Source organism: Schistocerca piceifrons, chromosome 4 (assembly GCF_021461385.2).
Source record: "Schistocerca piceifrons isolate TAMUIC-IGC-003096 chromosome 4, iqSchPice1.1, whole genome shotgun sequence".
NCBI classification, from domain to species: Eukaryota; Metazoa; Arthropoda; class Insecta; order Orthoptera; family Acrididae; genus Schistocerca; species Schistocerca piceifrons.
Window position 1 is genome coordinate 81,793,839 of NC_060141.1, and position 144,179 is coordinate 81,938,017.

Here is a 144,179-nt window from a genome sequence, read left to right on the forward strand (position 1 = left end):
AGATTACAGATCGAATCGGCAAAATCTTGCTGAAACATAAAGTGAAACCGGTAATCAAATCTACCAGAAAAATAGGATAATTACTTCGTTATGTTAAAGATAGAAGGCCACCATTATCATCTAGCGGTGTGTATAAAATTCCGTGTACTTGTGGCAAGGTCTGCATTGGTACTACGAAAAGAAGTGTGAATACGAGGGTAAAGGAGCATAAAAGTCTTTGCCGACTTGGAAAAATAGATCAATCGGCCTTTGCGTAACATGCACTTCAGTCAGGCGACCATGTAGTTAAGTTTTCTGAAACTACAGTTTTAAGTGCTACCACGAACTATTACCCACGACTATATAGGGAGGCTATTGAAATTTATAAACAAGAAAATAATTCTAATAGAAAAGAAGAGGCCTTGAAACTAAGCGAGGTACGGACAGTGGCGTTACAGAATCGATAAGTGATTTTTATCTATGACGGACTATTATCGATAGTTACATTTTATCTTTGACTAGTTTTCTCTCTGCTACCATGTGCAAGCTAGACCACGCCCACTTTCCCAGTATTTAGGCCGCTCTCCGACGCCCGACTCGTCAGTCGGCAGGACTCAACAGGACCAGCCATACCTCTGAGGATGTCCAACGTAGTATTGGACGAAACGTTAGGAATAGAATAATTCCATGGACCACGGCCATATAATCCGGAAGAATTATCAACAACAGTACCATCCGATCGTGAAAGCCTTCATTGTAAATATACTGCCGATTTTAGATGTCTATATTTAAGTATTGATTTATTATTACATATTCTGTACACCAACAAGCTAGCTGGCTGCTTATCTCACTTAGGGCAAGAACTGAAAGGAAAAACGATGCACGTTCGCGCTTGGAAATAACCATTTTTCTAAGAATGGTAACTGCATGTAAGCAGCACGATAAAGGTGTCCGACGGGTCCGTCGTTCGGCTTCGACACGTATCATTCGTCTGGAACACTTCATGTCGATTTCACTTCTTTTTTTTTCATTTCTGCAAACGTCAACGTCAAAGTGGTGGGGTGAAGTTAAACGTTGCAGTTTCTGTTGGTAGCGCCGATTTCGTCACAATATCCACTCACACGTCTCCGCCCACAACATAAACCAATCTTGTGATTTAGATTATTATCTCTTTCTCAGCAGCTGTTCTTGAAGAATGCCGACGTGAAGAAAAAGCACGCTGGTTGCATCAAGAATTGCTTTTTAAGCCTCTCGGTATGGTATCTTGTCTCACACAGTCAAACAGAAAGACTGGAAGTGATGGGAGCTCGAAAAGTAGTAAGACTCCCGTAAATAATGAGAGTAAAATTGTGTTCCAATACCATTTCAGAAGAATAATTTCATATATTTACCGAAAATTGCGAAAATTTATAATATAAAATAAAAATATCGGCACATGATATTGCCGTTTTGATGTTGATATATCGATATGTCCGGCTATAGCTGTCACTTTAGTATATCGACATTTTTCTGGAAAAGTATCGCTGTATCGATATATCAATATTTTATCAACAACCCTAGTCGATATTGCTGTCGGGACGCTGCGAGTCGTTCTGCCCGCGGCCTGTTCGTGTACTATGTCACGCCTGCTGGGAAGGGAAGGTCCAGCAGCAGACGTCGGCGTCTGTAAGTTCGATGATCTGCAACGTTGTTGAGTGACGTTTCAGACAACGAGTTCCTTTTCTCAGTTTGTTCCTCAAGACGTCTTCTCCATCCCCTCGAAGTTTGTCGGCGTAATTTTGCAGCACCTGCATATAAGGAGACGGCCTTGTGACACATGGCACTTCGCCAGAAGATGGAATGTCAGGGTATCCATTCCGAAATATTGCTCTCACAATGCCACCTTATGCTACAAGCAAGCCGAGTGGGTTTTATTGTAAGCTTTACACAGCTAGGTATTTTTAGTATCGTATATAATACATTCAAATTGTAAGTAGGCTGTTTAGGTTTTCTTATTGGTAACGCCACGTAGCGCTCTGTGTGAGAATCACTAGCTGTGCTGTGTGCAGTCTGTGGCTAGTTTTCATTGTTGTCTGCCATTGTAGTGTTGGGCAGCGGCAGCTGGATGTGAACAGCGCGTAGCGTTGCGCAGTTGGAGGTGAGCCGCCAGCAGTGGTGGATGTGGGGAGAGAAATGGCGGAGTTTTGAAATTTGTCATGAACTGCTATAAATATTATGACTATTAAGGTAAATACATTGTTTGTTCTCTATTAAAATCTTTCATTTGCTAACTATGCCTATCAGTAGTTAGTGCCTTCCGTAGTTTGAATGTTTTATTTAGCTGGCAATAGTGGCGCTCGCTGTATCGCAGTAGCTCGAGTAACGAAGATTTTTGTGAGGTAAGTGATTTGTGAAAGGTGTAGGTTAATGTTAGTCAGGGCCATTCTTTTGTAGGCATTATTGAAAGTCAGATTGCGTTGCGCTAAAAAAATATTGTGTGTCAGTTTAAGCACAGTCTTGTATAAATTTTTCAAAGGGGACGTTTCATATGTCGACCCTTAGCCGAGGATACCTCACTGGAATCTTCTGATTTTTTCTTGTAGTTTGTGTAATTAGTGTAGCTATTGTTTATTGCTAGCGCGTAATTGTAGAGAGAATTTCCTTTGTAGTTGCAGTCTTTCATTGTTGTACAGTAAAACAGTTGTGGCATGCATGTAGATTTGCACCAAGTATTTCGCAGCTGCGCTTGCAATTAACTAGGTATTATTTTCCGTGTTATGTTAATGTGTTCTCTTATTTTTGCTCTTCAAATTGTGCTTTTCTGTGTTATCGTGTGAAATATTGTGACAATAATGGCGTGTGAAAAACGTAACACTAGGCTCCAAAGTAAACTGAGAAATAATAGTGACGACGAGCGTAGCTTATCAGCACCACTGTGTAATGAAGTAACAGACATTCAAAGTAGTAATTTGGTAATAGTGCATAGGGAAATGGAGCGGGCGGCAAATAATGGTGTAGACAGTGAAACAAGTAGTGAACAGGGAAGCATTATCGATCGATCGGTCGGCAACAGTTCGCCTCAGGAATCCGAAATGACAGAACACAATATTGCAACTACTGTTGACTCAGGTTTTGGGTCCTCACCGTTTTCTCAAAATAGTCAAGACACATTTTCTAATCGTCAAAATGTAAATGTTGCCGGTGCAAATGCACTGCCGAAAAGCATAGAGGAACAGGTTCCAGACACTAATACATTACTATTGCAATTAATGCAGCAAATGAAACAAAATCAGAGACAAACACAGCAACAGTTAGACACAATGGAACAAAATCAGAGACAAACACAGCAAAAGCTTCAAAAGTTAGACACGATGGAACAAAATCAGAGACAAACACAGCAACAGCTTCAAAAGTTAGACTCATTGGAACAAACTCTTGAACAAACACGTGAAGATTTAACTACTGAGTTACATAACATTGAATCGAAATGTCAAAAAGTCTGTAATGACGTAAGAACACAAATTTGTGAGCATTTTCAACCTATTTTTTCGCGGCATGAAAATGCATTACAGAATCACGAAGCAGCCATAAAAGAACTGCAAACTATTGTTCATGAAAATCATGAGTCCTTGCAAGCTAAATTTGACTCAGTTGCATCTACCGATTCGGTTACGGAACTTGCAAAAACTCAGGAAAACTTAAAGGACACAGTAGATACTCTGAAACTTGGTTCAGAAAAACACACTGAGGAAATGTGTTCACTATCGGAGAAAGTAGCCGAACTTTCGGATCAGGTCACCAACTTATCTACAAAGGTAGATGATGATCTGAATGACACAAGACCCGTAGCCTTCACTGACACAGAAGTGTATGAACAAATTAGAAAATTCAAACAAAATCAAAATCAAATCAATACACAGTACAAAAGAGAAATCCGGGAAGTACAAGATCAGTTGACGCAGGTAATACAAGAGTTACATATTTCAGAGGACACTCGCGCTCCAGTACAGGAGGAGGGACATAAAAATACGGAACAACCACAAAATAATAACACAGGACACTTCGGAAATTATGAAAGAAATTGGCTAGTCGCATTGGATTTTGAGATGGAACCGCCGAAACGAAGTAACAATGAGCGATGTGCGACTCGCCGACACGATGATTTCGACTATAAGCTGTTCATTACTACACGTAAATTCAAAACATTTAAGAATTCTGACAACGACATTCATCCACAAGCATGGCTGCATCAATTCTCTCATTGTTTTCCTCCCAACTGGTCGTTAGAACACAGATTAGAATTTATGTGTGGCTATTTAGAGAATGAACCAGCTGTAAGAATGCGATCGGTCATTCACGATTGTCACAGTGAAGGGGAATTTTACCATGCCTTCCTCTCAGCATATTGGTCTCAAGCTACACAAGACCGAGTAAAACATAGCATCATGATGATGAAACACTTTGAACAATCTGAATTTTACAGTCTTGTCAAATATTTTGAAGACATGTTGCACAAGAATCAGTACCTGCCAAACTCATACAGCCCCTCAGAACTCATCCGCATTTGCTTAATCAAATTACCTGAACATTTACGACACATTATTTTGGCAGGACGTTGCAAAGACAACATTGAAGCTTTTCAGGGCCTGTTACAAGAACTGGAAATTGACACTGACAATCGCGGAAATCGCGGAACGCAAAAACAGGAACACAACAATTGCAGGTCACATCGGTCACAATTCCGCGATGACAGAAATAATATACGACAAGGCTATTCTTTCAACGTAAATCGTGACCGAAACAGACACCACCCGTATGACAACCGTTGGCAGAGTAGTAACAATTACAGGGAAAGATCACCTCTCCGCGGTAGTGACTATCACAGAGACAATCAGGGAAACAGACAATATGGGAACCAAAATAATTATTACCAAGGGAGACAGAATAACTACAGATGCAACAGTCCAGCGCGCAGTTACGATTCAGGGAGAAATTCTCCACCACGTGACCGACAAGGAAGAAACTACGGAATCTACCGACATGACGACAGACGATATATTCGTAACGACAGACCTGAATTGCATCAGAACTGGCGGGATTCAATCAGGGCAGCTCCTTCTCGTCAGAGTGAATTTGTAGAAGTTAGGTCTCCTAATCCCAATAACGGCGCGCGCCAACAAAGAGACAGACAATGACTCGCACAGCAGGCAGCCGCGTACGCCCGCTGGCTCCGAGAAAAATAACATGACGCTAGCCTTGAGAATAATTTTAGCATTCTTTACCGATGTATACAACATGGTAATTGCTTTGAAGTTGAAACTCTGCGTACTAGGAAGAGTAAAGGTTTACACCACATTTCACATGTAAAACCGTTTACTGAAAGATAATCTGCTTTTTAACTTTGTCTTTGCCATATAACTTTTCACTTTACATTACTAGTATGCTTTGTCAAACTTAGAATCTGTTAACATGCAACAATGTTTGAAGTTAAATATCCAGTCAAGAACCAAGAGAACTTATTTCAACAGATATTACGAATGCATTGTTATAGTGAACAGACGACACAGTGTTGTTATTTGTACATTCTTGCTTGTTAGTTGCACGATTATGTAACGACTATAAGGCTCACGTACTTAGAACATTTACCAGTACTGCTAATGAGATTTTAATGCAACATTTTGGTTTACTTGAAAATACATTCTGGATTTAATGTACTTTCTGTGAGATACCAGATGACACAGTGGTTAGTTTATGTGACAGCTACACGATTTTATCACGACACTACTAATGAGTGACAATTTATAATGTTGCTTTTGTGGTGTTTCTGTTTTATATCTGCACAGTTTTTCTGAATTATTCTGGAAAGTAAAACATGTTTTAGTAGTAACTTTTGTGGTATAGCTACAATGAGACAGCCTTTTCTGTAGCACAACAATACGTTACAGCACAGTACTTTCCTCATCACGGCAATAAGCGTAATAACTAAGATATCTATACGCAAAGCATTTCACTTTTGTTTATCATGAGGTAAGTACATTGGCTTCTGCAGAACTTAGCTTTCGGAGGACAATAACTATGACACTTCCACAGAGATTATCATACAGCAAGACGCACATTTAGCGCTACAGGACACGTATTTGAGTGATTAATTTTGTACTTAAATCATTTATTTTTAAAGATATTTGAAGTACAATAATACAAAGGTTTTCCATAATACATTTCATTCCATTGTTGTAACCTATAACACCTGAGGGTATAATTACATTAATCATCAGGGGGGTACATGCCTACTTTGTGTACCATGTGTGTGGCAAGCACAAGGAGACCTAGCTAATATGGTATTTGCTTATACAATTTTACACATCGGTACCATATTTCTCTAACACACAAATTACACAGCTATCTGATCATGTAACTGAGAGATAAACATTTTTTTTACTACATCAGTGACAGATGTTTACGTAATTACACAGTTGGATAACTTCACACTTACGAAATTGTATTTTTGTCTGTACTTCGTGAATTGTTCATATTTTTTCAGAACCATTGTGATACTATAAGAGCTTTGAATGATGTATTTGATAAGGGAGCATGATTTTAAAGTACGTTTGAGGTAGATGACACTCTTGAAATGAGCAGAGAATTTTTTTAGGTTTTAACTTTATTGCAAAAAGCTACGACATTTTTGACATTTGACTGAGGTGTTATGATGTTATTATTATGACGACGATGTGTATTATGCTGTTGAGGTATGTTTATGATCAATGAGATGATGCTATATGAGGAATTTGATTATGCTATGTATTTATTATGATGAAATATTGAAGAATGTCTACGAATATGTATATGTGTAATAAGGTAAGAAATAATGAGTAGTGGTTAGGGACGCTGATTTGTGAAAAAAGGATGTTGGAAACCAAGAATCGTACTTTAAGAGTTATGAAATGTGTGTAAATTCGTGAATGTATCACAATGCCGGCGAAAATTTTTTGGACACTGTTATATTCATAAGATTTTGTATCTACACATTTGCAACGCAAATTCTCGACCTCTGAAATTTTTTATATGAGACTGCCACTGTAGCGGAAACTGCTGTCATAAATATTTCTGTAAGAAAGTTAAGTGGCCACCTGCACGTAATGCGTCGTGGGCACCCAGCTGTGTCAGATGCCTGGAGAAAAAGCCATTAGTGTGTGTGCCTTTTCAGAGGCACAGGAAGAAAAAAAAGGGAGGCCATTATCCTCGCTATTGACATTCCTTTGTAGAAAGCACCGCAAATACGACACGCTCATTACTTGGAAAGATACTTACATCTGCACACCTGATTATGACAAGCGTCTTTCTCGAGAATTGAGAGAATTTTTACTGCCTTATGAAATGCCATATGGCTAATGAATGCTGTTTCATGCCGTCCTTTGTACATATTTGCTCATTTTCTTTAATATCTAGTTTCTAGCTGCACTGCAGCATTGGTTAAAATACAATTTAATATATGTACTAATATAGTTATTTTATGCCTACAGATCCAGTCAATAAGAAATTTATGATCTACTTCCAAGAAACCGAGGGCACATAAATAGACATTTCCCTTCACAGGAATTGCATAAATAATTTCTTTACGATTTGGTAACTTATCTGCTAGTGTAAGTTCTCGTGATGCATCACTCTAGTGTTAAGATGTGACATAGGTATTAGACATGGCCATTTTTAGTGTAATATTTTTTCTGCTTGAGCTATGTTGTGTTTAGATATAAGTTATACAATTTAATGCTGCTGTTTGCCAGGCATAGTCCCTCTGAATTTTACATTGTATAAAGCTAGTTTTACTACTGATTCATTTTTCTTGTTTGCTGCGCATTGCCTTATATTAGTTGTAATGTTGCATTGCTTGGTAATTTAGATTTACTGCAGCTTGCTTTGACAATTTCCATTTTTTTCATTGCTGTTGTATTAATTGTTTTATGTGCTGCTGCATTGCCTCGTCCCTTGGTATATATATCTGAGCTCAGTAGATTTAAGTTAGCTTATGAGGGGGTAGACTATATAAGAAACTAACTATGATGAATTGGAAGAGATGCATTGAGAAGCTATAAGAAACAGATTTGGCAAAAATGAGTATTGTGCACTGAGAAATAATTATTTTGAAAGAAATATGAATAGAATACAGAAAGCAGGTATAGATAGGACTTTTTGGGAATAATGATGAATGAAGGGAGATCTCCAAGAAGTAAAGAAAGTTTTGTTAGCAAAATACTGCAGTAAAACAAACCCTGTCCTTTCCTTTTGTATTGTTATGCTATGTGTTTGTGTACTCTTGTACATTTCTGTTTTCCTGTCTTTATGTGTTTAGCTAATAAGAGTTATGTTGTAGAATTTTTCTAGTAATATGTTATTTACTTTGTAAAGATGTTTAGACATTGTTTATTCTGTTTTGTTTTAATGCTTATGTGTAAAGTTGATGTTTCAAAAGTTATTCTGATCTTTTATGTATGAACTTATGTCATAATTCTTGTAACACTGATATGCATGTTTATTTCTATTCTTTTGTAAAGATTGTTTTACTACAAATATTATCTGCTCTATTATTTTCTTTAATGATTTATTTTGTACCTTTGTTATTGTATTCTTATGTTATAAAATTGTAATTGACACCAGTTCATCAAATTAAGTAATTTGTAAGTTACATTTCACTGCACACGTTTCTGTTGGTCATAGTATATGGACAATATGTGAGAAGTAGGGACTGTTAGTGTTTGCGCGTGTGTTAATAATTCAGCAAGGGACTGGATAACAGGATTGCTGGTTCGAAGGACAATTCCAAAAACTTTATGACTGCACAAGTGGGGGTTTGGACTTGCTATATTGTCCGCAAGACTCTTCGATGGTGATTGTGCACCTGCACAGTCGCAGCAGATGGCTGTTGGCCGTCTCTACAAGGACTACAGTGGGTCTACACCTTTGGCGATCCACCAATACCATTATTTCTACAAGGACCTCAGTGGGTCTACACCTTTGATGATTCATCTGTACCATTATTTCTACAAGGACTGTAGTGGATCTGCAACTTTGGTGGCCCACCTATACCATACTCTCTACCAAGACTATAATGGGTCTGCTCTGTGATAACCTACCTACCAATATTCTTCAAAACTTCGAATGACTCTGCTGTGGGTTTGCTCTGTTGTGACCCATTACTTGTCTGCATGTCGAGAGTCAGCACTGTATTTCCGTTGGAAGGACAACACTACTTCTTCAAGACTGCATGGAAATCCACTACTTCCATGTGCATTTTCTTTTACTGCTCAGACTTTGAGAAAAACACTGCAATTTTACTGTGATGAATGATCAGGACTGTCTTTATGGACTGTGAAAAAATTTTTGCTTTTGACCAACAATGTATCAATAAGTGTGTGCATTTGATATCTTTGTTATTGTAATTATGATTATGAAAAATTTTATCAAATCATTATTGGCCACTGCCTAAAACAATTTGTAAAATTTTTTGTGGGGAGCATGGGGGCTATGTAAGTAGGCTGTTTAGGTTTTCTTATTGGTAACGCCACATAGCGCTCTGTGTGAGAATCACTGGTTGTGCTGTGTGCATTCTGTGGCTAGTTTGCATTGTTGTCTGCCATTGTAGTGTTGGGCAGCGGCAGCTGGATATGAACAGCGCGTAGCGTTGTGCAGTTGGAGGTGAGCCGCCAGCAGTGGTGGATGTGGGGAGAGAAATGGCGGAGTTTTGAAATTTGTCATGAACTGCTATATATATTATGACTATTAAGGTAAATACATTGTTTGTTCTCTATTAAAATCTTTCATTTGCTAACTATGCCTATCAGTAGTTAGTGCCTTCCGTAGTCTGAATGTTTTATTTAGCTGGCAGTAGTGGCGCTCGCTGTATCGCAGTAGCTCGAGTAACGAAGATTTTTGTGAGGTAAGTGATTTGTGAAAGGTGTAGGTTAATGTTAGTCAGGGCCATTCTTTTGTAGGGATTATTGAAAGTCAGATTGCGTTGCGCTAAAAAAATATTGTGTGTCAGTTTAAGCACAGTCTTGTATAATTTTTCAAAGGGGACGTTTCAAAATTAATATTTGTTCGTTTGTCTTCTATGCATGCCTATACCATTCATCCATTGCAATATACTTCAGGGAGTTTTGTGCGTGGTTTTGTGTGCGGCCATGAGTGTTACTGTCGATGAAAAGGGAGCGACAAAAGAGCGACGATTGAGTCCGTTAGAATAGTGTGGCGCTATCTGATGCTAACGTGCTGTGGCACCAGGCGGCCGACGCCCCTGCCTTTGCTAACAGAACGACATAGCCAGCAGCGCCTCTCATGGGCTCGTTGAAACCTTACCGTCTCCTCTATTTCTCTTTTGGTAACTTTCTTAAAATATGCTTTCAAATTTTCTGAGTCTTGATTGATTTCTATGTGTTCTATTTTGTCAATTAGTGTCAGAACTTCCTCTGTTAATTTATCCCTAATATTATGGGTTTCAGTGTCTGTAGAAATTTTCACCTCAATTGTCTGTGATTGGATTTCCGTGAGCCTCTCTTGTATTTGAATATTTGTCTCCGTAACCGTTTCGATTTCTTCAGAAATCGAGTGCATGTGATTGTCCACTTAAATTTTTCCCTGAGCAAACACTTTCTTTTTGTCGTCCTGTCGCTGTTTAGTAATTCTTTCTAATAGTTCTTTTCGTTCTTTATCCTGCGATCGCACCAGTTTGCGGTGACGTATCAGTTTTCTGTGTGATTGTTTAAAACGTTCACCAATGTGAGCGTTTTGTTTAGAAAAGTTCTCTGCCATTGTTTCTCGTATGCTAACAGCGAATGCTTCTTAGTTTGATTGTGAACATTTTCAAGCGATTGCTTGAATTTCTACCTTGATTTCGTTTTTTAGGTCTGCTGATTCTTGTGCCCTTCTGTTAAAGTTTTGATTCATGTCTTGTTTCATTTGTAACAAAAATGCCATTATTGGATCCGTTTCGGATTGACTTCTGTGTGTATTTGTATTCGTTGTTAAAGGTTGTGCATCTGGGTTCATTTGAACATCCTCAGATGATTGTAATCGTGTCACCTCTTCCGTGGTTTCAGAATTTGCGTCAATAAAACTGTGGTATCTGCTACGCAGATTGTGTATCTGTGTACCGTTTGAATCTGTTTCGGCACGTAATGGAGTGACACTGGTTGACTGCATTGTAGTGGTTTCGTTACTGAAACTATTATGTCTGCTACGCGTAATTTGTGGCTGTGTAGTGTCTGTTGTATTTAAAAACAATTTTTTTTGCACTAATGTCTCATTATCAGTTGGCATATCTGAAGTTGATTGTTCGTCAAATGATTGCATATTATTACTACTCTCGAATGTCTGTTCACCTAAAGTTTCACTATCGCGTTTTTCACAAGTATTATTTCTGACTATTCCTGAAAAGAATTTCTCGTCAATATTTTCTACACTTTTATCGCTTTCTGAACGAGTAATTATTATCTGGCACATTGTCTATAATTGACACAAGCAACAAAACATATCACTGTTCAAAGTGGATTTAACACTGAACACTTTTCAACACAGAATCAATAGAGCAAACAGAATTGCCGATGGGCTGTGAATTAAAGGTATACAGTTTAGCACAAGCGTTGTGCCACTTAACACTAGCTTATTCATACAATTGTCAGAGTCAGTATATTCATTTACACAGTAGGTTCGCTAAAGAGTCTTACTGATTGGATGTCGCCAAGTGAAACCTTCCCGTCTCCTCTATATCTCTTTAGTTAATGATAACCTTTCCTTCTACAATAACCTATGAAACCTTCCCTTAGGATTTCTGCCTCTTGCTTAATAATAACAAATTAAATCTTCCCTTTGAAATTAATTCTCTTTCTCAATCTTCGCATACAAATTTAAATGCTGCTTATTAAAAGTTATTTTCTGATTATTTCCATAAGACATAGAATGTGTTGTCGTAGTGGCCCTCAGTCTTTACCTGCAATAGCCCAAAACTGTTCCTTACCTTTTTTACTGTTACTGGATCGACATCTGACAGCTACATCGAACTGTGACATGAATATACTTACTCTGTTTTACTACACTTTATTAGCTGCTGGTGGGCTGTAATAAGTGGCTGTATTTATTACCAAAGCTGACATTATTCTTCAATAGCAAAGCTGACGTTATTCTTTAATTAATTTGACTGACACTACGTAATTCATAGATAAACTTTTTCTTGACAACAACAAAATTTTGCAAAGTTCTACGCTGATGGTTTTTGGGATGGATTATAATCAGTAATGCAATATTGGTGTGCAAAAATTAATTATATTCTGAATGAAATGATTTTACAAACGTTCAAATGGAACTTACTTTTTACAATAATCTTACAACTAGCATTGCGCAAACACACCTTCAGTAGTCTTGAGTTTCTCAAAAAAATAATTCAATAATATTAGTTCCTCTTGTGATAATAGTTAGCTGATGTCTCTGTACATCCGTTTATAATCTCTTGTAAATCATAGCTGGTGGTTGGCAGGCACACCGCTCCTCTCAACCTCTCGCTTCAGACTTGTTACCGACTCTCTTCACTTCTCGCAAGATGGCCGCCGAGTAAGTGACGCCAGAAACCATTTCCAGAAAGTTAAGTGATTTAGACAGGAATATAATTTAGTTTAACGCCGATAACAAATTAAATACGTGCATTAGTGTATCGTTTAGTCCTGCCGTTAAAGGTTTGACTTTTCTTTGCGTATTTTTTCAGAAAACACGAAAAGATCGTAACTTCGCGAAGTCGCGCTTAGGCGTAAATTTTGTAAACGTGTTTATTTCTTGTTTCACGGTAATTTAACTAGTTTCTCGGTAACAAATAAGTAAACTACCGTAAATAGCGTATAACTTCATTGTTTTAATACAGATTTCAGAAAAACAGCGTAACTTTATATATACATTTGTTTATAGGCCTAATTCTCGTAATGTTTTTGGAGAATCAAAGTTAAAGTATCTCGTTTAATTGTCCTTTTTTCATTCCATCGAGTGAAATATATAATAAATAGCGTATACCTTCATTGTTTTAATACAGATCTCAGAGAAACAGCGGAATTTTAAATCAGAAACTTGCTTATATACATTTGTGAATAGGCTTAATTCTTGTAACGTCTTTTTTGATTTTCGGTAATTTAATTGATTTATTCTAGCTAAAGTATTATTTTTGCCATGAGTGAGAAGTGCCTGACTTGCCATAGAATTGTTTGTTCTTGGGTTTGGTGTGATGGATGCAGTAGTTTTTTTCACTGGGGGGACTGCAGTGGCGTGGGTGTTGGGAAAGTGGATCAGGCTCATCAGTGGTTATGTAAGATTTGCAGCAGAGATAGGAAGATAGTGGAACAGGAGGGGAAAATTGCTGCTCTTCAGGCTGAGCTAGATCAGGCCAGGAAAGATCTGGACAGGTTAAGAAGGGAGAAGGGCAAAGAGAGGTGGGAAGTGGCAACAGGTAGCAGAAGGAACAGGCCTAGAACTAAGTCTGACAGTTTTGTGGTGAATCTCAAAAATAAGTTTGACCTGTTGCTTCAGTTAGAAACTGATGAGCCTCAAGCAGAGGTAGGTGTAGACAGGACACAACAAACTTTCAATAGGAAATTGATAAAGAATGTAGGAAAGTCATCGAAAAGGAAGAAAGTTTTGTTGTTAGGCAGTTCTCATGCCAGAGGTGTAGGCCAACTTCTGCACGAGGAATTAGGACCAGAATACCAGATCACAAATTTTTTCAAACCAAGTGCTAGTCTGGATCAGGTGACAGAGGATTTAGGTTCACTCTGTAAAGGATTTACCAGGGAAGACACCGTGGTTATTGTGGGAGAGCCAGGGAACAGCATCAACAGAGATCCTGGGTACAGTATAGAGTGTGACCTGGTAAAGATTGCATCGGCATCAAGACACACCAATGTTGAATTTGTATCTGTCCTGAGACGCCATGACCGGCCCCATTTAAACTCTTCTGTTGGGAGAGTTAATTTGGAGTTGGAACGGCTGCTTGGGTCGGGTGTGGGGGCTCATATTTGTGTGGTTCCTGTTGATTATCTCAGTAGGTGGGACTATACCAGGCATGGCCTGCATCTCAACAGGAAAGGGAAGGGGAAACTGGCTGGGGTAATAACAGGAAATTTAGGGGGGGGGGGGGAGGCACTGCCATGAATGGTAAAATATCAGTGGTTACAGGTGTTGGAGCAGCACCTTTTTTAGGATAGGTAAGACAGAAAGATGTCAAGTTCTACGAGATGTTAGGATTGAAACAAATCTTCAGTTTAGGAAAGAAATTAAACAGCACAATTCTAGCACATTGGATCACCAATCACAGCTGTCAATTATAAATTTTCACCAATCACCAGAAATTTTATCTCCACCAAGTTGTATCTCAGTCCTAGGTAATTCCATTGATGAATTAAAGTCACCCAACTCAGTTGACATAATCTGCCTCTCTGAACACCATGTGACCACTGGTATAGGAACTAGGCCTAAGCACAATGAGAAACTCAGACAGGAGAGTACTGCAAATGTTAGAATAAGGAATGGTTCTCATAAAAGTATAATTAAAATAATGTAAGTATATTTCATCAAAATATTGGGAGTTTAAAGAATAAAGTACATGAGCTTCAGGTTTGTTTAGAAGATTTAGAAGCTGAGAATGAAATAGATATACTATGCCTGTCTGAGCATCACGTTGTTACTGATATGGCTAAGGTAAATGTAAGTGGATATAAGCTCTCTGCACATGTAATGAGAGAAAATATGGAGAAAGGAGGAGTTGCCATATATGTCAAAAGTTATCATTCTGCAAAAAGTATAGAAACAAAAAAGTTTTGTGTAGAGATACATATAGAAGCATGTGCCTGTGAGCTTAAATTAAATAAAGGCACATTTATAATTGTAACTGTATATAGGTCCCCATCAGGAAATTTTAATCTATTTCTGAAAAATTTGGACTCCTTGTTGTGCTATCTGTCAGACAGAGGGAAGCAAATTATTATTTGTGAGGACTTCAATGTAGATTCTCTTAAAGAGGGTAATAGGAAAAATTACCTTGAAGTATTACTCGGTTCTTTCAATTTGACACCCGTTATTGATTTTCCTACTCGGGTGGTAAAGGATAGCAGCTCACTGATAGATAACTTCTTTATAGACCAAGATAAGTTCAACCAGATAAATGTTCAGCCTGTTGAGAATGGTCTTTCTGATCATGGTGCACAGCTGGTTACAATATATGACATAGCTCCATTCAGCAATACTAAACAGTCCTCCAAAGTAGTTCGTTCAGTCAACGATTTAACAATTGCAAATTTCAGGGAAAGCCTACAGCAGATAGACTGGGATGAGGTGTACCGTGAACCTGATGCCAATTTCAAACATAATTTATTTCATGACATTTTTGTAAATGCATCTGAAAACTGCTTCCCCAAGAAAATAGTTAAATATACTCGTAAGAAACCTTGTAACAAACCATGGCTTACTAAGGGTATAAAAATATCTTGTAACCGGAAAAGGGAAATGTATCTGACAGCAAGAAAGAGTAGTGACCCAGAAACTATCAAACATTATAAAAACTACTGTGTTATATTAAGAAAAGTTATTAAAAAATCCAGGAGTATGTGTATCATGTCTGAAATCAGCAACTCTGATAATAAAATTAAAACAATTTGGAATATTATTAAATGAGAAACAGTTCAACCAAGAGCAGAGGAAGACAGTATTACCATCAAATTGAATGAAAACTTTACGAACAAAAAGTCAGAAGTTGAAAATATTTTTAATAATCATTTTCTAAATGTTGTGGGTATAGTAGGATCCAGGTGTTCATTAGAAGATGCTAGGCTGTTAATGGAAGAGGCCATACCTATGCAATTTGATACAATTGAAATCTCACCCACTTCTCCCTCTGAAATTAGGAAAATAATAAACTTGCTTAAAAGCAAAAACTCACATGGAATTGATGGCGTCTCCTGCAAAATACTAAAAGATTGTTCTCAACAGATAAGTAAGATTCTCAGCCACCTGTGTAATAGCTCTCTGGAACAGGGCATTTTCCCTGATAGACTGAAATATGCTATTGTTATACCTTTGCATAAAAAGGGGGATGGATCTGATGTCAACAATTACCGTCCAATCTCCCTTCTAACAGCTTTATCCAAAATTTTTGAGAAAGTAATGTATTCAAGAGTAGCTTCACATATCTGTAAAAATGAAGTACTAACAAAATGTCAGTTTGGTTTCCAGAAAGGTTTTTCAACAGAAAATGCCATATATGCTTTCACCAGTCAAATTTTGAATGATATGAATAACCAAACACCACCCATTGGGATTTTTTGTGATCTCTCAAAGGCTTTTGATTGTGTAAATCATGAAATTCTGCTAGACAGGCTCAAGTATTGTGGCATGAGTGGGACAGTGCACAAATGGTTTAATTCGTATCTAACTGGAAGAGTGCAGAAAGTTGAAATAAGTAGTTCTCACAACATGCAAAGATCAGCACATTCCTCAGACTGGGGAACGATCAAGAATGGGGTTCTACAAGGGTCAGCCTTGGGTCCTTTGTTGTTCTTATTATATATTAATGAATTGCCATTCTATATTCATGGAGAGGCAAAGTTAGTTCTCTTTGCTGATGATACAAGTATAGTAATCACACCTGACAAACAAGGATTAACTGATGAAATTGTCAATACTGTCTTTCAGAAAATTACTAAGTGGTTCCTTGTAAATGGACTCTCACTGAATTTTGATAAGACACAGTACATACAGTTGCGTACAGTGAATGGTATGACGCCATTAATAAATATAGACCTTAATCAGAAGCATATAGCTAAGGTAGAATATTCCAAATTTTTAGGTGTGTCCATTGATGAGAGATTAAATTGGAAGAAACACATTGATGATCTGCTGAAACGTTTGAGTTCAGCTACTTGTGCAATAAGGATCATTGCAAATTTTGGTGATAAACATCTTAGTAAATTAGCTTACTACGCCTATTTTCACTCATTGCTTTCATATGGCATCATATTTTGGGGTAATACATCACTGAGGAATAAAGTATTTATTGCACAAAAGCGTGTAATCAGAATAATAGCTGGAGTCCACCCAAGATCATCCTGCAGACATTTATTTAAGGATCTAGGGATATTCACAGTAGCTTGTCAGTATATATACTCTCTTATGAAATTTATTATTAACAACCAAACCCAATTCAAAAGTAATAGCAGTGTGCATAACTACAATACTAGGAGAAAGGATGATCTTCACGATTCAAGATTAAATCTAACTTTGGCACAGAAAGGGGTGAATTATATTGGCACTAAAGTTTTTGGTCACTTACCAAATAGTATCAAAAGTCTGACAGATAACCAACAAATATTTAAGAAGAAATTAAAAGAATTTCTGAATGACAACTCCTTCTACTCCATAGAGGAATTTTTAGACATAAATTAAGAAAAAAAAGAAAAAAAAAACAAAAATTTTAGAAAAATAAAAAAATAAAAAAAATAAAAATAAAAATTGAAAACTAGAGAAAAACAAAAAACCCAAAAAAATAAAGTTGTTATATTAACTTAAGTATGTTGTTAAATTAACCTAATTATGTCATGTATTGGAAAATTTGACTCATTCCACATCATTACGAAATATTGTATTCATGATCCATGGAACTAATATTAATCTAATCTAATCTACGAACGCTAAAGTGTGGTCTCTCCTACCAACAATGCTTTCTGGTGCAGGCAGTCCCTGCTACCTTTACAAAATGTATCAATGTGCGTTCTTTCCCGCTCTTTTCTTAAAATGTATCCATACACAGTATCTCTCGCCCTTTTTAAAATTATATCAATGTGCGATTTCTCTTGCCAACGATACTTTGGTGCAGACATTCCCTGCTAACACAATTATTTCCAACATGACAAATATTAATTATTCCTGCTTAATCCTATTAATAAAATATAAACATCTTTCATAAATTTTGGTTTGACAATAGACAATAGAAATATACACGTCTTACATAAACTTCCACTGGGTTTCCTTAAAATTTTCCTAAGTCGTTAAGTCATTTGGACTTGATGTGAGGAGAAAATTTGATTATGGAAATATGTGTAGGAATATGTAAGTTAATGATAGAATATTTCTTTCAATAAAGCACATACATATGCTGTCATTAGAATTTGTTTTCCTAAATCTAACAAAGAGAATATTCGAAAGAGTATACATCAAAATATACAAATAATATGAGTCAGTAAGTTGGAAGTGTACATCGGGTAGTAAAAGTTATTTGTATCTCTAATAGTAATAGATGGCAATAAAATTAGAACATAGTTTACGTTTCATTATAAATTTTTTTTCCATTGGTAAAATTGGCATCTATTAGTACCATATTCAAGGAAGGGAAAGGAAACGGATTGGATAGCATGGTCAAAGCACTGGCAACTGTTTGTGAATGCACTCAAAAGTCCGTTTCTTTCCCTCGCATAGCACAACACCAGGTTTCGCCATGTGATTCCGTCGTCTCTTAGATCCACAGTTTTAGTGTAACCAAACACTAAGTTAACCGTCGAATTGCCTGAGTTGCCGCAGCTACATCAGGTACAAGTTCCAATTCCAATTGTCCATTAGTAGTGATGGCGTGCTTCTTGGTATGCAAGCACCTATTGACGTACATCATGACTGTGGTGTGCATCTTGGTGTGCGAACTTCATAGAAAACATCGTAGATTGAAGTAACGTGGTTCACTATTCACTATGTTTGTGCTCCATAACCATGGGGATGCACAGGAATTAAGGTACAGGTATAATCATTTTGTCAAAATGTTCACGGATATGGTTGATAGCGTTATTACCAAATTTTATATTATCTCTTTCCTCTGTGCTCATAAAAATTATTTAATTTACGTTTAAAAGGACAAAATATGTCGCCTTGTGTGACTGTAGAAAAAGTTTATAGTTTTAAACAATTACATAAAAAACACATTTTCGATCTGTAGTGAATTTAGCCTACAGCACATATGATATTACGTGACAGTCAATAACATAAACGAATATTTCTGCAAGTGGAATTTAGTAGTACATTTAGGCATCAACATTTTAAATAAAATAGACAAGTGCCTTTATACAAACTACATCACTTTCTGTGACTTTATCAGATACATTTCCTCTAAATAAATCATAATCTGGTGCTCATATAAATAATTAGATAAAGACACTGTTATATTACTTCACAGGTTGTGAATACACAGTTTTTGAAATATGAAAGTACATTTTGACAAACTATGTCAGTTTCTGTGACTTCAGTATGTTCGGTAATGTGGTCGTCAGTTACGAGTCATATTGTCAGTCCACCATATATTATGTTTGAGTTGTGTAGCACACATCGTCATTGTTATTTATGAGAAAACGTTTGTATTTTACGCAGAGTGCGAATCGGTATGCTGACATTTGGCGTGATCTGTTTTTCCTATGTATGTATCTGATGTAAAAGATATCATGTTCAATGAAGAAAAAATTTTTCGAATAGCAAAGTACAATTTAATGTGGTTTCTCCATCCGTAGTGCTGCGCTGCGCTGTGTCACCTGTTATCAAAATAAACCATTACTAAATTATATTCCTTACATACTAACATCTTCATTCTCCTCTCTCTTTTGTACACCGTGTCATCTCTCTGCATAGCCTATAATAAAATATTCATTGTTAATAATCATCAGCGCACGGCATGGCTTCAACATCTCTCTGCATCTGGAAAATCGCGTCAGCTCTCGGCATGACCTGTAAAGCATTTATCCACATTTCTCCATATTCAGTACTTATATTAAAATTAAAACTACGTTTATTTTGGTGAACTATGACAACAATGCTGCATGCACGGGTTAAAGAATACATCTAATTGCTACTACTGTATGAAAATCATTTGTATGTGTTATACATTTACATTTAAAGCAGTCCTGTTAATTGCTTACTTACCTTACATAATGTGAAATAAATGTCCTGCGAGAACGCTTCTAAGACTGCTATTAATGTTCAGTGTAATTATCTACGGTCGAGTCGAGGCGACCTGTTGTGCACGTAAATAACCCATTAGTAGCTCACTGTGTTCGGGCTTGCTGAAATGTGTCAAAAAGCTCATTGTTATACTCCCTCTAAGAAGATTTTTCTATTTTAAGCATTTCTTTATGTTTGACATATGATGGTTTCCTCTCGATTTTTTTGTTCTGTGACTCATTGTGTACTACATTAGCGTGCGGAATATTTCGAATTCTGTACGGTCCTGCATATAGAAGTACAAATTTTTTGCATCGGGTCTTCCCTCTATGTGACAGATAATGGGTACCATATCGCCAATCTCGTACTTGCGCAATCTACTTACCTGCTTCTGCTGTCTCTTCCGACGATCTGCAGCTCGTTTAATGTTCGCTGGTGCCGTGTCTATTATCTCACAATGACGAAGTCTACACTTCTTTGGAAAAGTAATCATTTCAGTAAGTTTATTCGGTGGGTCTTTATTCGTCAGTATTACAGTTGGTGAGAGCATCGTTGACTCATTAGGTATTGCATTTATTACTTCCTGAAACTGTGAAATGTATTCGTCCGATGTTGTATGCTTTCTGTGGCAGTAAATTCTACATAGTTTCCCAATCTCTTTCATTATTCTTTCTGACGGGTTACAAGAACTGTGATATCTTGATATGTAAATTGGTGTTATGTTCTTACTCTCTAACATTTGTTTCCATATGTCTGACCTAAACTGTGGTCCGTTAACTGAAATAACCTTCTGTACATGTCCTACTATTGATAGAAAATCTCTTACAAATGCTCTTGATACTGATCTAGCTGTTGCTTTCCTTAGTGGAGAAAATGTTACATATTTGGATGTCAGTTCTACGGCTACTAGAATACAACTACAACCTTTACTTGTTCTGGGGATTTGACCGAAAAGATCTACTGCTGCCATGTGTCTTAACTTAACCGGTATGATGGGATACAGTGGTGGAATATGTGATACTGTTGATGATTTAGCTTTCTGACATATCTTACAGGATGCTATAACTTTTCGAATGTGTTTTTCCATATTGTTGAAGTGACAATTTTGTCGAAGAATTAGAAAGCATTTCCTAGCTCCGTAATGTGCATAGCTTAGATGCGTATACCATATCAGTTTGTTTCTGATCCCTTCTGGAATGCATAAATGCCAATTGTTGCCGTCTGGGTATGAGCGAATAAACAGAATATTTTGATGTATAGTGTAATTATGTCTGATTTTTGCGTTGGTCTTGTCCCGCCAAAGCGTTACAATCTCCTTTAGTGTTTCATCTTTCTGCTGTTCTCTCTCTATGTCCTGTAATGCTGATGATATAAAGTTTTCGAAAGCTACTTGTTTGATATACATAATACTATGGTTGTTGTGGCAGAAGGTAATTTCTTTCTCTAGTCGTTTATGGTGAATAGATCTCGATAGTGCGTCGGCAACAATATTCTGCGTGCCTGGAATGCGTACAAAAGTAAAGTCGAACTCTTGTAGATATAATTTCCAACGGCTTAATCTATCATGCGTAAGTTTTGCTAATAACAAAAACTGGATTGCTCGGTGATCGCTATGTACTGTGGTGTGACTTCCATATAGATAATGACGGAATCTCTTAAATGCCCATACTACGCATAGCCTCTCTAATTCTGTTACAGAATAATTGCGCTCTGCTGGAGAAAGTATCGTGCTTGCAAACGCAACATGTTTAACGATTGTCTTATCTTCTTCCTCTACTTCCTGGAAAATATGTACTCCTAGTGCTGTAGTTGAACTATCTGTTGCATTGGGAAAGTTTTATGTTGGGTCAGGATGAGATAACAAAGGTGCCCTTAGTAACGCTTCTTTCAAATTCTCGAATTCAGCTTCAGTGTCTTCATTCCATGAACAAATTGTGTTTTTACTTGTGAGCTGGTATAGCAAGAGTGTGTCTAATGCTTTGTAATGTATGAATTTTCTAAAATAATCAATAAGGCCTAAAAAGCCCCGAAGTTCCTTCTTACTGGTTGGCACGTCGATATCTTTCAATGCTTGCAATTTGTTGGAGTCTGGTGCAATAACTGTTTGTGAAGTGATATGACCTAGAAATTTTATTGAGGCTTTTCCAAATTCAGATTTATGGAGGTTTATAGTTTCACCGTTCTGCTCGAATGTATTCAGTAATTGTTGAAGGGTGTGGTTGTGCTGTTCCCAGTTTTCTACTGCGATTAGAATGTCATCTACATATGTAGTAATGTTGTTTTTAAGATCCTGTGGGAGAATTGTATTCATGCCTCGTATAAAGGCTGCAGACGAAATCGTTAGTCCAAACGGAAGTTTACAAAGTTGATAACATTCACCAAAGCAAAGGAATGCCGTATACTTTCGGCAATTTGGATGCAAATGGACTTGCCAAAATCCTGATTTGAGATCGAGGGTGGTTAATGCAGAGGTGCCATGAAACTTTTGCAGTAACTCTTCTAACGTCTGTGGTCGCTCCGTTTCTGTAATGATTATTTTATTAACCTGACGTGAATCTAAAACCAAACGGAGGGATCCATCCTTTTTTTCAACGATGTGTAATGGATTTACATATTGGCTTGCTGCTGGTTCAATTATACCCTGATTAATCATTGCTCGTAACTCTTTCTTAACTGCATCTGTGTGTATATGCGGGATTGGATAGTGTTTTGCTTTGAAAGTCTCGTGTGGTTTCACCTGAAATTCGTACATAAATCCTGTCATCGTTCCTGGAACATTGTTAAAAACTCTTTTATGTTGCACGAAAATACTTTCTAATTCTGTGCGTTCTGTGTCGTCTTTTGCTATACTGTCTCCAACCTTGCGTGTAATTGTCTCTAATACATTATACTCCTGTTCCTCTGCCATGTCGTTATTATGTGTATTCGTGTATAGTGTGAGATAACAATCGTTATCTTTAGAATCTGCAATAATCTCGATCCTGTGCATATTTTGTTCTTCTGAGGATACTATGTTTTGAAATGTCACTACCACCTCACTGCCTTCCTTCTGTAATGTTAGGTATGACGATTTAAAGTCAATCTTTGCGTCGTACTGTACGAGAAAATTCATTCCAAATATTATATCAGTTGTTAAATGTGGAACTATCCAACAACTGCTGTGGAAAGTTTGCCCTGCAAAAACAAACGTTAATTGTGTCTGTCTTTTGACTTCAGTGCTTTTTCCTGGAAATGCTCCCTTAACTTTAGTTTTGTTTAACGGGTATACTGGGTAATCATTATTGCTATTGCATCTGTTAAATGTGTCTTCGTTAATTACGCACATTGGTGAGCCTGAATCAATTATTGCTAAAATATTTTGTGACTTTAAATTTATCTGGATTGTTGGGTGGCATATAGTTTTCTGCATGATCGGTTTTTCGTGTAACAATGTGTCTCGCACGTCATCGAATGTAATGGCATTCTCTATCGTTATCTTTTCTCTGTCCTTATCCATCGTGTCGTCATTTAGAGATTCATCACAGGCTATCTCTAGTCATGAATGTTCTGACATTTCATTTTCTGTCGGGGAGCGTTGTGTGTTTTCTATGAGCTGTACTGTTCTACCGTTTTGATTATAAACGGTAGGTGGCGGATGAAATCTTGTGTCTGGTACCTTCATACGATGACTTGGTTGTTGTGCACTGTTTGAATTTCTATGAAAATTATCATTGTAGAATGTCCTTTGTGGTCAGTGTTCGTTTTCTCTCCTTCTGTCGTTATAGCTGTGGTTATACAGCGAGGCACGCGTGTTTCTCTGAAAAGGCTGTCTTTGTTCGTTTTGTGTATTTTTGCGGCTGACCCGTGTAATGGCTTGCACCTGACGCATTTTCTGGGCGATGAGTCATGTGAAAGTTTGAGCGGTTCGGCATTTCCTGTCGTATATGTGTCGTGTTATTTGGATCGCTTTGTTGCTGTCTTGAATTGTAATGTACATTATTATTATACTGCTGTTCATTAAATCCCTGCGCGTATTTTCGATTAAAATTTTCATTTTCGCTGCAAAAGAGTTTATTACGATTGTTATTGCCAAATCGTGTTTGCTCAAAATTAGCAGTGTTTGTCTGGTTTGCGTTATGTCATGAAAAGTTCTTATTAACAAACGCATAATCTGCCTGGTGTACCTCTAGCAATTGCAGGATGTCTCTAAATGCGTACCGCTGTCCTTTTTCTGGCCTGTTAATAATGACACTTTTAATGCTGTGGGGAGTTTTGAAATATGTAGCTGTATTAATGCAGATTGACTGTATGGCTCATTGAGGTATTGGTTTTGTTCAACCATATACTCGAAAAATTGTGTGATTTTTGGGAAACTAGAATTCTCGAAATTTGGCAGACTAATTTGATCTTTAATGCTACTGTGTGTGGTATCTGACCAATATGCTACTAGAAATGCTTCCTGGAATGCTTATACTGAAAAACACTGTCTAGCAATTCGTCGCATTCTTCTCGCTGGTTCCCCTTCAAGGAAACTAATAATAAATTCTAGCTTATGTTGAACTGTCCAGTGGATGTATTTGCTTCCTGTCGTTTTTAAATGTTTTAAACTTTCTCACTGAAAGGAAATGCTTGTGTTCGAAACCATCATGTCTTTGTGTGTAATTACTATCGTAATGTTGTTCATATGAATTTATGTGTCTTTTTGCCTGATGAAGATCTCTTACTCTCTGAAAGCTACTAAGGTACACCACAGGGTATCTTCCACGATGGAATCAAGGAAATAATACTGTCACGTAGAAAGGTAGAAAAACGGTACTAGTACTATCATATGGTTTTATTATTATGTCCATTTACAACAACAGCTATACAGGAAATATAGCACTGTTTTAAACTAACTTCTAATAACAGTACGCCAATGGCCTTGTCGCAGTGGTGACACCAGTTCCCGTCAGATCACCGAAGTTAAGCGCTGTCGGGGTGGGCTAGCTCTTGGATGGGCGACCCTCCGGTCGGTCGAGCGCTGTTGGCAAGCGGGGTGCACTCGGCCCTTGCGATGCAAACTGAGGAGCTACTTGATTGAGAAGTAGCGGCTCCGGTCTCGTAAACTGACATACGGCATCCAGTGACGCCTGTGATCTGAGGATGGCATGGCGGCCGGTCGGTACCGTTGGGCCTACCAAGGCCTGTTCAGACGGAGTTTAGTCCACTTTAGTACTAATAGCAGTATCATGAATTAGTTAAGTAAATTTATTTTCTTGAAATGAGATCCAAAACTATACCAGTATGGGAGTGTACGACAAAACAGATTATTTCATTTTTTTGGTGTCAGTAATTGTACGTAGGCATTTATAAATGGCCCATGGCCGAAACTGTACGAGAATACGGGGTCACTGAAATAAATGTTAGTAACTGTGTAGGTATCTTCAAAGAAAATTAGCAGCACTAGAATAAGTACAAAACTATTGCCTACGGTTTCACGCAATTTATCTTAATCTCGAATAAAATGGTCGTTTTGTCTAACGGTTCTTAACTATACGTGTTGAGTGAAGACATTCTAGGCCAAGGTCACAGTCTGCCACGCATCGATGTGGCCATCCGTTTATCACTCTCAGCACGCCGTCCCCCGGACTCTTAACGGGGATCACGGAGTCCACCTGGCCGTACGATACGAGTCGGTAGTCGGGTCTCAGCTTACCCGAGCTCACACCGAATTCCAGCAGTTGCCGCAGCGAGTTCATCATACTGTCGGTAGCATTTTGGTCCTGGAAGTTGCCCACGAGTGCTACTGCTATGTTGCAGCCCTGTAGCCAGGACGACACGCTGCTGGCAGCGTCCCAGCCCCGGTCCACGTAGACGTTGCCCGCCACATCTACGAGGAAGTTCCACCGGACCTGGCGCTCGTCGCTGTATTTACGCAGCAGTGGCACGCACGCGGCTTCCGTCTCGCAGTACGCGCCAGGCGTGTCTCCGACGACCACGGCAGGAATGGGGTGAAGCAGAAGACTCGTAGAGTCGGCTGGCGCTGAACTCCGCTTGGGCCACAATTTGATCTCTCGTCCGAGTTCTGTCATCAACTGCCGATCAAGTGTTGTATCTGCAATCAGATACAGACTGTTGTGATCATAAATACCACACTTCCTCGTGTGCAAATACAACTTCCATGTACCAAACGGTATGGGACATACACTCCTGGAAATTGAAATAAGAACACCGTGAATTCATTGTCCCAGGAAGGGGAAACTTTATTGACACATTCCTGGGGTCAGATACATCACATGATCACACTGACAGAACCACATGCACATAGACACAGGCAACAGAGCATGCACAATGTCGTCACTAGTACAGTGTATATCCACCTTTCGCAGCAATGCAGGCTGCTATTCTCAAATGGAGACGATCGTAGAGATGCTGGATGTAGTCCTGTGGAACGGCTTGCCATGCCATTTCCACCTGGCGCCTCAGTTGGACCAGCGTTCGTGCTGGACGTGCAGACCGCGTGAGACGACGCTTCATCCAGTCCCAAACATGCTCAATGGGGGACAGATCCGGAGATCTTGCTGGCCAGGGTAGTTGACTTACACCTTCTAGAGCACGTTGGGTGGCACGGGATACATGCGGACGTGCATTGTCCTGTTGGAACAGTAAGTTCCCTTGCCGGTCTAGGAATGGTAGAACGATGGGTTCGATGGCGGTTTGGATGTACCGTGCACTATTCAGTGTCCCCTCGACGATCACCAGTGGTGTACGGCCAGTGTAGGAGATCGCTCCCCACACCATGATGCCGGATGTTGGCCCTGTGTGCCTCGGTCGTATGCAGTCCTGATTGTGATGCTCACCTGCACGGCGCCAAACACGCATACGACCATCATTGGCACCAAGGCAGAAGCGACTCTCATCGCTGAAGACGACACGTCTCCATTCGTCCCTCCATTCACGCCTGTCGCGACACCACTGGAGGCGGGCTGCACGATGTTGGGGCGTGAGCGGAAGACGGCCTAACGGTGTGCGGGACCGTAGCCCAGCTTCATGGAGACGGTTGCGAATGGTCCTCGCCGATACCCCAGGAGCAACAGTGTCCCTAATTTGCTGGGAAGTGGCGGTGCGGTCCTCTACGGCACTGCGTAGGATCCTACGGTCTTGGCGTGCATCCGTGCGTCGCTGCGGTCCGGTCCCAGGTCGACGGGCACGTGCACCTTCCGCCGACCACTGGCGACAACATCGATGTACTGTGGAGACCTCACGCCCCACGTGTTGAGCAATTCGGCGGTACGTCCACCCGGCCTCCCGCATGCCCACTATACGCCCTCGCTCAAAGTCCGTCAACTGCACATACGGTTCACGTCCACGCTGTCGCGGCATGCTACCAGTGTTAAAGACTGCGATGGAGCTCCGTATGCCACGGCAAACTGGCTGACACTGACGGCGGCGGTGCACAAATGCTGCGCAGCTAGCGCCATTCGACGGCCAACACCGCGGTTCCTGGTGTGTCCGCTGTGCCGTGCGTGTGATCATCGCTTGTACAGCCCTCTCGCAGTGTCCGGAGCAAGTATGGTGGGTCTGACACACCGGTGTCAATGTGTTCTTTTTTCCATTTCCAGGAGTGTATATTAATCCGGCCGGTGTGGCCGAGCGGTTCTAGGCGCTTCAGCCTGGAACCGCGTGACCTCTACGGTCGCAGGTTCGAATCCTGCCTCGGGCATGGATGTGTCTGTTGTCCTTAGGTTAGTTATGTTTAAGTAGTTCGAAGTTCTAGGGGACTGGTGATCTCAGACGTTAAGCCCCATAGTGCTCAGAGCCATTTGAACTATTTTGAACATATGTTTAAAAAAAAAGGTGGTACGGTGGTGCAAAGGTACACTTTTTTGCTGAACTCCAAACAGGAGATTTCCAAATCCTCAGGCGAACTACATTTGTTTCGACATAGAATCCTACTTGTGCCAGCACAATTTTTTTCTTCTTTTTATCCAAAAATATTTCACTAAAGTTACAGCATCGTCAGTGGGTCTTTAATTTTCTTTCCCTCAGGTAGCAGGAAAACTCTTTCCTCTCTGTACATACAGAAATTTCATTTTTTAAGAAAGGTATTCACCCTATCCCGAAACAAATGTAATTTGCTACAGGATTTGGAAAACTCCTATCTGGAATTCAGCAAAACAGTGTATCTTTACACCTCCGTAGCAACTTTGATTGCCTTTAAGGTACATCCCTTACTGTTTGATACGTGGGACAGGGCGCCAGTATAAGTAGAAACAGGGAGCCGGTCAGCTGTTTGTTTGCCAGTTAGACAGAACCTCAACGCAGGACTCACCTGCACTCGCCATCAAGAGTAATCGAACTGGGCATTCTACACATGATGGTAGTCGTCGTTCACTGTATTTAGCAGTGTACCAAATACTGTATAACGTCTGTCAACAACTCATTGTAAACTGTGCATAATCTTTAGTCCCGTATACAGGGTGTTCATAAATGAATATCGGGGTTTTAACGCATTATAATATTTATTACATTAAACTTACAGTTATAAATGATATGTCAAATGAAAGAGCAACTCAAACAGTTTTCCAAGAACCTTCTAAATGTTCAATGCAAGCACCATACTGTCATAGCGAAGTAAGTGATTGGTTGAACTTCACTGTACCCAAGCGCTGGATAGGCCGCAAGGGGCCCAATGACAGGGCTTGCATTTTCATGGCCTCCACGTTCACCCGACCTAGCGCCATGTGATTTTTTCCTTTGGGGCTTCATCAAGGATCGTGTGTACGTGCCTCCGCTGCCAACAGACCTCCCTGAGTCAAGAAACCGGATTGAAGCAACTGTTGCTACAATCACTGAAGACACACTTATCAACGTTTGGGAAGAACTCGGCTATAGACTTGATGTGTGCCGTGTCACAAATGGTGCTCACATTGAATGTTTATAAGGTTCTTGGTAAAACTGTTTGAGTTACTCTTTCATTTGATGTATCACTTATAACTGTAAGTTTAATATAATAAATATTATAAAGCGTTGAAACCCTGATATTCATTAATAAACACCCTGTATATTGTTACCGTAGCTGTTACCTAATCCGATCTCGCTCTGATATTTCACCTCCTGTTGTTATTGTGATTTTCTGTATTTTGCTTTATAACTATTTTTCTTTACAGTTTGTCATATGCAACCACAGAGAACTTAATGAAGAAGGTTATTTGCATCGAAAATTTACGACTGGGAATGTTACTCCTAACAGTGCACTAACATTCAACTGTCAGCATATGGTTTTGAATTTTTTAAACAGTGACAAACCGCAAGTTTTTAGTAAGTGCAGCTTTCATTGTGAAAATAACGTGAAAAGCAAAACAAGTAAGTGAGGACACAATGCTTACACCACACACGCACGTACACACACACACACACACACACACACACACACACACACACACTATAAAATAATGTTAACCGCAACAATCCCGTCACAAATTTCGATGTAAATACCATTTTAAAATAAGTGCTCTATGGTTGCGATTGACAAGCTATGGAAGACTAACAGCTATAACGCAAAATACGGAAAATCACAATAATAGCAGCTGGTGGAAACAGGATGTATTTCAAATCTGTGAACAGTTCCTATAAAAGCTGGAATTTCTGTATGTACAGGCAGTAAAGAGCAGTTTTCTGGTTACCTAATAGAAAGAAAATAAAAATGCAGTTCATGATGCGGTAACTTCAGCGACACACATCTGAAAGGAAGAGAATTGCATTTCCTCAAGACGGAAACGGATCAAATAAAATTTAATTATAAGCAGATAAGGACACAATAGTGAGCTTCAACCTCGAGCCGAATGTTCATGGAAAGTTGAATAACAAAAATGTGTGTTACCTACCATTATTCGGTGCTTTTGACCAGGATATAAACATTCAAGGATGGCACAGAAGAGTAATGGTATCAATTTGTTATAGGGAAATGCGATATGGAGACAATTAAATTACAAAACCTAATGCGCTGTAAACTGTCGTGGTCTGTGACAACTTTTCATGTCCAAATTTCCTAACGAAATAATTCTGCAGCCATTATGGGTTTTACAAAGAACTGAATCATATGTTCATCCTGGATGTATATTATGAAGTTAAACCTATAAAACATTCGACGTATACAAAATATAATTTACATATCTATGGAAAAACAAAAATAATCAAAGGGAAGACTCCAATAAAATTACACTATCCGACGGAAAGGCCTGGATCTCACCGTACATGAAAAATCACAAAACATGATCACCACACTACACAGTCTTAGTGAGTGCGTGTAGCAATAATTGTTCCGGCCATCTGCACCGGAAAGAACTTACGGCGGTCACGGCGATAACGAATATTAACACATAATTACTTATACGAGGGTTGGAACTTTAATAGTGGCAACTATTTATTTACAGCTCGTACAAAACAGATAAGTGTTTCAAAGTTTTACTGATCTTCAAAGTAGTCACCAGCATTGTGTACAACCCGTTGCCAGCGATGTGGAAGTCGTAAGATACTCTTAGCAGTGCCAGTTGTATTGACAGTTCGAGAGGTGCGGTCTATGGGCCGACGAATTTGTAGCAGTTCTGAAGCGAATGCCGTGAAGTGTTTCCTTCAGTTTAGAAATCGCGTTGAACTCACGAGGGCTTAAGTCAGGCAAGTGCAGTAGGTGGTATAGCACTTAGCAGCCCCACCAGTCAAACACATCAGTAACGGCTTGCACTGAACGTGCTTGAGCGTTGTCCTGCAAAATGATGGTCAGGTCCTGCAGAAAGTGTCACCACTTCTGTCTCTGTGCTGTTCATTTTTGGAACACAACCTACGACTAGCTTACAGACAGAAGTGATGGCACTTTCTGCAGGACCTGGCCATCATTTTGCAGGACAATGCTCAAGCATGTGCAGTGCAAGCTGTTACTGATGTGTTTGGCTGATGGGGCTGCTAAGTGCTATACTACCTGCTGCACTCCCCTGACTTAAGCCCTCGTGAGTTCAACTCGATTCCTAAACTGAAGGAAACACTTCAAGGCATTCGCTTCAGAACTGCTACAAATTCGACGGGCAGTAGACCGCGCCGCTCGAACTGTCAACACAACTGGCACTGCTAAGAGTACCCTACGACTTCCAAATCGCTGGCAACGGGTTATACACAATGCTGGTGACTACTCTGAAGGTCAGTAAAACTTTGAAACACGTATCTATTTTGCAGGAGTTGTAAATAAATAGTTGCCACTATTAAAGTTCCAACCCTAGTGTATACCTGGAGGATACTGCATCGTATAAATGATGGCTCCACAAACCGTTTCGAAAGTTGTACAGTGAATGCCTTCTATTACCCCTTTACACCAACTACTGAGCCGCAACAAACGACCTACAGAAGTGTCAGGTTTCGTTTCAGACGGTTGCTTTTTATATAAGCTATTAAATACGCAGAAACTGTTCGGACACTAAAGTCCCATTAGAGAACTGACAGCTGCACATTACCCTGTCTGGAGTCGAGTAATCAGTAAATATTCGATGGAAATGAGAGACGAATATCTAGATGAAACAGTAACAAGAACTCTCTAAATTCATGCCGGCCGCTGTGGTCTCGCGGTTCTAGGCGCTCAGTCCGGAACCGCGCGACTGCTACGGACGCAGGTTCGAATCCTGCCTCGGGCATGGATGTGTGTGATGTCCTTAGGTTAGTTAGGTTTAAGTAGTTCTAAGTTCTAGGGGACTGATGACCTTAGACGTTAAGTCCCATAGTGCTCAGAGCCATTTATGTTAAGTCCCATAGTGCTCAGAGCCATTTGAACCATTTGAATCTCTAAATTCATAAGGATAAATTAAGGTACCGATATTACTCATAATGCAAAGACATGGCAAATAGTTAACGTAGTAGCGGAAACCAGCTTCTCACCAGTTCTGGTGCTAGCCTACGTGGATATGATGATCATGTTTTGGTAGTGTGCAATTCATCCGTCGCAAGAGACATAGGACACTGCAGAAACCGTAAGAGCAACATTTTTAAGATTAGGTAGAGCGTTTCTTCGTAAAAGTAGTGTGGCCTTATACATTGTATCACATATTTTCCGTATGCGACTTACTGTGTGGCTACTAACGAAAACATGTCTACAAAATGCAAGTGATGTATCACCAGATGCAACTGCGATTATGAATCAGTTGTTATATTATTTTAGTGATAACTACATATGTCAAGTAGAAGACTGTTTGTAATACATTTGAGGAGGTTGGATAACCCATACCTCATTTTGTTTCCATAGTACTGCTGGAAAGAATAACTTAATAAATTGCCGTATATGCGAAGAAGCAAGGAATCAAATCTTAATGAAAAATACGAGTTGAAGGTGTGAATACTGTTTACTCAAACATAACTTCCACTTGCGGGATTATGTAAGATTTTTAGTACACAATTTTACATTTATTATACATACTACTTTTTTGCTACAGTGGTTTGAGATCTGTAGAAAGAGTTTTGCCGGCCGGGGTGGCCGAGCGGTTCTGGGCGCTACAGTCTGGAACCGCGCGACCGCTACGGTCGCAGGTTCGAATCCCACCTCGGATATGGATGTGTGTGATGTCCTTAGGTTAGTTAGGTTTAAGTAGTTCTAAGTTCTAGGGGACTGACGACCTCAGAAGTTAAGTCCCATAGTGCTCAGAGCCATTTGAACCATTTTTTTTTTTGAAAGAATTTTACTTTTACATGTTTGCTATTAATAACCTGCTTACCGTTGAAACTTCCTGAAAGATTAAAACTATGTGCCTGACCTAGACTCGAACTCGGCATCTTTACCTTTCGCGGATAAGTGCTCTAGTGAGTGAGCTACCCCAGTACGACTCACGACCCGTCACCATAGCTTCAATTCCCCAGTACCTCGTCTCCTACCCTCCAAACTTCACAGAAGCATCCTCCAGTCTGTGGCTAAGCCACGTCTCCGCAGTATCCTTTCTCCCAGGACTGCTAGTTCTGCAAGGTTCGCAGGAGAGCTTCTGTGAAGTTTGGAAGGTAGGACACGAGGTACTGGCGGAAGTGAAGCTGTGTGGACGGGTCGTGAGTCATGCGTGGGTAGCTCATTCGGTAGAGCACTTGCCCGCGAGTAAAGGCAAAGGTCCCGAGTTCGTGTCTCGGGCCGGAACACAGTTTTAATCTGCCAGTAAGTTTTATACTAGCGCACACTCCGCTGCAGAGTGAAAATTTCATTCTGGATGCTTACTATTGTCAAGCCTTGTGATACATTTATCGCCTCATGAAACTGCTATCGACAGAGGTCTTCCCTCTACACATTATCACTTCGTAACCTAGCAACGAGGGCTACAGCGACCGTGTGACGTGCGCAGCATGCCTCTCTGTGTTCTTAGTCTTGTCCTCAGCGTAGTTTCCCCGCTTAATGACTTTAAGTCCAACTAGCTGCCGCGCTTCAAGTGCCGCGCCGAAAACATACGGATGTTTTATTTCTGTTGGATATGAAGCCGGACATCCTACTCTGTCTTCTGTCACGGGTTCGATGCTTCCACATTTCAGCACTCGGTATGATACATGAGGAGGACCTCACCGTAAATATTCTGTAGTCTGCAAGGTCGAGCAAGGGCACAACTTGCGGCAGCAGTGGGTACAACAGTAAGAATTGCCACCTTCGTTCACGGCACCGCCAGCGGGACACCAAAGGAAATTTAGTCTGGTGAGAAACATTTTAAAACGAAACACTTTCAGATTTCCTACCTACCAAGGAAGTGTGACATGCGTGTTTCCGTGCGTTATTGTTTCAAGACTATCCTCAGTTAAACTTTTTATTTATCTTGGGGAGTGTCTTTTGCTCGTTCAAGGTCATTGCAGTGTTCTATGGCTTGGTTGTCTTTTCCACTGCTATGGTTACACATTCCCTGGCAGAACGTTAAAAGACTTTACGTCTGAAATTATGACTGGTTTCATGGGTATTACGCGCACGTTATTGTACTCTGGGGTTCTGTCATTGTTTATTGTCACTGGGTTTAAGAAACGTTACTATATAACGTCAATAGTTCCTTCATTTAATTTTATCAGCTTTATGGATTTATAAATTTTTATTCAGAATTCTGAAAGCTTTCCTTGCTGTCTGTTTTGAAATATTTTTTTTATTGTGTTTCCATGTTTTATGAGATTTTTTCAGTTGTTGTATTTACTACGTACGGACCGTTTAATAGTCTCGAAAAAGTCTAAAATTTCTATCGGTGACAGAAGCTACTTCGCTATTGTAAATAGGGGAACATTAACAAACGTCTTATAAATTCTTTTGGTGCCTGTCGATCACGTGATACCAATTCTTTCCTAGTGATGACAATAAACGTCTCTAAATTTCAATGATTTGATAAATAGCACCACTGACACCGAGTTAAACATCTGGATAAATAGATTTTTCCTTGTTGTTTCCACTCCTGGCTCCTTACTCTCTACCCTTGCGTTATGTTCTCCACCATCCAGAATTTTTACCCCCCCCACACCTCTCTTCATTATCAGATTAACTATTTCTTCATTCCTCAGCATGAGGATCTCAGAGGCTACCCCTCCTATCAGCCAAGTTGTACCACAAAACTCTTTTTTCCGAATTCGATTCAGCACTAATTCATTATTCACTCGACCTCCCCATTCAATCTTCACCATTCCTCTGCTACACCACATTCCAAAAGTTGTACTCTTTTCGTCTACACTATTAATCGTCCACGTTTCACTTCGACACAAGGCTGATCTCCAGACAAACACTTTCGGAAAAATTTTCCTTAGAATAAAAGTTATACTTGATGTTAAAAAAATTACTCTTTTTTTCAGAAACACTTTTCTTGCTAATGCCAGGCTACATTTTATAACTTCTTTACATCGACCATCGTCAGTTATTATGCTGCCTAAATAACTAAACTCTTCTACTTGTTTTAGTGTATCCTAATAAATCTCTTTGAGCATCTCCTGATTTAATTCGACTGTAACACGTTCCCCTGTCATACTTCAGTTGGGTTTATCTTATAAACTCTTCCCAAGCCACTATTCTTTCCGTGCAATAGATCTTCCATGTCTAGTGCCGTATCTGACAGAATTACAAGACCATCAGCATACTTTGAAGTTTCTGTTTCTTCTCCCTGAACTTTACTCTTACAACCTCAATCTTCCAACTTCACTCTTACAAATTCACTCTTCCGCCTATCTCTTTACTTTCTTTCACTATTTTCTCTATGTACAGGTTCAATAACGTCGGAGATACGCTGTAATATACTGAAGCATGGGAAAAAAGTTGAGGATCTATTAGATGAGGATCGGTTTGGCGTTAGGAAAGGTAAACACACCAGAAATGCAGCTCTGACGTGGCGCTTAATGATTGTAGCAAGACTTAAGAAAAGTCTAGGAATGTTCGTAGGACTTGTCAATCTATGAACATCCTTCGATAATGTAAAATGGTCCACGATGTTCAACATTCGGAAAGAAGAGTAATTTGTAGAAAGAGATGGGTAACATTCATTATGTACAAGAACGAAGAGAGAAAAAGAAGAATGGAAGAGCAAAGTGATGCAATCTTTCACCCTGACTCTTTAGTTTACATATCGTAGAGGCAGTGATCGAAGAACCACTGACGCAGATAAAGGAAAGTTCAAGAGAAGGCGTAAAACTCAGGTTGAAATGATATAAATGATGAGACTCGTTGATATTGGGAAACTCACTGAAAATAAGTGGAATCGCAGGGCTTATTGAATGGAGTCAACAGTCTAATGAGCACACAATATGAATTGAGAGGAAACCGAAGTAAAGAGGAGTAGCAGGAAAGAGATCATCGGTAAACTTTTCATCAACATGCTGGATCATGAAGTAGGAAAACGGAAGGAATTATTCTGCCTTGGAAGCAAAATAACAGATTGTGGATAAAGGAAGGGCGAGATACAAACGAGACTAGTATGGGAAAAGACAGCACTCCTGGCCAAAACAAATCTATTACCATCACGCATTGCGCTTAGTATGTGAGAGAAATTTCTGACAAAGTACGTCTGGAGCACAGAATTGTACGTCCCCCTGCGGGTCCGGGGGTTATAATAGGCCCAAGGTATTCCTGCCTGTCGTAAGAGGCGACTAAAAGGAGTCCCTCCCCCTTAAGGGGGTAGTTTGCACCTGCGTCCGGAGACGGACGGTTCCACGACTTCTCTTTGTGGTCCTTTTGGTTATTCACTTATTCTTGTTTCTTCCTTCCTTTGTTTGGTTCCTTTCTTTGTCTTTCTCCCTCTCACTGTCTTCCTTACTTTTTCCCTTGCCTTCTTCTCCTTACCTTCTTCTCCTTGCCTTCCTCTCCTTGCCTTCTTGTCCCCCCTCTGTTCTCCGCCTCGGCGTTTGAGACAGTCTGTCCTTTCTCTCCCTATCTCCCTTCTTTTTTCCTCTTCTTCTTTCCTCCCTGTGCGTGCCTGAAGGCCGACCCACGCGTTCGCACGCGTAGCCGGTGACGGGGTAACGCGTAACTCCCCGCCCTGGGTAGACAAGTAAGGCAAGCACATACCCCTGGTAAAGGCCAGGCCCGGAGAGGGGTGATTGCCTGAGCTGACACCTTCCGACCATGCCGATTGGTCGCTCCGTCCGTTTCTCGGGAGGTGTGACCTGAGGTGTAAACATTCACCTAAGGCGGGAGTGCCCTCTGAGAGGGTCCCCACAAGGAAGGAGCGCGCCATCGGAGACGCTGGCAATCATGGGCGATTCCTCCGCAATGGATTTCTCTTCTTCTTCTCTCTCGACTTCTGCCCAAAAACGGAAACTTGACCACCCACCAGTGACAAAAGTACTACCGCCTGCCCCAAAGTTCCTCGTAGTTTCTCGATCTGAGGATGGAAAGGATTTTTCATCTGTCAACCCTTTCGTTATCCAGACGGGCGTAGATGCCATAGCCGGATCTGTCAAGTCTTGTACCAGGATGCGTAACGGTACCTTGTTACTAGAAACTGAGAGCGCCTTTCAGGCACAAAAACTGCTTCGGGCCACACTCCTGTACACGTTCCCTGTCCGGGTGGAGGCTCACCGCACTTTGAATTCGTCGCGTGGGGTGGTATATACTAGAACACTCGACGGATTGACTGACGAGGAGATTCAGTCTTTCCTCGCTGAGCAGGGCGTGACGGCTGTCCATAGGGTCATGAAAAAAGGTCAACAATGACCTTGTACCGACCCGGACACTTTTCTTGACCTTCGATAGTGTTCAGCTGCCGTCGCGCATCAAAGCGGGCTACGAGGTTATTTCTGTTCGCCCCTATGTCCCGACACCTACGCGCTGCTACCAGTGTCAGCGTTTTAATCACACTCGTCAGTCTTGTTCCAATGCGGCTAAATGTGTCACTTGTGGCAGGGATGCCCATGAGGGTGACTGTCCACCTCCGTCTCCTCGTTGTGTGAACTGTCAGGGTGACCATGCAGCGTCCTCCCGCGACTGTCCCATCTACAAGGATGAGCGCTGTATACAGGAGATTCGGGTCAAAGAGAAAGTGTCCACCTCGGCTGCTCGCAAGCTATTTGCTAGTGGGAAGCCCACGCTGCTCCCAGCGGGGAAATACAGTGCTGTCCTCGCCTCGCCTCGGGCTACCAGGCGACGCAGACATGCGATCTGACCTTCAGCACTACGGTCGTCCGTTCGGCCAGTGCTAAGATCGCCCGGTCGACGTCTCCTCTTCCTCCCGTCACCCCTCAGACACAAACACCTTCATCAGCTTCTGCCAAAACAAAGACCCAGAAGTCAGATGCACGGGCCTTCAAGAAGGAACCGTCCCGTGCAGACTTCCTACGTACCTCGAACTCCCAGCCATCGACTAGTACTTCCACTAAACGACCTTCCAAGAAGGCTCATAGGAAGCAAAGTTCTCCTTCTCCGCCACGGCGCGATTCTTCTCCTGTGCCACCAAGCGGTTGCCGCCCTAGGCCGTCATCCGTTTCGCCTGGCCGCACCGCTGGTAGCCGAACATCTGGCCGTTCACCGACGGAGAAAGCTCCCCCTCCCGGCCATCTTAACAAGATGGCCGATGAACCTATTGAACCAATGGACGATGACTCTCCGCCTATTGATAGCGGCGGCAGTGCTCGCTCGAAGCCAGGCCCTCAGCGGCCTTCGAGGTGACCCCTTCTTGCTTCTCCTTTTTCTTTTTCTTCTCACGATGGCACTTCTTCATTGGAATATTCCACGGCTTTCGCTCCAACCGAGAGGACTTAAAGTTGCTGCTACGCTTGCACTGTCCGCTCGTCGTAGCCCTCCAGGAAACAAAACTACGCCCATGCGATCAAATTGACTTGGCACACTATGCCTCTGTGCGTTTTGACCTACCCCCTGTGGCAGATATTCCGGCTCATGGAGGGGTTATGTTGCTGGTCCGGGATTATATTTACTACAATCCCATGACATTGCACACCGGCCTGCAGGCAGTTGCCGCCCGAATTACTCTCCCCATTTTTACATTTCCCATTTGTACCGTTTACACTCCATCGTCGTCTGCCGTTACCAGGGCAGACATGATGCAAATTATTGCTCAGCTACCTGCACCATTTTTGTTAACTGGAGACTTCAATGCCCACCACACCCTTTGGGGCTCTACAGCATCCTGCCCGAGGGGCTCCCTGTTAGCAGACCTTTCCAACCACCTCAATCTTGTTTGCCTCAATACTGGCGCCCCTACTTTTCTTTCGGACACATCTCACACCTATTCCCATTTAGACCTATCTATATGTACTACCCAACGGTTTGAGTGGTATGCACTTTCTGATACGCATTCGAGCGACCGCTTCCCGTGTGTTATCCATCTCCTGCATCATACCCCCTCTCCCTGCTCAACTAGTTGGAACATCTCCAAAGCAGACTGGGGGCTCTTCTCTTCCAGGGCGACCTTTCAGGATGAAACCTTCGCAAGCTGCGATAGTCAGGTCGCGCACCTCGCGGAAGTCATTCTCACTGCTGCTGAATATTCCATCCCTCACACTACTTCTTCTCCACGTCGCGTACCGGTCCCCTGGTGGACCGCAGCATGTAGAGACGCTTTACGTGCTCGTCGACGTGCTTTACGCACGTTTAAACTCCTCCCTACAGTGGCGGAGTGTATCGATTATAAACGATTACGTGCGCAGTGTCGTCATGTTATTAAACAAAGCAAGAAAGCCAGCTGGGCTGCTTTTACAAGCACCTTCAACAGTTTTACTCCTTCTTCTGTTGTCTGGGGTAGCCTGCGCCGGCTATCTGGCACTAAGGTCCACTCACCAGTTTCTGGCTTGCGGGTCGCGAATGACGTCCTTGTGGCCCATGAGGATGTCTCCAATGCCTTCGGCCGCTTTTTCGCAGAGGTTTCGAGCTCCGCTCATTACCACCCTGCCTTCCTCCCCCGAAAACAGGCAGACGAGGCTAGGCCACCAAACTTCCGCTCCTCGAATCGTGAAAGTTATAACGCCCCATGCGGGAACTCGAAAATGCACTTGCCCGGTCACGGTCCTCCGCTCCAGGGCCTGATTCTATTCATATTCAGATGCTGAAGAACCTTTCTCCTGCGGGTAAAGGTTTTATTCTTCGTACATACAATCGCATCTGGAATGAGGCTCATGTTCCCGCATGCTGGCGCCAGTCTATTGTTGTCCCGATTCCTAAGCCGGGGAAGGACAAGCACTTGCCTTCCAGTTATCGACCCGTCTCGCTTACCAGCTGTATCTGTAAGGTGATGGAGCGAATGGTTAACTCCCGTTTGGTTTGGCTGCTCGAATCTCGACGCCTACTTAGCAATGTACAATGTGGATTTCGTAGGCGCCGCTCTGCTGTTGACCATCTCGTTACCTTGTCGACCTTCATTATGAATAACTTCTTGCAGAAGCGCCCGACCGCGGCTGTGTTCTTTGACTTGGAGAAGGCTTACGACACCTGTTGGAGGGCGGGCATTCTCCGCACCATGCATACATTGGGCTTTCGCGGTCGCCTCCCTCTTTTTATTTGTGCCTTTTTAATGGATCGACAGTTCAGGGTACGTGTGGGTTCTGTCCTGTCCGACGCCTTTCGCCAGGAGAATGGGGTGCCACAGGGCTCAGTTTTGAGCGTCGCTCTCTTCGCCATAGCGATCAATCCAATAATGGATTGCCTCCCAGCTGATGTATCAGGCTCCCTTTTCGTAGACGATTTTACCATCTATCGCAGCGCGCAGCGTACATGTTTCCTGGAGCGCTGTCTTCAGCGTTGTCTTGACCGTCTTTACTCCTGGAGTGTCGCCAATGGCTTCCGTTTTTCTGCCGAGAAGACGGTCTGTATTAACTTCTGGCGCTACAAAGAGTTTCTCCCACCGTCCTTACGACTCGGTCCCGTTGCTCTCCCATTCGTGGAGACAACAAAATTTTTAGGTCTTACATTTGAGAGGAAACTTAGCTGGTCCCCACATCTGTCATATTTGGCTGCTCGTTGTACCCGTTCTCTAAATGTCCTCCGTGTTCTCAGTGGTATGTCGTGGGGAGCGGATCGAACCGTCCTACTTCGCCTATATCGATCGATCGTCCGCTCCAAGCTGGATTATGGGAGCTTCGTATACTCCTCTGCACGTCCGTCCGTCTTACGCCGCCTCAACTCCATTCAACATTGGGGTTTACGTCTTGCGATCGGAGCGTTTTATACTAGTCCCGTCGAGAGTCTTCATGCCGAAGCCGGTTAATTGCCACTAAAGTACCGGCACGATACACTGCTTTGTCGGTATGCCTGTCGGCTGTTGTCAAATGATTCAAATGGCTCTGAGCACTGTGGTAATTAACATCTGAGGTCATCAGTCCCCTAGAACTTAGAACTACTTAAACCTAACTAACCTAAGGTCGACACACACATCCATGTCCGAGGCAGGATTCGAACCTGCGACCGTAGCGGTCGCGCGGTTCCAGACTGTAGCGCCCTGAACCACTCGGCCACCACGGTCGGCTATTGTCAATGCCCGACCACCCGACTTATCGTTCCTTTTTTGACGACTCTCTCGACCGTCAATACGGGTTGTATGTCTCTGCCCTGCTACCCCCTGGAGTCCGCTTTCGTCGCCTCCTTCAGCACCTTGAATTTTCACTCCCTGCAACCTTTCGAGTGGGCGAGAGCCAAACACCACCTTGGCTCCAGGTTCAGGTTCGCGTTCACCTTGACCTCAGCTCGCTCCCAAAGGAGGTTACCCCCGGTTTGGTATACCGCTCCCCTTTTGTCGAACTTCGTTCGAAGTTCATTAATATGACCTTCATTTATACAGATGGCTCTAAGACGAATGACGGTGTCGGGTGTTCTTTTATTGTCGGGGCACACAGTTTCAAATACCGGCTCCATGGCCATTGTTCGGTCTTTACAGCTGAGCTATTTGCCCTCTACCAGGCTGTTCTTTACTTCTGCCGCCACCGACATTCTGTTTATGTCATCTGCTCCAAATCCCTGAGCGCCATCCAGAGCCTCAGTGATCCGTATCCGATTCACCCTTTCGTGCACCGGATCCAACGCTCTCTTCAGCAGCTGGTGGACGACGGTTCTCCGGTTAGCTTTATGTGTGTTCCTAGCCATGTCTTTATCCCTGGGAACGAAGCTGCGGATGCCGCGACCAAGGCTGCGGTCCTCCAGCCTCGGACAGCTACTTGTTGTGTCCCTTCATCAGATTGTAGCAGGGTCATTTGTCAGCGCATTTTATCGCTGTGGCATGCCGATTGGGCTGCACTTACGGACAACAAGCTTCGGGCCTTGAAACCTCTTCCCCCGGCTTGGACGATCTCTTCACGTCCTTCTCGACGGGAGGAGATCGTTTTGGCCCGGTTACGAATTGGACACTGCCGGTTCAGCCATCACCATCTGCTGACGGCTGCGCCGGCGCCGTTTTGCCCATGTGGGCAATTGCTGACGGTACGCCACATTTTAACGTCCTGTCCGACTTTTACTAAACTGCGCGTTGATCTTGGCCTGCCACGTACTCTGGATGCCATTTTAGCGGATGACCCCGGAGCAGCTGCTCGCGTTCTTCGTTTTATCAACTTGACAAATCTGTCTAAGGACGTTTGATCATGCCGTTTTTTTAATCCTATGCCTGTCTGTCTTTTATAGTATTGACTTTTTCGTTGCTGTTTTAACCTTGTGCCTCACAGTGCATTCCTAATTTAGTCTGGGCGCTAATGACCATTGTAGTTGTGCGCCCTGAAGCCACAAAAAAAAAAGAATTGTACGGAAACACAGAAAATCGCTACACAAGGATATTGAAAATTAGGTGGATTGATAAAATAATAACAGAAGAGGTTCTTCAAAGAATAGGTGAGGAGAGAAACATGTGGAATACATAGACAAGGAGAACGGACAGGATAACAGAGCACTACGAGTTGTATCCGGGATAGCGCCTTAGTCCACAACACATACTTAAGTTGCATGCGTGGTTCTGCGCTAGAGGCCAGTGAAGTAGATGACTTACCTACAGACGTCTTAGGTGCGTCCTGGCTGACGTTTGTGTTCTTCCTGCTGGAGATAGCTAATAGTGCAGAAGTCATTAGGACGGCTAACACTGCAGCCGCAAGCAGCGCGGTGGACTTCCTGACCGTCTCGTAGAAGCTGTCGCTGAGGCAGCCGCCCTGGTTACCTCCTGGTGGGCCACCTATGGCATTGGTGGACACATTCGTCACATTTCATTCCAGTTTTTAAGACTTTTCATAGAAAATCGCGAGAGATGACCTAATGAAAACATGATGTTGCCGATATTTCGTTAAATTTATCTCAAAATACAGTTTTTGAAAACCCATGATTTCTATGAATCTTGAGTTGATGACGAAAAAAGAATGAACCTCAAAAATGATCCACTGATAAAAGATACTATACCTGCTATAGCGACAACTTCCAGTGATACTGATGGATGTATCATCCAACATTATTAATATCCTTGGGATAATCAAACATGACAAAATTTGGTATGCAGGATATACGAGACTTGGGAAATACTGTCAGGTTTCATGAATACAGCAGTAAAAGCAATACCAAAGAATGCAGTTACTAACAGTTGCCTCTCCGAACCATCACTTTATTACGACATCATTGAAAAACGCTAACACGCATTATTTACAGAAACTAAGAAATTAGTGTAGGGCAATATTTGGTGGGAGATCGTGTGAGGTTGTTCTGGAACGTAGTTAACGTTTTCTTCCTCTGCGCATGAAGACCCTTTTGCATGTGATCAATGGCAGGTGTGTTCTAAGTGTATTTGTCGAATACACTGATGTGAGTGTGTATACATTGATAAGCCAAAACATTACGACTGCTGCCCATCGCGAAGTTGGATGTCGCCTGATGTCGTTGCGGGAACGTGACGCGGTAACAAAAGTAAAGCGGAGAAGAAACGGAAGGGGGATCACTCTACCGAAGATATGGTTTGCAAATGAGAAGATCCACTGAGATGAGCGACTTTGACAAAGGGCAGGTTATTATTAGGCAGAGCATGTGGATTAGTATCTCGAAAACGGTGAAGCTGGTCGAATGTTCACGTGCTACTGTCGTGAGCATCTACAGAAAGAGGTAGAAGGACAGTGAAACTGCAACTAGGTGCAAAATGGTTCGACATCGACAATTCTTCACGGAGGCTTGTCTGTTCCGTTTGGTGAACATATTGGAGCATCTACATCTACATATACATCTACATGGATACTCTGCAAATCATATTTAAGTGCCTGGCAGAGGGTTCATCGAACCACCTTCACGGTTCTCTATTATTCGAATCTCGTATAGCGTGCGGAAAGAAAGAACACCTATATCTTTCCGTACAAGCTCTGATTTCCCTTATTTTATTGTGGTGATCGTTTCTTCCTATGTAGGTCGGTGTCAGCAAAAGATTTTCGATTTATGAGGTGAAAGTTGGTGATTTGAATTTCATGAGAATATTCGGTCGCAAAGAACAACGCCTTTCTTTTAATGATGTCCAGCCCAAATCCTGTATCATTTCAGTGACCCTCTCTCCCATATTTCACATTAATACAAGACGTACTGCCCTTCTTTGAACTTTTTCGATGTACTTCGTCAGTCCTTTCTGGTAAGGATCCCAGACCGCGCAGCAGTATTCTAAAAGAGGACGGACAAGCCTAGTGTAGGCAGTCTCCTTAGTAGGTCTGTTACATTTCCTAAGTGTCCTGCCAATAAAACGCAGTCTTTGGTTAGCCTTCCCCACAACATTTTCTATGTCTTCCTTCCAGTTTAAGTTGTTCGTAATTGTAATTCCTAGGTTTTTCGTTGAATGTACGGCCTTTATATTTGACTGATTTATCGTCTAACTGAAGTTTAACGAATTCCTTTTAGTACACTTTTCTTTATTTAGGATCAGCTGCCAATTTTCGCAACATTCAGATATCTTTTCTAAATAGTTTTTCAGTTTGTTTTGATCTTCTGATAACTTTAGTCGTCGATAAACGACAGTGTCATCTGCAAACAACCTGCTCAGATTGACTTCCAAATCGTTTATACAGATAAGGAAAAGCAAAGGGCCTATAACACTACCTTGAGGAACGCCAGAAATCACTTCTGTTTTACTCGGAGACTTTCCATCAGTTACTACGAACTGTGACCTCTCTGAAAGTAACTCACAGTTCCAGTCACATAACTGAGACGATATTCCATAAGCACGCAAATTCGGGAAATCCAGAAATACGGAATCGATCTGAAATCCCTTGTCAATGGCACTCAACACTTCATGCAAATAAAGAGCTAGTTGTGTTTCACAAGAACGATGTTTGCTAAACCCATGTTGACTGTATGTCAATAGACCGTTTTCTTCGAGGTAATTCATAATGGCCGCGGGGAGTGGCCACGCTGTTAGAGGCGCTATGTCACTGACTGCACGGCTCCTCCCGCCGGAGGTTCGACTCCTCCCTCGGGCATGGGTGTGTGTGTTGTACTTAGCATAGGTTAGTTTAAGTAGTGTGTAAGCCTAGGGACCGATGACCTCTGCAGTTTTGTCCCTTAAGAACTCACACACATTTGAACATTTGAATTCAAAATGTTTGAGCACAATATATGTCCCAAAATTCTGCTGCATATCGACGTTAATGATATGGACATGTAATTAAATGGATTACTCCTACTACCTTTCTTGAATACTGGTGTGACCTGTTCAACTTCCAAGTCTTCGGGCACGGATCTTCGTCGAGCGAACGGCTGTATATGATTGTTAAGTATAGAGCTAATGCATCAGCATACTCTGAAAGGAACGTAACTGGTATACAGTCTGGACAAGAAGACGTGCTTTCAAAGTGATTTAACTTGCTTCACTATTCCGAGGATATTTACTTCTACGTTACTCATGTTGGCAGCTGTTCTTGATTCGAATTCTCGAATATTTACTTCGTCTTCTTTTGTGAAGGCATTTCGGAAGACTGTGTTTAGTAACTCTGCTTTGGCACCACTGTCTTCGATAGTATCTCCATTACTATCGCGCAGATAAGGCATTGATTGTTTCTTGCCGCTAACATACTTCACATACGACCAGAATCTCTGTATTTTCTGCCAGGTTTCGGGACAAAGTTTCGTTGTGGAAACTGTTATAAGCATCTCGCATTGAAGTCTGCGCTAAATTTCGAGCTTCTATAAAAGATCGCCAATCTTGGTTGTTTTGTGTCTGTTTAAATTTGGCATGTTTGTTTTATTGTTTCTTCAACAGTGTTCTGACCCGTTTTGTGTACCAAGGAGGATGAGCTTGTAACAACAACGACGTTGTGCTATTGTACATAGAAGTAGTTTTTTCCGTTTGATTTTCCGATAAACTTGTGTAATTGATGTTCTGATTTCAATTTTTTTTGTTTCGTGCCATTATGTTAAGAAAACTATAAACAAGTTTCAATGTGAATATTAATGTTGATGTCAAATGTCAAGTAATATTGTAATAGAATTGAAATGTAACAAATGTTGAGACTGTTGTAAGATGTTTCAAATGGTAACTGTGCGTCTGGTCCATACGTAGGCAGTGTGTTAGGATATGTTGAATGGAAAACCTCGCGTGAATACCCTGTCTGTAAGGGAGCGGTAAAAGGTGGATGGCAGGCGACCGCGGGAAAATGCGCACGGGCACTGCACGGCACGACGGGCTCAGCAGTAGTAGTTGGAGTCAGGCACTGGTTTGAGCAACACCACCTGGAGATAGGAGGCTCTCCTGGAAGACATAGCTTCACTGAGCCTCGGGTATGCCGTTCCAACGCCCACACAGCATGACAAAATTCCATAGGCAGGAAATGGAAAAGTATTGCGACGCTAAGAAGAATTAAAGTGCCGATACATCAAGAGCCATAGCTGTGGTTGTATGTGTGCTCTGTGCCTCGCCATCTCGCCACCCGCCAACCGTCGCATCGATACTAGCAGGTTGAAACTTTTAGTACTGTATTCGTCCACACGAGAGTGAACTGTGTTTGTTTGGTGCAATAATAACCTAAATTTTACCAGAACTTTCCCATCATTTATTTATCCTCACAACTAACCTAGACAGGGTCCTTTCCAAATGTTGTGCAATCCGAGTGTCCCGAAATGAAAATTAAAATTTGTGTTAATAATAATTGTTTGCAGAACTAGCTATGTTAGAATGGTGTTTAAAGAAATGTTTGCTTAATGAACCAGTAAATTAATATCGAAGGTCTAACGAAGTTGAAAGATAACTTTAGTATTGATATAGTAATGAAGTTTATTATTTCGAGACAGATTCAAAGGCATTTAAATGAGCAGTAAATAAGATGAAAAGAGTAGTAACTTATATACTGGAAATCTTGAATGAATAATAAATTCAGTAATCATTTTTTTTAAATACAGCGATCATAACAGTTTCAGGGTGTCCCCCCTCCCCCTCATTCATTTGAATTCTGAAGTGTTCTAAATTGGTTTGACCAGCAAAAGTTAAAGTCAATATAAAAGTCAAAATTTATAAGTGTTTTATCTTTATCAAAATTGACATTTTGTGTGTGGCATGAAAGTACAATTTCTAGGGTAACCTATGCCCGATTTTAATCACATTAATACAGTATAAAATTTTGTAGTAAAAATTATAGTGTAGTGTTATGTATTCATGATTTTCCATATCAGTACAGAACATGAAACTATCAGTTCAATAGATTTTCTGGTTCTAAAATTCGACTATATTATGCAGTGTTACAACTTGTTGTTTTGCATGAATGTATACCAACTTGTATAGGGAAGAAACTCAATTAATGCCTAATTAGGCTGGCGACCGTATTATTATCTAATTGGTAGCATATTCTGGGTTGCTTTTGATCCATCCTGACGTGTAATTGCATTTCGAACTTACTTGATGGATCACTGTTATTACAGAGTGGATGTAAGTCTGATTTGCCACCATTCAGGTACACTGTCGATAACTATACGAAAATCCTTTCTCATAAGGTGAATCCCCCTTACTTAACATAGCACAGGCTTTAACGAGTACTGTGTCAGGGATTACAAGCTCCGTCGCTTGTTAATTTATTTGGTACAAATCTCTAAATTGCTGCTGATATTATTAATTTGGAAAGAGTGGAGATTGTCTCTCAGGAAGGCGTCAAGTGAATTTTTATCTGCTTTCTTCAATTGGTAAATTTTTCGTTTATTTTTGGAGGATTTGGGGGTTACAATATTCAGTCTCGCTGCTACAACCTTGTGTTCACTAATCTCTGTATCGCAGGGCCCTGTGGCCGAGCGGTTCTAGGCGCTTCAGTCCGAAACCGCGCTGCTCTTGCGGTCGCGGGTTCGAATCTTGCCTCAGGCGTGGATGTGTGTGATGTCCTTAGATTAGTTAGGTTTAAGTAGTTCTATGTCTCGGTGACTGATGACCTCAGATGTTAAGTCCCATAGTGCTTAGAGCCATTTGAACCAATTTTTCAATCCATCTATCCGTTTTGATCCTCGTTATTAACTCAGGATTATTTGTTTCTAAGAAGTCAAGTGTGTTTTCATAACTGTTTACTATTCGCGTGGGCTCATGAACTAACCGTATTCACGCTGATAGGCGACAGTGAAGCCCCCATGGTCCAATCATGTGAACACCTTCTTAGTGGAGTATAGAACCTATTGGATGGAATGGCCTCCATATTCTCCAGATCTCAGCTCTGTTGAAAAAGCGTGGGCGATGATAAAACGAGCTGTGTGCAATCGTCCTGTTCCACCACCGATTATACAGGGCATCATAGAGGCCACACAGGATTATCTGGACAGTTTGGTAAGTAGTATGCCTAACCGCATTCAAAAGTATATCCAGTTACAAGAAGTGGCAGTTGGTTCATAAACTATTTGTTATGCAAGATGACACTGAGAAGAAAAGGCAGTGTTTGCAGTGGAATCTTTTGTAAGATATATCTCCTTTATTTTCGTTTTCTTGTGACTATAATAAGAGAAAAAAGTTTTGTTTCTTATTTATGTCGAGTATTGACAACAAAGCAATAGCCAACATTTACTTTGACCACTGTACCTGTTACGGTGTAACCGTGTCACGATTTTTTATAGGTGATGTGTTTTCGTACGCCACAATGTGTCTTTGAAGTTATCTCAAACTGTAGATATTGCGATGGTAAATAACACAGTAGGCAGTTCAGTTGAAGATGAACGAACATTCCTAACAGAGCCAATCACATAAGTTGGACAGAAGAATATGGATGGAAGGAAGGTGACCACAATCAAGCCTAGCATGAAAGAAAAAATACTTAAAATGATTGACGATAGATTAAATAGAAATATATTTAAGAAAATGATGGCATATGGCAGTGTAAGACACTTACGAATGAAATCAATAGGAAGTGCAGGGAAGCTAAAGTGAAATACTCGTATTTGCAGGAAAAACGGAACGATCTCGAAAATCGAAATGGGCTGCTACAGAATCTAGGAAAATCAAAATTACTCCTGCTGAAATTAAGAACAATGGCGTCAACTTTCAGAGAATTCCATCGTTAAACACAGCAGAGACGGTTGGTTAACATTACGAGCAGCAATCTCGCGAAGCAAGAAGCAGTGACGACTGCTTGAACAGCTCACTTGCGAGTAAGCGAACAGGCAAGGAATGTAGATAAGCTAGTGACTTTACATGAATTGCGTAGCTTTTTCCGAGATCCGAGCGTGCGTGTTTGACTGAAGGTTGGAGACGACTCAATGGTATATAGGAGGCGGGCTAAATGAGAGACGAATATTACATATTTTCAACAAAGCTACGCTGTAGACCCTGTAAACATGATATAGCAAGACCAGTATGCCAGGAAAAAAGGACTTCATCCGTGATTCTAAAACAAATATTAAGGAAGTTTGGAAATGTTTTAATGATAATAGATTATAAAACCAGCGGACAAGTGCTCCAATAGGAGAACAAAAAAAAGCTAGTATGTTCCTGTTTATTTAAAAGACCGACTGAAATGTTAAGTCCCAGGAGCCTCATTCAACCTTCCTCGACACCTTTAGCATGCGAAACGTTCGCACTATCCATAACATACACTCCTGGAAATTGAAATAAGAACACCGTGAATTCATTGTCCCAGGAAGGGGAAACTTTATTGACACATTCCTGGGGTCAGATACATCACATGATCACACTGACAGACCCACAGGCACATAGACACAGGCAACAGAGCATGCACAATGTCGGCACTAGTACAGTGTATATCCACCTTTCGCAGCAATGCAGGCTGCTATTCTCCCATGGAGACGATCGTAGAGATGCTGGATGTAGTCCTGTGGAACGGCTTGCCATGTCATTTCCACCTGGCGCCTCAGTTGGACCAGCGTTCGTGCTGGACGTGCAGACCGCGTGAGACGACGCTTCATCCAGTCTCAAACATGCTCAATGGGGGACAGATCCGGAGATCTTGCTGGCCAGGGTAGTTGACTTACACCTTCTAGAGCACGTTGGGTGGCACGGGATACATGCGGACGTGCATTGTCCTGTTGGAACAGCAAGTTCCCTTGCCGGTCTAGGAATGGTAGGACGATGGGTTCGATGACGGTTTGGATGTACCGTGCACTATTCAGTGTCCCCTCGACGATCACCAGTGGTGTACGGCCAGTGTAGGAGATCGCTCCCCACACCATGATGCCGGGTGTTGCCCCTGTGTGCCTCGGTCGTATGCAGTCCTGATTGAGGCGCTCACCTGCACGGCGCCAAACACGCATACGACCATCATTGGCACCAAGGCAGAAGCGACTCTCATCGCTGAAGACGACACGTCTCCATTCGTCCCTCCATTCACGCCTGTCGCGACACCACTGGAGGCGGGCCGCACGATGTTGGGGCGTGAGCGGAAGACGGCCTAACGGTGTGCGGGACCGTAGCCCAGCTTCATGGAGACGGTTGCGATTGGTCCTCGCCGATACCCCAGGAGCAACAGTGTCCCTAATTTGCTGGGAAGTGGCGGTGCGGTCCCCTACGGCACTGCGTAGGATCCTACGGTCTTGGCGTGCATCCGTGCGTCGCTGCGGTCCGGTCCCAGGTCGACGGGCACGTGCACCTTCCGCCGACCACTGGCGACAACATCGATGTACTGTGGAGACCTCACGCCCCACGTGTTGAGCAATTCGGCGGTACGTCCACCCGGCCTCCCGCATGCCCACTATAAGCCCTCGCTCAAAGTCCGTCAACTGCACATACGGTTCACGTCCACGCTGTCGCGGCATGCTACCAGTGTTAAAGACTGCGATGGAGCTCCGTATGCCACGGCAAACTGGCTGACACTGACGGCGGCGGTGCACAAATGCTGCGCAGCTAGCGCCATTCGACGGCCAACACCGCGGTTCCTGGTGTGTTTGCTGTGCCGTGCGTGTGATCATTGCTTGTACAGCCCTCTCGCAGTGTCCGGAGCAAGTATGGCGGGTCTGACACACCGGTGTCAATGTGTTCTTTTTTCCATTTCCAGGAGTGTATACCGAGCGAGGTGGCGCAGTGGTTAGCACACTGGACTCGCATTCGGGAGGACGACGGTTCAATCCCGTCTCCGGCCATCCTGATCTAGGTTTTCCGTGATTTCCCTAAATCGCTTCAGGCAAATGCCGGGATGGTTCCTTTCAAAGGGCACGGCCGATTTCCTTCCCCATCTTTCCCTCACCCGAGCTTGCGCTCCGTCTCTAATGACCTCGTTGTTGATGGGACGTTAAACACTAATCTCCTCCTCCTATCCATAACATACAACTCACCTCACACTCCCACAACCTCCCCTAACAGTACCTCTCTCACACCCACTAAAGTGCGCGTCATTTATGTTGGCGGCCGAGTTTAGGTTCGTTCTGCGCATCTGACGTCAAAAAATACAGTCAGCCAATGAACAGAGAACGACGTTGCCAGATCTCGACTGTAGAGCAGAGCACGGACGAGTGTCTTCAGTTTTAGAAACGTTCAGTCATAAACAAAGTAATAGAACAAAAGCAATGTCTTGATAGCAGACTTTGTTTTTTGAAAGTTTGGAAAAACCATTCTTTATACCAATTGCTTCATTTTCTATTAATTAATTAAACCAAACAAGCAATAAGACTCTTAATTCAGGCGATAGCAAGGAAAGGTGTTTGTATCAATTTCACGAACCGCTTTTTCGCAATAAAGAACAGCGGTAATTGTTTATTTCCTATTGTACTTCGACGAAGTGCGAGTAATTCATAGGCATACCAACAGTGTTTGTCAGAATGTTGCGTGACCTGTTACAGTCCTTATGAAGCCACTTTGCAGGACGAGCTGCGCTAGCGTAACGGTTAAGGCGTTGGGTTGGTAAGCGATAGGTATAGAGTTCAAACCTTGTGTGATGTTAAATATTTTTTTTATTTTAAAACAATATCGAAGTGTCTTACTTCATGAATTTTATTCGTTTGAATACAATTTTTGGAAATTTCTAGTGCTTTGTCTCTTCATTAACCCTTTCGCTGCTGCAGTCATGTGCTCCCCGCATTCCGCGCTGTGCGCGATTTTGTCATCACTGCACTGCTCGCCTGTGCAGACACATGGTGTTCCCACTGCTTTGACACACTTATCATTCGATTTCACAAAAACTATTTGGTCCAAAAACTAGATTTTTACACATCTTGACTGATACCTTCCCCCCATAAATGACTTAATTTTATTTCGATGTTTAACCCAGTTATTGTGCAGCATTAAATGTAGTAAACCATTGCACGAAATTTTGTTGAGTTTGCAGAGGTAAAAGTCCATAGCGTATACTTTCCGTATGGTCGATTTTAGTTGCCACAATGTTGAAAATGAAATGTGGACAAGGTACCTAAATATCATATAAAATTTACTGTATAACAATATCTCATTTAATTTAAGTACCACATAGGTGTCGTATGTAATATTGAGAAATATTCCGTCTTTCGCGACTGTAATAAAAGTTTCATTTACACCGGGCGCGTTTGGCTTTATTTTAAAGCACTTCAGTCAGTCAAAGGAAGTGGGGGGAAGGTATCAGTCAAGAAGATGTGTAAAAATCTAATTTTTGGGCCAAATAGTTTTTGTGGAATCGAATGATAAGTGTGTCAAAGCAGTCGGAAACACCATGTGTCAGCACAGGCGAGCAGTGCAGTGACAAAATCGCGCACAGCGCGGAATGCGGGGAGCACATCTCTGTAGCAGCGAAAGGGTTAATGCGGCCGTGGTGGCTTTACTTCATAAACTGCGCGCTCCCCCCTAAACGTAAGCTTGCGAACTATACTATACTATGGCGCTGTTTCTATTGGCGCGTGCGTCGCGTGCAACTGGCAACGCAGCAATCTCCCGCGTCTGGGCGAGCATGCGCGAGCCGCCAAGATAAAAGAATTGAACTATAGTCAATCGCTGTACGTCGCTGGCATACCCACCCACACCCACTTAACCTCTCTCACTCACTCATCAGCCCAACTCGTTGTCGTTATCTCTTTGTGTCTCTCTGTCATTGTCTCCTGTGTCACAGTCTCAGTCCTCGTCGTTCTCTCCTCTCAGTGTCACTGTTTCCCTCTTGCTCTCTCTTAGTTCTACTATCTCGTTCCTTCTTTCCTACTGCTGCTGCCTCTTCTCATTGTCGCTACCGCACTTTTTCTCATTGCCATTTTCATACACTCTGTCTCTCTTTATCAGCGCCTCTCAGTTCCTTCCACTTTCTCATTCTCTTTATTCCTTCCCCGCTGACACACTCCCATACACTCTTTTCCTAGCGCTGTTCTGTCACTTCCAGCTATGTTCCTCTGCCACTGTGACCCGCTCTTTCTCTCACGCTGCGATTGTCTCCTTCTTAGCTCTTTCTACAGGGTGATACAAAAAGGTACGGCCAAACTTCCAGGAAACATTCCTCACACACAAAGAAAGAAAATATGTTATGTGGACATGTGTCCGGAGACGCTTACTTTTCATCTTAGAGCTCATTTTATTACTTCTCTTAAAAATCACATTAATCATGGAATGGAAACACACAGCAACAGAACGCACCAGCGTAACTTCAAACACTTTGTTACAGGAAATGTCCAAAATGTCCTCCGTTAGTGAGGATACATGCATCCACCCTCCGTCGCATGGAATCCCTGATGCGCTGATGCAGCCCTGGAGAATGGCGTATTGTATCACAGCCGTCCACAATACGAGCACGAAGAGTCTCTACATTTGGTACCGGCGTTGCGTAGACAAGAGCTTTCAAATGCCCCCATAAATGAAAGTCAAGAGGGTTGAGCTCAGGAGAGCGTGGAGTCCATGGAATTGGTCCTCCTCCACCGATCCATCGGTCACCGAATCTGTTGTTGAGAAGCGTACGAACACTTCGACTGAAATGTGCAGGAGCTCCATCGTGCATGTACCACATGTTGTGTCGTACTTGTAAAGGCACATGTTCTAGCAGCACAGGTAGAGTACCCCGTATGAAATCATGATAACGTGCTCCACTGAGCGTAGGTGGAAGAACATGGGGCCCAATCAAGACACCACCAACAATGCCTGCCCAAACGTTCACAGTAAATCTGTGTTGATGACGTGATTGCACAATTGCGTGCGGATTCTCGTCAGCCCACACATGTTGATTTTGAAAATTTACAATTTGATAACGTGGGAATGAAGCCTCATCCGTAAAGAGAACATTTGCACTGAAATGAGGATTTACACATTGGTGGATGAACCATTCGCAGAAGTGTACCCGTGGAGGCCAATCAGCTGCTGATAGTGCCTGCACACGCTGTACATGGTACGGAAACAACTGGTTCTCCCGTAGCACTCTTAATACAGTGACGAGGCCAACGTTCCCTTGTACAGCAGGAACTTCTCTGACGCTGACATTAGGGTTATCGTCAACTGCACGAAGAATTGCCTCGTCCATTGCAGGTGTCCTCGTCGTTCTAGGTCTTTCCCAGTCGCGAGTCATAGGCTGGAATGTTCCGTGCTCCCTAAGACGCCGATCAATTGCTTCGAACGTCTTCCTGTCGGGACACCTTCGTTCTGGAAATCTGTCTCAATATAAACGTACCGCTCCACGGCTATTGCCCCGTGCTAATCCATACATCAAATGGGCATCTGCCAACTCCGCATTTGTAAACATTGCACTGACTGCAGAACCACGTTCGTGATGAACACTAACCTGTTGATGCTACTTACTGATGTGCTTGATGCTAGTACTGCAGAGCAATGAGTCGCATGTCAACACAAGCACCGAAGTCAACATTACCTTCCTTCAATTGGGTCAACTGGCGGTGAATGGAGGAAGTACAGTACATACTGAGGAAACTAAAATGAGCTCTAACATGGAAATTAAGCGTTTCCGGACACATGTCCACATAACATCTTTTCTTTATTTGTGTGTGAGGAATGTTTCCTGAAAGTTTGGCCATACCTTTTTGTAACACCCTGTACAACACTTTTCTCTCAGCATAAACAGCGCAAATATACTCTCTCGCCAAAATTTTCGGGAAAAATTTTAAAGGTGCTGAGAAAGGTAGAATGAGGCAGCTGGTACCCCACTTTTCAGTTATTCTCGTAAATAAACTGGAACGTATTCGCATCTTTTACTGTGTCCAGACTAAGCGCCTGTAACTCTCGCTTCCCGCGAAGCAGACCGGTACAGCGGGCCCCGGACCGAGTACGGGTCAGCCTGCCCGGTCGTCCCGGAAACACAAACACAGACGCTTCCCAGAGACCACCAGGAAGCGTCCACGGCGCCGCAAGAGGTCGCTACGGCCGCGGACCTCTTTCCTTCCGCTCGACACGTGACTGCAAATAGAGCCAGCCATATCCATGAGCCGAGCAGTATTTAGGCTGGCGCAGGAGGCTGGAGAGGTTTCCCCCATCTGCTCCTATTCCTCGAACATATCCGCATCCTCTACACCTCCCGCCGCCTTGATCCCCCTCAGCCCCTGGTTGCTCCTCTCCTCTCCCATCCCCACCCCCTGCCACTTCTTCACTGTTGTGTCCCCCCTACCCTCCATCTCTACACCCTTCATCTCCTTTCCCAAGGTAGCTTCCATCAACTCCACCTCCCAGACGATGCCCTCTCTCCTTCCATTTATCCCTCCTATCAACTCTGATCCTCACTCCCCCTCCTTTCCTCTGTCCTTTTCCCGGGCTCCCTCTCCCCCCCTTCCATCCTCTTTTTTCCCCACCTCCCCTCTCTCTGCCCCCTTCTCTCCCCCAAGCCCTTTTGCATTTCCCTTCTCTGCCTCTTCTCATTCCCTCTCGCGTCTGCCCTGCCCCTCCCCCCCCCTTACGTGTCCTCTCCCTCCTTGGTCCCCCCCCCCCCTTTTCGTTTTTTTCTCTCCTCCCTCCTTGTTTTTCCCCCTCCTCCAGGTCCCCCACCCCCCATCTGCCTTTGGCTCGGGAGTGTCATATTTGTGCCGCCATTTTCGTGCAGTGTTTTACAGTGAGTGTTTTTACGGTGAGTGTTCCATGTTGTGTCTTTTGGGAAGTGTAGCGAACAGCCATCATACTGTCGCTGGGTGTGATTTTTTATCTCTTGCGAACAGAAACCAGACTGTCGCCATGTTTTTTAATTGTGTGTCTACTATGATACTTGTCTGATTCCTGTGTATTTTACCAACATTGCCAACCCCTTTTGCTTTCTGTTTAAACTTTCCGCATTTTTCCGCCATTTTACACTTTAAAGTCACCGTTTTATCGCCTGTTCTTCTTGTTTCTTTCTTCTTCCTTTTTCTTAAAAAAAGTCTGTAGGCTGAAGAGCAGCGTACTAAGCTGCTGCCAGCCCGCCCCCTTTGGGGGGAATTGAAAATCAATAAAGAAAAGAAAACCTGGAGAGGCAGTTCACGCCGAGCGAGCCCACTGGTGTCACCGTAGCCGCCGCGTCATTGTCCACCGCCGCCAGCGCAACGGAGCCATCCTCGCAGGGCCTCTACTCACCCTCGGTCTTAGGTGACAGCAACGTGGACTCCGCCCCGCTCTTCACGAAAAGCCCGGGGCTTGGTTTGGTGAAGTTGTATGGTTACTACAGCCGGTTTATGTTTGGAAGAATCGCTGATTTAGTTATTGGTAGGCTTGGAGGATCAGTCCTACCTCACGAATATTGTTTTGTAAATTTTGAAGAAAGACTTTAGTTTAAATAAAACGCTATAACTCACACTCTGAGATTTTCCTATCCGCGGACTCCGATAGGAGCATTTTTACACTGGATCCTTTCATATCGGCCAGTAAAATTTAGATAGTGCACTTAATTGAAATTCAAATAAAGCAAAACTTTCTACCTCAGATCGGATTTTACGTGCAAAAAAATTTTTACGCGTTTCAGTAATACAACACGGGGGCCCCAGATGATCACGGAGACACTTTACGGCATATTTTTCTGCGCTACGTCACTTTATAGACTACATTTTCGCTTCACACAGAATTTTACATGCGTACTTTACGTGTACAAGTAATCTCGGAAACGGATAAAGATATGTACAAATTTTTCAAGATTGTTCAATATTTGGATCTTAGGAATATAGCAGAATAATTCAGCCAATTGCTACACATAGCTGTCTTAGAATCCTCTGCTGGCTTTTCGTCCACTGCAGACATTTTTATGGGAAATGCCAGGGGCCGCCCCATGAACTAATGGCAATTCCATAAGTCTCAACGAGGCCACCGTACACCACACGAAATACAAGAAGAGCCAACCGATTTTCTCCATTTGCCTAAGCAGGAGGAAATGTGTATTATTTTCTTTATTTTATTTACACGTGAAGTTCCGTAGGACCAAATTCAGGAGCAAATCTTCAAGATCATGGAACGTGTCAGTACATGATACTACAACATACAAGTAATAACAGATAAAAATAAAATGTTCATAGACCCGAAAAATAACAAGCCATAAGTTTAAGTAAACGCAATCAACAATACATCAAGAATCAACAAAAAATGGGTCAAATGTCTCTGAGCAGTATGGGACTTAACTACTGAGGTCATCAGTCACCTAGAACTTAGAACCACTTAAACCTAACTAACCTAAGGACATCACACACATCCATGCCCGAGGCAGGATTCGAACCTGCGACCGTAGCGGTCACGCGGTTCTAAACTTACGTGCTTAGAAACGCACGGCCACACCGGCCGGCTAAGAATCAACATAATTTTTCAAGAAACTCCTCGACAGAAAAGGAGGAGTGACCCATGAGGAAACTCTTCAGTTTCGATTTGAAAGCACGTGGATTACTGCTAAGATTTTTGAATTCTAGTGGTAACGTACTGAAAATGGACGCAACAGTATACTGCGCACCTTTCTGCACAATAGTTAGGGAAGTCCGATCCAAATCCAATTTGATTTCTGCTGAGTATTAACTGCGTGAAAGCTGCTCATTCTTGGGAATAAGCAAATATTGTTAACAAGAAATGACACTAAGGTATATATATATTTTTTGAGAGCCCAGTGTCAAAATACCCAGACTCGTGAATAGGGGTCGACAAGAGATTTGTGAATTACACCACTTATTGCCCAAACCGCTCGTTTCTGAGCCAAAAATATCAAATAGCAGGGTATAAAAACAGTCCCTAGCCCAAGGCCTATCAAAGACACTTTACACTACCGTTTTATCTTGGCTCCACTTCTCTTCAGCATCTGTACCAACGACCAGCCACTGACCCCACGCACAAGGAGATTCTTATATGCTGATGACGTAGCCCTTGCTACGCAGAGCTCATGCTTTGAAAGAGTGGAAAGAAACCTAACAACAGCGCTTAGAACACTGTCAAGCTACTACAATCGGAACCAACTCAGACCAAACCCTTCGAAGACACAAGTGTGTGCCTTTCATTTAAGAAACAGGGAAGCTAATCGTGAGCTACATATTGCATATATGCATATATATATATATATTTTGAGAGGCCAATGTCAAAATACCCAGACTCGTGAATAGGGGTCGACGAGAGGTTTGTGAATTACACCACTTATTGCCCGAACCGCTCGTTTCTGAGCCAAAAATATCATTTTAGAATGTTACCCCAAAATATAGTGCCACACGATATAAACGAATGAAAATAAGCAAAGTAGACTAATTTTCGTGTCGAACGATCACTCACTATAGATACCGTTAGAATAGTAAAAATGGCAGTATTAAGTCTTTTGAACAAGATCCTGAACGGGGCTTTCCACGACAGCTTACTATATATCTGAACACCTAGAAATCTGAACCGTTCAGTTTTACTAATCATAAGCCCATTCTGTAAAATTAATACGTCGAGGACCCCACACTGATCCCTGGGGCACCCCTCATTTGACTGTACCCCACTCAGACCCCACATCACAGCCATTTTCAATACTGTGAATAATGGCCTTTTGCTGTCTGTTGCTAAAGTTAGAGGTGAACCAATTGTGAGTTTCTCCCCGTATTCCGTCATGGTCCAATTCTGGAGCAATGTTTTGTGATCAACACAATCAAAAGCCTTAGTTAAGTGAACAAATATGCCTACTTTGTAATGTCAGATAGCGACACTAAGATTGACGTTCAGCAGGGTATAAAAACAGTCCCTAGCCCAAGGCCTATCAAAGTCACTTTACACTGCCGTTTTATCTTGGCTCCACTTCTCTTCAGCATCTGTACCAACGACCAGCCATTGACCCCACGCACAAGGAGATTCTTATATGCTGATGACGTAGCCCTTGCTACGCAGAGCTCATGCTTTGAAAGAGTGGAAAGAAACCTAACAACAGCGCTTAGAACACTGTCAAGCTACTACAATCGGAACCAACTCAGACCAAACCCTTCGAAGACACAAGTGTGTGCCTTTCATTTAAGAAACAGGGAAGCTAATCGTGAGCTACATATTGCATGGTCTGGCATCCAATTCCAGCATCATCACGCACCTAAATACTTGGGAGTCACTCTCGATAGAACTCTGACATTCAAAACTCACTGCAAGAACACCAAAATGAAAATCTCCACTCGGAACAACCTAATTCGCAAACTAGCGGGGACACAGTGGGGATCACATCCACGAACTGTTCGCTGTTCTGCAATGGCACTGTGCTTTTCTACTGCTGAATATGTTTCTCCAGTCTGTGGGGCGGCGGGTGGAAATTACTTGTTTTTTATCCTGTTATTTAAATGTAAAGTGTAATGTAAAAAAGATGCATTTCCCGACCGATTAATCATATGTGGGGTGGTGGGTGGAATTAATTGTTATAAAAATGTATCTATTATTTATGCTGTCTCTTGCCGTTCTCAACACTGGCTCTCTAACTACAATATTGGCAACCAGAAAGTGATTAGCAAAACGTGAAGCCTGTAATCAGAATTCCTAGTGCCCACTTCATCTGAGAAATACACATATAGCTACAGCTTATAGCTCTGAGGAATTAGGAGATTGTCTGGGATTCATAATCAAAAACGATTCTTTAAAAATGTTCACTATATTCTGATGGTCACAGACCAAAAAGAATCCACACAATCCAACTAACAGAGCAGTTCAGAGTCTAATGCGCTGATACAACTATAACTATTCAAATTAAGTGTATAAGTGAATGCTCGCCATAATTTGATGATAATGTTCATCAAACACCACGTTAAATAATGGTAGAATGTCTGTCCTGCGGCGGCACGTGAAAGTACGACATACGCAAACTGAAGATAGATCATTAAAGTCATCCCAGAATTAACACTGCACTCGAAAAACGATTTCATGGTTACGCGTATCCCGAGTAACTTATTACGGCGTCCGAGGCTGTTTATAGCTATGATACCGACGCGACGGGACTCCCGATACATGTGGGGTGCTATTCAGCGTCTGGAGATAACTGGGGCCTTCTTTTTTTCTCGTGCAGCGTTCTTATATATAAAGCCGTGGTGCGGACGGCTAAGGGAACGCCTGATCAAAATTGTTCTCCGGACTAGCCGCTGGGCTAGTAATGCACCACATTAAGTTATTGAATAAAACACGCTTCCTTTGCTGATGGCCGATGAAGCTCTCAATTTAAATGTGCATTCAGCACACAGGTAAGTAATCATAATAAAAGTCTGACGTGGCTAAATCAAATATTTTTGGCGAGAGAATTAATTTAATTACACTACACGCAGTAGACGAGCTCTGAACTTGCCCTTTGGAGATACGCTATTGCTATAGTTTTATAGTTATTCAATTGAAACTTCTCACATCTTTATGATTATAGCGGATCTCCCTTCTACTTAAATTTAAACGTCCTAGCCTTATTTATTCGCCTACTTAATCTATCTTGCTTCCTTAATTTCTAAGACAAAAACCAGAAAATCATGAATTTCAACTAAAATTTTAATTTGTGAGATCCAGAGTACTGTTTCTACTGAATTATTATGCAAAAGGAATCCAAACAAAAATTTTTAAGTTTCTAGCTCTATTCTATTGCGCCAATGATTTTTACAGAAAAACGTCCAAATTTCGAAAATGGTTAAAGTTATTGAACTGATATTCAACACATATTGATTTAGCATTACTCCTGACAGTCTAGAAACGTTTCAGGTTATTTACTTGATTTTTAAAGTATTGCGCAACATTTATGACGTCAGAGCTAGTTACAGCGGACTAGGCTGGCACACAATGGAAAGACTGATGTGAATTTTATACGGCGTGAGTAGGCTGCTTCCCTACAAGTCTGGTACAGGTCATCTCATGCCAGACAAGTAGACATTGCTCTCAACGAAACCTGCAGGTTGATCACCGGTTGCTTAAGACCTATCCCAGCTGATAAGCTCTACTGCCTGGCTGGAATAGCGCCACCATGGATACGCAGAACAGTGGCTGCCAACAAGGAGAGACTGAAAGTGGAACAGGACAGTGCCCATCCACTGCACGGACATAATCCACCACAGCAACGGCTGAGATCGCGAAAGAGCTTCCTGAGAACATCCGAGAAGCTCACCATTTCACCAGAGAAGGCAAGGCTGGAGTTATGGAAGAAGTCGACGCCTCACCTGCTGACGCCAGAAGCTGAAGAACTACCACGTGGACACAACGAGAGCTGGCTGGTGTGGAAAGCTTTAAACAGATTACGATCAGGAGTTGGACGATCCAGAGACAACCTGAAGAGATCGGGCTTCATTACAGAAGATACATCCTGTGATTGTGGACAAGAACAAACCACAAGCCACATGCTCCAGTGTCTTTTGTGTCCTACATCCTGCACGAAGATTGATCTCCTGCAAGCCACTCCAAGCGCCTTCGAGGTTGCAAAGTACTGGGCACATGTAATATGAATACAATTTGTGTATATATATGTACATATTTATTGATTTGTATGGCCACTGCAAATTTGTATGTTTCTGATTCGAGAATAATAAAAAAGCAATAGAACCGGAGGTATGAGGACCGGAAAATCCCGGTTTTATGCGAGGCGTTCTGGAACATATTGGCAGGCGTCCTGTGGCATGCGTACTGATTAATAATGACTGAACCACTGGAGCGTACTGATCATTAAGTGTAAAATGAAAACTGACTACTTCAGTAATTGACGAGACGCGAGATCGACAGGTCTCTGCGCGCTCTTTGCTTCCGCAGCCGCAGTTCTGGAGAAAGTTCGTTGCCAGGAGGAGCACATGTCCTGCGCCGAACTCTCTTAGCAGGCGACACACCGAGAAGCGGGAGCGGCACCTGCTTGCTTGGAGGTAAGAGTCTACGAGAGCCAGTTGCCGCTATGGCGTACCGAGTAAGGCGTTCACTGCCGAGTGCTCTGTCCGGGTGCAACGAATGGGCTTAACCGAGCCGATCAGCACGTGATTCAACGGACAGAATCAGCCTTCCATCTCGAGCATCCGATCCGGGAAGTTTTCCCTCTGGTGCGACCGGTGCTCCGGCACTCGGAAGACATCAGCCCAACTGCTGCCCGCTTACCGATGCGTGGCCAGGGGATCGTGCGGCCAGCAGCTCGCGGAGAGGGGGACCGATGGCTGCGCGACAGCGCCCACTACACCTGGGCGAATCTACTATAGTCTGTCTGTAAACTCAAGAGCGAGTAGCGCATTTGGTGGGGGAAGTGGCCTATCCCGGAAGAACGCTGTCACTGGCCCACAGGGGCACCCAAAATCTGTTGCCCGCTAACTGTCTAGCGGCGTAGACCGGCGTGCAGTGAGATACGTCGTTTTTGTTCGTGGGATCTTAGTTGCTAGTGTCAGTCAGTTTGTTTATTCACTAATATACTCCATATGGATAATCGCAAGGGATCACCAATTTAGTATTGGAGGGCAGCGTGGAGGGTAAAAATCGTAGAGGGAGACCAAGAGATGAATACACTAAGCAGATTCAGAAGGATGTAGGTTGCAGTAGGTACTGGGAGATGAAAAACTTGCACAGGATAGAGTAGCATGGAGAGCTGCATCAAACCAGTCTCAGGACTGAAGACCACAACAACAACAACAACAACAACAATGGATAATCGCCCTGCATTGCAAGAAAATGTGCAGAATACGAAGAAGAGGAGGTATTTGGGGAGTAACGAGCGTTCGATGGTCCCTAATTTTATTACAGCATGTATTAAAGAGGCGTCCCAAAAAATAAAAAATAAATGGTTCAAATGGCTCTGAGCACTGTGGGACTTAACATTTATGGTCATCAATCCCCTAGAACTTAGAACTACTTAAACCTAACTAATCTAAGGACATCACACACATCCATGCCCGAGGCAGGATTCAAACCTGCGACCGTAGCGGTCACGCGGCTCCACGTCCCAAAAAGAACTGTTGGCTAATATAACCAGTCCCAATCAAAGGGCTGCAATTTATGCAAACGTCAGCCTCGCCACAATAGGACTCATATGGAAGGAACGCGAAAATAAGCCGTATGGTTTACTGGAAGAGCCACGAAGGAAAATTAATAATTTTGGGAGGAAGCCCACCGTTATAGACAATTTCAAAATCACACAAAACCTTTGATGCTTGTGGAACACTAAATCTCTATCTCGATCAATATTCACCTGATTCTAAGACATATTGCTTAAAACATGTGCGCAATAGCTGTTCTAAACACTGCTGAAATTTCCTTCGAAACATATACACCGATTCTGGACTTCTAAGCAAAATGCTTGACATACGAGGTGCGTTCATATATTAATTTTTATTTTTTAGTGAGAAGTTTATATGTTAATCTACAGCAATGTTATTCTCTTCAAAATATTTCCCATTACGTACTAAACACATACGCCAGTGCTGTTTTCAAATTCCCGAAACACTTTAGGAACTGTTTCTTCAGGATAGTTTATAGGTCTCTTAACCATGCATTTTTAATCTCATCAATGCTTGTAAAACCGCTGTCCTTTAAGGCCTGCTTTGAAATGTTTATACCACTTGTATGCTCTTGGTTCACTCATAACGGGCTCACCAAAAGCAATATTTAACATTTCTAAAAATTTCGTACACTTTCCATTCTTATAACAAAATTTAATACAGATTCTCTCTAATCTATTTTTATAGAAAACACATGTAACCTGTTTGACAGCTGACAACAGGGTAAATACCTAATATTCATAACATTGTACACATACTTTTGAGACAAGTTCACGAAGACAGTGACGAAAAAAGTAGTGCAAATCGAACTAATACAACACACAACATTAGAAATTTCTGCTTACTTTTTCAACACTTTTCGTGTTGCAAGAATTGTAAAGTTTCAATGCAGTCTTTCAAGGAAAACTTCTACCTTTTAGTAGAAACATAAAGTAAGAACAAGCCTTAAATTCTACAGATTGATTGCATTATATGGGGTTCGCTTTGCGAATAGCAATAAAGGAACATACATTCACATGAACAGGCATTCGGTTCTATGTTTGTAGCAGAATCCTGACCTCCGTTCTTATGTTAATATTATTTTCTCTATAATTGTTTCGGATGAAGCTTTCGTTTTTTGTATTCCTTGTGGTCTTAATGTATTTGTCTAAAAATAAACCGAGCCGAGACGTATCTGTACACGGCGTCGCCACAGATTTAAAGCGCGCGCCGTGGCAGGGCCGGTACTACGTTGTGAAACAGCCTATAGAAGCGCCTTGTAACGTAGCTGGGTTGACAGAGTGGGGACTCGCTCGCTCGCTCTTCAATTTATTGACAGACTATACCTTCGGCATCCTCCTGACAAAGGACTATGCTGGATGAGAGTGTCTTGGATTGCTTAAATTGTGATTGTGCTCTTGTGCTGTGGCAGTGTGTCGGCCATAAGGGAATCACTGTTACCTAGATGAACGGTCCTGTGTGTGATTATCGCCTATTTGAGCTCTGTTTGATGTATTATTGCCCCTGCCACCTTTAAGATGTAGTTCCCAATCACGTTTGTCCAAGTCTCTAAATTCGAAAAGTTATAAGAGGAACAGTTTCCCCACTGCGTCACAGCTCAGTCTCTTGCTCTGCATACTTATCAATGTATTTTATTATTGTTAGTATTGTGAAAAGAACAAATTGCTACTCGCCATATAGCGGAGATGTTGAGTTGCAGATAGTCGTAACAAAAAGAATGTCAACCGAGTAAGCTTCCGGCCAAAAAGGTGTGCATCGGAATTAGCCAACACACACACACACACACCTTGGCACCCAGAGGCTGTGGTCATGTGTATGTGAGTTGCGATTGTGTGTGTGTGTGTGTGTGTGTGTGTGTGTGTGTGTGTGTATGTGTGTGTGTATGTGTGTGTGTGTACGCTATGACATCAAAGTGTCCAGACACCCCCCAAAACATACGTTTCCCATATTAGGTGCATTGTGCTGCCACCTACTGCCAGGTAGTCCATATCAGCAACCTCAGTAATTATTAGACATCGTGGGAGAGCAGGATGGGGCGCTCCGCTTATCTCACGGACTTCGAACGTGGTCAGGTGATTGGTGTCACTTGTGTCATACGTATGAACGCGAGATTTCCACACTCCTAAACATCCTGAGGACCACTGTTTCCGATGTGATACTGAAATGTAAACGTGGAGGGACATGTATGGCACGAAAGCGTACAGGTCGACCTCGTCTGTTGACTGACAGAGACCGCCGACAGTTAAAGAGGATTGTAATGTGTAATAGGCAGACGTCTATCCAGACCATCACACAGGAATTCCAAACTGCATCAGGATCCACTGCAAGTACTATGACAGTTAGGTGGGAGGTGAGAAAACCTGGATTTCACGGTCGAGCGACTGCTCATAAGCCATACATCACGACGGTAAATGCCAAACGACGCCTCGCTTCGCGTAAGGAGCGTAAACATTGCACGATTGAACAGTGGTAAAACGTTGGGATCCAGCACGGCGTTCGGTATTACCCTCCTGAACTCACCGCTTCCATATTCTGCTAACAGTCATTGGATCTCGACCAACGCGAGCAGCAACGTCGCGATACGATAAACCGCAATCATGATTGGCTACAATCCGACCTTTACCAAAGTCGGAAACGTGATGATACGCATTTCTCCTCCTTACACGAGGCATCAGAACAACGTTTCACCAGGCTACGCCGGTCAACTGCTGTTTGTGTATGAGAAATCGGTTGGAAACTTTCCTCATGTCAGCACGTTGTAGGTGTCGCCACCGGCGCCAACCTTGTGTGAATGCTCTGAGAAGCTAATCATTAGCATTTCACAGCATCTTCTTCCTGTCGGTTAAATTTCGCGTCTGTAGCACGTCATCTTCGTGGAGTAGCAATTCTAACGGCCAGTGTAGTATTTTCAAGCATATTACGAGGGTAATCCCAAAAGTAAGGTCTCCTATTTTTTTATAACTACAGAACTCTGTTTGTGTGGCAGTTGGTCACACTGTTATGCAGAGTACTTCACGCGCTGTGTGTAAACCCTGGGTGGTCTCTGCACGTTGGTTCCTGACGTTTTCCGAAGCACTGCTCACAGTATTTTAACGGAAACACTGAACTACCGGAAGGTGTGCATTTCTTCACGGCCTTGCAGCCGAACAGGACAACTTTCTGGACTCAGTTGTCACGGGTGACGAAACCTGGGCACACCACTCAACAACGGAAAGCGATTCAGCTCCGACGACGAGGTGAAAGATGAGGTTCATAACCTTCTGAACAGCATGGCGGCGAGCTGGTATGACATGGGCATACAAAAACTGCCACAGAGTCTACAAAAAAACATCGACAGAAATGGTGATTATCTCGAAAAAAAGCTAAATGTTCAAGCTGTAAACTAATGTAAACCATTGTAGAAATGACAGGTCTATGTACTTATAAAAAAAATAGGAGACCTTACTTTTGGGATTACCCTCGTACTATGTTTCGTTTCCAGGTGTTCTTCTTTTGTTTTTCAGACTAGAAACACTATTTGCAGCCAAATGTCGTGAGGTTAAATTACCGTTTGGTGTTACGTACGATTTCCAATGTTGCTAGTCCATGTGTGTGGTACTGGAGATACGTTTACTATGTCCCCCATCCTCCAGACGACCGAATTATGGCGTTTTTCCACCCACAGTTATTACAACACTTCACTTGCTCTTCTCATTGCGTGTTGAACGTGTGTGTCTTTACAGTGTATAGTAATGCCAACTGTCACTGTGTGTTTGTCATTAGTCAAATTAACAATTACCAAATCACATGTACAACACAAAGGAAAGACGAAAGATTGTTGAGGAAGACAAAATGAGGATTGAGGCTGCAGGTTCCCCACTTTTCTGTCAGAGTGTTTTGAAGAGGAACGTATTCGCCTTTTCTGCGCTCCTACAGAACGGAAATCAAGGATGCAGTCTGTCTGCTCCATCCTTCAAACTATACATCGTATTGAGCAGTCACGGAAAAGTTTAAGAGTGGGATTAAAATTTAGATTGAAAGGCTATAAATTAAAAGATTTACTGATGACATTGCTATCCTCAGTGAAGGTAATGACCTGGTGAATGGAACGAAAAGTGTGATAAGCACAGAATATGGACTGAGAGTAAACTAAAGAGAAACAAAAGGAATGAGGAGTATCAGAAGCAAGATTAACGATAAATTGCATAATTAGGGATTATGTAGTAAATGCAGTGAAGGAATTCGTCTACCTCAGAAACAGGAAATCGTATGGTGGGTAAAGCGATAATCAAATGCGGTATAGGTGGAGTTGGTGGTGTAGGTTCTTGTAGGGGTCAGGATCAGAGGTTCATCAAAGGCCGCTACCTTTCCTGGGGATTATTTGATAAAGCGGGAGGTCGGGCTTGTATTTGCGAATTGCTCTGGGAAACGTCTGCGGATTTATGAAACTGGTACCGCGTCTGGAGGTGTAGACGTTCTAACAACCCTACCACAACAAAGGTCAAAATTTAATAATGATTGTGGTGTTGCTCACGCTGCTAAATACTGCGTTTTCGGGCAACAACAAAGTTATTATGTGGCAGGTGTCATTAGAGCACAGTTAATAAAGTCATTTCATGTAATAATGAATAAACTAGGCACTCATCTTTTCGTGTATCCCACGCTGGTCTCGTTGTAAAATCATGGCTCAATCGTCGAAAATCTAGGTGGTGATGATTCCAAGCTCGGATGCAAAGAGGCCTAGGTTTTATTCTGCTATATTCAAAAGTTTTATAGATGTGCTTCACAAACCATTCTTGAGATTACACTTTTACAGGACAATGGTGACGTAAAAAAATAATCAGCACTCCGAATTTAAGTTACACTTCTTTTTTATTACTTTTGTTGCAGTATCACGTAACACACAAAACGTCACTTCACAATACAAAACATACTTGAAAACATCTTCCTCACATTTTATAAGCTAACTGCAATATGCGTCTTTTCAAAATGAATTCCAAGACTTGACTTTTTTAAGGTCCGACTCTCTAACTAACTAAGTCTCTAATAATCGCTTACGCGCCCAAAAATCAGAGCTGCAAGTACGTCAAAGATCATAGTGACAAAACAAAGAATACACATAAGAATAATATCATGGCAACATAAACATATCGGTGTATCAAAGTACCTCTAAATGGCTCTGAGCACTATGGGACTTAACGTCTAAGGTCATCAGTCTCCTAGAACTTAGAACTACTTAAACCTAACTAACCTAAGGACATCACACACATCCATGCCCGAGGCAGGATTCGAATCTGCGACCGTAGCAGTCGCGCGGTTCCGGACCGAGCGCCTAGAACCGCTAGACCACCGCGGCCGGCTCAAAGTACCTCTACATTAATGAAATCAAATCTGAATGTTGTCTCAGAAACATGTTAACTTCTTTACAGAAACACAGTAGAATATTGCTGGTATCGAGAGGTTCAGGTGAGCTGCCGTAATGGTTACGTAATTCCAGTACCATTACAACGTTCTGAGAGAGGTTCTGCCAGAGTCGTAGGTAGGTAAATGTATGGGGTTTGTGACACTGCAGCCATTAAGTTAAATATATGGAATGGGCTTCGCGGTTGGATCGGGCATGTGGGCTGTTCAATGATTTTCTGGGAGTCGTGAACTTTAAAAGAGTTTCAAATAGTACTTCATGTTGCTCGAAGTCGTGTATGTAGACTTTTATTTGTTACTGCCCAATAGTTGCACGTGTTCGAACACTTTGACCAACGCTGCAGTATACGACAGTTTATAAGTGATATTGGAGTGTAGAAAAAACTTATATTCTTCTATGTGATTTAACAGTTGAACCCGCCCATACATTGTGTTACATATAGTTGGAGACAGTCAGAGTTCGTGAGGGTTCGTGTTAATTCCCGGATGTTGCGCCCATATAATCAGCATCATCTTTTTTAGTTTTCTTCAGTACTTTGTTGGTGACTTTATCTGATTTCTCATTTTATGAGTTAAGGTTTATTAAGCAGTGGTCCAGCAGTGATTTGGGATCTTACCTAGAAAGTAGAATGGCAGGATTCTCGCACCCCTGGTGCCATATGAGGCTAATGGCGGTGGAGCTGTAGGTGCAGGTGACGCCGTAGGCGATGCCGTCGGAGGAGCCGATTCTACTGGTGGTGGCAGAGCTGAAAATGGAAACACTGTTGTAAAGACGAAGAGGGAAGGGAGGTTGTTGAAATTTCACCTGTGTGTGTGTGTGTGTGTGTGTGTGTGTGTGTGTGTGTGTGTGTGCGCGCGCGCGCGTGCGCGATGGAGAGCCGACGATTACATTCTCGAGAATCTGCAGCACAGCGATTCTTGGTCAGAGGCATAGGAACTCAACATTTTTACGCTTGAGATCCACTACATGCAATTCAGTCCATTTAGAGGTCTACCGAGTTAAAAATTAGTGAAGGTTTAAGCGCAAAACAACACTGTAAGCAAAACTAGCTACTTTAATTACACAAAAATCAGAAAAGGTCATTTTGTCTCTATCAACAGCTGTAATCCTACAATTTCATTTTCAAGATATTACACATGTGAAAAAATTAAAATTTACACCACCATGAATGGTGAAAAAAGTTTAGTGACATTACACATACAATGCCACTTTTACAATGTTAGAGTAGTTTTTACACTCACTAATTTCTTCAATCAATTTTGACTTTAATGAAATGGCATTTTGAAATTGAATTACATTCTTTTCACGCTTAGTCTCAGTACAAGAGAAAAGAGCACTAATTTTACTTCAAATATCTACCACATTCCTTAGTTGGAAAAGCTGAGCCGTGAAAGCTACAACAGGTTCAATTGCCTTGAAATCTGAAAATCAGTTTTCAAACTCTGTTTTCTTTGCAGCTTCTTGATCCAATGATGTTTGCTTAACTGACGGCTCCGAAAGTATTGGAGAAAAGCGTTACACATTTAATTTCTATAGCTGTACTCTGCAAGGGTCAGGCAAGTCCCCGCGAAAATCCTGAACTCTCCGCGCTCACGTCAACAACCGTTCACAATGTGGCAATTTACAGTTCGCTAGCAGTAACCTCACCACGCAGGAGAGACTGTTGCTCGGCTCCAGCGTTAAGAACGGTGAAAAGCAGATGGAGAGGAAAGAGGCGGACACAGTCTTGTCAATCTTACCGCCTACAAATACCGTGTGAAAATTCTGATCGTCAAGGAACTGGTATTTTGCAAGAACAGCTCATTTAAACAGGTTTCGGACAAAGGTTTTGAAAGATCGACTCAGAAAGCCATGGTAACTGACGACCGGTCGATCGCGATCGACGGGTTGAGCATCGCTGGTCTAAGGCAACAGTGAGGGTCTCCTCGAGGGTAGCGGTGTGAGCAACAATCCGACGTGGCTTCGGCGATGACAGATGAGGTAGCGGCTACGACAACTTCCTGCGGTGACCGACCACGCCCACCTCCACCTCCCTCACCCTCCCCCCCTCCCCCCCCCCCTCCAGTGAACCATCGACCACGCCGAGGTGGGGTAGTTTCAACGATATGGATCGTTGTATCCACAACGGAGAAGTTTCTGTGCAAAGGGCAGATTAAAATGTGATTACTGAAGAGGAGCATCAGCCTTCGTAGTAGTTGCAGGTACAGCAATCTGGATGATAACACTTCGTAACAGCAGCAGACACTTTCTTGCTGCACTGTTGCTGCGAAGGGCAGAAACCAAAAGGAAACTTTTTTTGTGTGTGTCATCAGACTTCTGACTGATGCAGCCCACCACGAACTCTTCCCCTGAGTCAACCTCTTCACCTTGGAGTAGCACTTACAATTTACGACCTGAATTGTTTGATATTTCTAACAAGTCACGGCTGCAAAATACTAAAACGAATTCCTTACAGACGAATGATAAAACTGGTAGAAGCCCACCTCGGCGAAGATCAGTTTGGATTCCGGAGAGGCGTTGGGACACGTGAGGCAATACTGACCCTACGACTTACCGTATAAAATAGATTAATGGAAGGCATTCTGGCATTTGTAGACTTAGAGAAAAATTTTGGCAATCTTGACTGGAATACTCTCTTTCAAATTCTGAAGGTGTCAGGGGTAAAATACAGAGAGCGAAAGGCTATTAACAATTTGTACAGGAAACAGATAGCAGTTATAAGAGTTGAGAGGCATGAAAGGGAAGCAGTGGTTGGAAAGGGAGTGAGACAGGGTAGTAACCTATCCCCAATGTTATTCAATCTGTATATTGAGCAAGCAATAAAGAAAACAAAAGCAAAACATGGAGTAGGAATTAAAATCCACAGACAAGAAATAAAAACTTTGAGGATTGCTAATGACATTGTAATTCTGTCAGAGACATCAAAGGATCCTGAAGAGCAGTTGAACGGAATGGACAGTGTCTTGAAATGGGGATATAAGATGAACATCAACAAAACCAAAACGAGGATAATGAAATGTAGTGAAATTAATTCAGGAAAGGCTGAGGGAATTTGATTAGGAAATCAGGGGCTTAAAACAGTAAATGAGTTTTGCTATTTGGGGAGCATGTAACACAATAATTAATATTGTAAATATTTTGTACTGATTAATTCTGCTCGTTGCCAAGTACGTAATTTTCACTATGTAGTGTCTTTGACCTATTGTAATGAAGTGTAAAGTAGTGTAAAATGTTTTCTCTTTACTATTAAAATTCTTTGTATTAATTGGAGGAAAATGTTAGATAAGTATGTGGCTTTTGTGTTGACATGTTAATGTATTTAAATATTAAGATTTTTTAAAAGACGTTTGTTTACAACTATGTACAAACTGGTTCATACCTAGGGACTTGCATTGTATAAAATGAAAAGCAAGAGTACTTCCATTCTGGAACGGAAGTGAGTTGGCGCGCTAGGAAGAAGTGGACGTGGCGCTCAGTCTGGGCCCCAAGTGAGAGAGCACAGTCAGTCGGCAGCTAGCTACTGGACAGTCTGGCCTGGTCTGAGCAGCAAGTGAGTGAACAGTGCAAGTGCCGAGTGAGGCACCCAGTACCTGGACTAATATGGAAAGGGATGTGTGTACGACTCTAAAATGGTGCTTTATTATTGGAAAAGGCTCTAAAGTTGGTAATTTCGTTGCTAAGAAGAAAGTAATAGAGCAAATTACATCCAGAGGAAAGACCAGGTAGCCACCATGTACTCGCCACCAATATTGCGCCATCACTTCAACATAATCTAAGAGGTCAGCTTTATGTCAAAGCATGAACCAGTACATTTAAGTGTTGTTTAATGTGCAATAATAAGGCAAATTACGTTAAACTGTGTATACAACCCTAGAATTTGTTCGTCTCATCATACCTCTTAGGATCCACTCCACATAATTACTAACATCCGAGTATCCTGTATATGAAAAACGATTAAAAATAAGTGATTGTTGGTGTTGCTTAATTCTGAATACAACAAGATATATAGAAATACTGTGGGATTTATTGAAATCAAGGGAGGTAGTTAGTATTGCATTTATGAAAAACTCCATGATGTTTGATTTGTTTCAATTAAAAGTATTTGTGCTTCAAAGATTAACTGCATTTAATTCTGTCAGTAAAAATTACTAGTTGTGCTAATGACAAATCCAAAGCACATTATTTTAAGGTTAGTTACAGTAAAATGCATTTAAAGTCATACTTAAGAACCTGTATAAAAGATCACCGACATAAACTGTTTAAAAAGTCCTACAAGGTAAGTGAAGTTTGTGGAAGTGTAATCCCTAAATTTGCATCTTACAAATCGTCTCAGAAAAATGTGTTTAATTTGCTTTAGTGTAAAGGTCAGTTGAGAATCCCCACTTTAGTGTTGCTTAATATGAAGAAATATTCTTGAACAATGAATTTACTTATTTCATTATGAAGTAATTCTAGAGTTTTGTGTGCTTTGTGTAATAAAAATTGGAAATAGAGTTTGAGGGCACCCACCTAAGTCTTAGCCTATGAAAGATAAAGTAACTGTAATTGCTTTTATTTTAAAAAAAAAAAAGAAGTAAGATTGCTTCATAACGAGTGTAAAAATCCTATTGCAAGTGACTTATAATTATCTTTGTGCTATATGAAAAGTAACTATTGAAACAAGACTATGTCCATGTCCAACTTTGGTTTAGTAGTGTCTTTCACAACATTTGATGATGAGATAACTTATATGTGCAAAGTATTACTGCTGAAAAGAGATAAAGTGTCAATTGTTCCTGTGGGAGCTTCCACATACTATTTATAACTGCAGGTATCCATTGTATCACTTATCTGATTATAGCAGAGCTCCATCGCACTTCTATGGTGATACAAATAATGGTAGCTTTCCTTTACCAAAATCCAATACAGAATTTTTAAAAGTAATGTTCATATTACTATGCCTAATTAGGCTGGCGACTGTATTTTATTTCATTTAAGTAAACTTGGTTACTTATGATATTTTCCGAATTTTAATCTTTAGGTTTCTGGTTTCTACTGTTATATTAAATTCAGGTTCGATAATCCAAACCCATTAGGCAGCGATAATACGCATTATACCGGTATAACAAACAGCGCAGTGTAGTGTAGTGTTGTACTTGGCTTTTCCCGCTACAGTACTATCTGTTGGGCAGTAAGTGTTATATTTGGCGCCACGGGACAGGACATCATTTAATTTTACTGTTAGAGACTGTAATAATCGTAAATATTACATGAAAAACAAAAGTAAAACAAGAACAAAACGTTCAGTGGCACGAAACTGTAACACAAAAGAAGAAATAAATAACAGAAGTTACCTAAGTTTGAAAGTTAAGGATACAAAAATATAACAATAACTAAGATGGATGGAAAACGGGGAATAGAAAAAGACGAGTGGGATGGGAGCATGAAAAATGAGCCATACAGTTGAAGATAGTGGATATGCAAACGAGTCAACAGATATGTTTGATTCACCAAAGATCAAAAGGGAAGTAACTGAGCCACAAGAAGTAGCATTTGAATATGAAGGTGCAGCAGAGTCGGAAAGCGAAAAGTCACCAAATATGACAGGTTTGTTAGAAATATTGTCTGGACAGATAGCAGTACAGGGTCAACAAATACTTTTCTTACTTAGGTAGAGTCCTGCTTGCGGAAGTTATCATCTTGTGCTCTTGATTAGTTAATTCACTAGTTTCCTGGAAAATTTCAACTTGGATTCCATATGTACTACTGTCTGTTTTCATATGGAACGGTTCACTCAAAACTGGGTGAAGAAATATATTCCTTCTAACTAATGCAATTTTTAATTCTTCAAAATCCTTTGACATTCATTTGTCCAGATATATGTACTGCATTTATTAAGTAAACCATTTAAATGTGGGCTATTAAACGTTTGCCCCTTCGTAAATTTGTGGTAAAAACCGCAAAGACCTAAAAATGCTTTCAATTGTTTTCGGTTCTTATGTGGTGGACATTTTTCTATAGTTTTCAATTTTCCTGGGTCCTTTCCAATCGGAGACGTAGTTATGATATGTCCTAAAAACTTTATTTCTTGTTTAACGAATTCCCATTTCTTCAACTTCAAAGTCATCCCTCCTGCTGAAACTCTGTACAACCTCTGGTTTAGTCAGTTTATTCAGGTCCCATTTCCTTAAATTCCCACCTTTTTGCAGTTTCTTCAGTTTTAATCTACAGTTCATAACCTACAGACCGTGGTCAGAGTCCACATCTGCCCCTGGAAATGTCTTACAATTTAAAATCTGGTCCCTAAATCTCTGTTGTACCGTTATATAATTTATCTGATACTTTCTAGTATCTCCAGGCTTCTTCCATGTATACAGCCTTCTTTAATGATTCTTGAACCAAGTATTAGCTATGATTAACTTATGCTCTGTGCAAAATTCTACCAGGTGGCTTCCTCTTTCATTTCTTACCCTCAATCCATATTCACCTACTACGTTTCCTTCTCACCCTTTCCCTACTATCGAATTCCAGTCACCAATGACTATTAATTTTCCGTCTCCCTTCACTATCTGAATAATTTCTTTTATCTCATCATACATTTCACCGATTTCTTCGTCATCTGCAGAGCTAGTTGGCATATAAACTTGTACTACTGTAGTAGGTGTGGGATTCGTGTCTATCTTGGCCACCATAATGCGTTCACTATGCTGTTTGTAGTAGCTTAGCCGCACTCCTAGTTTTTTATTCATTATTAAACCTACTCCCACATTACCCCTATTTGATTTTGTATTTATAACTCTGTATTCACCTGAACAAAAGTCTTGTTCCTCCTGCCACCGAACTTCACTAATTCCTACTATATCTAACTTTAACCTATCCATTTCCCTTTTTAAATTTTCTAACTATCTGCCTGATTAAGGGATCTGACATTCCATGCTCCGATCTGTAGAATGCCAGTTTTCTTTCTCCTGATAACGACGTCCTCTTGAGTAGTCCCCGCCTGAAGATCAGAATGGGGGACTATTTTACCTCTAGAATATTGTACCCAACAGGACGCCATCATCATTTAACCACCCAGTAAGGCTGCATGCCCTCGGGAAAAATTACAGCTGTAGTTTCCCCTTGCTTTCAGCCGTTCGCAGTACCAGCACAGCAAGGCCGTTTTGGTTAGTGTTACAAGGCCAGATCATCCAGACTGTTGCCCCTGCAACTACTGAAAAGGCTTTTTGGAGCCTATCAACAATGTCGTTTCTTTCATAGGGCAGAGTTTACCTTCTGCTACGTAATACTGAGATAAACAGCTTTTTCTTCATGCGGGTTTTAACACAGGTGGCTACAGTGAGTCACCCATGTTTTTAGTTGGGTTTCTCCAGGCCTTTGTAAGCCATCTCCGGCCTTGTTCCTGTACAAAGGCTTTCTGAAGGGTCGTCATTAAAAGCAGCGACAAGGGCTGCTTTTGCTGCCGGTGGTGTGCGCAGCTGTTCTAGCATTTTATTGTGTCCGCTAGATGCCCCACTGTGAAAGGTTCAGCCTACATGGGACGGACGTTGCCGTAGTTAATTCTTATTTCCTCAGAACTGCGTCTCGTACTTAAGGTCTGGGAAATTACTTCCCTCCAGTTACTAGTGTGAGTGTTAGTGGTTTATATTCAAGAAATGCCAGCTTGTTTATTCGCTTTGTCTGTCAATTATACGTACATTTTCACGTCACTAGGTCATGTGACACATCGAGTTCACCGGAATTGTTTCAGGAATTTAGTGTAAGGTGTGTTACTTGTTTGAAACCTTACACACTCTCGTTGCAGCAGCCTAATTCTCGGCTCTGCCTGCCGCAGTTGAGGAACAGCTGTTGCTTTCCTACTATTAAAGTAGTTGCTTCATGTATGCAAGCATATATGATAACTATGGTGGGATACACAGCAGTGGTTAGGGGAAGTTGACGTATCTTCTTTAGAGGAAAAATGCAAAGAGGCATATTTCATTCAACTGTTATGTGCATGATTTGCATAAACGAACTTTGAGACAGCTGTACCGTGATTGGTACAGGGAAGCTGTGACTCCATGAGAACCTCATAACTCGTACTGATATGTTTGAGGCGATGACTGACATTAATTTGGCCGTCCAATGTTGTTTTAATAGGTCTCAGACAAGACAACAGATAATATACAAATGGGAGAATACACGTCGAAAGACACTTCACGATTGTATGATGCAACAGGATCTCCATGGCAACTTTTTTTTTCCTTTTAGATGAAATATGAATGCACAGGTTACACTCTGAATCAGTGCCAAAGAAGTGACAGAATAAAATTTTATTAAACATCAACAGTGGCAATGACTTTTACTGTAAACTCAGCACATACTATTTTATAGGGAAACTTACTTGATCCTCTTTTGCAGATGAATTAAATACAGAAGAACTTGCATCAAGCCTTATAATCTTTCTGCATGCGCAGTAGGTAGGCCTATAAAGTTTTCCCTTTTCGTATAAAAAAGGATGTTATTTGTGATGTTAGATGAATGCTGGTGAACAAAAGGATGTTATTTGTGATGTTAGATGGATGCTGGTACATTGTGGTACAAAACTAGAAGCTAATAATGGACTTCATACGCTTTTATAGATGACGAACTTTGGAATAGCGTAATATCTTGTGGAACATACCCAGCTGGAAAGTAAACTTTTCTAAATGACCAATGAATCAGCAGAACTCAGTTCCTCGATCAAATGTGATAAATATCACATTATCTCTGCAGAAAATCATTTGTCGTTCCCGTCACCAAAACTTTGTGAGCAGCAGCGAAAAATAAAGGTTGATTCGTATTGTTCTGTGATGAAATCAACAAAACCAAAACAAAGTAATGGAATGCACTCGATTTAAATCAAGTGATGCAGATAAAATTAGATTAGGAAATGAGACCTACAAGCACTGAATGAGTCTTGCTGTTTGATCAGTAAAGTAACTGACGTCGGTCAGAGCAGACAGGATATCAAATGCAAAGTGGCAATAATAAGCAAAGCATTTCTGAAAAAGAGAAATTTTTCAATATGTATCATAAACTTAAAAGTTACTTAAATATTTTCTGGATAGAGTATATCCTTGTATTTTCTATGAATATATTTCTGGGGCAGTTATGAGGGAAAGTGCTTTAATAACAGAGATTTCAAAAATTTCAAAAGGCAAAAGCTGATGCATCAGAATTCTTAAAAATACTTTGAGATAAATAATTGAAAAGCTTAATTATCAAAAAGTGCTTGGGTCAATTTTGATCTCTGTAGTGACTAATTAGCAACCTCTTATAAGCTACGTACAAGAATTTTGTCATTCCTTTTACGAGATTTTAACTACTGCAGCAAGTCAGAAGGGACTCTCAAAACTAATTAAAGGTATAAACAGTGGTTTAATGAAGTTAGAGTGACTAAATATTTATGATAAACGTTGGGAGCTAATCGTTACGCTACACAGCAGTTAAACAATATCACTAAAAGCCAGAATTGCGCTAATTCGACACTACAGCCTCCCTTTCTCTCAAGGTCAGGCACCGATCCTGCGAAGTTTAATCTACTCAGTCTGGCGTAAAACTGCCAATTAAATTTTTCCCCGAGCAAGGATAAAAACTTCGAGTGAGATTTCGTCCCACTCCGATACATACAATCAAGACTGTATGCTGAGAAGTGTATAACGAAAGAAGACAGCTTCTTAACGTTGTAATACAGCATTTAATGGGGGTGGGGTACCTCATTGTAGTCAGTCAGTGCTTTATATTCATTATGGACAGAACGAAATATTGTATATTTGAGCCGCAGCTGTTGCGATTAGACTAATTTCTCTTTAAATACTCTTAGGGAGTTTCAGGCTATGAGGGCCAGTGATTGTAATTTTCTTTGGAGAATATAAGGGGACATTATTCAAAATTGATGCCTATGAACCTTTTCTTGTATCTCAATATCGGGTGTGGTATTATTTAGTCGTTCACTGTTGACTAGCACCAACCCTATAACTCCTGCTAAGTAGTAGTTTTAAATGTTGGTCGATGTACACGTGATTATGGGCTATCGTACTGTCTACTACCACCAGATGGTGTTGCTGCTTCCCATGGGCAGCGCATTGCAGCAGCTATTGTGCCGGATTGTGAGTGCACTGGTGGACATCGATAAGACAACAAGGAAACAGACATTCATGTGCAACGGCGGACAGTGTGGTTCCACTGTAGGGAAGATGTGACTGCCTCAGACATCCATAACAGGATAGTAGGGTAGGGAAACATTACCAAGTCGCAGGTCAATGTTTCGTTGGGTATCAGAATTCAGAGACTGGAGGGGCTGTACTTCAAATGCAAAAGCACTGGATGTCCACCAGTCGCATGCAAATCAAACAACGCCCAGCGTGTCAGTTACCTAATATGGAGCCTAGGTGAATCACCTTTGATGAACCAGAGATGGCAACAAATCTATCACGGGAACCCTCCATATCATCATCTGCGTTGATCTGAAGATGAAGAAGGTGTGTGCACAGTAATTACCCAATTCCCTCACCACTGTGCAGCAACAGAAGCGTGTGGAGATATGCTATATACTGCACATCCAGTTGAGTTCCTTGAGCATCTGGTCAGTGTGGACGAGTCACGGTTCCTCCCTGTTCGCCAGATCTGGCTCCTAGTGTCTATGCCCTTTTTGAAGTAGTAAAAGAAGTCATGTGGGGTAAGAAGTTCACCATCAATAACGATTTTCCTGCAGTTGTCCACTAGTGGCGCCAGGATACCCCCAAGGAATGGTTTGCTACACATAAACGGAAGATGACAGAACGATGGCAAAAGTGTATGGATATTGATGGGGAGTACCTGCCACTTACGTATTCTTTTGTTCAGCAAATAGCTCCTGTGAACACGAAAGAAATTGTTGTGCCACTCATTTCTGAAAGCCCCAGGTACAAATGGTTCAGATGGCTCTGAGCACTATGGGACTTCACTTCTGAGATCATCAGTCCCCTAGAACTTAGAACTACTTAAACCTAACTAACCTAAGGACATCACACACATCCATGCCTGAGGCAGGATTCGAACCTGCGACCATAGCGGTCGCGCGGTTCCAGACTGAAGCGCCTAGAACCGCTCGGCCACTCCGGCCGGCCCCAGGTACAAGTCATGCATATTACTCGGTCGACTTCCCCACTTCGATGATGCAAGTAGCAACCCTCTGCCGCTAGAGGGTCTGGATAGTAATGTGTACCATGGTGATGTGTAACGTACCTAGGTCGGTGCATGAGAAACAGTGTGGTGTAATCGAATTACCAACAGCAGAAAACGTCAACACATGGAGCACCCACTCCTTCAGCACAACAATGACAGACCACACACGTGTGTTGGAACATGTGCAACAATCCAGTTTGTTGCCATACCGCCCCAATTTGGTCCCATCCAATTTTCATTTGTTTCCAAAACTTAAAGAACACCAACGTGGACTTCTCTGTGATAGTGCTGCAGCAGTGCATGAAGAAGCGAGATTGTGGGTCCGTCAACAAAGGCGAACATTCTACAGCGATGATATTAACAAATTGGTCTCTCGTTGGGACAAATGTGTTCGTCGTCAGGGTAACTATGTTGAAAAATAAATATGAAATATGTATACATGAAGAATAAAGATATAGAATGTTAATAATGAACTGTGGAGCCTCTCTGGATATCGACCCTTGCACTCTATTCTGATCTTTGGTCGTCAGTTGCGACACGAGCGTGAGGTGGCGCACTCGAGCCTTATTCTGTATCGTTCATACAGGTTGACCTCGGTAGTGACGTCATTTTCGGTTCGTTAGCCGAAGTTGCGACCCTGTCATCTTATGAGGCCTGTTACCGATTGGTCTGCCCACCGACATTTCGACAGCTGTACCGAGAGGTGGTCAGGCTTCAGTATGGCCACTAGCTCGGTTTGGTGTGATTTGTTTACAGCTAGAATTTGTCATTTTAGAAATACTAGTTTCAAATTTAGTAATGATGTTTTACTGAAGAATCACCAGGATGCATCCAAGAGGAAAGTGAGTTTATAATAGACTGTTTTCCTTTGTTAGAAATATAGTTTGTATTGTTGTTACTGTGAATGAAAATGCCTCTGAGCACTATGCGACTTAACTTCTGAGGTCATCAGTCGCGTAGAACTTAGAAGTAATTAAACCTAACTAACCTAAGGATATCACACACATGCATGCCCCAGGCGGGATTCGAACCTGCGACCGTAGCGGTCGCCTGGTTCCAGACTGTAGAGCCTAGAACCGCACGGCCACTCCGGTCGGCTCCTGTGAATGATTGTAACATGAAAAAAAAAAAAGAAAATTCGGTCCATAGCCTCGCGAAACATCTGTTATGTTTATGTAATTAATAGTTTAAACATCATTAAATTTCAAGACATCAGCTCTGTTTACATATAGTGAATGAATGTTAGCTGAAATTAGTAGTGCATTTGCGCACTTTTTTCTTGCAGATGGTTTAGTTATTAATTATTTTGACGCTTTTACAACTTTTAAGTAATAATAAAAAGGAATTTTGTGAAGCCTGACAGTAGAAACCTTCCAAAATTTCATGCATTTACGACTTACGTCCACGGCATTCTGCAACGAAGTCACCTTGTTATCCTCTCCATTAAACTCGGCAGAAATAGAGCATACGCTGCATATTGTTTGTCGTGGCCAAGCAGTAGTCTGCCTTCGTCGGTAGTGCGGTTGGGACGGGCCTGTTTACGTTCTCGCCGCGGTGCGCGCTTTCGAGGTGTTTACGTGCTACAGTGGCTTTCGCACGAGTGAATGTCTGTGGAAGTAAATGGCCAATTCATATCGGAAATCGACACTGAAATTCAGTTTGTCGAACGAATATGTACGTCCCAAAGGCCTTGAAATAGAAAGATTTCTTCGAAATGATATGAAGATTCCTTGTACCAATCTTGTTGGTACCCTCTCTCAACTGTGAGCATCTTGGTTTATGTGAAATTAGTAACTGATGCTGGCTGTGACGATTTTAGAGAAAACGAGAGACGGACTCAAGTTTCGACATTCGGACAGCAACATTGACCCAGTGACTGTGGGTCATGCGGTTCTCGGCCTCAGGACGCTCCTCATATTCGAATTCCTGTTCGAAGTGCTGGTGGACGGTGTACCCGTGGCTGCGCTTAGGCCCTATGGGACGATTTACGGCCACGTCGCGGAAAAGTGGGCACAATTTACCACCTACCCTGTATTGAATGCAGTACGACAGGTACACATTGAACTCAGAAAGCATGTTCTGTCCTACTTCTACGTCGGGGGATGCTGAGCGATCGTCGTAATATATGGCGGTCTGTGGCAAAGAGGGCTGTTGTAACCTGTTGTGACCGCGACCGGAACGGTCGCGGGGTGGCCGACAAAGCGCGGCGGGACCAAACGGAGAGCGGCCCACGCACAAACAAACGAACGGAAAGGACGGACACGAAACAATGACGGACGATGGAGAGAGACCTTACGGCGACAACGCGCAAGACGCAACGGAGTGACAGAGACAACCAAACGAATCCAAGACACCCACGATTAGCGAGATCAAAGTACGATAAACACGCTGTCTTGTCGAGGCGATGTGTCGAGACTCACGCAACGATTAGACTTGCTGGCAGAGTTCTTTTTTTTTTTTTTCTTTATTGAATTTCGATTCCCCCTCCGAAGGGGGCGTGCTGGCAGCAGCATAGTATGCCGCTGTTCAGCCTACAGACTTTGTTTTAAAAAGGTGAAGATAATATATAATAAAAAAACAGGCGACAAAATCGAAGACTTAAAGGGTAACATGGCGAAAAAAAAATCGTGGAACTTAAAACATAGAACAAAGGGATGATGATGCTAATAAAAATACATACGAAGCAGACAGTTTCAAATGGTTCAAATGGCTCTGAGCGCTATGGGACTCAACTACTGAGGTCATTAGTCCCCTAGAACTTAAAACTACTTAAACCTAACCAACCTAAGGACATCACACACATCCATGCCTGAGGCAGGATTCGAACCTGCGACCATAGCAGTCTTGCAGTTCCAGACTGCAGTGCCTAGAACCGCACGGCCACTTCAGCCGGCTAGCAGACAGGTAAAATAATAGACAGACAGTTAAAAAAAAAACACGGCGGCAGTCTGGTTTCTGTTCGCAAAGGACATAAAATTCACACACAGCGACAGCATGGTTTCTGTTTGAAACACGGGAAAAGATGAAACAACAGTGAACATTCACTGGAACACTGCGCTAAAATATGAGATTCCACAGCCGAGAGCATGTGGGGGGAAACTGGGCAGATGAGGGGCAGATAAAAAGGGGGGGGCAAGGTGAGGGAAAGCGAAGGGGGAGGGGGGAAAGTAGCCAATGGAGGATGAGGACCCATAAGAGGGGTGCAGGGTGCTGGACAGATGCGACAGGGAGTGGGAAGGCAAAGGGGTCAGGGTGGGAGAAGGGAGGCAGAGAGAGGTTAGGCAGGGAGAAACAGAGGATGGAAGGGGGGAGGAGTGAGCTCAGGGAAAGAATGGAAGAAAGGAGGGGGGGGTGAGGATCAGAGTTGATAGGAGGGATGAATGGAGGGAGAGAGGGCACCATCCGGGAGGGGGAGTTGATGGAAGCCACCTTGGGAAAGGAGATGAAGGGTGTAGAGATGGAGGGTAGGGGGGACACATCAATGAAGACATGGCAGGCTGGCAGAGCGAGAGGCCGACTCTTAAATACTCTATTGGGGGCGCCGCTATTGGCTGCTGGAACAACATGCTCCACTGTGGTGCCCTCACACTACACACAGGTCAGTACATGCACGCCGCCACAGCTCACAGCGCGATGATGCAGAGACCTCTAGTGGTCTTCGACGTCAATGGCATCTGGAGGGGATTCAGATTCCACGGTGCATGGCACCAGAAGGGCCACGGATTGTCCAGCTCCAACCAAGAGGTCTGATGCCTTCCAACACCCCATCATCTTTATCTCTCATGTATGTACCCGTGGCCTTAGGGGTAGCGTCTTTGATTCATAATCAAAACGTCTTTGGTCCCGGGTTCGATCCCTGCCACTGCCTAAATTTTGATAAATAATCAGCATTGGCGGCCAAAGACTTCCGGCATAAGAAGTCAGCCTCATTCTGCCAATGGCTTTGTCAAAGAGGGCAGAGGATAGAGGATGCATCTTGGAGCAGGAGCGACCGACGATGTCCAGACGGAACGACGAGGGGCAGATGAAGTCTAACACGGTCCCCCATCACGCCTAGCCGTCTCTAAAAGGATGAGGAAACCCATGGTGGTTTGGAAGTTGATGCGATGGTTGTACCGACGGCCACCGTTGTACCTGGACGTCGAGACTCAATCCCGCCATCAGACACAGAAACGCAATCTGGGAAACAGCGGCCCCCAAAGAGTCATAAGAAGCGAAACATGACCTTCACAAGTGCGTCCACGACACAGTCGCGAGATGAACTTCCGATGGCCCTCCACAGCAGTGTCCTCCAACTGGGTTAACCGTCGATCCGATCTTGTCAAACGTGCAGCCGCTGATTGTCGACTCCCTGTGCCATGTGAAGTGTCTCAGCAGCCACCACGTTACTTTGAGGAGGACTCTGAAAACCTCACCACTCACCTGATATCTTTGACCAATGATATTGTTCTCGAATGTTTGGCCGAGAATACATAGGCGACTGTTGTCCCGGCGGCACAGTAACGTTAGAACGTGTTGTGGGGTGAAGGGAAGCACTGCGTAGTTGATTTGTCTCTGTGGCTACACCTCCTCCCCCTCTTAGGAAAGTCCCATTGCCTTCAGACCACATGCAAGCTTACCAGGTAGCCTCCATCAGTCTCCACTTGATCGGCACACGTATCAAACTTCAACTGCTGCGCGATATGCTGAGGGCGGCGGACATGGATGTTGGTCTATTGCAGGAAGTTCGACTGGAGACATTCCCAGGGGTTTACCGCTTTCGTCACTCCCGCTGCTATGGGAGGCAGTGGAACGGCTGCTGTTGTGCGAGAAGGAATGAAGGTACCTGAACTGTGAATTTACTTTCAAAACCTTTTCTTAAGAATTTATTTTATTTACTAGCGATTCATCAAGAACATTAACACATTTAATCACCCTATGTGAGCGTGGAAGTCGTTGCCAGTGGGTAACTGGTGAAAACAAATCAAATTTCTTTCAACAAATGGAGAATTTATTCCTAAAAGCCTCTTTTTTTTTAAAAAAAAAAAAAAAAAAAAAAAGAGGCAGAAATAACAAATTTTTGACTGTATGAGCTTTCGGGCTGAGACGCTTGCCACTCCCATTTGACACGGCCGTAGTCACGTCCGTTCACAACAACCTCCGAAAGACTACATTGGTACAAATCTGCAACACACCAGATTACTTTAAACTAAAAAATTTTAACAACTCACACAAGCACATAAGCTATGCACCCCGTAGGAGAGATGGAAATGGCACAAAACACTAACATTAAAAGATTAACTTGCCACCGAAAGTGCAACATGATTTTTAAAAAAATTCCTACGGTGGAATGGTGGCAACTTTATGTAGTAAAATGACCATTTAAATAAAAACTCATGAAATGCAGTCTTACGTAAAATATACAAGGTTGTCCAAACATGCTCTACATTACACATATACCGCCTCTCAAGGTGATAGGCAAGATAAAAACATATTTAAGGAATTCAGCCGTTACACCTCAAGCAATAAATTCGTTAACACCGAATCTGACAAACATGACACAGGCAGCTATTAACGTACGGCAGACCGACAGACAGACAGACAGGGAGACACTAACTGCCTAACAAATGTGGACGGGAGACAGACGAGCAAGCTGGGGACGAGAGACTGACCAGGAAAACAAGTAGAATTTAACAAGTACATGAAACAACATATCACCAATCACTTAACTTCTAGCCGGCCAGAGTGGCCGAGCGGTTCTAGGCGCTACAGTCTGGAACCGCGCGACCGCTATGGTCGCAGGTTCGAATCTTGCCTCGGGCATGGATGTGTGTGCTGTCCTTAGGTTAGTTAGGTTTAAGTAGATCTAAGTTCTAGGGGATTGATGACCTTAGAAGTTAAGTCCCATAGTGCTCAGAGCCATTGAACCATCTGAACTTAACTTCGATTTCTGGCGTACACCCCGCGCAGCACCCCCAAAGCGCTCTCCAGAACCGTCCGCTGCCAGCTGCTTCAACGGACGCAGGATGGCGCTCCGATCTACCGTCTCATGGCGTCGCAGTTCGCTCCGGCCAGACCGATGTCGTGGGTTGACTCCTGTTGCTCTCGTGTCGGCCGCGAAGCCAGTACCCCTCGCTATACGGCGCGGCCCACTGGACCCACGTGGTGACCTCATATGCGCCGACGCTCAAGGCGGACAAGTCATCTTGTGTCTCAGTGCGCGACCGACCAACTGAATGATGCAACCGGCCTTAAAGGTCAATCCGAACGACAGACGTACTGGCACTCCAGACGACAGACAGACACTAACTGCCGCACAAATGCGAACGAGAGACAGACCAGCAACTGCTGACGCATGACTGACCCAGACTCACTCCCACTGACCAACTGACTAGACTCTCGCCCTAGCGAGCTCATCGCGCTCCTTAAATGCAAGTGAACAGGTTACCTTTCCCCTTTCCCACCAGAGGGAGACACCAAAGCTGTGATTGCCACAGTGGCGCCACCCCCAGAAACGGAGGGCGACTGCTTCACACAACGCTCTGCGACGCCCTCTTCAAAACAGCAATTTTTACCACGGCTCAGTATCCAATGTGATATATTTGCCATCGGCATGGGGACTGGTGTTCCATATGCAGGGGACTCGAGTTGTTAAAGTCTCCTCCCTTTCGGGACTGATAAAAGGCGAGACGTGACGGTTTTATGCGGAAGGACTTACGCCTCTCTTCTTAGGCGGCCACATCCACATCATTTTAATAGTGTGCTGTCTGACAAAGACCAAAAACCGAACTGCACTCCCTGCCCCAAACTGCGTCTCTTGGTACAACAACTGCGTCTTGCTGATACTTAGGAGATATTGCATGGTGGTCGTCCTGGCTTTATTTATGTGACCAGTAACTCAGCCAGAAGACTCGATAGCATCTAAGTCTCTTCTTTGCGATGGCGGTTCTAGCAGCAGAGCGCTGACCCAGGGCTTTCTCAGACCACAGCGCGTACATCGACACGGTGAACCTCCGGCGGCAGACGTTTTGGAGAAGCCGGGGGTTATGGAAACTGTATGCGGTGTTCCAACACGACCAAGAATGCAAGCAGCTCATAGCGATCACAGCGAGTAAGTAGCCCTCAGGTGAAAGTGGTATCCATCATGGATTCAGTGGTGGCTAGAATCTGTCAAACTGGCTTTACGACGTACACTGGTTAGTTATGGTACAAAATGATCGCTCTTGCACCAACAAACCATACACTTCTCTATTACACACTTCTCTGAGAACTTACAGCACACCCACCATTTCCTGATCGCCAGACAAAGATCTGCCGCGTCAAAGTGAAGATTCTCACCCTTACTCGCCATAGCATTGAACGAGATGCCAGAACAGGATCGGCGAAGAACCTCTGTCCCTGCACCACATTATCTCCGAACGACGACAAAGATGTCAAAAACTGGTGCACGCTCTGAATCTCTCGGATGGTAGCAGGGTGACGACCCAGGCGGACATCACCCGTGCATTCGTCGACCACTATCACCGATTATACAGGATTTTTTCTTTTTTGTTGAAATCCTATGGGACTTAACTGCTAAGGTCATCAGTCCCTAAGCTTACACTCTACTTAACCTAAATTATTCTAAAGACAAACACTCACACTCATGCCTGAGGGAGGACTCGAACCTCCGCCGGGACCAGCCGCACAGTCCATGGCTGCAGCGCCTAAGACCGCTCGGTTAATCCCGCGCCGGCGATTATACAGGGGGTGCAGCATGATGCTGCAACTCACACCCTCGCTGGCACTCTCGAAGATGCAGCGTCAGCATCCCTTTTGGAAGAGGTGATGTTTTAGACACCCTTGCCAAGGGCACAGTTAATAAATCACCAGGACGAGATGGCTTTCCACCGGAATTCTACTGGACTTTCAAGTATCTGATGGCCCCATGGTGGAAGATGACATACCAAGAATTGCTGTCATTAGCGGTCCCCATTTCACCGGCTTTCATGGAAGGTCCAAAGCAGCTGGTGGCACACAGACTGAAGATTACCACCCAATCACCATCCTCAACTGTGATTTCAAGATCTTCACAAGAATTCTGGCGATGCGTCTTAAGCGAGTATTGCACCAAGTTATCTCATATGAACAAATATCTTCAGGGGGGAACAGTAATATGCGGACAGTTCTTAGTGAGTATTGAGATGTGATCGCCCTTGTGCCGGCCTGTAGGTTGCACGGTGCCCTGGCCTCCGTGGACTTTGATCACACATTTGATAAAATGAGCCAGTCTTTCCTGGCTGTCGTTATGAATCGGATGGTCTTCCAGCTGCGTTGTCATAATTGGTCTGATCCTTTGTTAATTGCTAAAATTGCTATTGTTTGGTTCATGTGAAACGAAGTGTTACTTACTGATCTCTTTCCCGCTAACAGGTTGTTGTTAAGGGGGGAAAGACATCAAACGAGCTGACTTTGAGAAGGAGAGGTACCACAGGACATTTTAATTTGCACTGTCTATACTTTTACAAATAAATCCATAAAACTTTGTCAGCATGACCAGGAAGGATTCAGGATTCACACTCATAGCAGTGGAAGTTCAAAAATACGAAAAAATAATATTTTTTAAATGTGAAATTTCATGATTTTTTTCACTTACTGTTGGCTGCATTTGTTGCTATAGGTACACCTTTCTTCATAAGTAAGAGAGATTCTTCGATGAATTTTGTACAGCTTACAAACCGTACTTACAGGTGTATGAAACTCTATAACTTATTTAATCTATGGAAAAATGAATGGGCTGTTACGTTTTAAACTTAGTTTTTAGAGAAATCTCGAATTTTATAGTTAATTATCTCAATTTTTACCACAGTTTTTAACAGATTTGGGAAATTCTAGAGTTTCATACACCTGTAAGTATGGTTTGTGTGCTGTACAAAATTCATTGAAGAATCTCTTTTACTTATGAAGAAAAGTGTGCCTAGAGCAACAAATGCAGCCAGGGGTAAGTGAACAAAAGGTGAAATAGAAATGTAAAAAAAAATTTTTTTGTTACGTTTTTGAACTTCCTCTGCTATGAGTGTGTATCCTGAATCCTTCCTGGTCATGCTAACAAAGTTTTATGAATTTATTTTTAAAAGTATAGACAGTTTAAATTAAAATGTCCTGTCGTGCCTCTCCTGCACCAAGTCGGCCCGTTTCACTTCCTATCCCCCATAAAGCCATTCAAACACATTTTGAAGTTCCTTTAAATTAAATTTTTGTACTGTCGAATTGTTGTTCTAAAATCGTAAACCTTGTTTGAGTTTAGAGAACCTTTATATTCTCATGTAATGTTCATTGTTTGTTTTAATTCTAAAACTTCTTATACTTTAAGAGTTTTGACCAAAGAAAGTCGGAGACATTCCTTTGCAGCATAGCCTCGTGATCTTCAAGTGCTTTTTAAAAGAAAGGAAGCCTCAACAATAAACATACTGTTAAATGTTACTGATGTTGTCATATGCAGTCTTCTGATAACTATTATAATTGGCGCTATAGTGAAGCGTGGGAGCTCAAACATTCGTTGAAATCGCTGCCCACCTGTCCCTACGAATTTAATCGAAATTATAATGAAGAAGGAGGAATAGCACGATTTGAAGATGGAGGTGGACGTTGACGCAGCAGAAGCGGTAGGCCGGCCCCGCAAGTGACCTCGTAGGTGCAGTCTGTCAGGAGGCGGAGGGGCATGGTCGTGCTCACCATCAGCTGCTCACTTCTGACTCACGATCCAGACGGTCTGGCCCTCAGGGTACCTGGACGGTCAGACAGCGTGACGTGCTCAGCATGCTCAAACAAATGCCTCGCGTGGCCCTGGTAACAACACTATGAGTCAGTAGCAAGTGAGCTTGACCGCTCGGCACAGGTACGGGACAGCACCGAGAGCCGGACACAGTGGGTCCAGTGGGCCTCTCCCCCCCCCCCCTCCAACCTCACCCTTCAGCCCCTCTGACGTGCCACCGCGCGAACTGCCTGTCCGGACTTGCGGCGCGGGACTGCGCAACAGCATGTTAAAGTCTGTGATACTTAATCCTTAACTCGAAAAATCTCTCAAATGTGCGTAACTAGAAACATGTGGTCATTTAGACCTCGTAAAGCTTTTTATGACGACTCCAGCGTAATCGACAAAAATTAAGAAAACTGTCAGCTAACTCATAAATAAATTTTATGCTATTCAGCACATACAAAGACCTGCTTGCTTACATCATGTAAAACGAACGCGAAATACCCTGAAAGTCACGGTATTCATAATATAAATGAAAGATTGCAGAAAATACAGGGTGTTACAAAAAGGTACGGCCAAACTTTCAGGAAACATTCCTCACACACAAAGAAAGAAAATATGTTAAGTGGACATGTGTCCGGAAACGCTTACTTTCCATGTTAGAGCTAATTTTATTACTTCTCATCAAATCACATTAATCATGGAATGGAAACACACAGCAACAGAAAGTACCAGCGTGACTTTAAACACTTTGTTAAAGGAAATGTTCAAAATGTCCTCCGTTAGCGAGGATACATGCATCCACTCTCCGTCGCATGGAATCCCTGATGCGCTGATGCAGCCCTGGAGAATGGCGTATTGTATCACAGCCGTCCACAATACGAGCACGAAGAGTCTCTACATTTGGTACCGGGGTTGCGTAGACAAGAGCTTTCAAATGCCCCCATAAATGAAAGTCAAGAGGGTTGAGGACAGGAGAGCGTGGAGGCCATGGAATTGGTCCCCCTCTACCAATCCATCGGTCACCGAATCTGTTGTTGAGAAGCGTACGAACACTTCGACTGAAATGTGCAGGAGCTCCATCGTGCATGAACCACATGTTGTGTCCTACTTGTAAAGGCACATGTTCTAGCAGCACACGTAGAGCATCCCGTACGAAATCACGATAACGTGCTCCATTGCGCGTAGGTCGAAGAACATGAGGCCCAATCAAGACACCACCAACAATGCCTGCTCAAACGTTCACAGAAAATCTGTGTTGATGACGTGGTTGCACAATTGCGTGCGGATTCTCGTCAGCCCACACATGTTGATTGTGAAAATTTACAATTTGATCACGGTGGAATGAAGCCTCATCCGTAAAGAGAACATTTGCACTGAACCACTCGCAGAAGTGTACCCGTGGAGGCCAATCAGCTGCTGATAGTGCCTGCACACGCTGTACATGGTACGAAAACAACTGGTTCTCCCGTAGCACTCTCCATACAGTGACGTGGTCAGCGTTACCTTGTACAGCAGCAACTTCTCTGACGCTGACATTAGGGTTATCGTCAACCGCACGAAGAATTGGCTCGTCATTTGTAGGTGTCCTCGTCGTTCTAGGTCTTCCCCAGTCGGAGTCATAGGCTGGAATGTTCCATGCCCCCTAAGACGCCGATCAATTGCTTCGAACGTCTTCCTGTCGGAACACCTTCGTTCTGGAAATCTGTGTCGATACAAACGTACCGCGTCACGGCTATTGCCCCGTGCTAATCCATACATCAAATGGGCATCTGCCAACTCCGCATTTGTAAACATTGCACTGACTGCAAAACCACGTTCGTGATGAACACTAACCTGTTGATGCTACGTACTGATGTGCTTGATGCTAGTACTGCAGAGCAATGAGTTGCATGTCAACACAAGCACCGAAGTCAAAATTACCTTCCTTCAATTGGGCCAACTGGCGGTGAATGGAGGAAGTACAGTACATACTGACGAAACTAAGATGAGCTCTAACATGGAAATTAAGCGTTTCCGGACACATGTCCACATAACATGTTTTCTTTATTTGTGTGTGAGGAATGTTTCCTGAAAGTTTGGCCGTACCTTTTTGTAACACCCTGTATAAATGAAGGCAATAATTAGATAAACTGAAAATATTAGACTGCAACAGTTTTGCATAGTCAAAGCACACATATTATAGGGAAATTTGTTGACCACATTTGGTGCACTTGTATGCCTGTTTCCTTTTCGTGAACCCAGGACATTTCATACACGTCTTTCTCTATTCCATTTTATACCTTGATATTCCTCCAGCACGTTGTGATCAAATAAATCCTCCTATAATTGAGATTTGGTAGGCTTTTGCCCCAAAATTTCTATTGTTGGCCTTTAGTCCAAATATTCCATCTCTTACAATGTTATGCTGAGGAGTTTTTCGTATTCTAACAGGCTCAAACCGTTCCTCTTTGAAACTATTTTTGTCATATATGTACTGTGTTTACTGTGAGGAATTATCTGTGACATAGATCACACCAGGCTTTTCTTCCAATAAAGTAATTGCTCTTGGACCCAATCTCCAAGATTTGCACCTGCTGCAGACGTCTTATTCCTCTTAGAAAGTCGCTCCATGGTATAGCTGGAAGGTAACATGAATTTACACATTTAATAAAATTTTATCAAATAAGAAAATCCGGAGAAGCAATTGATTGCAAAATATGTGATAGAGACATGTTGTCTACTGGATATACCTAATTATCACACGTAATGCGAAACATGCGGTATTACAGGTACCCAGTTTCACCCTCAGCTCTACATAATATACTTTACCACTACACTGACAAAGCCAAACAGGTTGTTCATAGTTGTTTTACATGTGCGAGGTCTTAAGACGAAGATACTGAGAGAGGGAGATCGTCATATATTATAGAGCTACCACACTTGATCTTTAAAATGAAGGATGGGTCTGAGAAAACAATGTTGCTGGTTAAGGGTTTAAAATATGCAAACAGTACCTAAAATTGGTCAGATATATGTAAAAATATATGATCTTGAGCTTGACCTTAGTCAGAATAATAGTTTCCATAAAAATTTATGTTTTGCGTAAAATTTTAGAAGCACCTAATTTTAATGTTACAAGATTAAAAATTTTAATGGTAAAAGAATTTGAACATAAAAAATCATACTGAAACACTGTTACACTACTTTTAGTATTTATCGAGTTTTTTTCTGGTCAGTGTTCTCTATGTAGATTAACGATACGAGAGATATGATGAGCAGCAATCTGTGACTGTTTGCTGATGGTGCTGTAGTGCCGGCCGGAGTGGTCGAGCGGTTAAAGGCGCTACAGTCTGGAACCGCACGACCGCTATGGTCGCAGGTTCGAATCCTACCTCGGGCATGGATGTGTGTGATGTCCTTAGGTTAGTTAGGTTTAAGTTGTTCTAAGTTCTAGGGAACTTATGACCACAGCAGTTGAGTCCCATAGTGCTCAGAGCGATTTGCTGCTGTAGTGTGCGTGACGGCTTTGTCGTTGAATGACTGTAGGAGCATATAGGATGACTTAGACAGTATTTATATTTGTTGTGATGAATGGCAGCTTGCTCGAAATGAAGACAATTTTAAGTTAATTTGGATCAGTAGGAACCACAATCCCGTAATGTTCGAATACAGTATTCATGTTGTACTGATTGACAACCTAGGGTCCATGAAATACATAGACGTAACTTTGCAAGCACGTGAGGTCGGTAGGAGGGAAGAAGAATGCTCTACTTTAGTTTATTGAGAGAATTCTAGGGAAGTGTAGACCTTACGAGTATATAAAGGACATCACTCATTAGTGCGACCCATTCGTGAGTACTGCTGTGGCGTTGGCTATTCTCACCAGAAAGACATGGAAACAATTCAGATGTGTGGTGCTAGATTTGTTACCGGTGGGTTTGACCAAAGCGTGAGTATTACGTAGATGCTTTGTAAACTCAAATGGAAATCTATGGAGGGAAGAGGGTGTTCTTTTCGCGAAATGCTATTGAGAAAATTTTGACCTTCAGCATTTGCAGCTGACTGCAGAATGGCAGTACTGATGCCAACGTACATTTTCCGTAAGGACCACAAATACAAGTTAAGAGAAATTAGGGCTCGTGCGCAGACGTATTGACCGTTGTTTTTCCCTTGCATCATTTCTGAGACGAACAGGGAATATGACTAATCGTGATACAAGAAACACTCCACCATTCACCGTATTATCGCATGCGGAGAATTTAGGTAAACATAGATGTAAAAAGTGAAATTTGTCCTAGAATGAACTAAAGTATCATAGATTGCCTATTCGTTGACGTAAGTTTGAATATAGAAATTTCAGCACAATATACGTTTTGTGAATTAATTAATATGTTTCAGTTTTTAAGAGAATAATTGCGACATTCAGTGGTACAAAGAAGACAAAGAGAATAATCACGACTCACAGTTCCATTTGAAAAGTTGTACAAGCCTTACTTGTTTGTATGTTGTTCTTGTTGTGGTTTTCAGTCCTGAGACTGGTTTGATGCAGCTCTCCATGTTACTCTATCCTGTGCAAGCTTCTTCATCTCCCAGTACCTACTGCAACCTACATCCTTCTGAATCTGCTTAATGTATTCATCTCTTGGTCTCCCTCAACGATTTTTACCCTCCACGCTGCCATCCAATACTAAATTGGTGATCCCTTGATGCCTCAGAACATGTCCTACCAACCGATCCCTCCTTCTAGTAAAGTTGTGCCACAAACTCCTCTTCTTGCCAATTCTATTCAATAGCTCCTCATTAGTTATGTGATCTACCCATCTAATCTTCAGCATTCTTCTGTAGCACCACATTTCGAAAGATTCTATTCTCTTCTTGTCCAACCTAGTTATTGACCATGTTTCACTTCCATACAAGGCTACATTCCATGCAACGACTTCCTGACACTTAAATCTATACTTTATGTTAACAAATTTCTCTTCTTCAGAAAAGCTTTCCTTGCCGTTGCCAGTCTACATTTTATATCCTCTCTACTTCGACCGTCATCAGTTATTTTGCTCCCCAAATAGCAAAACTCCTTTTCTACTTTAAGTCCTCAACTAGAGGTCTTGCGGTCGCGTTCACGCTTCCCGAGCACGGAGTCCCGGGTTCGATCCCTGGTGGGGGTCAGGGATTTTCACCTGCCTCGAGATGACTGGGTGTTTGTGCTGTCTTCATCATTCATCAAAAGTGGCGAGATTGGACTGAGCAAAGGTCGGGAATTTGTACGGGCGCTGATAACCGCGCGTAATTGAGCGCCCCGCAAACCAGAAATCATCATAATCCTTTTCTACTTTAAGTGTCTCATTTTCTAATCTAATTCCCTCAGAATCACCCGACTTAATTCGACTACATTCCATTGTTGTGGGTTGGTAGGGGAGCCAACACCGGTATGAGAGGAAGCCGAAAGGACAAGGAAATTAGACTGTAGAAAAAACTGACGTAGCTGGTGGAATACTTAACTTTAATCCGTAAATGGTGAACATCGCTCTTAACGGTACATTATTCATAATCTCAATAGTAACTGATAATGGCGCCTTGCTAGGTCGTAGCAAATGACGTAGCTGAAGGCTATGCTAACTATCGTCTCGCCAAATGAGAGCGTATTTTGTCAGTGAACCATCGCTAGCAAAGTCGGTTGTACAACTGGGGCGAGTGCTAGGAAGTCTCTCTAGACCTGCCGTGTGGCGGCGCTCGGTCTGCAATCACTGATAGTGGCGACACGCGGGTCCGACGTATACTAACGGACCGCGGCCGATTTAAAGGCTACCACCTAGCAAGTGTCGTGTCTGGCGGTGACACCACATCCATTTTCCTCGTTTTGCTTTTTGTTGATGTTCATCTTATATCCTCCTTTTAAAGACATTGTCCATTCCGTTCAACTGCTCTTCCAAGTCCCTTGCTGTCTCTGACATAATTACAATATCATCGGCAAACCGCAAAGTTTTTATTTCTTCTCCGTGGATTTTTAATACCTACTCCGCATTTTTCTTTTGTTTCCTTTAGTACTTGCTCAATATACAGATTGAATAACATCGGGGACAGGCATAGGTAGTCAAATTTTAAACTAGTCTGTTATATAAACGATGAGCTGTTGTAGGAAAAATTGGGATGGGAATAGAATCCGAAATGTGGGAGATGTTTGCTATTTAGTACTCAGAGAGTGTGCTCTTTCAGTACAAAGTTGAGTGCGCTATAAGTCCCTAACCGAGACTCCCTTTTGCCATCCGCATCAAGGGAATAAAAGCAACACCGTTAAACACGTTCGTCGGAATCAGTCGATGTGCTCACTTCAGCACTTGTGTGAATGTTAGGAAAAGCTGAAAGTATTAACGGTGTTATTACCTCGCCTCCTTTGGTCGCTAGGTTCTTTTTTCAAATTTCTTTCTTTTTTTTCACCTGTGACGAAAATTCGCTTGGCGAGTGAAGCTTTGGGCTTTACAATTTCAAGATAATTAAAACCATCGCTTACTATCAGTAACTGCTAATAATGGAACTTTCATGAAATTTCGAATTTTAACAATGCCAAGTGCTGAGGAAAGGGTATAATTTCTAAGAGATTTTACTGTGTTGTGTGTGCGAACAAGAGGAACTATGGATATATGAATTTTTTCTTGGAACTTTGAGTGTCTAATTTCAGTAGCAATTTAGTCATTACCTTGCATTATTAAGTAAGAGATTTTTCAGCTAAGGAAAGCTGGAATGCAGGCAAGCAGAAAAGAGACTACAGCTAACTCCTTATACCTGTTTTCAGATTATCTATCTCAGCAGTTTACAGGTCCGTTTTGGGTGGCTGGACTAGGACTGGGAAAAGATTAGCAAGCTGTTTAATCAGCCCCCTGCCCCAAAACATCAGAGTAAAAAAAAAAAAAAAATGTATCCAGGCTTGATCTGATCTCGTGTAAACTGTAGAAATTTTAATCGTGAATTTCATGAGAAACAATAAAATTGAAAAAAACGTTTTTCTAGCATTGTCATTCTACACAAGCACGGCCCCTGCGTAGCCTGATAATCACCTATGAACCCATTAGTGTCAACAAGGACTGGTTTAAGGCAGTGCATGGCCCGTAGCACTGATGGACTGTGGTGCTCCTATTCGGGAATATTGTATAGACTCTGCGCAATTTTACTTCATGTAATATGTGAAGACAACTTCTAGTAAAAATTGTTTCACTAATTTACGCATTTAAACACCCTCTGTTACATATTTGAATGATTTTTCTAACTAATATAATAAACATCAGTCAAAAAGCAAAAACTGTGAGTTTGTCCACAACATCCTCAAAGAATTCTGAAGGGGATGTAGGTGGGCGCAGGAAGCAAAATCTGTCTACTGGCTCCCAGCACATGGGGAGCTGAGGGGATGAGACAGTGCGGCCCGCTTCCGTCAAGAAATGCTGGCACTACACATGTGCTTATCGAGTTCCCACGGCACGACAGGATAGTCACTTTACAAAGGCTACGGTAGACACTGGTAGTTTACTGTTAGGCCGCGGCCAGACAAAACACAACAGTGGGCCTAAATCTATCGACTTCTTCTGATTTCCCCTGAGCGTCGCTAGGGAGTACTGGTTCAGGACATTGTAAACAAATACTACCTGTCACAGTTGACTTTTTTTTAGGTCGAACCACGTAGCATGGCATAGTGCTCCTTTTCTATAAGAAAGCAGATAAGCCACTGAAGTAACATGTCAAGACTACCATTTCGTGAAGGCGAGTGCTGTCTCCGTTTTGAGCCACGAGGACATTATCTGCAGTCATCTAGTCAATGGTGGGCTGGATGAGCGACTCCCCACACAAAAGAGGAAGAATACGAGAAAAACACGTCTACTTTAGAACATTAGTGACCAAATAAATTTCAAAGCTCAACCATTCATCTGGAGATTTGACCATTAGTCATGCTGTTTCGACGAAATACACTTAAAGCATATATTCAAAAAAATACGAATTTAAAATAAAGAAATAAATAAACCGACGAGAATACATCGAATTATTCTTCCCTGCAACTTGTATCCTGCATCCCAGCGATCTCAATAATCTCATCCCTCATGCAATCACATATTCTTCAGAATCCTATAAATATCCACGACGTTCTTATGACAATTAGTTTTAAGTGGAAAATCATAACTGTAACTCAGGCGATGGACCGTTAAATATTAAATTATGCATAAAAACTGTAGACAAATGCGTTCACCACATGGCAACCTAAAGACCGTGGCTGAATTTAAAATTGTTGAAACGAGCCTAAAACAGGGTAGCTTAAAGAGCAACACGTGAGCCAAATTATCACTAACCTTATTTCAAGCTAAAAGTTGTCAGACATTAGAGAGAAAAGTCTTTCGCTTATGGTTTTGTGCAGGATATAACAACAAACAGTATTTAGACAAGCTCTATTAACAATGCCAAGCAAACAGTACGTGTTGTCAATGATGCAGTGCAAATTTGTTCAAAATGGTTCAAATGGCTCTGAGCACTATGGGACTTAACATCTGAGGTCATCAGTCCCCTAGAACTTAGAACTATTTAAACCTAACTAACTTAAGGACATCACACACATCCATGCCCGAGGCAGGATTCGAACCTGCGACCGTAAGCAAATTTGTAATAATACACAAGGCACCAAAGTGAAGCAGAAAATATAAATTGAACTCTTCTACCCACTTGTAACGTGTAAAATTTTGTTTCAAAAGGCAAAAGAATTACCATGAATGCTTTTTCTAAACTCTCCAATATTAACACAATTGTATGATGTATTATTTACAATTATTTAAGTATATCATACAGTCATGTGGAAGGGCGCCCATACCCAGGGATAAGGCGGGTCAGTCACCCCAACTCCACCCCCGCAGCCCCCTAGCTTTCAAAGAAAGTAAAAAAGCATAGAATAGTCAGGTGTTTTTCTTTTCTTTTTTTCCAAGGGAAAAGGGTATTACGTAGGTTTCTGAGAGTCAGACTGGAACTTTCTTATGGCTACTTACAACTTGCAATTAGTCTTTCAAAATATTAAAAATATTCCATACCTCTATGTCTGTCACACCGCTAACTATTGTATGGACGCCCTTGGTCATGTGAACATAATCGCCAACAGAATTGTGAATGAGAACTTCTTGATAGGCGGGACGAAGCACGTTATCTAACAATGAACTGTCACTCACTCGACCTCGTACAGTATTTTAAGGGTCAAAATGTATCAACACCAGCAGTCGATCCCGCGCGAAAATTTGGTCCATAACTCTGACAGTATGCAGCTGTGACCTTCTGAATGTACAGCTTTCAAACTTTCCCGTGCACCGGTTGTTGGTCACTTCCTCCACCCCATCGCACCCGCCCAATGTCCCAGAGCGAGGTACTGTACTGCAGGTAATCAACCAGAGTGCTCCTATTCGAGGGATGTTGAAGAGGAGGGGGACGTGGATACATGTGCCCAATGTATTTTGAAATCTTGTTCGAGGACATGTGAAGAGTCCAGGCAACAAAGGATGAGGGGTCCACATTTTATGAAAAATGAGCTTGCAGTGAGTTTGTATACTTCAACCCCAACACAATATGTTGAACTACTCCCAGAAGGCTAAAAAATGAATGTCTGTGGATACACAACCAACAAAAATATGTGTTTAGGCAAGAAAGATGAGGGTGCCATTGTACGTCAGCGACAAAAATGAGGATCCACTTAGTTGGCTGTGCTGACTGCAGAGTGCTCTGCACAGTCGATGCATCTTTGTGGATTAATACAGTGCTCACCTGTCACTCGTCATCGGCCTAGGAAACAGGAATCTGTGACTGACTTTCACTCATATTCATATTCTTATAAAGTGAGAGTACTAAGTAATGAACAAGTTTGTGAAATTCATGTATGTTACATATCATTTTTATCACTTCATGTCATTACAGCTGAAAGCCTGCAAAATCTACAACAGTGTCTTAAAACAACAGGTTTACCACCGTTGGATATGCGAGGAAAACCCAGCTCCAGGCATAAGAAGCTTCCCGATGATATTGTAAATTCTGTAATTGAACACATTCAGTCCTTTAAAAGCAGAAGGTCTCACTATGGTTTAGCTCAGTCTCAAAAACACTACTTACCAGAGGAACTTAACGTGAGTAAAATGTTTTGTCTCTACAAAAAGGCTTTCCCAGACAGTAAAATATCACTGAAAAAGTACAGAGAAATATTTAGCACCAAATTTAATTTGACCTTTTGCTATCCAAGGAGTAACACCTGTATCACCTGTGACGGATTTACTTTGAAAATAGAATCTGTTCATTCGAAACTAAGCCTATCCACCACTTCCCAGAATGAAGTTTTAAAACTCTACTATGAATTAATGAACCTGCTACAAAAAAAGAATTACACTTAATGCGAGCTGATTCTTTTCACAAACTAAATAAAAATGCTAGGCTTGCAGCACAAAATGACTAGGCCAAAGAAGCAATCGCCATGGACTTTTAGAAAAACCTACCTCTTCCAAATATCAGACCAAACGATGTTTACTATCTACAGCAGCTATCATTCTACATGTTTAACATACACCAATTATCAGATCATGACGCTAGTTTCTACACGTATCCTCAAACTTCGGGCAAAAAAGGAGGAGATAAGGTTTGTTCCATGCTGTGGGATTTCATTTTTCATCATCTTCACCCTGAAGTAAAGGAGCTTTCAATTATTTGTGGCTCATGTAGTGGTCAAAACAAGAACTACTCTGTGTTTAGAATGCTACACTACATTGTACATAATACCAAACGACTAGATACAATAGAAATGGTTTTTCCAATAAGAAGACATTCGTATTTAGAATGCGATAACAGCATGGGTTTAGTTAACCAGAAGTCTGTGGTTGAACTTCCGTCTGAGTGGAACGAAGTTCTCCAGAACTCTAGAAACAAACCAAGACCACTTAGTCATTTTTTGCGACAATCAAAAAATAGTCAGACCGTGGACCACCTTTCTTTCCCCATTGTATATAAAAGAATGTCCCTTTAAAACACGTCCAGTGAGGAAACTGAAGATCGTCCGTCACCATCCTAGAATGATATTAAATCGGCAAACCTAAAATGGCATGGATGATGAAAGTGTTGTCACTAAACCGAAGAGGAAAATCTTATCTCTACCTGACGGCTGCTTTCATGTTCCTGAATTAGAATATGATGGGCCTACACCTGTTCCAAAAGCAAAGTTTGATGACCTTCAGCATCTAAAGAAATTTTGTTCTGTCAAAGCCCAAAAATTTTATGCATCACTCCGTTATTTGTGAAGCATACTGTGTATTTAAGAAGCCTAGTGTTAGTTTCAGGTAATGATGTAGGCCAATTTATAACAAGTGACATTTTAGGTGTTTCAAAAGCTACCACACAAACAATATAGTCATAGATTTCAATACAAATGAATGGACACTCATCTTTTTGCCTACATTTTAGTGACATAAATCAATTATAATGTTATTTTTATATGTTACATTAATGCAAAAAGTCTATCCATATAATAAAAATGTACCAGATATGTTATTTATAATTGTAACATCATAATAATTATTGTTTTTGTTTAGGATTTTGTCATTTCGTTTCAAAATTAAAACTGCTGTTTTCTCAAAACTTTGTTTACTGGACCCCCCACTTTTTTCCCTGGACTCTTTATATGCTATTACGCTAAAAATAGGTAAGTAAAGTGAGCACATAATACTTCAACCTCACCCACATGTATGTTCAACATTACTTAACAATATTCTCGTATCGGTATTTCACAACAACATGTTCGCCACAAAATCGAAATGAGTAAACTAACTAAGCAACTGAAGAATTATTATGAAATGTAGTTAATGATTTTCGATTTGCAATTTAATCATTCCGTTCTCGTTGAAGAACAGAGCATCACCTGCAACTATACTTCCCTTTAACATTGTCAGCTTTAAAATCCAACAAAAAATAAGGCATAACAGTATTGTTAATATTGAAACAGCAGTTGGCTAATTCTTCAATGAAACATTCATTCGTTTCCTTCATTTACACTGCATTTGTTAATCACACATAAAAATTTTCAAAGTAAAGAAATCTCTGACACAAGCTACAGTTTGGAAAACGTGCACTTGAACACCATGAGCAAAAGGTGTTATCCATGGCGAAACAGTATTTCACAAACCTCTAAATTCTCTGCATAATACCTCACACTCAGGTAGTGTTGCAAAACTGTCGTAGGCTACCTTAGACTACAATAAGTAAATCTAGACTACAGAAGTTTTCCTTAACTGTATGATGGGTGTGTTGTATATCTATCGGGCGTTACTTCATAACGATCACTCTCTTTACATATAAGATCGGTGTCTTACTAGATTCCCCTAAAAACCGGAGGCGGTGAACTGTCTATAACTTGAGTGAGGGTAGGTAAAGAGGTTGATACTCTACAGAACATTTTTACTCCACATAGTTATCCTCCTCGCTCTTGCTTAAAAGTAAACAGTATTTATAGCACGATTAATACAGTCAATGTTTAATTCAGGCTTTATTCGAAAGTTCTTGATTTGTAACCTGAAACAGAGGGATGTTGTAAAAAATAAAGAAAACAATAGATATTTCTCATATAGCGCTAGAAAACGCAATTTCCTCCACGAAAAGGTAAAATGGAAAAAAAGAGACACAAAACAAAAATATATCAAACACTGCATCAATACTTCGTCGAACTTTTATAAAACATGTTTCTGTTATTCATAAACAACTTTCACATTTATCAATAATAACAGAACACTCTTGCCTTTGATCATGGTGGAGAACTTTCTACTGAGTACAAAACAACAAGAATAATTAAATAACTCTTTATATTTGTGCATGTAAAATGCACTTGCATCAAAAGTAATTGATCTGGCTACATAAAAGCGCAGAAGTCAAGCGATCATCTAATTTTTATTGATTATAAAGTGCAATATATGTTCTGTAAGGAGATGAAATTCATAATAGACTAACCTTTAATGATGAGCAGTTCTAATTATGTGTAAAACAAACGATCAAACAAACAAAAAACATTTTTTTTCTGTTACTCGTTTATCCAAGTTCCTTTACCCTACCAATTCTACCAATACTGCCGGTAATACTATCATTTTCTACGTACTTTAATAATGTACCATAACTACCGAACCGTAGTTTTGGTAGAGCGCACCTCTACGCTCAGGTTGGGGTTGGGGTTCACTTGCGGGGAGGAGACCAAACAGCGAGGTCATCGGTCTCATCGGATAGGGAAGGGTGGGGAAGGAAGGTTGCCATGCACTTTCAAAGGAACCATCCCAGCATTTGCCTGAGGCGATTTAAGGAAATCACGGAATATCTAAATCATGATGGCCGAACGCAGCTTTCGATAGGTTTTTTTTCGTTACTAACAAATGTAATTGACAAACACAAACTAATGACTTCTCACATATTTAATCGTGATGAAACAGGCGTTTCGGTTAATCCTTCAAACCAATCAAAGATCATAGCTTGCAAGGGGAAACGTGACGAAGGATCGTTAACATCTGCAGAAAGGGGCAAAACTGTAACCTGCCTCATTTGTATGTCAGCAAGCGGCGCTTACAGGCCTCCAATGCTTATTTTTCCACGAAAGAAGAAGCAGAATGAATTTGAGTTAGGACTGTCACCAGGAGGTTGGGCTCAGGTACACAGCACCGGATGGATGAACACAGAGTCATTCTTTGTATGGTTTCGAAAATTTGTGGTATTTTCTAAGGCATCTAAAGACTTCCCAATTCTCCTTATATTAGGTGGCCACTCAACACATACCAAGAACATTGACGTTATAGACTACGCGAGGGAGAGTGGCGTTTCGTTGCTATGTTTACCACCACATTGCCCTCACAGACTTCAGTCGCTTCATGTTTCTTTTATGAAACCTTTAAGTCTTCATTATAGTGATGAGCTCCGAAAATGGCTACGAAGCAACCCAGGGAAAGTCGTAACTCTCTTTCAAATTTCGAAGCTTTTTGGTTCAGCTTTCATCAAAAGTGCAACAATGAAAAACGCTATTAAAGGTTTCGAAACTACTGGAATATGGCCCACTGACCCATCCATATTCACCGATGCAGATTTCCTCCCGGCAGACACAACTGACATCGGACTTGATAGGCCGTCACATAAGGAAGTTATGATATCTGCAGGTGAACAATTGGAATTGTTTTCACCTAGCACACCAGCTAAAAAGACGACGCCAATGGGTTGGATGATCAAGCTGGCGAGGTTTCAGCGAATTAAAACAATGAACTGCCGCCTAAGAATGACAAAGTTATTGAGGCTAATTGCTCTAGTCCTGGGTGCTCTTGGATGGCTACCGACAACACGGCCTCCTCATTTCACATTTCACCTGAAATTCTGATGCCCTTGCCAAAAGTTAACGAAAGCACGAATAGAGCGAAACGGAAGAGGGGGAAGAGCGTTGTTTTAACTGATTCGGCGTACATAAAAGCTAATTAAGCTATAGTGTATTTTCTTTCTCAGTTCCGATGCTAAGTTTTTGCTAATGAAGGTGCCTTCCTGTTCAGGTGTATTTTGCTTCTGATGAAGGTACATTTATGTTTAAAGTCTTGAAGTACATAAAAGAGTTAGAACCCATTATTAAGGAAAAGGACGAAAAGAACTTTTCCAAAGAAGAAAGAGCAAAGAAAAAACTATTTGCGGAAGAGAATAAAATTAAGAATTCAAAAAAGAAAGGACAGGGCCTGAAGACAAATGGAAAAAAGAAGGAGAGAGCATCCAATACTAACGAGAGTGATTATGAGGAAATTTCTGACTGTGAATGTTTATATTGTGGTGAGTTTTATTCAAAATCAGTTGAAGGTTGGGTCGCTTGTTCCATGTGCAAAAAATGGGCACACGATTCTTATGCAGGAATAGATATCGAAGATGATGAGTCTCTCGTCGTGTAGTTTGACATTAACATTCACTTTAAACTAAATAAATACCGAGCAAGGCAACATTTCTTGCATTTCCGATAATTTTGTACGTTTTTATAATCACTTGTACTTACCACCCCAATCTGCCCCGTGCACTGGGCGGAATGGGGCAAACGATATATCTTTCTGGTTCTGAGTGAAAAAAATGTTGCTCTTTTATTTTATGGCAATGTTCTTGCATATTTGTGATTAAATCATCACAATGTGCTCATATAAAAATTGGTAACTCTGTTATTTAACACTTTTGTACTTTTAATCAATGTTTTCAACTTTGTACACCGTTCCATCCCCGGATTTCCCTACATACACTTGGTGTCCATTCTTAAGGCCAGTGACCTCTTCTGTGCAGATGCGCACCGGGCTCGAACCCTTACATGAATCGGCGAAATACCACGAGTAATGAGGATAAAGGGCAAGACCAATACATTTGTGGTGCGTGGCTATGTTGAGAATTTCGGTTTGACGGGGAGCTTGCTAGAGTAGTCAGTGCAGTTGCCATGACGACTGTGTCTCTATGGCGCAGTGGTAAGAGCATCTGCCTAGTAAGCAAGAGATCCGGGTTGGAATCCTGGTCCGGCACAAGTTTTCAACTTTCTGCATCAGTTTCAATCAGTGCCCGCTCGGAACCAAGATCTATAATCCTTTATGTCTTAGACCTCAATAAGATTTCAAAGAGGTGTACAGATTGGCAAATTGCTTTAAATGTACATAAATGTAAAATTACGGATTTCACGAACCGGAAAACCGTATTAAACGTAGTATCACAGTCGGATATCAAATACCTTTAGTCATGTAACGCAACTGAGAATACAATGGCTAACAAATGAACAAAAATCTACGACTACGCAACGAGTCACTATTAGAATCAGTGAACTCACTGGGTGTAGCAATTTGCAGGGATATGATGTGCAGTGGTTACACAGGTTCATTCTTGTAAAGCGGGAGGCAAACTTCGGTTTATTGGCGGGACACTGGGAAAATGTAGTGTATCTACAAAAGAGACGACTCAGAAATCACTTAGGCGTACCATTCTGAGCTATTGCTTAAGTGTGTCGGACCCATAGCAAATAGCACTACCAACGGATATCGAACATACATAAAGAAGGGCGGCACGAATGGTCACATGTTTCATTTGTAAGTTTTTTGTCCTATTGTCCTCAGTTGCTTGTATTACTACGTTGATTATTATCACTTTATGTCTAATTAAAACTGGAAAGAAAACAAATATTTCGTGCCATACACATTTATGTTAAATGAACTAAATGAGTGTTCACTTCATAGTGCATGGCAGTAAGAAGCTGAACAATTTTAAGATCTGAACAAGAACACGGTGGTTCATGGTGTGGGTTCCTGTAGTCATGTCCTAGTTCATGAACCACGGGCAAAGTATGAGTGGCCAAGTAAGTGGTCCCGACAGTCGGGATACCAGTTACTTTGGAATAAGGCTGGGCATCTCGGACATATTCTGAGTCGTAGTCACCTTTGTGCTCATACGGCAAAGACTACCAAATCCACCGGTTAGTCCCTCAGCCGTTAGGAGTAAAACCCAATGGGACTCGGGGCAAGTAAGGCTAGCAACCTGCTTCCCTGGTACTTTAAATATGATGCTGGCAACAATCAGAGCAAAATGCCTCGGACCTTTGGAGGTGACGGAGTCCCACCTCTAACTGACAAACCAGGAACTCCTAAGATACGACTTGGCAAACAAATGGTAATGAGATGGGGAGCTATTAATATCAATTGGGGCTACTCTTGGAAGAAGGTAGAGCTGGCAGAGGCTGCAAGTAAGATGGGGCTGGACGTTTTAGCTGTTAGTGACATTCGGGTAAGGGGTGAGAAAGAAGGGGAAGTGGGAGAATACAAGGTCTACTTGTCAGGAGTCAAAGCAGCAATAGCACAATGGGGTGTAGGACTTTACATCAGGAAAGAAATGGAACCCAGCGTAGTTGCAATAAGGTATGTAAACGAACGACTGATGTGGATAGATTTGACAGTGTCTAGCAAGAAAATTAGGATTGTGTCAGTATATTCGCATTGTGAAGGGACTGATCAAGATAAGATGGATAATTTTTATGAGGCACTCAGTGATGTAGTTGTTAGAGTAAAGGACAAGGACAGTGTTCTGCTCATGGGTGATTTTAACGCCAGGATTGGAAATCGAACAGAAGGGTATGAAAAGGTTATGGGTAAATTTGGAGAGGATATGGAGGCCAACAGGAATGGGCAGCAACTCTTGGATTTCTGTGCCAGTATGGTCTTAGTAATCACAAACTCCTTTTTTAAACATAAGAACATTCACCGGTATACTTGGGAAGGCAGGGGAACCAGATCTGTCATTGACTATATAATAACAGATCAGGAATTCAGGAAGGCTGTGAGGGACACACGTGTATTCACGGGATTCTTTGATGACACTGATCATTATTTAATCTGCGGTGAAATTGGGATTGCGAGGCCGAAAGTGCAGGAGGTCAGGTCCATATGTAGGAGGATAAGAGTGGAGAAACTTCAGGATAAGGAAATCAGGCACAAGTACATAACAGCGATCTCAGAAAGGTAAAAGTTAGTTGAATGTAGTCAATTACAGTCATTGGAAAAGGAATGGACAAGGTACAGGGACACAGTACTAGAAGTGGCTAAAGAATGTCTTGGAACAGTAGTGTGTAAAAGTAGGAGGAAGCAAACAGCTTGGTGGAATGACACAGTCAAGGCAGCCTGTAAAAGGAAAAAGAAGGCGTATCAAAAATGGCTACATACTAGAACTCAGGTAGACACAGAAAGTTATGTTGAAGAAAGAAACAAAGCCAAACAGATAATTGCAGCATCCAAGAAGAAATCTTGGGAAGACTTTGGAAACAGGTTGGAGACTATGGGTCAAGCTGCTGGAAAACCATTTTGGAGTGTAATTAGCAGTCTTCTAAAGGGAGGTAAGAAGGAAATGACAAGTATTTTGGACAGGTCAGGACAACTGCTGGTGAATCCTGTGGATGCCTTGGGCAGATGGAGGGAATATTTTGAAGAGTTGCTCAATGTAGGTGAAAATACGATCAGTAATGTTTCAGATTTCGAGGTAGAATGGGACAGGAATGATGATGGAAATAGGATCACGTTTGAGGAAGTGGAGAAAATGGTCAATAGATTGCAGTGCAATTAAGCAGCTGGAGTGGATGAAATTAAGTCGGAACTCATCAAGTACAGTGGAATGTCAGGTCTTAAATGGCTACACAGGATAATTGAAGTGGCCTTGGAGTCGGGACAGGTTCCATCAGACTGGACAAAAGCAGTAATCACACCAATCTTTAAACATGGAAACAGAAAAGATTGTAACAACTACAGAGGTATCTCTTTAATCAGCGTTGTGGGTAAAAATCTTCTCAGGTATTGTTGAAAGGAAAGTGCGAGTATTAGTTGAGGACAAATTGGATGAAAATCAGTGTGGGTTTAGGCCTCTTAGAGGTTGTCAGGACCAGATCTTTAGCTTACGGCAAATAATGGAGAAGTGTTATGAGTGGCACAGGGAATTGTATCTATGCTTTATAGATCTAGAAAATGCATATGACCGGGTTCCTAGGCGGACGTTATTGTCTGTTCTACGAGATTATGGAATAGGGGGCAAACTTTTGCAAGCAATTAAAGGTCTTTACATGGATAGTCAGGCAGCAGTTGGAGTTGACGGTAAACTGAGTTCATGTTTCAGAGTAGTTTCAGGGGTAAGACAAGGTTGCAACCTGTCTCCACTGTTCATATTATTTATGGATCATATGTTGAAAACAATAGACTGGCTGGGTGAGATTAAGATACGTGAACACAAAATAAGCAGTCTTGCATATGCGGATGACTTAGTTGTGATGGCAGATTCGATTGAAAGTTTGCAAAGTAATATTTCAGAGCTAGATCGTAAATGTAAGGACTATGGTATGAAGATTAGCATCTCCAAAACGAAAGTAATGTCAGTGGGAAAGAAATATAAACGGATTGAGTGCCAAATAGGAGGAACAAAGTTAGAACAGGTGGACGGTTTCAAGTACTTAGGAGGCATATTCTCACAGGATGGCAACATAGTGAAAGAACTGGAAGCGAGGTGTAGCAAGGCAAATGCAGTGAGTGCTCAGCTACGATCTACTCTCTTCTGCAAGAAGGAAGTCAGTACCAAGACTAAGTTATCTGTGCACTGTTCAATCTTTCGACCAACTTTGTTGTATGGGAGCGAAAGCTGGGTGGATTCAGGTTACCTTATCAATAAGGTTGATGTTACGGATATGAAAGTAGCTAGGATGATTGCAGGTACTAGTAGATGGGAACAATGGCAGGAGGGTGTCCACAATGAGGAAATCAAAGAAAAACTGGGAATGAACTCTATAGATGTAGCAGTCAGGGCGAACAGGCTTAGATGGTGGGGTCATGTTACACGCATGGGAGAAGCAAGGTTACCCAAGAGACACATGGGTTCAGCAGTAGAGGGCAGGAGGAGTCGGGGCAGACCAAGGAGAAGGTACCTGGATTCGGTTAAGAATGATTTTGAAGTATGGAGGAATTTTATAAGGGGGGCTATGCTCCAGACTGAACGCTGAAAGGCATAATCAGTCTTAAATGATGATTATGATGATGATGATGATAACAAGAGCACGCGTAGAGCAGCATTTAGCAAATTTGGCACTGGTAATGTCGTCTTAATAAAAAGCCGAAATACGTGTGGCACGAAAAATTCGTCTAAATCAGTTGCAATAAGACGGACGTAAACTGATAATCGTTAAGGTAGTTGTCAGAGATTCGCTCAAGCGAGAGCTTCACGGAAATGTTGAAAACCCTAAATTGGAAGACGCTTGAAGATGGACGTCAATTTTCCTACGAAAGCCTGATTACAAAATGTCAACCAGTAATAAGTGAAGACTCTAGAGGTATTCTTTACTCCACTAGGTATCACTCAGGTACGAAACGTGAAGATAAAATTTCACTATGCTTTTTTAGTGAATTAATCACATCTGGAGAGCTCAACTCGGTGCCGAAACCAATAGTGAAAATATTACATATTTTTAAGCGATCGTGACACAGTAAATTATTATACAAACCTTTGACAAGGTCATTTATTTCCATTCGGAAATATGTTAGCTAGAAAAGTCATACTAAAACTACGGTGGACAAACATAATCAACCAGTAATTTAAGGTTGCCGACAGTATATTGTGCTTGCAACTGTGGCACAAGAAACATGTCTGATTCGTGGTCGTATAGATCTAAATGCTACAGAAGAACGCTGAAGATTATATGGGTAGATCACGTAACTACTGAGGACGTATTGAATAGAATTGGGGAGAAGAGGAGTTTCTGGCACAACTTGACAAAAAGAAGAGACCGGTTAGTAGGACATGTTCTGAGGCATCAAGGGATCACAAATTTAGCATTGGATGGCAGCGTGGAGGGTAAAAATCGTAGAGGGAGACCAAGAGATGAATACACTAAGCAGATTCAGAAGGATGTGGGTTGCAGTAAGTACTGGGAGATGAAGAAGCTTGCACAGGATAGAGTAGCATGAAGAGTTGCATCAAACCAGTCTCAGGACTGAAGACCACAACAACAACAACAACAACAACAACATAGATCTACACTAGCAATAAAGCAAAACAAAAAATAAATAAATACAGTCATACACTGTTTAACGTTCCAGTGAAAATAAGAATAATTTCTCCACACACAGAGACAACCAAGCACTCTTTCCGCCAGCAATGGTGAGAAAGCTTAACATGTGGTATGTATCCTTTCCCACGCACGTCACATTGGTTTTCAGTACAGCTCTCACACGTGTATGAATTACAATTTTCGGTCGAACACTGCAAGCGGTTAAGTTTTCCACGAAAAATTGGGCAGCAGGGCCATCGAAGTTCGTGCCGTGCTGCATGGATAATAATCCGCCCCTCACCTCAGTAACCTGTGTCAGTGGAGCAGTTGTAACAGTACCAGAACACACTTACTCGCACAGACCGTCTCTCTGCTATGGCGTAATCCCAGCTGCACTGCCTCTCTGGCGGATTCATGCTCACCTTTGCCCTCTAGCAACACGTGGCTCCTGTGTGGCTCGCCGGGTAGCCACCCCTGGCTGGACTTACCGGCTTCAGGGCAGGAGGCGCAACCCGCTCTGCACATGGCTGACTGCGTCGCGGCCGCAGGAAAGCTGGAGTGCATCTGCTCGGCCGGCAGCCTCGGACGCCTGTATGTTCCTCCTGAATCGGCACAGATCGGTAGACATCGGAACGTGACTCATTTGTGACGTCACTGCTCTCAAACAGACGGCTATCACGTCACCGACGCCACGTCGGTGGCAAGGAAGGAAGAGACATTAGTGCTATAAGATCCGTCGACAATTACGACATAAGCGGCCCTCACACGTTCGGTATAATTGTTGCAATAATACTTTGTCAATGAACTGCACGAAAAGTAGGAAGACAAGAAGACAATATTAGATATTGCCCAAATTCTTCGCCCAGGACGCGTAAGTTAGAACTCTCCCTTTATAGATATCGAACTCGCATATATTCGGATTTAGTTCTAAATGGTTCAAATGGCTCTGAGCACTATGGGACTTAACATGGGAGGTCATCAGTCCCCTAGAACTTCCATTTCAGGGGTTTCAACATTTCCATGAATCTCTCGCTTGAGTCAAAGAAATTTCTGACAATTACCTTAACGATTATCATTATGTCAATCTAATTACAACTGATTTAGACGAATTTTTTGTGCCACACGTGTTGTGGCTTTGTTATTTGGGCGACATTACCAGTAGAAAATTTGCTAGATGCTGCTCTACGCATGCTCTTGTCCAGATCTTACAACTGTTCATCTGCTTACTGCCATGCACTAGGAAATGAACACTCATGTAGTTCGTTTAACATGAAACGTGTATGGCACGAAAAATTTGTTTTCTTTCCAGTTATAATTAGACATAAAGTCTAGAACTTAGAACTACTTAAACCTAACTAACCTAGGGACATCACACACATCCATGCCCGAGGCAGGATTCGAACTTGCGACCGTAGCGGTAGCGCGGCTCCAGACTGTAGCGCCTAGAATTGCTGGCCACACCGGCCAGCTATTACGATTTAGTTGCTCGCCTTGAAAAACACAAGCAGAAATTATGGAGGACGAGCAAAACACGTCTGGAAAGCTTTCTGCGAACATTTAAATGGGCCAGGAGGTCTTTCATGGCTGCATATATTCGTAAACCACGACAACAATTAATTACAAGTTAAACAGATGGAATGTGTAATTCATCGTGTACATGTGCTGGCTTGAAGATGGACGTCAATTTTCCTACGAAGGCCTATTTACAAAATGTCAACCGGTATTAAGTGAAGACTCGAGAGATATTCTTTACTCCACTAAGTATCACTCAGGTACGATACGTGAAGACAAAATTTCACTATGCTTTTTTAGTGGATTAACCACATCTGGAGTTCTCAACTCAGTGCCGAAACCAATAGTGAAACTATTACATATTTTTCAGCGATCGTGACACAATAAATTATTATACAAACCTTATTGTAAGGTCACTTATTTCCACTCGGAAATATGTTAGCCAAGATAATCGTGGTCAGAAAAGTCATACTAAAACTATGGTGGACAAACATAATCAACCGGTAGTTTAAGGTCGCCGACAGGATATTGTGGTTGCAACTGTGGCACAAGAAACTTGTCTGATTTGTGGTCGTATAGATCTAAACTAGCAAAAAGGCAAAGGAAAAAATAAATAAATACAGTCAAACACAGTTTAACATTCCAGTGAAAATAAGATTAATTTCTCTAGCACAGAGATGACCAAGCACTCTTTCCACAAGGATTGGTCAGAAAGCTTAATATGTGGTATGTATCCTTTCCCACGCCCGTCACATTGGTTTACAGTACAGCTCTCACACGCGTTTCAATTACAATTTTCGGTCAAACACTGCAAGCGGTTGTTTTACCCAAAAAATTGGGCAGCAGGGCCATCGAAGTTCGTGCCGTGCTGCATGGATAATAATCCGCCCCCCACCCCAGTAACCTGTGTCAGTGGAGCAGTTGTAGCAGTACCAGAGCACACTTGCTCGCACAGACCGTCTCTCTGCTATGGCGTAATCCCAGCTGCACTGCCTCTCTGGCGGATTCATACTCACCTTTGACCTCTAGCAACACGTGGCTCCTGTGTGGCTCGCCGGGTAGCCACCCCTGGCTGGACTTACCGGCTTCAGGGCAGGAGGCGCAACCCGCTCTGCACATGGCTGACTGCGTCGCGGCCGCAGGAAAGCTGGAGTGCATCTGCTCGGCCGGCAGCCTCGGACGCCTGTATGTTCCTCCTGAATCGGCACAGAACGTGACTCATTTGTGACGTCACTGCTCTCAAACAGGAGGCTATCACGTCACCGACGCCACGTCGGTGGCAAGGAAGGAAGAGACATTAGTGCTATAAGATCCGTCGACAATTACGACATCATCAGCCCTCACACTTTCGGTATAATTGTTGCAATAATACTTTGTCAATGAACTGCACGAAAAGTAGGAAGACAAGAAGACAATATTAGATATTGCCTAAATTCTTCGCCCAGGCCGCGTAAGTTAGAACTCTGCCTTTATAGATGTTGAACTCGCATGTATTCGGATTTAGTTCAAAATGGTTCAAATGGCTCTGAGCACTGTGGGACTTAACATGGGAGGTCATCAGTCTCCTAGAACTTCCAATTCAGGGGTTTCAACATTTCCATGAATCTCTCGCTTGAGTCAAAGAAATTTCTGACAATTACCTTAACGATTATCAGTTTACGTCCGTCGAATAACAACTGATTTAGACGAATTTTTCGTGCCACACGTACTGTGGCTTTGTTCAGATGTTCAGATGTGTGTGAAATCTTATGGGACTTAACTCCTAAGGTCATCAGTCCCTAAGCTTACACACTACTTAACCTAAATTATATTAAGGATAAACACACACCCATGCCCGAGGGAGGATTCGAACCTCGGCAGGGACCAGCCACACAGTCCATGCCTGCAGCGCCCAAGACCGCTCGGCTAATCCCGCGCGGCAATGTGGCTTTGTTATTTGGACGACATTACCAGTAGCAAATTTGCTAGATGCTGCTCTATGTGTGTCCTTGTTCAGATCTTACAACTGTTCATCTGCTTACTGCCATGCACTAGGAAATGAACACTCATGTAGTTCGTTTAACATGAAACGTGTATGGCACGAAAAATTTGTTTTCTTTCCAGTTATAATTAGACATAAAGTCTAGAACTTAGAACTACTTAAACCTAATTAACCTAAGGACATCACACACATCCATGCCCGAGGCAGGATTCGAACCTGCGACCGTAAGGGTCGCGCGGTTCCAGACTGTAGCGCCTACAACCGCTCGGCCACACCGGCCGGCTATTCCGACTTCGTTGCTCGCCTTGAAAAACACAAGCAGAAATTGTGGAGGACGAGCAAAACACGTCCAGAAAGCTTTCTGCGAACATTTCAATAGGCCAGAGGCTCTTTCATGGCTGCATACATTCGTAAACCGAGACTACAATTAATTCCAAGTTAAAGAAATGGACTATGTAATTCATCTTGTACATGTGCTGGCTTGAAGATGGACGTCAATTTTCCTACGAAAGCCTATTTACAAATTGTCAACCAGTATTAAGTGAAGACTCTAGAGATATTCTTTACCCCACTAAGTATCACTCAGGTACGAAACGTAAAGACAAAATTTCACTATGCTTTTTAGTGAATTAATCGTATCTGGAGATCGCAACTTGGTGCCGAAAACAACAGTGAGAGTATTACATATTTTTAAGCGATCGTGACACAATAAATTATTATACAAACCTTTTGCCAAAACAGAGTTGCGTTTGTAGAAAACAAGTTAGCGCAGTTGTAACTGCTATGCATTCCTGAAACACTCTATTACTAAACAAACAACTGAGGCCAAGTCAGGTCAATACCTTCTGAAAAGCTCATGCTTGCTAATTTCGTCACTATTGCTGCAAACGCAAAAGTAGAGAGCTTGATTGCTCTTCTGTGTGTGTACTATGACAACTGTTGTGAGAAAGTTAATCATGCACGGTCAATGCATAACTGATGCGATCTTCTTTGTCAATTCCGAGAACTGCTACAAGTAAAATAAACGTTTCTGCTTTCTAACAGGAGACCACGAACTTCATTTTTCTTTACTATTGTGGACAATGATGCACCTGGCGTTTCCTGATCAATCAGAAACTTTATCTCTTAAAACAACGACATGGTCCTTTCGTATACTTTTTCCAGCCCACTTGCAATTTACTTTCTCTACGCACATTATTAATTACCATGGCTTCCACCGAAACAGTTACTGCTTAAGAACTTATACTTCGTCGTGTTCAGCATACATGTGGCTTCAGGTGTAGCAAACACAATTATTAGTCACTAACTAAAGTCTCTCTCAAACATTGATACAACAGCCGTCTTTTTCAGCCAGGATATATTATTTAGAATCCAGTTTCGCTTTCGCACTCTCTTTCATCTCACGTTCACGCGCCACGATCCAACAGCAGGCGAGTGTGTGGCGCTCGCTCAGGTAACTATAGCAGTCGGCTGGGCAACTGAGCTTGAGATAATCGAACAAGCGCCAAGAAAGTCACGTGCAGTTGCTCTCCGCGTCGAAAGCGGCTGCATTGACACGAAACTACAGGCGCCGAGCAGTTCGAACGAGAATAAATGTGAGATGCAGAAATCTTAATCGTGGGCTGTGGCGTGCAATGCGATGCGTTGTTCACTACATATTACTCCTGACTGCTTCATATTCACTTCTGACACACAAATTCTTTGGAACTGTGTTCTTTGGTCCATTAAATCTCTTCACATAGTTCACTGACTCCTTCATATTTATTCATCATCCGCTCTTCAGTTACACATTACTACACTCAGATATTCCTATTTTACAGGCTTTTGTGCCCGTGGTCACCGAATGTAAAATCTTTACGTTGTTAGGATGTGTCATGTTAGACTTGAAACATATGAGTGAAGTGCCGTAATGCTCAATTTGCGCATGGAGTCATGGAAACGATTGCGGGACGAGAAAGCGTGAGTGCACACGCCGTCTCTGGTTAATATGGCCAACTATTACCCTCTGCTCGTTAGCTATCGCAGGCTGCAGATTAGTATCGATCTATTGATAAATGATTCCAAGATAAATTATCTGTTTTGAAAGTTGTAATCTGTGTGTGTTTTTAAAAATATATTATGCAATTATAAATTTGTAAGTTCAATTGTTTACGAGAAAAACTTTGTAATTACGGTACATGTAACATGAGAGAGATGAATTCTGAAAAAACTTTATTGTATACATTCTAAGACAGGAAGAAACGTTGCAAAAATGGTTCAAATGGCTCTGATCACTATGGGACTTTACATCTTAGGTCATCAGTCCCCTAGAACTTGGAACTACTTAAACCTAACTAACCTAAGGACACCACACAGATCCATGCACGAGGCAGGATTCGAACCTGCGACCGTAGCAGTCGAGCGGTTCCGGACTGTAGCACCTAGAACCGCACGGCCACCGCGGCCGGCGAAACGTTGCACCATGAAGGAATTATCAGAATGGAACGGAAATAGGTAGATGTGATCTACTTGTATAACCAACAAATAATTACAGATTCATAAAACTTGGATGATTTATTCAAGGGAATGCACAATTTGAGCAATCAATAATAGGTTGGTCCACCTCTCACCCTTATGGAAGAAATTATGCTGCTTGTTTCCAGAATGAGGTCCCGAGTTCGAGTCTCGGTCCGGCACACACTTTTAATCTGCCAGGAAGTTTCAGTTATGCGGATTGATTTGGACTGATACAGTGGTTGGATGCCCTCTTGAGGGATATCGTTCCAAATTCTGTCCAACTGGAGCATTAGAGCATAGAAATCCCGAGCTGGTTGGAGGCCCCTGCCCATAATGCTCCAAACGTTCTCAGCTGGGGAGAGATATGACGACCTTGCTGGCCAATGTAGGGTTTCGCAAGTACGAAGACAAGCAGTAGGAACTTTCGCAGTGTGCGGGCGGGCGTTATCTTGCCGAAACGTAAACCCAGGATGGTTTGCCATGAAGGGTAACAAAAAAGGGGTGTAGAATATCTTCGACGTACAGCTGTGCTGTAAGGATGCCACGTATGACAACCAAAGGGGTCCTCCTCTGGAAAGAAATGGCACCTCAGACAATCACTCGTTGTTGTTGGTGTTCCACCGTTGACCGGGGCGTCTGTAGATACTTCTTCGCTCATCATCGGAGATCAGTTTGAGGCGGCACTCAACACTGAAGACAGTTCTGCTCCAGACAGTGATATTTCAGGTCGAAGACGCTCCACTGCAAAGACAATTATCGCACAACAGTAAATCACAATAGTCCTCTATGGTAATGCTCAGCAATCTCGCGAAATATTTTTAGCTCCTTGGAATTTTTTGATGGTGAGGACAGGTTTAAAAATATTGTAAAACCTATAATGTATTCACCGTGAGCTGGGACGAAACACAAACAGTTTCACTTGACTGACCACCACCCGTTCCAGCGAAACCGGGGTTGTCGAAAATACTAGGTGTGCGCTGTGCAGTTGGCCACTGCGGTGACGTCAGAGGGAAGCGGGCGTCGCCTTCGTGAGAAACCCATTATAGCGAACTTTGGCTACAATGTAATGGAAGAAAGCGTAAAAAACCGCCACGCGGAACAGCTGATTTAAACTCAAGCGATTTTAATAACAATACCAGTTACAACAATGTTAAAAGAACGATAAAACTAATTTCATTCTGTCGAACTCGGTCTATTTTCATTCAGTTTTATAACAAAACGCTCTTCTCTCCGCTGTATAATGCAGTCTGATTCCCACATTTGTGTTTCAACTTTTTCGACACCTTTATTCCACTGCTGCAGTCACTGTTCTTACTGCTTGTTCTAATAGTTCTTGAAATCCAACACTTTGTGTACTGCTTTTTGCTACAACATAGCCTTTGACTCTGGTCCAAACTAACTCGATGGCGTTTAATCGACAGTCGTACGGAGGAATACGAACAGTTGTCCCTGCATTTTTAGTCATTATTCGTTGTGTGGCATTCTGTTTTCTTTAACGATTTCTAGTAGTGCTTTCTTCAACATACTGTCTTCAAAAGCGGTATTTTTAGATTTTAGCCACTGTGAACTATCTTCCTTGTTGGAACCCGTACCAGGAAGTGTACACGAGTTGCCGCTTCACCGACGGACGAGCAGCCTTGATTGGCACTTAGTTGCAGATTAAAGGGGACGCATGCGGATTGCAAACGCAAAAAGAATGATAAGAAAAAAAGAGCAAACAAAAAAGTCAATGCGATAATGAAAATGACACAATAAAGTATTAGAAATAAATAAATACATTAAAAAAAATTAAGCGAATAAAAACAATGATCAAAATATGTTGATTAAATTAAGAATTTCAAAATTTAGTTGCGTTTGACGGGATCGGAACATACGACCTTTACGTGACAGGCTTATACGCTAACCACGGCGCTACGCTACTACACTGCAACAGGTTGTTACATGTATGACTGTTGAGCAATTGCAAAGGTTAATAGCAGCCTTAAAAAATCCGGATTTACGCAATGTTGTGCGAACCTTATCTAAAGTAAACTGATCTCTGCAACTACAACAATCGTATATGTTATGCTACATCTACATCTACATCTACATACATACTCCGCAATCCACCATGCGGTGCATGGCGGAGGGTACCTCGTACCACAACTAGCATCTTCTCTCCCTGTTCCACTCCCAAACAGAACGAGGGAAAAATGACTGCCTATATGCCTCTGTACGAGCCCTATCTCTCTTATCTTATCTTTGTGGTCTTTCCGCGAAATGTTAGTTGTAGGCCGTAAAATGGTGCTGCAGTCAGCCTCAAATGCTGGTTGTCTAAATTTCCTCAGTAGCGATTCACGAAAAGAACGCCTCCTTTCTTCTAGAGACTCCCACCCGAGTTGCTGAAGCATTTCCGTAACACTCACGTGATGATCAAACCTACCAGTAACAAGTCCAGCAGCCCGCCCCTGAATTGCTTCTATGTCCTCCCTCAATCCGACCTGATAGGGACCCCAAACGCTCGAGCAGTACTCAACAATAGGTCGTATTAGTGTTTTATAAGCGGTCTCCTTTACAGATGAGCAACAACTTCCCAAAATTCTACCAATGAACCGAAGACGATTATCCGCCTTCTCCACAACTGCCATTACATCCTTGTCCCACTTCATATAGCTCTGCAATGTTACGCCCAAATATTTAATCGACGTGACTGTGTCAAGCGCTACACTATTAATGGAGTATTCAAACATTACAGGATTCTTTTTCCTATTCATCTGCATTAATTTACATTTATCTACATTTAGAGTTAGCTGCCATTCTTTACACCAATCACAAATCCTGTCCGAGTCATCTTGTATCCTCCTACAGTCACTCAATTACGACACCTTCCCGTACACAACAGCATCATCAGCAAACAGCCGCACATTGCTATCCACCCTATCCAAAAGATCATTTATGTAGATAGAAGACAACAGCGGACCTACCACACTTCCCTGGGGCACTCCGGATGATACCCTCAACTCCGATGAACACCTTGTGCGGGAGGACCCAGTTTGGACAGTGCTGTACATGAATCGTGTGTCGTGTGTGTTTTGTTAGCGTCGTTTTGCCAGACAAGGGATTCGGGATCCAAACACATGTAGTAAGAAAGTCGGAGACGGAATTAATTGACCAATTGCAGTGGCATTTTGTCAACGGCGAATGATTCGGGCATTACGTTGAGCCCTCTGATTGGAGGAAACCAGTTTCAACACGTTTAGCGTCAACTGTCAACTAATTTTCATCGGACTATATTCTTGCACAATCCAAGCGTCCCAACAACTGCCAGTTAACTGATAACTGACAATAAACTAACGAAGAAAAAAAATTAACGTCGCCAATTGAAATGTTGACACTAATCAGCGTTCCCTTAAAAATGTGCTAGCCGAATGTTGAGGATGTAACAATTAAAAGTTTTCAGAACAAGAATAGAAACATAACGTTTTGTTATAATGAGAAATTAACATTCGAACAAAATTACTGAAAATGATTACAGAGTAAGATCACACTCAAGGCTACAGATTGATATCATTCCAAGAACTGATTGTAAATTTCAGCACTAAGGCTGGCGTCCGGAAGCCTGGCAATACTAATTTGTAATAGTAAATCACTTAACTGCAAAATTTCGTGGCAGGTTAGTAGAACTGAATAAGATCAACTGGGGACAATAGGGTTATCTGAAATGCAACGGTAAAACTTAAGACAAAATACAATTTAATCAGAATTTTTTCACAAGGAACGGAAGAGAGAGGAAGTTAAAAATAGTGTTACAGGTATGAAGGAATCCCAGGACATATGATAAAGGAGAAACATAAAGCGATTGTAGAACTATCATTAAAGAACTTTTTGGACGTAATATTAGACGGTGGTCATATGTTAGTAGAATTTGCCGAGGAAAAAATGTTTGTCGTTGTCACATACATCCAGAAGAAAGGAAATATAAAGTTGACTTTGCAAGTATCAAATGAACTAGAGCCCTTTTCGCGTTGCTAGTGATCATAGACCCGTAAGATGCAGAGAAAAAATTAAGGAAGAAAGTTGGCACAACCGACAATGAGACATAAATGCAAAGTATGAGAATTTGTTTGAGAATGGGGAGTTATACCACATGAAATTAAACATAAAGTTCTGTGTCTTAGACATTGAGATAAGGGTCACTTATTCAATGAAACATTGCAAATAGAAATAAACGATGCAGGTAGAAAGATGAAAATGTAAGAGAGCGTTGAACGAAATGAGGCTGCCATTAAGGAGAAGATGAGTGCTTCAAGCAAACAACAACAGGATCATGATAGGATATGCTGAATTAAACAAAACTACTTCTAAATGGAGAGAGTATGATAAAATACAATGAAGATTTGTTAAGAGCGATAACTGAAAATTTTATGTTGCAAAAATATTAAAACTTGGACCACTTTCAGTTACAAACTTTTCATTACACAGGTGCCGAGGCCAAGGAACACGCACGAACGTAAGCTCGCCAAGACGACTGGGAATGAAGCCGTGACGTATTAAGTGACGTCATACATCTCCTGCAGTGGTATTTCCTCGTACATTCCTATTTACGTTGCACCGTGACGAGTGTCGGAGGAAGTGAAATCTCTCTGGCTCATCAGCATTCCTGGCTGCTCATATTGTAACCTTGTGCAACGCTCTACCACCAGCTATGAGCTATATGTTGATGCTCGCTGTGGTATTTCAGTGGTAACCAAAATACTAGATTTTGAATAAAAACCGTTGTGAGTGACGTTCGAAGACCTCTGGTGTGAAGAGCTTCCGCCTCTCTACTAACGGCCTTACGAAGGAGGGCGAAGGGAAAGACAGAAATTCAGCGCACCTTTCTGCTTGGGTTGACAAACTCCTTGTAAAAATAAGAAGAATCAACAATGATTAACGGCATGAGGATGCAAAAGGCAATGGTACCCCTGTATTACAGATACATAATATGTATCCACATCACGAGGCCTGTAATGAAAAGAGTACCATAGTGATCCCTCTATCAACAAAAAATTCCGAATTAGTTCCCCATCAGAATTTCCGGTCCGGCAGGTGACTGGCAACAGTACCTCCTGAATGGAATGAGTACAGACTATCGATTGAGGGTAAACCGAAGGAAGACGAAAATAATGAGGAGTTCAGAAATTACATAAAAATTGGTTATCTCTGTAAAATATCCAATGAGGAAAGTGAATGTGTAATAAAATGATTGAACTTAAGTCTTCTGAAAGCTAATTGTTCGGAAGTTGTGGGGCGGCTGGTGGATTAATTTGTTTATATAAATGTAGAATGTAAAAAAGATGCATTTCCCGGCCGATGCACCATGTGTGGGGCGGCGGGTGGAATAAATTGTTTATATAAAAAGTTATTCCTATTATTTATTTAATGTTGTTTTGCCATTCTCAACACTGGCTCTCTAACTACAATATTGGCAACCAGAATGTGATTAGCAAAACGTGAAGCCTGTAATTAGAATTCCAAGTGCCCACTTCATCTGAGAAATACACTTATAGCTACAGCTTATAGCTCTGAGGAATTAGGAGATTGTCTGGGATTCATAATCGAAAACGATCCTGTATAAACGTTAGCTATATTCTGAAAGTCACAGATAAAAAAAAAAGGAATCCACACAATCCCACTACCGATTTCATGGTTACGCGTATCCCGAGTAACTTATTACGGCATCCGAGGCTGTTTATAGCAATGATACCGACGCGACGCGACTCCCGGCACAGATGGTGCGCAGATCAGCGTCTGGAAAGAACTGGGGCCTTACTTCCTCGCGCAGCGTTCTTATATATAAAGCCGCGGTGCGGACGGCTAAGGGAACGCCTGATCAAATCCGTTCTCCCGACTAGCCGCTAGGTTAGTAATGCACCACTTCAAGTTATTGAATAAATCATCGCTTCCTTTGCTGATGGCCGATGAAGCTCACAATTTAAATGTGCAATGAGCACACAGGTAAGTAATCATAATAAAAGCCTGACGTGGCTAAGTCAAATATTTTGGGCGAGAGAATTAATTTAATTACACTACACGCAGTAGACGAGCTCTGAACTTGCCCTTTGGAGATACGTTATCGCTATAGTTTTATAGTTGTCCTGTTGAAACTTCTCACATCTTTATGATTATAGCGGATCTCCCTTCCACTTAAATTTAAACATCCTAGCCTTATTTATTCGCCTACTTAATCTATCTTACTTCCTTAATTTTTAAGACAAAAACCAGAAAATTATGAATTTCAAATAAAATTTTAATTTGTGAGATCCAAAATGTTTTTTCTACTAAATTATTATGAAAAAGGAATCCAAATATAAATTTTTAAGTTTGTAGCTCTTTTCTGTTGCGCAAATGATTTTTACAGAAAAACGTCCAAATTTCGAAAATGGTTAAAGTTATTGAACTGACATTCAACACATATTGATTTAGTATTACTCCTGACATGCTAGAAACGTTTCAGGTTATTTACTTGATTTTTAAAGTATTGCGCTACATTTATGACGTCAGAGCTAGTTACAGCGGACTAGGCTGGCACACAATGGAAAGACTGATGAGAATTTTATAAGGCGTGAGTAGGCTGCTTCCCTACAAAGTGAAATACATCACAGTGACCACAGCAGGAGAACATTAAAGAACATGAACAATTAGAACTACACCACTAAATAGTACTATAACTTCTACTACTTGGCCAAACTCGGCTCCTTTAGCTACATTTTTTCGGTTTCTTTTAGAGCAGGGACGTTATTGGGGAACGGAAAAGCTTGGTGACGTCGACCCGTGATAGTATGGGGTATAATGCGCAGAAATGATTTGCATAACACAAACACAGTAATCTGACTTCGTAATGATGATATTAGGTTGCAAGGTTCGACTGGTAGAAAACGTAAATATGCATATGATGGCGCGCTGATGCCACGAAATCGGCACGAGACCAAACCAATCGCTTCCCAACGTAGTTAAGCAGCTGTAAGATAAAGTAACCAAATTCATTATCACTAAGGCTATTTTAACCAAATGCCTGCGAAACAGTAGTGTAAGTCCACTTAAATATCATCATTATTTATACTAGAATTATAAGGAAAGAAGAAATGCGTCCTCACATGAAGAAGGGCGGAAGACTAAACCAACAGTGGGGAGACTTTCAGTGTCTCGATAATTTAAAAAAAAAAAAAAAAGGAAAACGAAATTACAGCAACAGTTTCTAAACACTAATAGAGATATAAAGCATAATTTGATCTTTGACATAGTGAGAAATTTTAATGTACGAAGAGCGTTCAAAATAATTAATGCAACAAATCATATTTTTCTCTCGGCCAATTTTAGTTGAAAAAATGCTAAATTTGTTGTGAACATAGTGGAATATTTCCGCTTCAGCCCCCATAGCTCCGATAGGTGGCAGACCTCAACGTAGCTTTCACAATGGCGTCTATAACAGAGGTGCGTTCCAAGCAGAGAGCTACCACTGAGTTGTTGTAGCGGAAAACTAGAGCATCGTAGATATTCGTAGGCGCTTGCAGAAACCCTCAGAGGCCTGACAGTGAACAAAAGCACGGTGAGTCGTTGGGGAGGGGGGGGGGGGGAGGGATCAGTTATCGTCGCGAAAAATATCGCGCAAACCTGTCTGATCTTCCGCGTCCCGGCCGCCAGCACGAAGCGTCAGAAAACTGAAGAAACGACTTCATGGTGCAAACGAACTTCTTGTTCTGCATGACAACGCAAGACCTTACACAAGTGTATGCAACGCGAAATGAGCTCACAAAACTCATCGAACTGCTCTTCTTCATCCAACCTACAGCCGGGATATCGCACCTTCCTGATTCCATCTGTTTGGTTCAATAAATGATGCCCTCTGCGGAAAGCAATACGCAGATGATGAGGAGGTTATTGATGCAGGAGGACGTTGAAAATGTTCAAATGTGTGTGAATACCTAAGGGACCAAACTGCTGAGGTCATCAGTCCCTAGGCTTAGACACTACTTAAACTAACCAATGCTAAGAACAACACACACACCCATGCCCGAGGGAGGACTCGAACCTCCGGCGGGAGGGGCCGCGCAATCCGTGACATGGCCCCATAGCCCACGCGGCAACTCCGCGCAGCCAAGACGTTGACTCCGAAGTCGACCAGGAGGGTGGTACCATAGGGGCGCCAACTAAGGATGGGGCCCCTCCACGCCCGCACCAACGTGGTGACCAACACAAAAGTTCTACTGTCACCTCCGTATGCATGTTAGTTTTGAATCAAGGCGTCACAGGATGCAGGCTGTGATGTTATCCATGCGTCTGGGTAAGGCTACTCATTAACATGGTCCATCAGGAGATAGTAGTGGTCGAAAGCGATCGAAGGGTAGCGGTTGTAAGAGCAGAGGAAAAAAAGTGCCAAGGCCAGCGCCAAGGGAAAAAAACCTCTGCGACAGTAGGACGGGAAGTAAGAGCAGTAGCGGTTTGCTAGCTGCGACAGAGCATGCCAGGTGAGGGGGGTTAGCGTGAGGTATCGTGCAACGTTACCTATGTACTGCGTGGTCGTTCGCTGGGTCAGTCCGGTGCCGCGGCTGGGCTCCCTCGTTGTCTCCTGGGCCGGCCGCAGTGGCTTACTCCCTGTAACACAAAAGTTCGGCGCGGCAGCGCGGCGACGCTTGCGCGATGAAGACTGCCCTGGCGGTTTTCTTCTTTGCACCTTTCACCTGCGGTGCTGCTGGGGCAACCGCTGGGACAGGCGCGCGAACGTCCTTCTGCGAGGTCGCAGGAGTGTTCGCAGGTACGACTGCACTGAGGCCTTGGGCGAAGACTGCACGCAGTTGCCTCAAGGCCTCTTCGTTCTCTGCAGCCACGGCGGCTGCGAAGGCAGCCCTCTCCACCGCCATTACGGCTTTGAGCGCTGCTGTGGCCTCCTTCACGGCGATGCCGAGCTCGAGGTCACATCTCTTCGCGGGAGGGCGAGCTGCGTCCTGGCGGCCCGTTTCCGAGCGGCCGTCCCCGCCCCTGGCAGGTGGATCTGCTGCTGCGCCATCCCTCAGCTGCACCGGGCTGTTCTCCGCCCTACGCCGTTTCCGACGTCGTCTTCTCTTCTGCTGCTGCGTCGGTGCGGCCGCGGCCGCTTCGCCGCCCCCGGCACGGCTGCGGCTAGAGAAAGCCGCGCAACCGCGCCAGCTGGCGACGTGCGGGCCGCCACACCGGACACAAGTCGGCAGAGCGTTGCTGCCGCGGTCGCAGGCGCGGCTGTCGTGCTCACCTGAGCACTTGACGCACCGCGCCGCGTTGCGGCAATACTTCGCAACATGGCCCTCGCCCTGGCACCTGAAGCACTGGGGCTGAGGATCCATGGCGGTCGGGAGAGCTTCCGTCGTAACCGGGAAGCCCAGCAACTTCCGCAAGTCGAAGATGTCGCTCCCGCCGTCGACCGTTTGCACGGTCACGGCATAGAGCGGCGCCCTCTTCCTGTTGGTCCGGTTGTGCAACCTTGCGGCTGCATTACCAAACCCGGCTCGCAGCAGCCCTTCCCGGACCGCTGCCTCGTCACAGCACCAAGGCAACCCCCTGAGGAGTGCCTTAGTCGTCTTCATCCTTCCTACGGAAGGTGCCTTCTCACGCGCCGGCGGCGCGTCGACGATGTGGTCGGCCACTGCGACCTTGATCGCCCTGTGGTCGGCCACGTTTGCGGCTCGAACGCAGATCAGCGAGTCTGTATCAACAGACTCGTAGACCACCTCGTTCCGAGCGCATTTCGTCATGGTGTCGAACAGCGCTGTCCACCCGCCTTTGCACTTGACGTACAAAGGGGGGACAGGCCGCGACTCGTCTTCACAGGAGTTCCTTGCACGGTCGGCAGACTCAGAGAGTCGCACAACCGAAGGACCCTTCGTAGCGGCAGGTTTCCTCTGCGCACCCTTCTTTCCCATGCTGCGAGGCGCGGAACACGACAATTTGCACGCGTTGTCAAAACAACGCACGACAATTTGCTCTCCGCAGCGCCCACAGCACAGAAAACCTCTTCACGAGCTCTCAACGGCCGAGTAAGCGAAGCGCGCAACAGCAGCGATGCGTTCGCCTCGCCAGCTCAGGCCGCCTCTGCCCCCCATAGGGGCACACACGCTCTCCCAAGTAAGGTGCCGTGAGGCCGTCACATTGAACGATTATGTTGGAAAGTAGGGTTTTTTACCAAAAAGAGGAGGGAGTAATGTGGTGTATTGGAATCGTGCCGGCCGGAGTGGCCGTGCGGTTCTAGGCGCTACAGTCTGGAACCGAGCGACCGCTACGGTCGCAGGTTCGAATCCTGCCTCGGGCATGGATGTGTGTGATATCCATAGGTTAGTTAGGTTTAATTAGTTCTACGTTCTAGGTGACTGATGACCTCAGAAGTTAAGTCGCATAGTGCTCAGATTCCATTTGAACCAACCTGCTTTCAGAAAGGAAATGTGTAGCATTACTAATTGAACTCTCCTCAAATACAACACGAAGTAGATGAAGTGAATGGATTCTGCTTCGGTGGCTGCAACACATGGCATTCTACGCAAGGGGGACAAAGAAAACAGACTAGCACAGGCGAATAAGTTCCTGGCTGTAATAAGTCTACTAGTATCAACATTAGCCTTAATCTAGGAAATTGCCATCGACTGTGGTAAAACCAGAATAGAAGAGAATCTCTAGATAAACTGCAGAAGGATGATGGAAATTATAATAATAATAACACTAACAAGATTTGAAATGAAGAGGTTTTCCGTATAATTGGCAAAGAAAGAATTATGTGACAGCACTGACAGAGGCGACAGGATGGTAGAACATTTGTGAAGGTATCATGAAATAACCTCCATGGTACTAGAGGGAACAGAAGACTTTAACAATTTTAGGAGAAGACAGAGATTGGTTCATGCAATAACCGAGGACGTTGAGTGTAATTTCTTCTCCGAGATTATAAGGCTGGCACAGGGGACGAAGTCTTGACGGGCCAAATCATACCAGTCAGAAAACTAACAGCCCAAAAACGTAAGTTGAAAATGAGAAACTCCAAACAAATATTAGCTGCATAGCTTTTGTGCAGGTGTGTATGAAAATGAGATTGTCTTCTTATCATAACTGACAATTGTTCACGCTATGGCGCCATTTTCTTCTTTTTTTTTTGAATCATCAGTAAGGTAGAGCTGGCAGCGGCTGCAAGTAAGATGGGGCTGGACGTTTTAGCTGTTAGTGACATTCGGCTAAGGGGTGAGAAAGAACAGGAAGTGGGAGAATACAAGGTCTACCTGTCAAAAGTCAAAGCAGGAATAGCACAATGGGGTGTAGGGCTTTACATCAGGAAAGAAATGGAACCCAGTGTAGTTGCAGTAAGGTATGTAAACGAACGACTGATGTGGATAGATTTGACAGTGTCTAGCAAGAAAATTAGGATTGTGTCAGTATATTCGCATTGTGAAGCGACAGATCAAGATAAGATGGATAGTTTTTATGAGGCGCTCAGTGATGTAGTTGTTAGAGTAAAGGACAAGGACAGTGTTCTGCTCATGGGTGATTTTAATGCCAGGATTGGAAATCGAACAGAAGGTTATGGGTAAATTTGGAGAGGATATGGAGACCAACAGGAACGGGAAACAACTCTTGGATTTATGTGTCAGTATGGGCTTAGTAATCACAAACTCCTTTTTTAAACATAAAAACATTCACCTGTATACTTGGGAAGGCAGGGGAATCAGATCTATCATTGACTATATAATAACAGATCAGGAATTCAGGAAGGCTGTGAGGGATACACGTGTATTCAGGGGATTCTTTGATGACACTGATCATTATTTAATCTGCAGTGAAATTGGGATTGTGAGGCCGAAAGTGGAGAAGGTCAGGGGGATAAGAGTGGAGAAACTTCAGGATAAGGAAATCAGGCACAAGTACATAACAGCGATCTCAGAAAGGTACCAGTCAGTTGAATGTAGTCAGTTACAGTCATTGGAAAAGAATGGACAAGGTACAGGGACACAGTACTAGAAGTGGCTAAAGAATGTCTTGGAACAGTAGTGTGTAAAAGTAGGAGGAAGCAAACAGCTTGGTGGAATGACACAGTCAAGGCAGCCTGCAAAAGGAAAAAGAAGGCGTATCAAAAATGGCTACATACTAGAACTCAGGTAGACAGAGAAAGTTATGTTGAAGATAGAAACAAAGCCAAACAGATAATAGCAGCATCCAAGAAGAAATCTTGGGAAAACTTTGGAAACAGGTTGGAGACTATGGGTCAAGCTGCTGGAAAACCATTCTGGAGTGTAATTAGCAGTCTTCGAAAGGGAGGTAAGAAGGAAATGACAAGTATTTTGGACAGGTCAGGAAAACTGCTGGTGAATCCTGTGGATGCCTTGGGCAGATGGAGGAAATATTTTGAAGAGTTGCTCAATGTAGGTGAAAATACGATCAGCAACGTTTCAGATTTCGAGGTAGAATGGGATAGGAATGATGATCAAAATAGGATCACATTTGAGGAAGTGGAGAAAGTGGTCAATAAATTGCAGTGCAATAAAGCAGCTGGAGTGGATGAAATTAAGTCGGAACTCATCAAATACAGTGGAATGTCAGGTCTTAAATGGCTACACAGGATAATTGAAAGGGCCTGGGAGTCGAGACAGGTTCCATCAGACTGGACAAAAGCAGTAATCACACCAATCTTTAAACATGGAAACAGAAAAGATTGCAACAACTACAGAGGTATCTCTTTAATCAGTGTTGTGGGTAAAATCTTCTCAGGTATTGTTGAAAGGAAAGTGCGAGTATTAGTTGAGGACAAATTGGATGAAAATCAGTGTGGGTTTAGGCCTGTTAGAGGTTGTCAGGACCAGACATTTAGCTTACGGCAAATAATGGAGAAGTGTTATGAGTGGAACAGGGAATTGTATCTATGCTTTATAGATCTAGAAAAGGCATATGACCGGGTTCCTAGGCGGACGTTATTGTCTGTTCTACGAGATTATGGAATAGGGGGCAAACTTTTGCAAGCAATTAAAGGTCTTTACATGGGTAGTCAGGCAGCAGTTAGAGTTGACGGTAAATTGAGTTCATGGTTCAGAGTAGTTTCAGGGGTAAGACAAGGCTGCAACCTGTCTCCACTGTTGTTCATATTATTTATGGATCATATGTTGAAAACAATAGACTGGCTGGGTGAGATCAAGATATGTGAACACAAAATAAGCAGTCTTGCATATGCGGATGACTTAGTTGTGATGGCAGATTCGATTGAAAGTTTGCAAAGTAATATTTCAGAGCTAGATCGTAAATGTAAGGACTATGGTATGAAGATTAGCATCTCCAAAACGAAAGTAATGTCAGTGGGAAAGAAATATAAACGGATTGAGTGCCAAATAGGAGGAACAAAGTTAGAACAGGTGGACGGTTTCAAGTACTTAGGATGCATATTCTCACAGGATGGCAACATACTGAAAGAACTGGAAGCGAGGTGTAGCAAAGCTAATGCAGTGAGCGCTCAGCTACGATCTACTCTCTTCTGCAAGAAGGAAGTCAGTACCAAGACTAAGCTATCTGTGCACTGTTCAATCTTTCGACCAACTTTGTTGTATGGGAGCGAAAGCTGGGTGGATTCAGGTTACCTTATCAATAAGGTTGAGGTTACGGATATGAAAGTAGCTAGGATGACTGCAGGTACTAGTAGATGGGAACAATGGCAGGAGGGTGTCCACAATGAGGAAATCAAAGAAAAACTGGGAATGAACTCTATAGATGTAGCAGTCATGGCGAACAGGCTTAGATGGTGGGGTCATGTTACACGCATGGGAGAAGCAAGGTTACCCAAGAGACTCATGGGTTCAGCAGTAGAGGGTAGGAGGAGTCGTGGCAGACCAAGGATGAGGTACCTGGATTCGGTTAAGAATGATTTTGAAGTAATACGTTTAACATCAGAGGAGGCACCAATGTTAGCACTGAATAGGGGTTCATGGAGAAATTTTATAAGGGTGGCTATGCTCCAGAGTGAACGCTGAAAGGCATAATCAGTCTTAAATGATGATGATGATGATGATGATGATGATCAGTATTTTGACTGGTTTGACGCAGTTCATCACGATTTCTGTTCCTGTGCCAGCCTTTTCATCCTAGAGTAGCACTTGCAACCTATGTTCTCAATTATTTGCTGAATGTATCCCAATATCTGTCTTCCTCTACAGTTTCTACTCTCTATGCCTCCCTCTAGTGCTATGGAAGTTATTCCATTATCTCTTAACTTACGTCCTGCCATCCCATCCCTTCTTATATTTAGTGTTTCCCATATATACCTTTCTTCCTCAATTCTTTGGACTACTTCTTCATTACTTACCTTGTCAGTCCACCCAATTTTCAACACTCTTTTGTAGCCGCATATCTCAAATGCTTCTATTCTCTTCCAGCTTTCCCACAGTCCATGTTTCACTATCATACAATGCTGTGCTCCAAATGTACATTATCAGAAATTTATTTCTTAAATTAAGACGTATGTTTGATACAAATAGATTTCTCTTGGCCAGGAATATCCTTTTTTTCCCAGTGCTAGACTGTTTTTATAGCCTCTTTGTTCCATCCGTCATTGATTATTGAGCTGCCTAGGTAGCAGAATTCCTTAACATGATGTACTTCGTGATCACCAGTTATGATGTTAAGTTTCTCGCTGTTCTCAGTTCTGTTACTTTTCAATACTTTCTTCTTTATTCGATTTACTCTCAGTCCATATTCCGTGCTTATTGGGCTGCTCATTCCATTCAACAGATCCGGTATTTCTTCTGCACTTTCACTGAAGATAGCAATGTCATCCATTTTTAGTCATCCACTCTTGTTGCTCTCTCTTGGTTCTTGCACGTATTGTATATTATCAGCCTTTCCCTGTTAGTTACCCCTATTCTTCTCAAGACCTGGACCATGTTGCACTGTTTTGCATTGTCGAACTTTTTTTCCAGGTCAACAAATCCTATGAACGTGTCTTGATTTTTCTCAGTCTTGCTTCCATTACCAACTGCAGCGTCAGAATTGCCTCGATGGTGCTATCATACGGCCAATTTAAACTAGGCGGATGCTCTGTAATTCAAAGGTATTTATTTCTAATTTTTAAGGACAAAAAAAGAAAGTTCCTCAGTTGCATTACGTCAATAGCTGGGGCATTTAAACCTATGATCCAACTCATTCAATTTCAATTTTAGATGCGTTCTCTCAAATTGCTACGGGAGTACGATTTATATGCACGGCGACGTTTTGATATGTACTGACAGAAACTGATAGAAATTGAAAAGTTAGGTTTCATTTTTCACGCAAACAGTTATTTAGAGGAGCTATTGTTACTTCTCTGTAGTTCTAAGTCACTAAGTTGAAAAAACATAAACTAATTCTTGTCTAAAATGATCACATAATATGGATTTCATGGAACTGCTTCGTCTAAGAGAAGAACTTTAGTCATAAAATACACGAACTATTTCAGTAGTGAACGAAAAGAAATAATTTCTTTACAGCTATAAATGCATTCAAAGTATCCTTATAATACTTCATTTGTGTTTCCATATTGTCCGTAATTGCTTTACAATTCTTCCGAGTATTTTCTTTCTGTCGTTGCAACTAGAAAAAATGCGTGTTTTTTTTCATCAGGTGCGTTTCGCTTTATTGAGGTAAAGCATCATCAGTGGTTCAATCTTAAAGCAAACCAAAATGTAAATTAGAAACCACTGATGATGCTTTACCTCAATAAAGCGAAATGCGTCTGGGGAAAACAACACGCGTTTTTTGTAGTTGCAATGACAGAACGAAAATATCCGTATAATATACAGAGCGAATTATTTATAGGCACAAAATATCAAACGACGCACAGATAATGAAAGTATAAAAAAAATGGTTCAATTGGCTCTGAGCACTATGGGACTTAACATCTGTGGTCATCAGTCCCCTAGAACTTAGAACTACTTAAACCTAACTAACCTACGGACATCACACACATCCATGCCCGAGGCAGGATGCTAACCTGCGACCGTAGCGGTCGCGCTAATGAAAGTATAAATCCCCCCACTCCATACCTATAGTGGAGTAAACTTAGTAACAGATTGTTCAATAAAGGAAAGTAGGCTAAGTTGCAAATGACAGCAGAGGATTCTCAGTGTGAGACTTCAGTAGGACTTTTCCGTGGTTCCGTCGAAGGCGCATAGCAAACTTTTAGCTATTTATGACTAATACCTTACCTGCAATGCCCAAACGAATTCTGAAGATGCTTCAAACAAGTGAAACGCTTAAATAAAACTTCTGTTGTCATTTCCAACCGAGACTGCTTTTCTTACTGAAAGGTTAATGACAGGATTAGAAAAGTTGTGATCCCTTCTCCACGCAAAACAGTAATTTCGGAACTATCGTTACATTTCTGAGATTCATAAACGACAGGTATTTCGAAAATAAAAGACAGTAACTCATATGTAAAACGAGCACATTCCAAATACAATCATGTTCAGAAAAAACAGGACACCTTGAACGACTAGAGATAGGACTTTCATATTCACAGGACAAGTACCGGGTGATCAAATAGTCAGTATAAATTTGAAAACTGAATAAATCACGTAATAATGTAGATAGAGAGGTACAAATTGACACACATGCTTGGAATGACATAGGGTTTTATTGGAACCAAAGAAATGCAAACGTTCACAAAATGTCCGACAGATGGCGCTTCATCTGATCAGAATAGCAACAATTAGCATAACGAAGTAAGACAAAGCAAAGATGATGTTCTTTAAAGGAAATGCTCAATATGTCCATCATCATTCCTCAACAATAGCTGTAGTTGAGGAATAATGCTGTGAACAGCACTGTAAAGCATGTCCGGAGTTATGGTGAGGCACTGGCGTCGGATGTTGTCTTTCAGCATCCCTAGAGATGTCGGTCGATCACGATACACTTGCGACTTCAGGTAACCCCAAAGCCAATAATCGCACGGTCTGAGGTCTGGGGACCTGGAAGGCGAAGCATGACGAAAGTGGCGGCTGAGCACACGATCATCACCAAATGACGCCCCCAAGAGATCTAGCAATATGATGTGTGTTTTTTTTTTTTTTTTTTTTTGTTCTAATAAAACCCCATGTCATTCCAAGCATGTGCGTCAGTTTTTACCTCTCTATCTACATTATTCCGTGGTTTACGAAGTTTTCAAATTTATACTGACTTTTTGATCACTTTGTATATTAGTATGTTTCGCAGAAACGATTAGCACTTGAGCCATGTCGGCCCGCGGAGTTCAAGGCCATTATTGATATCGCGGCGAAATACCACCTGCCGGTAAAATGTGCCCGCGGCTCTCGTTGTCGCTAGAAACTGAAAGTAATGGAACAGTGTTACTTGAGTAGACGTGCAGGATACCTCGCAGACGTATGCGCAAACAGTACCGTCACATCGATGAGTTTGAAAGAAGGACCACTATTGGCATGAGAGAATGTGATGCATCAATCCAGGAATTTTCTGCTCGTGCGGGACGAAGTGCTTCGGCAGTGCAACGGGAGTGCGCAGAATTGTTCACGGAAAGCCGTAGAACACGACGAGATGAGTCAGGTCACACCACCCAGATCATCTTCCGAGAAGATCAACTCCTCATCCGAATAGCATTGCAGGACAGATCTGCGTCCTCCTCGGATCTGACGCAACACTGGAAGAGTATAACACATCGTGCAGTATTAGAGTTGACAGTCCATCATCGTTTATTAGACGTGGGTTACATGTGCGTTCTCCACTCCTCCACCTACCTTTAGCGAATGTGCAGAAATGTGCTAGATGCTACTCGTGTACCCAACGACATCATTGGGGCAGGAATGGCATCAGATAGTTTTTTCGGGCGACTCCAGGTTCTGTTTGTTTGAAGATGATGGCCGCACTTTGGTTTGCCACAGGCAGATAGCGGCATCAGAGTGACCGCATTCGCACAAGACGCATATTGCCAAGTCGAGGGGTTATGGTGCGAGGCGTTATTGGGTACAACCATAAATCACAGTTGGTGCGTGTCCAGGGTATTGTGACCAACGTGAGTGACATACTGTGTCGCGATAGCCGTACCCTTTCTGCACAACACCCCAGACGTCATTTTTCAGGACGACAATCCACGATCGCATGTTGCCGCACAAACAAGTGCCTTCTTGGTGTCAAAGTACGTCACCCATTTTCTCTGGCCCGCCAGATCACCAGACCTGTCGCCAATCGAAAATGTTTGGGATATAGCGAAACGACGGATAAAGTGCTGTGACCCAATGCCAACCACCATAGATGAACGTTGCAACCAGGTGAACGCAGCATGGATGGCTATACCAAATGATCCCATTCGCGCCTTATATGTGTAGATGCCATCACGGATCGAACAAGTTACCACGGGCCATGGTGGAACTTGTGGCTACTAGGCGACAGGACACATGCTGAACCGAGGTGACTGAAATGCTAATCATTTCTGCACAACATACTGATGTACGTATCGTGTGGATATGAACGTCCTATCTCTAGTCTTTCAAGGTTTTCTGTTGTTTTTTTTTCTGAACATGAGTGTAAATTATCTGATCAAAACGATCCGGATACCCTTAAGCAACGTGTAACTAACCACTAAATATCAGGAGAGGCGAGCCCGCCTTTATAAAAGGGTTTGGCCGTATTGTGTTATTAGTAGAGAAGCACTGACGTTGGAGAGGTCAGTGACCTCAAAAGTGGACTAGTCATTGGATGTCACCTGACTAACAATTCCATCAGGGACATTCCGACCCTTGTAAAGCTGTGTAAGTCGATTGTTGCCGAAGTGACTACTGTGAAGTGGAAATTCGAAGGAGCAACCACAGCTTGAAACCCATCGGGTTAGAGGCAGCCCATCATTTCATTCCTTTTATTACTGTTACTCACTCCTTGATCATGCTACAGTTAGATATTTTTATCTTCTATCCCTTTTCTCTTCTTCGAGTAATGCAACATCTCGTATTCAAATGGAGCACCAATGGCTGGAGAGTTCATAACTTCCCTCTAATAATGGCTTCTCCGTGGGGAGATTGGAGCAACGCCATTGTGAGACACTAACTTCTACTTTGTCTCCTTACATGGGTACTTATAGACAAGAGACATGGAGATGGGAAGCTACCTTCACTCTGAGATTATGGCTTTGGTGTTGGATTCTCCGGTCGTGATGAAGAATTACGGTAACTTTACACTGACAACGTGAATGTGTGATGAGAGTAATGGGACAGAAACTCAGCTTGATTCTCAATGGCTCACACGTGATTCAGGCTCTTAGGCTTCCTGCATGTGATTTCTTTCACCCCACAGTAGAGCAAATCAGTCATCTTCTCCGATACAGAGCCAAGTGCTTTATTTACTTTCATGAAATGCAGATTAATTACCAGACTCTTTTTGTCACCCCTTCCCAGTGGGATCTGCCATTTGGTGGTTGTGGTTAACTGAATTTATTACAAGGATTTCGTGTTCTAATTGCCAGATGCCAGATATGCTGTCCTCTTCCTCAAAGGGTGCTCTGTGGCTGTGCATATTAGACTGGTGCTGAATCTATTGCTCCAGATCATATCAAATGATAGATTACCCCCATGAAGCTAACAGGCTACTTGAAAAAATGAACTGCCGCGCACATCAGGAAACGTTATTCGATAAGTTCCTCAACTCCTCAGGGGCCTCGCCTGTTGCTTATGGCTGGAGGACCTGAGAATTTCAGTAGAATAATTTATTTTAATGGTTGTTGAATGATAGAGCTTGATCTGGTAAAATAATATTTATTCAAACAGTGTGTAAAAATCACTCAGGATACATAAACGTCGAGGTTATAAAACAATTTGAGAATGAACTTACATAATTAAAATGATTTTGTTGTAGTTGTTGTGGTCTTCAGTCCTGAGCCTGGTTCGATGCAACTCTCCAAGCTACTCCATCCTGTGCAAGCTTCTTCATCTCCCAGTACCTACTGCAGCCTACATCCTTCTGCATCTGCTTAGTGTATTCATCTCTTGGTCTCCCTCTACGATTTTTACCCTCCACGCTGCCCTCCAGTACTAAATTGGTGATCCCTTGATGCCTCAGAACATATCCTACCAACCGATCCCTTCTTCTAGCCAAGTTGTGCCACAAACTCCTCTTCTCACCAATTCTATTCAATACCTCCTCATTAGTTATGTGATCTACCCAACTAATCTTCACAATTCTTCTGCAGCACCACATTTCGAAAGCTTCTATTCTCTTCTTCTCTAAACTATTTATCGTCCATTTTTCACTTCCATACATGGCTACACTCCATACAAATACTTTCAGAAACGACTTCCTGACACTTACATCTATACTCGATGTTAACAAATTTCTCTTCTTCAGAAACGCTTTCCTTGCCATTGCCAGTCTACATTTTATATCCTCTCTACTTCGACCATCATCAGTTATTTTGCTCCCCAAATAGCAGAACTCCTTTACTACTTTAAGTGTCTCATTTCCTAATCTAATATCCGCAGCATCACCCGACTTAATTCGACTACATTCCATTATCCTCGTTTTGCTTTTGTTGATGTTCATCTTATACCCTCCTTTCAAAACACTGTCCATTCCGTTCAACAGCTCTTCCAAGTCCTTTGCTATCTCTGACAGAATTACAATGTCATCGGCGAAATTCAAAGTTTTTATTTCTTCTCCATGGACTTTAATACCTACTCCGAACTTTCGTTTTGTTTCCTTTGCTGCTTGCTCAATATACAGATTGAATAGTATCGGGGAGTGGCTACAACCCTGTCTCACTCCCTTCCCAACCACTGCTTCCCTTTCATGTCCCTCGACTCTTATAACTGCCATCTGGTTCCTGTACAAATTGTAAATAACCTTTCGCTCCCTGTATTTTACCCCTACCACCTTCAGAATTTGAAAGAGAGTATTCCAGTCGACATTGTCAAAAGCTTTCTCTAAGTCTACAAATGATAGAAACGTAGGTTTTCCATTCCTTAATCTTTCTTCTAAGATATGTCGTAAGGTCAGTATTGCCTCACGTGTTCCAACATTTCTACGGAATCCAAACTGATCTTCCCCGAGGTCAGCTTCTACCAATTTTTCCATTCGTCTGTAAAGAATTCGCGTTAGTATTTTGCAGCTGTGACTTATTAAACTGATAGTTCGGTAATTGTCACATCTGTCAACACCTGCTTTCCTTGGGATTGGAGTTATTATATTCTTCTTGAAGTCTGAGGGAATTTCGCCTGTCTCATACATCTTGCTCACCAGATGGTAGAGTTTTGTCAGGACTGGCTCTCCGAAAGCTGTCAGTAGTTCTAATGGAATGTTGTCTACTCCCGAGGCCTTGTTTCGACTTAGGTCTTTCAGTGCTCTGTCAAACTCTTCACGCAGTATCATATCTCCCATTTCATCTTCATCTACCTTCTCTTCCATTTCCATAACATTGTCCTCAAGAACATCGCCCCTGTATAGACCCTCTATTTACTCCTTCCACCTTTCTGCTTTCCCTTCTTTGCTTGGAACTGGGTTTCCATCTGAGCTCTTGATATTAATGCAAATGGTTCTCTTTTCTCCAAAGGTCTCTTTAATTTTCCTGTAGGCAGTATCTATCTTACCCCTCATGAGATAAGCCTCTATATCCTTACATTTGTCCTCTAGCCATCCCTGATTAGCCATTTTGCACGTCCTGTCGATCTCATTTTTGAGACGTTTGTATTCCTTTTTGTCTGCTTCCCTTGCTGCATTTTTGTATTTTCTCCTTTCATCAATTAAGTTCAGTATCTCTTCTGTTACCCAAGGATTTCTACTAGCCCTCGTATTTTTACCTACTTGATCCTCTGCTACCTTCACTATTTCATTCCTCAAAGCTACCCATTCTTCTTCTACTGCATTTCTTTCCCCCATTCCTGTCAATTGTTCCCTTATGTTGACCCTGAAACTCGGTACAATCTCTGGTTCTTTCTGTTTATCCAGGTCCCATCTCCTTAAATTCCCATCTTTTTGCAGTTTCTTCAGTTTCAATCTGCAGTTCATAACCAATAGATTGTGGTCAGAACCCACATCTGCCCCTGGAAATGTCTTACAGTTTAAAACCTGGTTCCTAAATCTCTGTCTTACCATTATATAATCTATCTGAAACCTTTTAGTATCTCCAGGGTTCTTCCATGTATACGACCTTCTTTCATAATTCTTGAACCAAGTGTTAGCTATGATTAAGTTATGCTCTGTGCAAAATTCTACCAGGCGGCTTCCTCTTTCATTTCTTAGCCCCAATCCATATTCACCTACTACGTTTCCTTCTGTTCCTTTACCTACTGTCGAATTCCAGTCACCCATGACTATTAAATTTTCATCTCCCTTCACTACCTGAATAATTTCTTTTATCTCATCATACATTTCTTTAACTTCTTCATCATCTGCAGAGCTAGCTGGCATACAAACTCGTACTACTGTAGTAGGCGTGGGCTTCGTGTCTGTATTGGCCACAATAATGCGCTCACTATGCTGTTTGTAGTAGCTATTTTTTTATTCATTATTAAACATACTCCTGCATTAACGCTATTTGATTTTGTATTTATAACCCTGTAGTCACCTGAACAAAAGTCTTGTTCCTCCTGCCACCGAACTTCAGTAATTCCCACTATATCTAACTTTAACCTATCCATTTCCCTTTTTTAATTTTCTAACCTACCTGCCCGATTAAGGAATCTGACATTCCACGCTAATTAAAAGAGAACAATGATAAGAAAAAGAATGGTAGTTAGGGTCGCCGTCAGCATGATGCTGGACACTTAACGATAGTTATTGTGCCTAGATACATGATGGATGCAAATTAGATTCACAACTGTGGTTGCAAAATTATGTAATTACACAAAAAAGGTATGAATTCGAACAGAAACATATAACAGATCAATGAATAAAGCAAGCATCAGATGCAAACGTCACTGGGCGGGTGAGTTCCAGTGAGTTAACTTGATTATGAAACAAAACACTAGTGGTTACGAAAAGAATCCACTTAGTAGCAAGAATCAGAGTGCAGAAAAATTTGCGTATCAGTGCATGAAGTACAAAAATCAAGTTAGGCAGACTAAAGGAAATAGAAACGAGAAATGAACTCTTCTTCCCTCAATATACCGTGATTTCTGAAGCCGGGAGTATGCACTGCAAATACGATCTTACCGTGACTGCCATTGAGGTGTTTGCCGACGAGTCGGGGTGAGCCGAACTGCGTCCGCTACTGTCACTGGGCTGAGCCGATGTGATGTCACTGCGAATCGTGGATCTCATCATCCTCCTAATTGCTCGCCACAGGTGTTCTTAAGTTCAAAGTGAAACTTTAAGGACTTTGCAGAGGACTGAAGTCAAGAAAAAACATGTACGAGTATGGAGTCCAGAGTAGCATCACCAAGTAGAAGTTAGAATCAGAAAACGACTCTCCCTCCCAACTTTTGGTAGCCTTCCTTCGGACCTCAGAAAGGCAATCCGCACAATTTTTGTAGCCCGTCGCCTAAGGCCTAAGTGCTTCTCGGTCAAAGACCTGGGAGTCCATTCCCTAGCTAGCATCATTAAGTTAAAGATGTATTCGCCAGTATGCATAAGGAAATGGGAAACGTGACCCGTTTCTCTGTAATTTTGGAAATTTTTTTGGGCTTCACACAATGTTCCCATAGAAAAGGGAAAGTTCGAAAATTTGCAGACGCCCGAGTGGCTATTTATTTTGCTTAAAGAAACAGGTCTGGAGACCACACACTGAGTACAACAGCAAGTGGACAGCTGAGGACCCCACCTGAAGATTACTGAAAGGCAGAGTTCCCATCTCTTCCACTAGTGGTTTCTTGTTCTACTGTAGAGGACAGTTCCATTCAGCCGCTCTTTGGTTGTGGAGGCTGAGCCAGGATGATAATTCCTGAAAGGCTCAACTGCCTGTATGTGCGGTCTGCTTGCATATCAAATCGCTTATCATTCGATTTTTTGTTTGTTTTCCATGATCAGTGTCTGATGATTGCTTCAAGGTTGATTTTGGTTGTAGGGATTCCATTACCAATTCACATGAGTTGTAATGAGAGTCTTCGTATCCAAAGAATTGTTAAAAAAATGAATCCTGAAAAGTAAAGGGAAGATTAATTACAGAGGTCAACGATGAAAAACGTTTTTTATCAAAATACCTTTTATATTTTTAGGGTGGGAAATCCAAATAGCATGCTTAAAAAGTTGTATCACCCACCATTTCTTCACATTTTACAGTTAAATTTATTAAATTAAGCGAATTTTTAAAGAATTTAACAGCGTCTATATAGTTAAAGTAATTTAAAAAGGAGGAGTAACGAATGTAGATGACGTTGGTAACAGTGCTGAAAAATATTTGTTGGCAAAAAAAAGTTGATTCTATTTTTGTATTAGGAGGTGCTGTTTTGTTTACTGTCAACCTAATCTCACTTTCCCGTTTCCTGTACATGTGCTCAGTGCAATGTCTAATCGTAGTTGTAAAACTCTGCTGACAGTTTTTGTTATATTTGTGTGAATTTGTGATTAAAAAACACCAAAGAAACATTACAGATTTTGTGAAAAAGGTTAATCTATCATACTTTAGATCTGAACTTGGTGATCAAGATAAATCTTGGGCGCCGCATGAGGTATGTTATGTGTGTTGTGGTGAAGATCTGAGAAAATGGTCCAAAAAGGAGAAAAAAGACTAGATTTTCAGTTCATATGATAAGAAGGGAGCCAAGAAATCATTCCAATGATTGCTTCTTTTGCAGTGTTGATATTACTGGTCATAATTCGTAAAACAAGAAGGTAATAAACTACCATAACCTTCCCTCAACCACCCAGCCAGTAGGGCATGGTGTAGATTTGCCGATTCCTGAACCACCAGATGATTTAAATTCCATTCCAACAGAAGTATTTTCTGATGTACAATGTGATTTAGATGAACCAGATGATGATGAATTCCATTGCAATACAGAAAGTCTAGAGCCCAAATTGTTTACTCAGAGCGAGCTAGAAGGTTTGGTTAGGGATCTGGGCTTAACGGAAGAAAAAGCTGAATTACTTGGCTATAGATTAAAAGAAAAGAACTTATTGGAAGTTGGGACCAGCATATACATGTACAGAAAGAGAGAGTAGCTATTTTCCAAGTTTTTTCAACAAGAAGGTGATTTAGTGTATTGCTCAGACATTCCCTGTCCGATGAATGAGTTTGGTATTGAACACAAAAAGGAAGGTTGGAGGCTGTTAATTGATTCATCAAAAACTAGTATCATAGCTGTTTTATTACACAATGGTAACATGTATGCATCTATACCTGTTGGACATTCTGTACATATGAGAGAAAGCTATGAAAATCTAGAAATAGTTCTAAATAAAATAGGCTGTTCTGCTCAAGGTTGGATGATACGATGGCGATCTAAAAGAAACACGCATGCTCCTTGGTCAGCGAGGTGGCTTTACTAAATTTTCAAGTTGTGTTGTGTAAATGGGACAGTAGGGCTGGGTATCAACATTGGTGCAGAAAGAACTGGCCTGTAAGGGAGTCTTTAAAATCTGGTGAGAAGAACATTCTACGCAAAAACGTTTTAGATCAAAAAACGTACTCCTACCACCTCTACATATAAAGTTAGGCCCAATGAAACAGTTTGTAAAGGCTTTTCCTAAAGATGGACGATGTTTTAACTGTCTCTGCCAAAAGTTTCCACACCTTTCAGAAGCTAAACTAAAAGAAGGCGTCTTTGTAGGAACTTGACATTAGAAAATTGATGTTTGATGTTAACTTTGAATTCACAGTCGCCTTAAATGAGAAATAAGCATGGGTATCATTCAATCAAGTCGTTACAACGTTCTTAGGACATGAAAAATACCCAGAATATGTTTCTATTATAGCTACAGTGTTAAAGAAGTTTAAAACTTCAGGATGTTTAATGATCCTGAAAGTTCACTTTTTGAACAGTCACCCTGATTACTTCCTGGACAATATGGGAGGTGTTAGTGAGGAGCAAGGAGAGCGTTATCACCAGGACATTAAAGTGATGAAAAAACGCTACCATGGCCGCTGGAACACCAACATCACGGAGACTACTGTCGGTCACCTCATCGAGAAGTTCAGAAAGCGACTCGTCGTAGAAAAAACTACACAAGAAGCGTCAATGAAAAAAGATAAAGAAAATACAAACCAATTCCAGCTGGCAAGTGAAACCTCTCTTAACACATATCATTGTTTTAAGTAGCTTATTGTAAATACAAATCATTATGTTGTAACAAAGTGTTGCATTAATTTCCCCGTTTACTGTATTGCAAAGGACTTTTATACTATATAGTAAAAGACATATTGCTCGAAAACTATGGGTGATAAAAAAAAGGCTAGATTTGGATTCAGCTCATAAAAATCTATGAAGATCAGCTATAAAAGTAAAAAAGGTTTCGTTGGCCTGTCTTATGTACTGTTCAAAACAATATGGAAAGTTTTGATTATGTCTCTAAACAACTCTGTAAAGGGGGGAGAAACAATTTAAGTAACTAGCTCATTTTAATTTAAGTGATATGCTTTTCTTTTCAGCTTTCGTGCATTGTTTGATAATTGTGTGTCTGGTCCATAGGTGTTCTGATTGGCGTTGTTCTGGTTTGCAGTTGTTTCAAGAGTTTCTTAAAATACGTATTGTATTTGGGGAATGACGGTATTTAACATGTGTGTTAAACTAGGAAAGCTGCGAAGGAATTCTTGTTCATTCGTCGTTAACCCCTATCAAATGCAACACTAGGAGTCAGATGAAAATAGAAAAACCATGATAAGGAAATAATCGGTTGGGAAATATGGAGGCAGAACATGATAGCAAAGAAATTGCAGGAACCAGATAGCAGGTGATGTTCACTACAGAGCATTGAGGTGGAAATATCGAAAACCTTAAATGGAACTTGTACAGAGGGGAGACTAAAGCTGGAACACGGAGTGTGAACCTGGGTTTAATGTTTCAGGACCACAGGAGGCCTGAACACTTACCAAATCAATGGCGATCCTAGGTTGAGGCAGGGGGCGAATACTCCTATGGAACCTCAACTGCATGTGGGGATAGTTTAATATCAGTCCACAGTTGCTGGCCCATTATCAGGCCAATGACAAGGTGCTAGTATGAGGACAATAACAGAGGAACCCATAGCTGACCCATGATTTAAGTGACATAAACATTAGAGAGTATGAAGACTTAAGAGAAGCTTCCTACAAGAAAAGTAGTATTCAAACACACAAAATTTGCACCCTGTCATTATTGAGATGTTGAACTGAAGGCTATTTTACGTATCGAAAGTCAGCTGTCAGTAACTTCAGATTCTACATTTAAAACATTCATGGAAAACAATAGTTGACTGACACTAAGCCTACAAGAAACGAAAGTTGAAGGAGCTCCAGCAGGGAAGATCACAGAGTTGTACTAGCAAGTTCGACTTGAGCTAAGATACCACGGAAATAAAATGGAGTGGAATTTTTTAGTTGTGCTAAATTAGTTATCTCAGTGATCTCAGGAACGGATTTTTGCAAGATAATCAGGCAGTTCTGGACTCAGAGTGCGGAGATTTCACAGAAAGACATCCCGATAGCTATATGGTTTGAGGAACAGGTGTCCATGAACAGCTATCACCAGACTGCTTGAAACTATCTATTGAATTAGAGGAGCTTAAGACTGAATGAGGAAGATGTTATGAGATGGGTCAAAAGGTGTCAATCAAGTCGCCCAGATTACTCAGCAAACAAAAGGCGTTGTGCCACAATTTTTTTCACATTGTATTGTTGTCCACTTTGCATACGAAGGATTGTGCATGCAAATAAAGTATTGGTGGAGTCGAATACACTTTGGAAATCTTGTAGAATGCATCACATCTGCAACGTTAAATTGCCCGTGGCATAAAAGCGTGGAAAAGGAGGCAATAAGCCTAAAATAGGACATTTCAGAAAAATAACGGGGTCACTGTAGTCAAATTAAATCACAGATCTGAGAAACACAGTTCTAACCAGAGTTTGCTATTCAAGGAAGATTTCTCGGTTTTATTAGAGGAAAAGAAGTAAGTTCCTTGGACGGCATATGGGATATTGGCTAAGGATTGTAAGTGTATTGGATTGTCTTGGTTTCTGTTGTCCACCAACAGAGATTTGTCAGGAAGTTAGATGCTCCTGTTGACAGCTGTCAGATTACAGGTGGTGTCGTAGGTGTCACAATGAGGATGTGGTAAAGACGAGTTGTGATGGAAGAATCGTGCCAGATGAATATTTAGTGCAGGAGGCGACAAGACTGTGTAATGGAAAGATGAATTAAATAAAAGGCAAAGTTAATCAATCAGGGACAAGAGACAAATCTTCATTTGCATAAT

At 42.1% G+C, this 144,179-nt stretch overlaps 1 protein-coding gene across 1 annotated transcript; it reads right to left on the minus strand.

The window, feature by feature from the left end:
• Nucleotides 1–25,266: 25,266 nt before the first annotated feature.
• On the minus strand, nt 25,267–110,475 carry LOC124795612 (peptidoglycan-recognition protein LA-like). Its single transcript, XM_047259683.1, has 4 exons — nt 110,368–110,475; nt 69,049–69,177; nt 42,351–42,530; nt 25,267–26,026 (listed from the first exon to the last, which is right to left on the minus strand). The coding sequence occupies exons 1-4, from the start codon at nt 110,441–110,443 to the stop codon at nt 25,449–25,451; spliced, it is 963 nt and encodes a 320-aa protein (XP_047115639.1). The 5' UTR covers nt 110,444–110,475; the 3' UTR covers nt 25,267–25,448.
• Nucleotides 110,476–144,179: the final 33,704 nt, after the last annotated feature.

Coding starts and splice junctions, on each gene's coding strand:
- LOC124795612 (XM_047259683.1), bottom strand. CDS start 110,443: ATGCACTCCAGCTTTCCTGCGGCCGCGACGCAGTCAGCCATGTGCAGA. Junction 69,178..110,367: donor CGCCTCCTGCCCTGAAGCCG/GTAAGTCCAGCC, acceptor TTCCATTTTCAG/CTCTGCCACCACCAGTAGAA. Junction 42,531..69,048: donor CCTGCCATTCTACTTTCTAG/GTAAGATCCCAA, acceptor CCAATGCCATAG/GTGGCCCACCAGGAGGTAAC.